We start from the raw sequence: 144,179 nt of genomic DNA on the forward strand, positions 1-144,179 counted from the left end.
ACCTAGCCTAAATGTTATAAAATGCATATTTTCCGTTCCCCATCTCCGCTCCCTTCCCCCATATATATATGTGTGTGTGTGTGTGTGTGTGTGTGTGTGTGTGTGTGTGAAGATCAACAGCCTTATCTCTTTCTTCTACTCTTTCCCATAAGTTCTCTCTGGGCATTCCAGTCCCATATAAAAGCAATGCATGAGGTGCTTCCATTGGTGTCCACATCTCACCTTTAGGCACTGGGCAAAAACGTTCCTTTTTAACCAAGCCTTTGGTTGATCTTATTGACATCCAACACCCTTTTTGAATGTGGTACTTGTGTGTGGGGGGGGGGGGTTTATTGGGTTATTGCTTTTAGTTTGATTTTATATGTTGTGGTCTTGTTGTAAACCGCCCTGTGACCTCCAGATATAGGGTGGTGTATAAGTTGAATAAATAATAATAATAGCAATCCTGGTGTCACGGTCCGGGTTACAGGCAGTCAGAGTCCTGTCTTGGTACGTCGGGACCGGGGTAGAGGTCGGGAAGCAGGAATCAGCAGTCCAAGGTCAGCAGTCCAGGGGTCAGGAAGCCAGGAGTCAGGAAGCCGAGAGTCTGAGGGTCAGGAAACCAGGAGTCAGGAAGCCAAGGCTCCAAGATTGAGGATACCAGGAGTCAGGAAGCCGAAGCACAGCTAGGTAGGAAGCGTGTTGCTGTGGCAAAGAGCCAGAGGGAACTGCTGGTCTTATATACCCCTCCTGGCCCTTGCCACCAGGTGCTACGAGTCTTCTGTCAAGCCTCACCTGTGCAGCCGTGCCTTGCCCTTCCAGGCCAAACTCAAGAAGGCCCCAGTCCTGTGAGACCCTACCAGTCACAGGGCCTGGCACCTGCACAACCTCCTGACACCTGGGCCGACTATAAGTAAGAAGGTGGGAAGATGGGGGCTGTGAGTGCAGACTGAGGTTGGTGAGGCCGTGCCCTGCTTTCCCAAATAGACCAGCGTCCATTGCTCACTGGGATGCTTGGGCCATTTGTCTTCACCTTAGGGGGTTCCCCTCCACCTCAGATGCTCTGTACTTCTGAAAACCTCAGGATGCCCCCAAATCTGCTGGTTGTGTATGTGTGCTGCCATTTTGGCTACACAATGATAGGCAGTAACTTTAGCAATAAAAGTTGGAAAGTCCCCCTGGTGCACATGGAAAGTGTTCCAAAAATGTTGTTCCGGCAGGTAGCTCAGGGGGACACATTTTATCTCACCCCTCCCAGTTCCAAGATGACTCAGGAGTGTTTGCAGCTCCTGAAGGGAGGGGGAGGGGGAGGTCCACCTGGTGGGTTAACCACCAACCAGAAGAGAGTGGGAGCTTCGCTTTATAAGCCAGCCTTTCCCCCAAGTCTGTTGGCTAACAAGCTGGGTACATCTGCCATATTGATAGCAATCTCCTGGGGCTGTGCTGATGTGGATAGTTTTTAAACACCTACATCAAAATCTGAAGGTTTCCTAATCCAATAGTAACATGAGGGGGAAGATTTTGTGTGCTAAACAAATATGTGTGTGTGTGAATGGGTTCTATCTGTGTGGTCTCTTAAAATTAGACACAAACACACTATACTGTCCCAACTTTATATGTGATTGGGTCCAACCCCCATTCAAAGGGGAAAGCCTACCATCATCAGTGTCTTCTCATGAAGAATGCTTCCTGCTCATAGGTAGCAGGCCAGCAGTAGGAACTGGTGCCCATTGGGACTGGTAGAGCAGAAAACAGGGAAACCAACAATTGATGGATTTGGAGCCAATCACATCTGCTGGGTGGTTGTAAGTAAGAAGCCAGTCAGGGGGAAGGAGGCTGAAGTTGGCTCCATTTGCCCTAATGAATCAGTGGTCAGTGCATACTAGAAGGGGTCTACCTTAGATGTCTCCCTAATAAGCTGGCTTTCTACAAGCAGGGATGTTGAGTGTGTGTGTGTGTGTGTGTGTGTGTGTGTGTGTGTATGCATGCATGCATGAGTGCAAATCATATTGACAGGCAATCTAAGTCTGAAGTAAATTTATCTTGAGTAAATTCTGCTGAGTGTTTAGCTTTACTCTTTCTCTTGGTGTGTAATTATTAACAAACTTCCAAATATTATATTGTCCCCCAAATTACATAAATATATTACTTTTCTGCGTGGTGCTGAAAAGTGGGGGGTTAATTTTTTTAAAAAGTAGATAATAGGCTAAACAAGCAGAACATAAATAAATATACTGAGAGATGTTATTCTCAAGAGAATAATACAAGGCTGATAATGCTGCTTAGCTTATTTATTGACTAATCAAATTAAGATCTTGCAAGATATTCACTAGCTGGCAGAGCAGAGTATAAGCAGAAGGAAGAATATATTTCTTTGTGGTGATGGTATGAGTGAGGCATGAAGAGAAAGGGACATTTCCCTCCATAGATGTTCCTTAGTCTTTAGCATTTTCCAAGGTGCCTCAGGCTCAGTACTCTTCCACTTGCGCTGATGAAGGAAAAACAAAACCAGGAACTCAGTGAGATAATCCAAAAGATGCATGCTTCATCATTACTCCGTAAACAGAAATAATACAATGATGAGTAGAGATGGATCAATATGTCAGTTTGGGTTTCTGTCATTTTCTTATTTCTGCAGTCTTAAATGTAGTGCCTCATATTACTTAATCAATCTGTCATTTTCATTAAAAAATGCCAACATTTTTGTGCAGACTCCCTCCCCAACTTTGATTGTATTGTTTTTCTAATATAAAAAATTTTGCACAGTTTTTTAAAGCTGCAAAACTGCATCACAAAAGTTAAAGACGTGGAATTTGAAGGATAGCTTTGTTTCAGTTTGTGTATTGGTTTGTGAAGTGTGAATCAGGTAATTTTGCATTAAAATGTGAACTAATCTGAAATCCTGCCCCCACCTGGCACCATGATAGGTGAATGAGGCAAGTTAATTATTGCTGTATATCTTTGCTGCAGCACCACTTTGTAAAATATTCTCCTTTTTAAAATGTCATTTTATGTCAGATTTTTTTTGTTTAAGTTGTGTTGAGACTTAGCAATTCCAAAATCCACATTAGGGATTTATTTATTTTTCTTATGGGCCAATATGTCTACCGTTAATATATACTATTAAAAGCAGGGATTTGTACTATAAAGTACAAATTGAAATAGTAAAGTACTATAAAGTACAAATTGAAAAGGTGAGCACAGCTACTTTGTAGGCAGCCCAGAATTAGTAAAATATTTGAAAGAAATGCTACAATGAATCCTTCTTCCATTTTCACAGATATTAATGGTAGACATATTGGCCCATAAGAAAAATAAATAAATCCCTGGTGGGGCAATAATACAGTTATTGCAAAGGTAATAATGACGTAATACAGGTGTGGCCCTGATGTGGATTTTGGAATTGCTAAGTCTCAACTCAACTTAAACAAAAAAAAACTGACATAAAATGACATTTTTAAAAGGCGAATATTTTACAAAGTGGTGCTGCAGCAAAGATATACAGCAGTAATTAACTTGCCTTATTCACCTACCACGGTGCCAGGTGGGGGTGGGATTTCAGGTTAGTTCACATTTTAATGCAAAATTTGTACTTTATAAGTGAAATGTATACTCACATATGGGACGCGGGTAGCGCTGAGGGTTAAACCACAGAGCCTAGGACTTGCCGATCAGAAGGTCAGTGATTCGAATCCCCGCGACGGGGTGAGCTCCCGTTGCTCGGTCCCTGCTCCTGCCAATCTAGCAGTTCGAAAGCATGTCAAAGTGCAAGTAGATAAATAGGTACCGCTCCGGTGGGAAGGTAAATGGCTATTCCGTGTGCTGCTCTGGTTCACCAGAAGCGGCTTAGTCATGCTGGCCACATGACCTGGAAGCTGTACGCCGGCTCCCTCAGCCAGTAAAGCGAGATGAGCATCGCAATCCCAGAGTCGGTCACGACTGGACTTAATGGTCAGAGGTCCCTTTACCTTTACCTTTATACTCACATATATGCATTGCAGAAAATACACTTGTTGTCATAGGTGATGCCATCAGAGCCACAATGGGGATTAAGCTCCTTAGTGCATGCTCCTTTGGGATACCCACGACAATATTCCTGCAGAAAAAGTAAATGACACTGTTGAATTATTCGCTCCTTGACATTTAGACTGCAACGGGAATTCCATAGTGACCAATGTGACATTTGTAAACTTCTTTGAATCATATTATTTTGTTTGGCACTGGAGAATTGGCACTCTGACCCGTTAGTTCAGATATGTTTCCTCTTCATTTTTCCATCATTGTATATGCTGTGTAATTCCCTTGTATTTCAGGTAGAGCTGCTTCTGCATCCTTAGAGCAACTGTACTTTTTTTGTTGAAAGAAAACATAACAGCTTCCAGAATCAATCAGCATAAATATCAAATCCTTTCTCTCACACATTCTCAAACAAACCACTATTGTCAGACACCTTCTTTCCAGCTGCCACTCACTTCCGTAGTTCCAACATTTCCTTATCCTTTCTCCTGCTCCTTCACATGAGAAAACTAGCTTTGGTCACTATGGTGGGTTCAGTGTATTTTTTATATCAGGCCTCTGGCAGGTGCTTCTACTCACTGAAGTCCTATTGATGAAACGGTAGGTAGACCCAGAGAACAATGAGTGAAACCACATGCCTCTTTGCCTTTTCAGGATAGCCACATGTGAAAGAGCAAGGGTTAGTTTTGCTGCAGTGGTGTAGCTTTGCAGAGGAGAAGGGGCAAATGTGTTTGGCGGAAGACAGGAAGACCAGCAGTAGGCAGAGAAAGAGCCAATGACAGCCAAAGCCAACTAAGTCTGGTCCACTGATCCTTCCTGCTGAGTTCTAAAAGGGCGACACTGAGCCTAAGGAGGAGAAAGTTGACAGGCTATGGACCCTCAGTGCCATCCTCACCAAAGCCTCCCTTACTGTGGTCCCAAAACTGCTGTGGACATCTCACAATGCGCTCCATGAGATCTCATGAGATATCTGTGAGATACTGCCACCATTTCACCACTAGCAGCACCACCGTTTAGGCTTCCTGCACCCAAGGCAGCTACCTCAGCTCGCCTCATGGGTGGGCCGGCCCTGAGCGTAAGGCAGCTTCCTGCGTTACTATGCATTTTGAGTGCTTGAAAAATGCCTTTCCCTCACAAAAGCAGCACTTACTTGCGTTTGCTAGGAAGCTCCCTTATCCAGTCAGACTGCTGGTCCATCTAGCTCAGTACTGTGCTCTTTGTGTGGCAATGCCTCTTGTGTGTTTAAATCTAGAGTCTTTTCCTACCTGGAGATGTCATGAATTGAAATGGGGACCTCTGGCATTCAAAACAAGTCCTCTGCTATGAGGGAGCTATGGCCCATCATTGAAACTGAGTTGTATCCAACAAAGTGGTCCCATTAGCTCAAGTACTTCTGTTTGCGGGATTTCCTCTCCTTTCCCATTCCCTCCAAATCCAAAAATCTTCTTTCTGTGTTTCAACCCACCTTCCAGTGATGATTTTGGAGGGGCACAGAGGAAGAGGAAGGTGAGAGAAAGTTCCATAGATCACATGGAAATCCTTGTGTGAATACAACCCTTGGATACACATTCATATCTGGATTCCTTCAACAACTGAGCAAAGAGTTCTTACCAAAAGCCTGGTTCTTTTAACCATCGATTTCAATTTTCTTCTTTCTCCTTATAAAAACTTCTAGTCAGCTGTAATACTTTGCTGAACTTTGGGCAGGAGAGGAGACATCAGCAGCCCTGGGAACCAAGATTGTAATAGGATTAGACAATATGTTCTTATCACTGTTGTGCTCATTGCACTGATAAAGAGAAAAGTTTACCTCAGAAACCATTTTTCTAACAGTGAATTCTCCCTGCTCCCAGAAGATTTCATTTCATTGGGAAAAGACTTATGAATGGCTTCAGAACAAATGCCCCTCTCCAGTTGCTTTTCTCTTAAAAGATAAAGTAAATAAAGGAACTGTACATCTTATCTTGGTGGCAGGAAAAGCAAATATGAACAGTAGATTAGGTGAGAAGACCATTCTACCTTCTGCCTTCATCCTGTCCTGATCCTTTGGGTGTGGAAAGAATCCCCCCAGAATGTCAACTCCTTATGTTATGAAACTGTCCTTAGAGTGCCAAGTCTTTCACAATGAAGAAATCTAAAGTAAACTCCTGTGCATATATATAGAGGTGCTTGCACGTGTCCATCTGATATCCTGCTGGTAAAGTTGCTCTACAAGACAATCTTCTCATCTGAACATTGGTGCATTCAGTGCTCAGTGAAGAATGGGTGCATTTGTGGTTGTTGCTCTGGCACTTTGGTGCTTCACAGGTGAGTCACGCAGAAAGAGTGAGAGAGAGACAGAGAGAGACAGAGAGACAGTATTACTGCTGACATTCTGAAAAAGTCTTCTATATTGCTCAGATGACTGGCCTGATATGGAAGAAAACATTTAGTTTAAGAGGGAATTTTGGCAGGTGCAGCCTGCCATGAAAGGGTAGAAGAAAGCTAAGCTGTCCCACTGAAATTCCCTTACTTACAAATCCATAAAAAGTACTGGGACCCTGTCCTGTGATCCCCTAGGTATGGCCATAAGTAAGGATGGAAGAGAGGTTTGGTTTGGTTTGCATTTTGAAGTGCGCCTACTTAATTCACACTTCTTAATAGAAGCAACATGGACAAATCTACCCATCCCCAGAACAGGAAAAATATTATAGACCTGATTAGAGGCACACATCATATGAAATGGCTGGCGCTCAGTATACCAACTGCTGATCATTCTCCCATCTGTTTATAATCTTTTGAAGCCATTGTGCAGCTCTTAATCTCTTTAGAGATTTCCTTCTGAATTTTTGAGAGCTCAGATATGGCATCCATGTGTTTTTGGTCTCCTTTCAGGAGTCTTCGGGGATGAAGACATTCAGGCAAACACGGTGAGTAATGCCGTATTATCCTTACAGCTTCTGCAGTTGGTTGCGTAATACAGATAAAACTATAATTGCAAGTTGGCAGATGGAGAAGAATTTGAATTGTGTTCCTCAAGTGTAAGTGGGAAATGATGGTGTTCTCACTGCTCCTTGTCAACGACAAAGCAGACACATAAACACACACACAGCAGTTCTCCAGTGCAATTATAGTGAAGGAGAGCTGTGGAAGAGCACAGTTCTTAGCAGTGATATGACCACTCATTTCAGTGGGATGTGAGACCTTCTCTTTGAATAATGCTTCATTTTTGTGATTGCTGGGGTTGGGGAAGGGCAGGAGGAAGGTCAAGGTCCTTCAAATGCACTAGCAAGACCAATCCATTGCTCTCCCCCATTCACACTGCTTTTGGAACAGGGAAGACATTTTATTTACACACAGGACTCGGCTGTACAGCTGCCAACAAAACGTTTTAAGTGTGTTGTAAAGTGCACTATGCAAATGTGATACTAGATGGTGATGGTAAGTTATGGCAAATTCAATATATTTTTCAAAACATTTTTTAAAAAAGCATTTTCACTGCGTTTTTTTAAACATGTGTCTAGATTCCACCACAGAATTGTCTGGCTATTCTATATATTCCAAGTTTCAGTTTTTATATGGTACCTTTTGTACAATGATGCCCTAGGCAAGTCCACACTTGAGAAATTTATTCAACAATTTTTCCTTGGTTCAGTCTTCTGCATGCTTCTTCCTTGTGAATAATGGGGAATGTAAATAGGAAAAGTAGATTCATAAGGTACCCTCTTTTCTCCTATGTATCCGTTATAAACTTTAAAGGATGAAAGCATTGAAAAGTTATATAAAGGAAAACCGTTGTGTAGACATATAATGTTTGTTGTTGTTTTCTTTTTATAGTTGGATTGCAGCCAACACCTCCAGGCAACTGGTAACGGACCAATAAGCTGCACAAGGATGTATTTTCCAATCTGTGGTACAGATGGCAACACTTATGCCAATGAATGTGAACTGTGTCGCCATAACCAGTAAGTAGCGCAGATGCAGAAGATTCTTTGCTGGGCAACAGACCGTGGCTACCATTAGTTATAATGATGTCTCATCCAATTTGTTTTATCTGTCCCTTTCCCATCCCACCCCACTTCCAAGATGGGGACATGTCTTACATGGGACCATTCCCATTTTACCACTATTCCCCTGTGGTTAGCCAGAGACTGAGAGATTATTTCTGGGCCAAGGTAACCAGCTAGGCTTCAGTCCTCAGTGATCTCTGTGTAAATCCAGTGTGCTTACAACATGACATTAAACTTACTCTCTACTCTCTGCAATTCAGTTCATATTTTAATGTACTTCCAGCTAATTTGTACATCCCCCCAAAATATGTGATCCAAAACACAGATATTGTTTAAAACATATGTACAAAAATCTGCATATTAAAAATAATGTACATAAAAATATGAATATTGCTAAAAATAACATATACAAATGCACATTGGGCAACATGGCATACAAAAATGTATTAGGATAAAATGCACGCAAAAAGTAATTCCATAAGATTTTGTATTTAGTTAGTTTTTTAAAAACTCAAACAGATGTGGAAATGGGGTGAATTAAGCATAAGACTGGAAAGATGAGGAACTGAAGAAGAAAGCACTGGATTTATCCATCCATATGCCACATATATTTTACTTCATCGCTTTGACTGTCAGCAGGGTACATAGCAGAACTAGCTCAATGGGGCATTTGCCTGTGACTTGCAAGGTCTATTAGTGCCAACCAATGTTTATTATTAGTATTATTAGCCCAGAATATAGGAAATTGATTGCTAACGTTCCCTAAATTCTTCTCTTATTCAGGGAAAAAAACAAACTTGTTGGTAAGAAGCATGTTGGAGAATGTCCAAAGGTAGGTATAAAGAGTTTTGTGGTGAGAAATTGAACCTGCAGAACCAAACGGGCAAAATTGTCGTGTGATTTGGAGGGAATTGAAATGTCTTAAGCTTATGAATCACTTTTCATCTCAAAATAATCTATAGATAACTGCAAAATATAATACATATCAAAACGAAATAATTAAAAGCAACTCCTGGTACAGTGGTACCTCTTTTTTGAATGTTATCCATTCCTGAAGACAGTTCGAGTTTCGAAATGTTCAAAAACCGAGGGCGGTCTCCAAATTTAATTGAGAAAATTGAGAAAAATACATGGTACCTCAGTGCAAGCTGTTCGACTTCTGAGGCACGTTCAGAAACGGAAGCATTTACTTCCAGGTTTTCAGCATTCGAAAACCAAAACATTCGTCACTGGAGACATTCAAAAACTGAGGTGCCACTGTACAAGGTAATCAGACTATAAAGACAACCCCTTCAGTCCTTAACCACCAAAGACAGAAACAGACACACACACACACACACACACACACACACACACGTCTACAAAGAAAAACAACACTCCAAACACGTTGAGGAAAGGAAATGTACTTGTGCAACATGGGCCTCCCGTGTTGCCACCCAGAGCCATAGCTACGGTGTTTGTGTGGGGAGCCATTTTTTTTGCCCTGGGTGAAGCCCCCAGAGGAGCAGCACTGAGGCTCCCAGCCTGTGGGTGTGCAAAATGTGCATGGGGTTTTTTTTTGGGGGGGTGGGTTTTTTTTTTTTTGGCCAAACTGGGTCTTTGACTTGGGAGAAATAAAGCCTAGTTTTACCCCTGTTGCCACCCTCTTCCTGATAACTGCCAGAGGGGCACATAGAGAAGAGTCTTGATGCTGACCTCAGGGCATGGGCAGGCTAATATGGGGAAAGGTGTTCCATAACGTGTACCATATTAGGTCCCTGAGCTATATAAGTCTTCATAGGTTAAAACCAGCACCTTGAAATGGGTCTGAGAATAAATGGCTATTAGCTTCTGGGAATAATGGGATCAAGCCTCATTTACAATTTGCTGCCCCAGAGAACTAGGGCAGCACTAGACTGAATGTGCTCAAGTTACAGGAAGATAGGTTTTAGTGGGAAATTGGAAGAAACTACTTGATGGTAATGGCAGCGCAACAATGAATGAATTACTGAGAAGGCTGGAAGGCTGGAGGCCTTCAAGAAGAAGCCAGACAGGTTGAGGATGCTCTAGCCCTGGATTTCCCCTGCCCCCCAAAAAACCCCTGCCCCTATGATTCTAGGGACAACCACAAGCCGCCTTTATACAGAGAAGAAAATACAGCTAAATAGCTTCTTTTTCCATGTTTAGAATTAAAAAAAACAAAACAAAACTGGAAAAATGAATGTCAGAGGTAATTATATGGAAGATTGCTGGGTACAATAAAATGCTACATGTTTATTTTATAGATGGATTGCAGTGAATTCATGAAAGCGAAAGGACTCATGCTCTGCCACAAAATGGCTAAACCAGTCTGCGGAACAGATGACAACACTTATGTCAGTAAATGTGATCTTTGTCGTCAAAACCTGTAAGTAATGTGGATACTGAACATTTCCCCCCAGGCAACGGATAATGACTATCATTCTTTATAATGATATCTCATTATATTTATTGTATTTGGTCCTTTGCCACCCTACCTTCTTTCCAAGCTTCCATAGTGGCTTACATGAGACCAACCTCACAGTCCAATGATCGGTTATCTAGAGAACGATAAATGATGATTGGCACAATCCAATCCAATAAGCATCAGCACTGATCAGGGATGTGAAACCAGTCCTGCATGCTGTAGATAAAGTGAAACTGGTTCCTTATGTACCTACAGAGTCTATTTTTATTTCAAGTCTATTTTATTTCTGGTTAGCGGAATCATAGGAGTCCCAATAACTTTGTGTAGCAGGAGGACAAAGGATCTGCAACAGATGAAGGAGCTCAAGGATACAAATTGTAGAGCCAGCTCAGTCAAGCTTTGTCTGTAGCAGTTCTGAAGAGCTAAACATAGTTTGTTTTAATAATGTGAACTACAGGAAAGAATTTGTCAACTTTTCTCTCTTTCTTACCCAGGGAATCCAACAAGAATGTGGCTGTGAAGTATGGAGGTCAATGTATTCAGATTCAGGTAAACAGCATGACTGTGTTATTCTAAATATTGGGAGTGGCAGGTATCAATCCCTCTCTTAACAGAATTGGAAGCAAAAAAACCCTTCATTTTTGCAGTTGTGGAATTTTTTATAAGGTATCAAGAGTGTAAGAAGGCATAAACTTAGTATGTTTAGACAGAATTGGGCAAAGTTTATTGGACACTGAAATAACAAAGCTCATGCTTCATTTGAACCAAAATATTTATTTGAGATAATATAATGCATATGAAATTATGACTGTTGTGTTTCCTATTTCTTCATTTTTTTGGTTTTTGTTTTTTTGTTGCAAATATGTATGACTTTACAAAATTGAATACAAATTGCACTTTAAAAAAGAAGTTATGTTGAACTGGTGAGCAAATGTAAAAGTTTGATGGGTACATCACTACTTCTTTTGTAAAGTGGAACTTAGTTTTATTTAACAGGTGACAGATTAAGAATGCCACTCTTTTTGCAGGACTATTGTAAGAACTTTAGCCCAAATGATCTCATGTGCCCATTGAATTATATGCCTCACTGCGGTTCCGATGGAAAGAACTATAGCAACCAGTGTGATTTCTGCATTAATGCCCTGTACGTATAGAAATAATAATTATTTTTTTATAGAAAAATAACTAAAGTGATGATAAGATGATAGAAGAGAAAGATATACAGTGCCGCTCAGGTTGTGAATGTGATCCATGTGGGATGCATGTTCGCAACCCTTGTCTGCGCACGCGTGAGTTGTGATTTGGTGCTTCTGTGCATGCGCGACCGCCAAAACCCGGAAGTAACCCGTTCTGGTACTTCCGAGTTTCAGCCGTCCGTAACCCGAAAAAAGGCAACCTGAAGTGGTTGTAACCCAAGGTATGACTGTATTCAAAACCTCTAAGCTGTTCTGTATCTACTTATGATGACACTCTGAAAGTTTTGGTAGGATGAGAAGTAAGCCATCCTACATATATCCTTACTGTGTTTTTACATTTTGTTGGAAGCTTCCCAGGGGGGCTGGGGTAACCAACTCAGATGTGCAAGGTAACAAGAACGGTAACAACAATGTCAAGAATTCTCCAGAGCTGGGATATAGTCACATATCCAGATTCCTTGATTCACTTTTGTCAGTTGAAAGGGTTAAAAATATGGTCTCATAATCATGCTTCCATCCAGACTATACTTTGAAGTTTTTTCCTGTCAAGCAACTATGACATCACCCATACCACTTTAAACTGTGGTTTCTCCTAAGGAATCCTGGGAAGTGTAGTCTGCTGTTTGCAGCTGAGAGTTGTTAGGAAACTCTATTCCCCTTACAGAATTACAGTTCCCAGAGTTCCATGGAATAAGGAATTCACTGGGAATTGTAGCTCTCTGAAGGGAATAGGGGTTTTCTCAGGACCTTTAACAAAGTACACTTCTGCATAGTGCAGATGTTGCTGAAGTAAGGTATTCCGAAACAACGCTGCTCATATTGACAGTTCCAGTTGCAATGTCTGTTGTGTTTATTTAAATGGGATGATTTTACTAGTCAGAATTCTGATTGATTTTCTGTGGTGAATGTGGCTTACATTAGGAACCAAAACGTTCCTTTTTTGCATAGTGGGAAGCAGTTCTAGGGGATAAGATGGAATGCAAGTCATTGCATTTCTCAAACTAAGAGCTGTTCTTAAAAAAAACCCCAAAACCTTATATAACTTTGTTTTATGATTCTAGTTATCCACAATAATAATTTCAATATATGTTACCCTTTTCTTTCCAGGAAGAGCAAAGGGGCTCTGTTGCTCCAACATTTTGGAATGTGCTGAGAACTTGACAGATTTCCAAGAGACCTCTTTGCCTTATACTCTAATAACAAATGTTGCAAAATAAGGTCTGATTTGCCATTAAAGATTTCTAACCTGCAACGATGTATTGTTCTGATCTCTCCTATAATGTCTCGTTTTGCGCCATGGAATGTATTGCTATTTTGGTTGTTCTCTCTTTCAATACCCGGCTCATGTATATTTGAGGGTCTGTGTAGGGTTTAGGGCTTTAACCTCAGGAAGAAAAGCATTTTTGTTCAGTGCAATATTCTATTCTTTCCTAGAAAGTGTCACTCACAGTAGCATACATGTCAGGAGATTTGAGCAAGTGGGGGAAAGCAGAGAGGGAGAGAAAGAGATAACACACGGCCATGGATGTTGAGAACAATAATTCAGGAGTTACTGCCAGGCAAATGTGAACAACAAATGTGGACAACAGACATAGAACAAATACTTTTTGGGAGACTTTTTCTTCAGAGAAACAAGGCGATGATGTATTTGGGATAGTAGGATGAGGCCTAGCTTGAGGTAGACATAGCACTGGGGTGGGCAATTTGGCCTGGAAAACTTGAGACCAACGTAACAGGAAGTTCTATATTCCCAATTACATACAGCTCTTAGAGAGACTTCAGAAAGTCTCTCTCTGTCCAGGAAATTGACGCTGTGTACACATTACTGTTTACTATGGCTCCAGTATGTTTCATGACTGGTGCGTGAAGCTGAGTATGCATGACATTAGTCCAATCCATATGTATCCTGTAATATCTTGAGACATAAGGCTCTTTCTCTTGAAATAGGCTTCCACCTGATTTGAAAAGTAACCTGTGGTTAAGCTGAAGTGTGTGCATTTCAGACCAGTGATGTCGCAATAGGGTGGGGGTGAGGGCGGTACACCCTGGTTCCGTGCCTGCAGGGGTGACAAGAAGTCACCCCGCGGAGGCTCATGGCGGCGTGAGCAGCTGTCTTCTCTGCGGTGGCTCCCCGTCCATGGAATACTCTCTCCAGGGAAGTTCGCCTGGCCCCTTCATTTAGACACCTTTAGGCGCCAGGCAAAAATGTTCCTTTTTAAACAGGCCTTTGTTTGAGCTTATTGACATCCAACACCCTTTCAGACTGTGGTTTTTTTTTGGGGGGGGGGTTAATTGGGTTATTGCTTTTGGTTTGATTTTATATGTTGTGGTCTTGTTGTGAACCACCCTGAGACCTCTGGGTATAGGGCGCTGTATAAGTTGAATAAATAATAATAATAACAACCCTGGGCTGACTGTAAGTAAGAAGGTGGGAAGATGGGGGCTGTGAGTGCAGACTGAGGTTGGTGAGGCCGTGCCCTGCTTTCCTGAATAGACCAGCCTCCATTGCTCACTGGGATGCTTGGGCCATTTGTCTTCACCTTAGGGGGTTCCCCTTCACCTCAGATGTTCTGTACGTCCGAAAAACTCAGGATGCCCCCAAATCTGCTGGTTGCATATGTGTGCTGCCATTTTGGCTACACAATGATAGGCAGTAATATTAGCAATAAAAGTTGGATAGTCCCCCTGGTGCACATGGAAAGACTGCTCTAAAAATGTTGTTCCTGCAAGTAGCACAGGGGGACACATTTACTCTCACCCCTCCCAGTTCCAAGTTGACTCAGGGTGAGGTCCACCTGGAGGGTTATCCACCAATCAGAACAGGGTAGAAGAGCACACACTAATGTCCCAATTTTAAATGTGATTGAGTCCAACCCCCATTCAAAGGGGGAAGCCTATCAGCATCAGTGTCTTCCCATGAAGAATGCTTCTTGCTCATAGGTGTGTAGCAGCATGCCAGCAGTGGGAACTGGTTCCCATTGGAACTGATGGGGCAGAAAACAGGGAAACCAACAATTGATGGATCTGGAGCCAGTCACAAGTGGAACCATCTGCTGGATGGTTGTAAATAAGAAGCCAGACAGGGGAAAGGAGGCTAAAGTTGGCACCATTCGCCCTAATGAATCGGTGGTCAATGAATACTAGGGAGAAGGAGTCTACCCTAGATGTCTCCCTAATGAGCTGGCTTTCTACCAGCAGGGAGGTAGTGTTTGTGTGTGTGCGTGTGCGCGCACGCATGTGCATGCACGCATGCTTGCATGAGCATAAATCATATCGACAGGCAATCTAACACTCTGAAGTGTTATAGTTCATGTTGAGTAAATTCAGCTGAGCATTTAGCTTTACTCTTTGTGTGTGTGTAATTATTAACAAACTTCCAAATATTATATTGTCCCCGAAATTTCATAAATATATTACCTTTCTGCATGGTGCTGAAAAGTGGGGGGCTAATTTTTTTTTAAAAAAAATTAGATAATAGGCTAAACAAACAGAACATAAATAAATATACTGAGAGATGTTTGTCCCAAGGGAACAATACAAAACTTATAATGCTGCTTAGCTTATTTACTGATTAATCAAATTAAGATCTTGCAAGATATTCACTAGCTGGCAATGCAAAGTATAAGCAGAAGGAAGAATATATTTCTTTGTGGTGATGGTATGAGTGCGGCATGAAGAGAAAGGGACATTTCCCTCAATAGATGTTCCTTAGTCTTTAGCATTTTCCAAGGTGCTTCAGTCTCAGTACTCTTCCACTTGCACTGATGAAGGAAAGACAAAACCAGGAACTCAGTGAGATAATCCAAAAGATGCATGCTTCATCATTACTCCATAAACAGAAATAATACAATGATGAGTAGAGATGGACCAATATGTCAGTTTGGGTTTCTCTCATTTTCTTATTTCTGAAGTCTTAAATCTAGTGCCTCATGTTACTGAATCAATCTGTGACATTCATAAAAATTGAGAGCATTTTTGTGCAAACTCCTGCCCCCTCAAAACTTTGTATTGTTTTCCCAATTTACACATTTTTGCAGTTTTCTTAAGCTGGAAACCTGCATCACAAAATTTACAGACGTGAATTTTAAAGGATAGCTTTGTTTCCGTTTGCGTATTGGTTTGTGAAATGTAAATTAGGTAATTTTGCATTAAAATGTGAACTAACCTGAAATACCACCCCCACCTGGCACCATGATAGCTAAATAAGGCAAGTTAATTATTGCTGTATATATTTGCTGCAGCACCACTTTGTGAAATATTCTCCTTTTAAAAATGTCATTTTATGTCATTTCCCCCCCCAATTGAGTTGACACTTCCAAAATCCACAATTAGGGCAACACCTGTATTAGGTCATTATTACCTTTGCAATAACTGTATTATTGCCACACCAGGGATTTACAAATTTTGAGCTGCCTACAAAGTAGCTCTGCTCACTCTTTTCACTCTTTATACTCACATATATGCATTGCAGAAAAGACACTTGTTGTCATAGGTGATGCCATCAGAGCCACAGTGGGGATTAAACTCCTTGGTGCATGCTCCTTTGGGATACCCACGACAATATTCCTGCAGAAAAAGTACCGGTAAATGCAGTGGCGTAGCGTGGGTTGTCAGGCAAGTAATTTGCGCCCCCTAACCCGTAGATTTGCACCCCCTAACCCGTGGATTTGCCCTAACCCCAGATGTTGCGCCCGGTGCGGCCGCCCCCCCTGCACCCCCCACGCTACGCCACTGGGTAAATGACACTGTTGAATTATTCCCTCCTTGACATTTAGACTGCAAGGGGAATTCCATAGTGACCAATGTGACATTTGTAAGTTTCTTTGCATCTTATTTCATGTTTTAGCTCAGACTTCCTCAACCTTGGCCCTCCAGATGTTTTTGGCCTACAACTCACATGATCCCTAGCTAGCAGGACCAGTGGTCAGGGATGATGGGAATTGTAGTCTCTAAACATCTGGAGGGCTGAGGCTGAGGAAGCCTGTTTTAGCTAATACACTTTAACTCCAATTATTATTCAATTATTTGTTAACTGCCTTGAGCTCCACCTGCAAAAATTATAACAGAGTAGAACACAAGTCGCTTAAACACTTCCTTTGTTTTAAAAGCTGTGACCAATGCAATGTGTCTTTATTCTTTTAGTGATTGCTTTGTGTTATGTATGCGCATTACCTGTATTTTTTAACTCTTTATCAAAATAAAATAAAAATCCATGAGGACTGCAGTATCACAAAGCTTAACTCTAAATAACTAAAGAGAAATAGCATAAAAATAGATAACTAGCACTCACTCGTTCATTTATTGCTTCAGTGGCAGCACCTAGAACCAAAACACCAAGAACATAAACATTATAAAGTCAATCCATATTTATTTATTATTTGTTTGTATGACTGAGAATACTGTGTTTAGGGATTTCAGGCACCTTTCCTGAAATCAATTCTGTGTCCAGGGCAGCTGTCTACCAGCTCCATCTGGTACGCAGGTTGAGACCCTACCTGCCCGCGGACTGTCTTGCCAAAGTGGTGCATGCTCTGGTTATCTCTCGCTTGGACTACTGCAATGTGCTCTATGTGGGGCTACCTTTGAAGGTGACCCGGAAACTACAACTAATCCAGAATGCGGCAGCTAGACTGGTGACTGGGAGCCACCACCGAGACCACATAACAATGGTCTTGAAAGACCTACATTGGCTCCCAGTACGTTTCTGAGCACAATTCAAAGTGTTGGTGCTGACCTTTAAAGCCTTAAACGGCCTTGGTCCAGTATATCTGAAGGAGCGGCTCCACCCCCATTGTTCTACCCGGAAACTGAGGTCCAGCGCCAAGGGCCTTCTGGTGGTTCCCTCCCTGCGAGAAGCCAAGTTACAGGGAACCAGGCAGAAGGCCTTCTCGGTAGTGGCACCTGCCCTGTGGAACACCCTCCCACCAGATGACAAAGAGAACAACAACTACCAGACTTTTAGAAGACATCTGAAGGCAGCCCTGTTTAGGGAAGCTTTTAATGTTTGATGCATTACTGTATTTTAATATTTTGTTGGAAGCCACCCAGAGTGGCTGGGGAAGCCCAGCCAGATGAGCGGGGTATAAATAAATTAGTAGTAGTAGTAGTAGCACGAGGAAGCAACCTCAAAAACAACCATGCATCATTATGTTTCTTTCTGAGATGGAACATATAATGGGAGCCTCAAAATGCAAATCTCTCCAGAAGGGGAACCTTTACAATATGAAATATGACTCACCTGAGTACAAAAAGAAAACCATCAAAGTGAGGAGGAAAAAGCTGCCTGGCTTCATTGTTGTGCTGGTGGGTTTGGATCTGTTGACCTCTTAGTTCTCTTCCAAGCAGCAGAGGCTTCTCATGTGAGATCTAACCTCTCTCCCGTGCATATAAAGAAGTATCAGTGGGCTTGATGATGAAATCTCCCAGTTTCAAGAATTTTTTACATTTGGAAATGTATTATTACAAAGGACTGTGGTGTCCTGTACCAACTTTCATACTTTCCTTTCAGTGCGCAATCCAGGATTATGCAAGAGACATTTGGTAACCAGCTTGGTAGTTTACTTTCTAAACCATAAGACATAGCAAAGATAAAATATTAAACACAGAAAGAAATTGAATAAAAATGAGCTAAAATACAATAATATTCTTAGTTCACTTTATAACAATCCATTGCTTTGGTTTCCAGAGATGAATGATATAATTTCACTGCTTCAGAAGTAAATAGAGCCCCATTCTTCATAGAGCCCCAATCAACAACTCTGCTTTTTGTTTATTGGAACTTTTTTTAATTAAAAAACACACACAACTGTTCCACTTTAAAAAGTGAGCTGGATACTTGGTACTTGGTTCCTTGAGAAGTGTTTATTTTCAATGCCACAAATGAAGTAGCTGTGTGTAGATGTTGAAATGGGATCAAAAAAGGAGGCATGGAGGAACTATTGAGATCATACCCACAGGCCCCACTTCCAGCTACCATGTACTGTACTAGTTTCCACTTCTGCCCATGGGCTCATATGCACACACCTCAACATTTACAGGCTCTGGACATACCATTTGTACTGTTCAAAACTAGAGAGGGTTTTGAGAAGAAGAGCCCTGTCAAGAGGTATAATCTAAAACAAACACAAACCTAGAGGGAAATTGACTAGAGAGCTGCTAGTATGCAGGGGCGAACGAAGGCGTTGTGACACCCAGGGCGGGGTGTCGCTACATTGGGCGCATGTGCGATGTCACTACGTATGACGCATGTGCTGTACGTAGTGACACCGCACATGCCCTGTACATAGCAGTTTGCGGCTGGCCCGTACACATGCGGCTGAGGCGGTGCGATGGCTGCTCGCACCACCCTGCCTGGGCTGGGGTGGCAGGGCAAGCACCCTGTAGGGGGCCTTCTTGTCACCCTCCCGGATGTGGAACCCAGGGCGAGCCGCCTGTCAGAATCTCACTCAGCCAAGCTGATAAAGCTCATCTTCCGGCCGAGCCTTCGAAATCGCCTCCGATGAATAACTAACGACCTGAGCCTTTGATGAGGCTTCCAGGCACGTTCCGATTCCGCAGAGAATCAAAGCAGCATGCGGAAGTGATGAGATTTATGGCTACATCGCTATGCTTTATTTCTTACTACGCAGACAGCAAAGAAATATACATCCTCTCTCTATGAAAGCAGAGAGCAACTGGAACAAAGGAACAAAGGAAACAGAGAAACCAGTACGTCACATCCGTCTCCCTTCTCCCATGAGACTTCCAACAGTCTGGAAGGTCTCTGGAATGCAAACAGAGTCCTGTGACTCTAAGCAGCTGCTCGGTGGCAAACAGAAACTAACACCGCCCCCCCCCCCCCGTTGCAACACCACTGCTAGTATGCTGGATGGAGATGCCATGTTGGTGTGGACTATTCATGGGTGACTAATAAGCAAAGGCATGTGGGATGGAGAGAGGTGCTGGGATGGTTGGGAAGGAGATGAGGCAGAATTCATGTTTACAGACTGCCTTACAACTGTAAAAAAGACTCATCTGATCTGTATTTCTGGAGCATGCTGGTTGCATTTTCCTTCTTTTGAAAAGTATCAGTTGTTTTGCAAGATCTTTGCATACCACTGTGCTCTCAATAGAATGAATATGCAGCTTCAGATAGAATCGCCAAGGAAAAATGAGGAGAATATGCTGGGGCAATACTTTCATCATAATAAATATGGTTTATTAAGAACATAAGAATAGGCCTGTTGGATTGTTCCTGTGGCCTATCTGTCCCAGCATCCTGTTCTCACAGTGTACCTACAGATGCCTATGGAAGCCTGTAAGCAGGACCTGAGGGCAACAGCAATTGCTTTTTCCCCAGTAACTTGTATTCAGAAGCAAATTGCCTCAAACAACGTAAATCCAATATGCCCCTGCCACACATTCATTGTTTGTTTTCTCCTGTCAATCAGATCTTGCTTTCTTGGTGCATGCTTTTCACACCTGTGGTTTCAAAACTATTGGATAGAATAAGTGTGTTTGATGTATATAATGTGCTTGGATTGCTTCCTAGGACAACCTTTACCATATCTATTTTATATCTTACATGCTGAACCAATAAGGCTCTTCCTCCCGCCCCCCCCCCCGTACTAAGATGTTGGGAAAGCTGTTCTTTTGTATTGCCCTGTGGTCAAAAGGGTCTCATCATTTGTAAAACCGTTTTGTTTGTACCTCTTTTCTTGTGACTTGCAACAGCAATGTCATCATTGCACCATGAGCTGCAACATTCTCGGCAAAAGATGCACATGGCAAAAGTATGCATAGCTTCTGAAACTTTGGTCAATCAGGTGGTGTTGCATGTGGGATCCCAGATCTGCAAGATTGCACCTGTTTGTCTTCTTTCTTTCTTTCTTTCTTTCTTTCTTTCTTTTGCACAAAGAAGCTTCATCTGGAGGGCAAATCTTAAAGATGGTGGGTGCTGTTGCTGGATCAAGGTGATTACTTTTGATATATATGTGTACACACACACACACACACACACACACACACACACACATATATATATATATATATATTCTTAAGTTTTCCTGTTAGTGAACCTAACAGACAAAATGATCCCTCCTCTTTCCCCCTGCACACTTTGCAGGGGCCCCCCCAACCTACCCCCTGGCAAGTTTCACAGGTGCAGAGGGTGTGCAGGAGGAGGCCACATTCTGCAAGCACAAGCCCTTGGATGAATCCTGCCTAAAGCCCAGTGTTTTTGCCTTGATCAGGTTGAGAATTTGGGTTCCGGATGAATCCTTGTGAGTACTCCACTGACCACAAGTGTTTCAAACACTTTAGTCACATGCATGCACACACGCGTATATGCATTGGTTTGTTTTGCACACCAAATCTTCTCCCTCATGTTGCTATTGGCTTAGGAAACCTTCAGATTTTGATGTAGGTGTTTAAAAAAGTGTCCACATATGCACTGCCCCAGGAGATTGTTATTAACACAGCAGATGTGCCCAGCTTGTTAGCAAATGGCTGGCCCGTACAATGGCCAGACAGCTTGTAACAGTTTCTCAAGAAAAACAATTGATAGGTTACTTCCAGGTGACTTTTTTTTGGCTGAGCGTTCATCCTGCACAAGTCACATCCACACCATAAAGGGGTGCCAACTTGAATGAAATATTGGGGGGGGTCCTGGCCCCTCCAATATTTTATCGGCCCCTAGGAGTTGGCTCCTATGGTACCATACATGGCTTCCCCCAAGGAATCCTGGGAAAGCATAGTTAATCCCTCAAAGAGATACAGTTCCCAGCACTCTTAATTAACTACATTTCTAGAAAAAATGCACTGGTTATTTCACACTTTCCCATGTATTTTTCATCATTTTCTATACTGCAAGAAGTCGAGGGGGTTGTTTTTTGTTTTTGTTTTGTTTCAAAACAAATTTGTTGGCGAGAGTTCTATATCCACTGTAATTGCAAAACTGCTTGGTTTCTTGGTTTCCCAGTCCCCCAAAACTCTCAAGCCCAGCTTTTCTCCTTCTCACTATTTGTGAGTTGAGGGCGAGGCCCCACCCACCTGCCATTTCCCACCAAACCCCTTGATCCCTTTTAATGGCTCATTAAAAGCTAGCTTGATTAGTTTTTAGCACTTGCTAGATTCAGGGATTCGAGGAGTCTGGCAACCAGCTTAACACTCCAAACTCGTAACAATATTGGCAGAAGCTCTTATGTGAAGGAGCAGGAGGACTTTATGGAAATGGGTGGAGGCTGGGAAAAAAACGTGGCTGACCATAGGGGTGTGTTTGTGAACGTGTGTGGGAAAGAATTTGCTGTATGGTGATTGATTCTGGAAGCTGTCATGTTTTCCTCCAATTGAAAAGCACAGTAGCTCTAAGGATACAGAGGCAGCCAAGCCTGAAATACAAAGGAATTACACAGCATATACAATGATGGGAACACGCAAAGGAAACACACCTGAACCAACCGGTCCGTATGCCAGCTCTCTGGTGCCAAAGTCTACAAAATGTTTCATTAATGAACTGTATAAATAAAATGAGATTATGTATTTGTCAAACACCAGTTAAACCTTTGTTCTTCCAAGAGTCACCTTGGAATGAAGCTAAATTTACAGGGACAAGGAAGAGTATAGATCACATTTGTTTTTGTGAGGAGAAATCTTTAAAATAATATTGAAAAAAATCATTCCTATCAGCTTATTACGTAGGAAGAAATTTAATTTATCTATGCTACCTTTGTGAGTAAGCCAGCAATGCAGAAAGAATAGATCTTCTCCCCACCCCCAACCTCTTGGCCAGTGGGGAGAGGGGCAAGCTATGCCTGAGGTTTCTGGAGTCAGGCTGGAAAAAAGAGGTCGCTGGAAACAACATCTCTAAGGATCTGATAATGCTGGTGGTTCTCCTAAAAATGGAGAGCAGTGAATTTCAGACACCTTTGGAGTTAACCTGTATCTTCTTCTTCACCTATGCCCACCTTGCCAAAACAGTCTGCCAGTCATGCATGGAAGCCCACCTGTGGCTCATCCAAATTCCTAGTTTACCTGGTTACCTGGGACTTCAGAAACAAGCAGATTGTGAAGCCCAAGCACACAGAGCTAACAGGCAGTGTTCAGCTTGTGTGCCACACACACTAAGGCCTAAAATGTTTCATATTGCCTGCATGTGTTGAAAAGGTTAGAACTGGGAGGTTCAGCATGCAAACAGAAAAGCTGAAGCCAATGATGGAATGACTGTGATCACCATGGGAAAAATTGGATTATAGGATATGTTTCGGGATGAAAGGGGTCTGAGCCTGTAGCCCATCCAATGATTCCCTTCCCTCATTTTCAGTGGCTTTCAGGTGTCCTATTTGAATAATTTCCCTGAGTCCTTTCCTTAATTCATGTTGTGGATTTGATGGGGTTACAAATCACCTTTCTTCATGAAGCTCAATATAATCAATTGCTAATTAATCAAAAGAAGTTATGACCCATCTGGGGTAATAACTTCTGAAATACAACCAGATTCATGAAAAACAGCCATTGAATTTGCTTCAAGAAATTTTATTATGGAACGAGCAAACATAGGGGAAAGAACTGTCAAAAATCATTAAGGTAATATTGTGGGTTATCTGTAAATGACAGCAGATCAGTAGCAAAATCTTGGAGCAAAATCTGAATATGAGATCATTGTTCACACAAAACAAAATGTAAAGGTGCGTATCCAATGTTGTTCCTCTGCTGATGGAAGACTCTTCGATCCAACATTGTGGAATGGGAGGGGAGGAGATATTTTAAGATTCAGACTCCACCTTGCAGCCTTTTTGCTACCTCTCCTAACCTCCTGGAGCAGATACTTGTGTGTGAGTGTGTGTGTGATGGGAGTTGCAGGGTGAGGTGGGAGGTTGAAAAAATTGGCATTCATTTCCTGTTTTGCTGATGGAAGCCTCTACTGGGTTAAAGAGCCTTCTGTCATTGGAAAGACACTATTAAATACGACTCAAATTGTAATGTTGGATGATCAGAAAGTACACAAGTTAGCATTTGAAAACCAATATTTTGAACAAGTATCTTTGACTAGGATCCAAAGAGGTCAGCATGTGTACGCAAAGCATTTTTATGTGTGTACATGACATTCCTGATGGTCTTTTCTGGAAGTAGATTTTTATACCCTAATGAGATTATAATGACCTTCAATCATCTTTTTGGGGAGCTGGGGAGACTGTCGTTGGTTGAGAGTCTGAAAAGCCCCCATATACAGATGTAAGATGACACATGAATCCTTGGATTCTAGTCTTCTTTCATTATTGCTGCTTGCATAGTTGATCTATGAGGGTCTAGTGGGTGAATGGTCCTGAGATGTAGCAGGGAGATTAGACTAGGAAGTTCCATTCATTGTTATATGATTATATGATTCCTGGATAATCAATCAGCACTTAACATTCTCTGAAATGCTGGAAGGTAAGAGTCTCCTCATTATTTCTGCAAAGAAAGAAAGAAAAGCTCATCATTAGTCACTTTCTTCATTTCACTGGTAGAAGAGAAAGGTTTTTCTACCAGAGCTATCTAGATGGATTGCACTGGGTTTTTTATATAACAAAAGATGCAAGGAAGAAAGTATGGGGTGTGTTAATTACACTTGCTGAAACTTTGCTCTGTACAAATCAAAGAAGTCTTCTCTTTGAATTCACAAAATGGTAATTCTACCATCATGATAAAGCAGCTATTTTGAATTTTTTTATTTTTATTTTTTACCCATAATCTTTTAAACATTTTTGCTTACCCTCTTGCAAGCTCCATAATGCATCCTGCCAACATTGTCATCAGCTTCTCTGAAAAAACAAGAGAGAAGGAATGTGGAACTCAACAAGTAAACACATTTTTTACATTCTGCTGGTAGAAAAAGACTTTACATATGAATGCTGTGGTGGGGTGAGGTAGTGTTGTACTTTCTTTTTTAAATACATCCTACACCTATGAGAACCAAGTGTAAAACAGTGTACGTGGGGGAAGTAGTCCTGTTTCACAGAAATCCACTCCTAGTATTCCCCTCCCCAAGCTTTCCTCGTCCTCGAGAAGTCTAAGAACAGGGGGAGCATTTGTGTTGTTCTATTGCTAAACAATTGGGACTCCAAATCCTTATTGATGTATTGCAAGTCACTCAGAGATCCATCAGTAGATCCTAATCAATCTTTTGCCTAGCCTGGGGCAACTAAGGCCGCAATAGAACCTTTCCCATATTTATTTTCTGATCCTAAGACATTATCATGTTGTTTCTCAGTTTACCCATGAATCTGCTTCCAATGTTTCCTCTAGGATTTCACAATGTTGTCTCCTGCTATACCCTAACATTTTTACCCTGCTGAACCCTCTTAAGTCTTCCAGTATACATACTGCCACCATGCAGTCCAGAAGGGGATAAAAAAAGAGGAGGAGGCAATTTTATTGCATTTTATTATTCCTCCTCCATATTCTTTGTTACCCAAAGATGAGCATTCTATATATCTATTACACTTACAGGTTGTGTTGGCAAATCTTGCATTCACTGGTATAAGTTCTGCCATCTGTGCCACAGATTTGGAGAAAGATGCTTGGGCAAGCTAGTGTTACACCACCAGGTCTCGGAACCCTTAGATATCTTTCACAATTGACCTGTAAAAGAAATATTTCATCATCTGATCTTTTTTTTATCCTAGCAGCTTCATTCTTTCATCTTCTGGAGCACGGGTAGGCAAACTAAGGCCTGGGGACCGGATGCAGCCCGATCGCTTTCTCAATCCGGCCCGCGGACGGTCCGGGAATCAGCATGTTTTTACATGAGTAGAATGTGTCCTTTTATTTAAAATGCATCTCTGGGTTATTTGTGAGGCATAGGAATTCATTCATTCCCCCCCCCCCATATAGTCCAGCCCCCCACAAGGTCTGAGGGACAGTGGACTGGCCCCCTGCTGAAAAAGTTTGCTGACCCCTGTTAAATCTGGAGCCTCTGGGAAAAACAAGGGTTGTATCTGATCCTTTCCATTTATACATAACTATGATGTTCCGCAATATTGCCTAGCTCTTCCATGGCAAGATGCGTATGATTCAATGGAACAGTTTGATGTGCCTTTGTTGCAGGCTGGTTTTCGGTGGTTCTACTTGGTGGTCCAGGACAGAGGCCACCACAAAAGAGAGCTGCCTCATTTTATACATCTGTGAATTAGGAGGACTAGGCATATACATATTTGCTCATTTCAGTTCCTGTCTCATTTTTCCCCAAACTTAAATTAAGTAATCCACATTTCTGCATCAATTTACGGGTTTATCCTCACAATATTTTTTTTCATTTTCATGCCAATTTTTCACAATAGACCATTTTTTCCTTCAGTTTTTGCAAGCAGCTTTCCTTAATATAATGCACCTTCATGTTGTTTCCACTCCTGTATACATTTTAATGCACAATTTTTTTAAAAAAATGCATTCTTGTACACAGTTTGGGTTGCAGAACTGCATTGCAAAATTGGGGGAAGTGTGAATTTCTAATGCTATCTGTGTTTTTGGTTCACTTACGGCTGCGAGAAGTGTGAATTAGGTAGTTTTTGGTCTACTCACAATTTCTACAAAGATATCACAGTGAAATGAACCTCTGTACTAAGCATGAGTGTCAGAAACATGAACGATTATTTTTTCAAAGTGTGTGCAGCTCTTTGTTCTGTGCTAATATCTGTGAGATATTCCCTCATCCTCCTACCTCTTTCCCCATTTTAGCTATAATAAATTCATCCAAGCATGTTTAGGTTTTTAGAGAAAATTATAGATATATAATAAGAAAAGAAGAGTCATTGTCTGGAGAGGTCACTTCCTGGCTCGCATGGAGAAGCTGTTTACAACAGAAGCCCGTAGCTGTATTGAGGCAGCACCAAGTGTTGAAGTGATGCGCCCCTAACAAATTTTGCGTCTGGGGTAACTCCTGCTGTGCCCCACCCCACTACTACTGACTGGAGGAGCACTGGGAGGGGGGGCTTGTTAATAAAACTTGTAAAGAACCCTGGTCTGGAAAGCATTTGTTTACAGAGCAAGGCATTCATACAACTGCCACAAAACATGTGAAGCACAATAAAAGGGAAAAGGAAAAGGAACGCACCTCACTTCCACTGTCACTGTCAACACCTAAGATAAAAAATCACACATGAACACAAAAAATACACAGTTAAGAGCAAAGCAGTCATTGAAGGAAACTGAGTTCAAGTTGTTAATTACCAAGTCTGTAATCTTATAAATGAAGGAGAATAAGCCCCACTGAGTTCAGTCAAACTTCCTTCTGAGTAGATATGGAAAAGATTTCACTGTAAAGGTAGCTAAAGTTTCCTGAAAAATGATTTCTGCACCGTGTGCTGCCACATCTGTTTTACACTTTTGCAGAATTGTAGCAGCTTGTATAATTGCTTGGAGTTTTTTAAAATATTAAGTGAGTTATTAATGCTTTTGAATGAATGAATGAATATGCCTGCACTTCTGCCAGAGTATTTTGTATTAAGATCCTAAGCACAGTATACTATACTGTCTTCTGTGGACTTTAATTCTATTCAAGATCACAGCCTAAGGCAAAAGGGAATAGCAAAACTACCTGTAACTTTGGTTTTGTTTGTTTTTTGTATTACCATTGTCCTAGGCAGATCACACTCTTCTCTGGCCCAGTAGTGTGTTTTCATGTTGTAAAGGAAAGGATGCAAAGTAACAGACAAATAGTGCTTCCAAATCAGAATGTCTTTATTGGCTTCTGGTGCCATTAGCTAACACAAAAGAGGCATCAGATGGCACATAATAGGATAGGGGGATGTTAGCACTAAATAGGATGAAGCAGGAAAGAAGGAAAACTCACATTTGTGGGCTAAAGTTTACATTGCACAGAGTTTTCTGCAACATTTTTCCATCCTTCTTTTTTTAATCAAAAAGGCGTCTCTGGAGATGACCATTAGTAATGGCAGAGAAAGTTCAAATACCGAATTATATTGTTATAATGAGGCTATTATTGGATTGCAACTGAAAACTAATAAAATTATTACCCCCCCCCAAAAAAAAGGAAACAGAGAAAGGTAGGTGGAAAGAATCCCATCTCTCAAAATCATTGTCCCTCACAGTTAGTTTTCTCTCTACGGGTGAAAAGAAATTGGCACATCCAAATTTTATAAACTCTTGATGGGAGATGGAGTATTCATCCCATTTCCCATTTCATAATCCCCACTCCTAACACGATTTACATTTACATACTCTGGTTTCTCTTCAGATCGTATACATCTTTCCCCCCTTTTACTAACACGATTTACATTGCCAAGGCTCAACCACAGGCTTTTGAGAAGATTTTAGGGAGTCAGTAGACACAATCCAGTGATTTCTGGCTTGCAATCCTGTTGAATATTGCATAACAATGTGCAATCCCATTGATTTCTCTCCCTCTTTTCAGTTGATGAACAAGAGATGTTTTTGCGCCCATTGTGTGGGCCTGAAATGCAACTCCTGATCTACCAAAAGGTGCTTACCTGAGAGGAAAGAAAGAGCCAGCGAGAGCACCACAAATACACCTACTGTCTTCATTGTGGAGGCAGTTATTCAACTGTACACCCAGACCCAGTAAAAGAGATAGTTCCAGTAAGGCAACTGGGTATTTATATGCATGTGTGCAGATCCAGAATGCAGATTCTAATCTAAAGCAACCCTCCCAGTCTTTTGTTGTTGCAAACAAATGGGAATATTTATTGAGGTCGACAGTAACCCACAGGTTGAAATTCTCTGTCAGTAAGAATGAAAAGGCATGAAAACAGAAAAAACGTTTGAGCTGCTCCAATGGTTTTGTTAATCAAACTGCAGCTTCCGGTATCTGTAGGTTTGGGGGGCAATAGCAATTCATCAAGTGAAACCTCCAACTAGGGTTGAGGGAGATGTTCCATTCAGTTTGCATGTAAAGGCAAGCACACCTAAACCACACTTTGTAAAGCAAGATTTGAGCCGAAAAACAGGCATCTTTTGAAAGTCACCCTTCTCAGGATTTTTCAGGGCAGTTCTGCAGCCAAGTAATGCGTATAAAAATCCATGTTAGGGTAAACTGCACATCTAAAATCACATAGTCATGAAAATGCATTATAGCTTGGGCAACGGTATACAAAAGTATGCATTTTAGGACAGATTCGCACTAAAATGCTGGTGATTTTTCATGCAAACTTTCTTTGAAACGTATGTGGCAATGTGGACAACTGATTTTAAGAGTGGGGAAAAGAAGAAGCTGAGGGGAACCAAAATGGACATATTTATCCGTCTCTACCTCTGAAATGAGGGACGCAGGTGGCGCTCTGGGTTAAACCACAGAACCTAGGACTTGCCGATCAGAAGGTCGGCAGTTTGAATCCCCGCGACGGGGTGAGCTCCCGTTGCTCGGTCCCTGCTCCTGCCCACCTAGCAGTTCGAAAGCACGTCAAAGTCAAGTAGATAAATAGGTACTGCTCCAGCGGGAAGGTAAATGGCGTTTCCGTATGCTGCTCTGGTTTGCCAGAAGCGCCTTAGTCATGCTGGCTACATGACCCGGAAGCTGTACGCCGGCTCCCTCATTCAGTAAAGGGAGATGAGCACCACAACCCCAGAGTCGGCCATGACTGGACCTAATGGTCAGGGGTCCTTTTACCTTTACCTTTACCTCTGAAACATTAATTAAAAAGAGGATGCTTGTACGCTTTTTTAAAAATTCGGAATTCAGTAATTTGAAGATTGCAGTCTGCAGGCAGCTCTTGGAGTCCTACAAAGAAGCCCTTCTCTGATGCCCCTCTGCCGAATCCCCCTGTCACTGGACTTGGCTGCCTGCTGGGTGAAGTGACCATATTTGCACACCACCCACCCTTCATGTAATGGTACATATGTGCTGCATCTGCAAACTGACCATGCTGCGTACTAAGGGGGATGTTGCAGTGCAAAAGTTTGCTCCTGCTTGTTTACTGCATTTATTTTTAAGTTAAATTAAATAACTTCAGTGGAGCTCCAGTGCAAATCAGAAATGGGTACTGTGTTATTAGGTGTGGATTGCCCAATGCAGCAGCATCATTTATTTCAATGTGATACCAATTATATTGATACCATCGATCATGGTATCCTCCTGGATTGGGGGCACTTTATTACAGTGGCTCCAATTTTGTCTTCAAGACTTAGTCCCAGAGAGTAGCACTGATAGTGTTTTTGAACCCCTTGTTATGGGGTGCTGGAATGGATCTTATTTCCAGTGCTATTTAATATCAATCCACTGGAAGAGGGCATTCGGATTTTCAGGGCCAGGTGCCACCAGTATGCCGATGACACTCAGCTCTACTTCTCCATAAGATCTGAATCTGGGCAATTTTCTGGATACTGTGATGAAATGGATGGATAAAATCAAGCTGAGCTTGAATCTTGGCAAGACAGAGGCACTGTGGGCAAGTACCGAATTTTTCGCTCCATAAGACGCAGCTAGTTTTTAGAGGAGGAAAACAAGAAAAAAAAATATTCTGAACAAAACAGTGGATGTATGATTTTTGTGGTTCATGCTGTGGCCACAGACATGTGATCTGATGGTGAATTTGGGGTGACCCAATGCAAAAATCCTGAGGATCCATGGGCTTTTACCTCCCCCCTCCCAGGCAGCCTCCACTAGCGTCCCTTATCTCTCTTCTGATCCCACCAATCAGCTGTTTCCTTTCAACACTCCCTTCCCTCTTGTTCACCTTAGTGTCTTTTCCTTAGCTGGAGCAGCTTTTTGCTCCTCCTTTTCTTCTAATTTCTCTCGTTATTGCTTTAGACTTCCTGTTTCCCTTTGCAAGTTTTCTGTCTTTATCTCCCCCCCTCCCAGGCAGCCTCCTTTATCTCTAGCGTCCCTTATCTCTCTCCCCGATCGGCAAACGATCAGCAGCTTTGTTTCAACACCCACTTGCCTCTTTCAAAAAAAAAAAAAAAAAAAAGCATGATCTGCTTTTTGTTCCTGGGTAATTCGGCTCCAGGAACCACGCATTCGCTCCATAAGACACACAGACATTTTCCCTTACTTTTAAGGAAAAATAAAAGTGTGTCTTATGGAGCGAAAAATACGGTAGTTGTCATGTCCATTGGAACACTCCCCATGAAGGAGCAGGCCTGGAGTTTGGGTGTTGCTTCTGCATCCAGCTCTGTCATGGATCGCTCAGGTGGCCTCAGTGGCTGGAAGTGCCTGGTTAGACAAGCCTACACCAACAGTGGCTGGTTAGACAAGCCTACTCAGATGTTTAGAAAGTTTGTAGGAATTTTAATTTGTTTTAGTTTACTTTACTCCAGTTTTAATCTTCTGAATGTTTTATACTACATTTGTAAAAAAAAATAATGTGATCATTTTATTGTTTCCCTTTTTTGTAAACTGCCTTGAGGTTTTTCTACAATCAAGCAATATATACATTTTACGAAATAAATAAATATAACAGATCATAGAGAAGCTCATTGGTGAGTTCACATTCTGAAGGAAACAAGTTTGTCTATCCAGATGAAGATCTGGCCACTCCAAACTAAACAATTAGCTATCCTGTCCTCCAGAAAGGATCTGTCATCTTCTCTCGCTCCTCCTTATGGCCATGAATTCAAACCATGAATGGCCATGGCATAGCAAGCAAGCACAGAAGCAGACATCTGTCATCTGTCAGTTAAAGAACTAAAGGATTCATTTGGTCTGGGCAGTCTCTAAGCTTTGGTGACATCAGTTATCATCTTCCTCCAGATTTGTTCAGTCTTAGCTAAAAAAAAAGCAGTGCTTTATTTGATGTTCTCAGGTCAACACGGTTGTGGTATAAGAGATATAACAATGATCTCCTTCAAGTGGTTCTCCTGGAGGAACTGAAATCAGATGGTGTGGTTTGAAGGTAAAACAATTATTTGGTTTAGATATTTGCCAAGGGTATGTCATGAGCATCTGCCACATTACTTCTTATTGTCATAAATTCTGAACTTTCAACTAGGAAAGAAAATGGATTGCTTGTAGGTTAGATTATAATAAATCTTCTGAATTGGTTTCAAATGTCATTTGGAGTTATCCTGAGCAAAACACTGAAACACATAGCTCTTTTACTTTGATGATCATGAAATAGGAAATTAGACTGCTGAACCAGATAAACACATATTATATCAGTCTTCCTCAACCTGGTGTCCTCCAGATACAAATCCCATAAGCTCCTACCATTGGCCATGATGGCTGAGATTGATGGGAAAAGGAATACAACAACATTTAGAGGTCCATGGGTTCCCCATTCCTGATCTAACACACTCCACTTAGAAGTAATCTTCATTGCCAATAACATCCCATGTTGCTGTGTTATAACTCACATCATCTCAAACCACGGCCCATGCTAACTGAGGCTGATGGGAGCTGGAGTCAAACAGTATCTAGTGGGCTCCAGAGACCTGGGGATAACTGAAATTTGGGAGATGAGGTGCTTGGGAGACCGTAGGCATACAGATGGGTTTTCCTTCTTTCAGACCCCGCTCCCCGTGTTCTTTCTTTTTCTTAAACAAATGATCTGGTAACCAGAGCTAGGAAGCAGCAATTGCACAGTTGTTGTATTTATGACCACCACTGTGGAGATAAACCAGTAGATCCCAATTTACCACCTTTCCATCTCTGATCTATGAGTCTGTTACCTAACCTTGGGGTGTAGGGGAGGGGTACTACCTCGTGGGGGGTCACATTTGGAGAACTAGCTCTCACCTGCGGCTCCTAGAAGCTGTCAACATGCAACAGTGGCCACACCCTGGGAAACAGCTTTGACTGGCTGGCTAAACCAGGTGTGGGTAGCCAATGGGTCTCAAACACTTGGTGAGGTAGGAGCTTCCCCTCCAGGCTCCAGCGGATTGAGCAGATGGATCCAACCGCCAAGAAGGAGGTCTCTGCATGTACTGTAAAGGTAAATGAGGGGCAGATGGTGCTTGTCCACCTGGGAAGGTTGTCCATCTAGGAGAAGGAAAACTTTGATCTTAAACCTCTGCTCCTTTGCAGGATATCTTTGGGAGAAGAAAGGGCTAAGGACTATGCCCTACACAAATCCGGAGTGGAGTCCCTAAAATGGTTGGATGGTGTCTTGTATGCCTCAACCAGCAACTCCTGCAGCCAAGCTGGTGCCAAGCATATTTATCTGCTTTCCTTTGGACCACATCAGTGAGCCCGAGGGTCTTGTCGTCTATGCAGTCCAGGACTTCTATAACAGGACTGCATGGGTCATGTTGCTGCTGCTAACACAGTGGTTTGACTTCAGCCCCAGAGGCACACTCCATTGTCTCTTGAGACAGTTGGATGCCAACAACAGCCAATCTGGACTAGGAATGTGGAGAGTTTGGGATCTACTGATATGCTAGTTCAGGTATCCCCAAACTCGGCCCTCCAGATGTTTTGGGACTACAATTCCCATCCTCCCTGACCACTGGTTCTGTTAGCTAGGGATGATGGGAGTTGTTGTCCCAAAACATCTGGAGAGCCGAGTTTGGGGATGCCTGTTCTAGTTGATATCCAAGTGCAACAAGAAGGATTTCTGACTTCCAGTTGTTTTAACAATTGCAACAAAATGACTTCCCTCACAGCCTAGACTATACTGCTGAAGTGAAGGAAGCTGAGAGTGTGGGGAGGAACCAGAAAGGACTGTGAATGCAGTTCATTTCTGGGGCTCAAAACAAACTGCTGGGTGCAGGATTCTTCCAGTGTATGCCTTTTGCACCTGACTCCAGTTAGTGGATATGAGGGTCCCAGTAATAAATAACAATTATAGATTCCACAGAGCTGAAGCCTCTCCGGTGGTGACCTAAACGGGAATGGAAGAATCTCTCCATTTCAGTTCCTTTTTACATACAACTTTCTACATTTCTGTAGCAATTTACTAATTTATATATTTATTAATCCTTATGAAGATTTGCCAACACTTTTGTGAGATTTGCACCTACTTTATTTTAAAGTTTTGACTAATATACGTATCTTTGCAAGCACTTCATTCTGTTTATGAAGATATTTATTTTCATGTACATTTTTCATGAATATATGCATGTTCATGCCCATTTTTTTGGTTGGAGAGCTGTGTCACAAAGTTTGGAGAAGTGAGAATTTCAAAGGATAGCTGCCTTTTAGTTCGAGAATGAGAATTGGGTTGTTTCTCATTAAAATGCAAACAAAACCATATTTCTCCTCATTCCCTAGACCTAGGCAAACATAGAGTCTAAATACAGATCTTCTGGTTACATTAATGAGTATGTTAACCAAGAGGGAAAACATGACTTCCTTCCCCCCTTAATTTATGTTAGTGTATGTCAGTAACAAACCTGAGCTGTGCAGAGTCTTCTAAAATAAATTATTTGTAATAGTGTTCCTCCATTATGATACTTTTCATATCTTATTTCCACTCAGCAACAGTTTTATCTATTTTTAGGTTTGGGGTTTATTTCCTACATTTATATCCTGACTCTTCATATATAATTTTAAGGCAGCATACTATGTCTTCATGGATACTTGGTATCCATGCACTTAAAGCAATTGAACAGTTAATGACACAATACACAACTTCAATAAGCATCTGAACAAGAACACTTAAAAGTATTTGAACACATACACCAATAAGATAAGAAAACTACTTAGAGCACTACTTTGACTGCCAGTGCCTTAGCTGGAGACCAGCAGCCACGTTCATCACATTTATAAAATTCAGCTGAGAAATATAGATGCACAAGATCTCTGCCAAAATATACAAAGAAGGCTGTCACAAGAGGGATTATTTACAGTCCCCATCACAGTTAAAAGAAAATTAAATCACAATGTTCTGCCAATATAACTTCATATCACACACACACCCCGATTCAGTATGAACTAAGGGAATATTTGCTTTGAGGCACCGCCATAAATTAAACAACAGCATGCCTAAATCTCACGGCTTTCACCACAATTTCCCAACATATCCAGCTCAGAAACTGAACTGTACAGTCTTGAAAATACCAGTAGTGTGTTAGATGCAATGTTCCATACAAGTCTTTAAATGGAGTCTTAGACTGTGGAGGCAAGAAGAGATACAACTGCCCAGTATTCTGTACTGCAGTAACTCCTGCTTGCCAGTCAATTTTGCTTATCTGATGGCATGAGTGATGTATCTTCCCTCCTCTCTAACACCCCTTCTCCACCTCCTTGGAGGTTTCTACTACTGTGGTTGACAAAGCTGGAGCAGGGACCAAAAGGATAAAAAAAAGAAAAGCTAAAGGGAGCAAAACGGGGGAGGGGGGATTATTTCCTGCCTCCTATGTTTTTTGGAATCTAGATCCAAAAATGCACTAAAGCTGTTAATAGTGATCAACCTGCCATTGTTAGAGAGTAGGGGCCTCAGACCTGGGTTTTGGCTATCCTGCTCTATTTTATCTTTTTTTTTTTTTTTAAGGAGTTACTTTTAAAGGAGCTCTCCCTCTGAGAGTCAGCTGAAATTTGCATCTACATGTAGAAATGAGTTTATGCACATTTTACACATGTTTGTTTCATGGGCTTGTGCCTTGGGTCTTTTAAGGACCAAGCAAGGACTCGCTTTTCTACCTAAAATATACCAGATCAGTGTTTTTATATTACAGTGGTAATTATTATTATTATTATTATTATTATTATTATTTTAAAAAATCTAGCTCTATAAACATCAAAAAACAAATATTATTTTACATACACATATTTTGGAAGAAAATATCTACATATAATATTGAGATTACAGAGCTAGAGGGGAATGGAGAATAATAATGAAGAATAAACCATAAGCTGTATGTTAGTCTAATGACTATAGAGCAGCCTTTGCAGATGTTTTGGACTACTGTACAAGTCCTGTCAGATGCAGCCAGGATCTTGAGGGCACCAGGTTGGCAAAGGCTATCATAGTGTCAATGGCTACATGCACATAAATGACTTGACAAAAAGTGTTACACGCCATTTTACCAGACCTACCCAGAAGCCAAATTTGAATACCAAAGACTTGTTCCAACTACCAGCCCAACATCTCAGCTGGGGGAAAAATACATAGCTGTGACAGTTCACAGAGTGATTTACAATGATGTGGTTGACATGAAAGGTAAATGGACTAGAGAAATATTTTATAGCAATATTGCTATAAAAGGTGATTACAATACAGCAGGCTCTAGCCAAAATGCCCAGAAAAAGACATAGGTAAATTACCCTCAGTTCCCCACTCAACCACACACATACTCAATAGCTTAATACAGCATCGTTGTACACCTAACCAATGCTGGTGTCAGCATAATTTTGGAATGTTGTGATGTCCTCAAAAGAGCAACACAACACCACTTACACTGCAACACTTACACTGCAATTCTGCACATCTCCTCAGAAGTTAGTCTCATTGATGTCTGTGGGACTTACTCCTAGATAAGTGTGTATAGGACTGCACCATCAATGAGGCATCCACCTCTTCCTCTCTCTCTCCCCTGCCTTCTTTTCAACCCTATGAGCTTGCCCATTGTTTACTGATGCTGATTCTGATAAACAAAATAGAGTGTTAAGTGGAATTGTACTGTTTATATTAGGGTTTGCAACCACATTGCCAACTTAGGGAGCCATCCTATGCCCACCTGGAGCTTGGTTGAGGAGGCCACAGAAAATGGCATGAGCATACCATTCAAAGTCAGATGCCTGCAAATGTTAAGTGTTTTGCAACTAACACTTAAGACTTGGCAGAAGTCATATATGAATAAATGTACCCACTTAGACCTCACAACAACCTTGTGGGGTGGGTAAGTCTGGATTTTTGCTATGGGTAAAGAAAACAAAAATGGAGAAGGGCATGACTTACTCAAGTCGCAAAGTATACTGCATCTGTAAGTGGTATCATGCCTGATAATTAGATATGGCCACTCAAGGTTTTAGTGTGCTAAATGATGCTATTAAGCGATCTGGACATCTCTTTATTTGTTAAGTAAAACCCTCACTGGGTTTAAGCACACTAAAATTTGAATCAAATCAAGGTTAAGAAGTCAATCTACTGTCAATCAACTAACTTACCCGTTGTTCTTACTGAGAAAATATAGGACAAAAAAATGTTCTTAACATTCAATATATTCTTAAACATGGCCAAAGGGAATGATTGGCAGAGATCTTCTTAGGTTTTTTTTATTGAAGAAACTCAGTGAGATTGGTGGAGGTGAGAAAATGTTCTGGAGCGTCCATGGAAGTTGGAAGAATGAAACTCAATAAGGAAGCAAATGGAAAAATCCGTCTGATGACTGGGTCATCAAGGTCTGTTACCCTGTCCCCATGCAGAGTAGTGCAGAGTTGTTGCCCATGTACTATAGATATGGGATAGCTCCTTGAATATAGTATGAAGGCAGGCTTTGCAACACTTGGGAATGCAGCAGTTTCCTTGATTCTGAATGCCAATTCTTCCATCACTTGCTCTGGGGAAAACAGAATGAATTTAGTCTGAGGTTCTGAGAGGACAAAATCTCTCTAAATAAAACTTTATGAAGTTTACTACAGTGGTACCTCGGGTTACATACACTTCAGGTTACATACGCTTCAGGTTACAGACTCCGCTAACCCAGAAATAGTGCTTCAGGATGAGAACAGAAATCGTGCTCCGGCGGTGCAGCAGCAGCGGGAGGCCCCATTAGCTAAAGTGGTGCTTCAGGTTAAGAACAGTTTCAGGTTAAGTATGGACCTCCAGAACGAATTAAATACTTAACCCGAGGTACCACTGTATTAGGATAACAAACTATACTTGGTATGTACTTAGGTAAATCCAGTGCTTAAAAAAAATGTTTAGCGGTACTCTCATTTTGACTCAAGAAAATCACCATTTTATAGTTCAAATCGGGAAGAATAAATACAGTAAATGGACAAAAGTACCCCTGTGTACCCCGAGAAAAAAACACTGGGAAAATCACTTTGATATGAAATCTATGCTATCTGTTGCTTGCTTTGTGGAGCAGACTGGCTTGCAATTTCACAATTTCAAGAGGCTGAACATTGCCGGTTGAAACACGCCAATGATCTTTGAACTTTACACAGCATTATTTTCTAATAGTAATTTATTCCTGCAAAGTATATTGACAGTTCACATTTGTTCTCAGAGAAATTTTGTTTTAAAAATAATTAAAAATAATTTGTAAAAAATAAAAGTAATCCACATCCCTAAATTCTTTGGGGCAATAGGAACATGTATTTAATACTATGACAACCTAGGGCTCTAAAAACACACACACCAAAAACGCAAGGCTTGGATGAGGTGGATCAATTTGATATCTGAAAGTCAATAAAATGGCAAATTTTCAGTTATCAGTGCACAGAAATTTCTAATACTGTCTGCAGAGAAAGGGATATTCTCTGGGAAACTCATGGAACTGCCACAGTTATTTCCAAAGTGGTCATCATTTCTGTATGTGGAAAAAGGAGCCTCCTCATAAGTTCCTAAATTCTTGTATGTTGAACAGAGTTCTTGGGTTTTCTGACTCTGTGAATTTGGTCCTGGAAGTATCTGAAATGATTATTGACTGAGGCTTAAAGGTAAAGGTAAAGGACCCCTGACAATTAAGTCCAGTTGCGAACGACTCTGGGGTTGCAGTGCTCATCTTGCTTTACTGGCTGAGGGAGCCGATGTTTGTCTGCAGACAGTTTTCCAGGTCATGTGGCAAGCATGACTAAGCCATTTCCGGTGAAACCAGGGCAGCGCACCAAAATCCCATTTACCTTCCCGCCGCAGCGGTAGCTATTTATCTACTTGCACTTTTTGACGTGCTTTAGAACTGCTACGTTGGCAGGAGCTGGGACCGAGCAATGGGAGCTCACCCTGTCGCAGGGATTTGAACCGCCGACCTTCCGATTGGCAAGCCCAAGAGGCTCAGTAGTTTAAACCACAGCACCACCCGCATCCCTTACTCTACATTCCCATTATTTGAGCAACTGTGGGTTTAGAGACAGGCACATACTGGGTGTGCATCTGGTTCCTTCCTTAGACTGCGAGTCACCATAAAATTGCAACAGGTTTTTCTGCAGCGTTTGGTTGTTGTAATACCCTCATCTCCCTTATTACAGCCATGTGACTTTGGCTTCTTCTTCTTCTTACCTTTGTCACGCTTTCTTCCTAAAGCTTTCTGGCAACCTGAACGCCTTTATATCTGGGAAGAGAGTCATAGTGAGAGGGTGGTGTTACACATCTGAAGGCCCATGTGCGTCAAAATGACATCAACTGGGGTGTGTGTGTCAAAGCAAGAGTCCTGACAAAAGGGTGGAAGGGGTAGGACAGAAACTGACCCAGTGCTGAGAGGACCAGTTCACATTTTACACAATTGCTAACCTCTTTTCCCCCCTTCAGTTTTATGGCTACAATAAATGGGATGATGAAGAGTTATTATAAACTTCTGGTGTCCATTGACAATCTATATATAGTAAGAGCAGAACAAACCTTAGGGCATGGTCCGATATTTTTTATACCAATTTCAGATTTTGTTTTCCTAAAAAAAAGGAGAGAGAATAGATTAGTGTGAACACACATAAAGGTAAAGGTACCCCTGCCCGTGCGGGCCAGTCTTGCCAGACTCTAGGGTTGTGCGCCCATCTCACTCAAGAGGCCGTGGGCCAGCGCTGTCCGGAGACACTTCCGAGTCACGTGGCCAGAGTGACAAGCTGCATCTGGCGAGCCAGCGCAGCTCACGGAACGCCGTTTACCTTCCCGCTGGTAAGCGGTCCCTATTTATCTACTTGCACTTTGACGTGCTTTCGAACTGCTAGGTTGGCAGGCGCTGGGACCGAGCAACGGGAGCGCACCCCGCCGCGGGGATTCGAACCGCCGACCTTTCGATCGGCAAGTCCTAGGCGCTGAGGCTTTAACCCACAGCACCACCCACACATACAGTCCTAATAACTTCGCTGGTGGAAAGGCCTTCATAGTAAGGTCACAGAACATTTCACAGATTAGATGTGATGCTAAAAAGAATTCAGAATATAATCTGCTGCAAAGGTTGAGAAAGAGTTTGTTTTCTGTCTCAGTACAAACATTGCCATTAAATCTGTTGCTGATGGTTCTCTTAGTTCCTTTTTAAGCATTGCGCAGAAACATCTTTTATGAATCAGGATACCTTAAGAAGCACGTGGAAAATGCAACAGTTCTGATTAAAATAGCCCACTTTGAGTTTATTGTAATCCCCACAATTCTGTTGAAAGTAAAGATGGAATGGTTCCACTATGAATGTGTGTGCCGAGTTAAGAGGATTCTTCACTGCTGGCCACTTCAGTGCATGAGAACCCCTGGTGGGAATATGCATTTTGGTTTAATTAATGAAAAAGTTGTATGCCTTTCAGTATTATTATGGGCAAGGCAGGCTTGGTTTACTCACAGGATTCTGTCACAGAGCATGCACTCACTGCCGTATGTCTCGCCATCTGTTCCACACACCTCCTGGCTTCTCCTCTTGCAAAGGACTTTCCCTCTGGTTTGGGGGTATTGGCTGCAGTCAGCCTAACAAAACAGCAGCAAAAATACTAGAATGGACACTTGGAGAAGACAACTATACTCAGTCATCACCTCCCGGTCGCCATGGCTGATTAACCTTATACTTTGTTAAAGTTTGGAAGAGACAATGATAAACTGATATTTGGCATATCTGGAAACCTAAGGTGGCATCTGACAAATTCATACTCAGAACAGACCCAGTTAGTCTTGACTAACTTAACTCCATTGATTTCAATGGACTTACTCTGAGAATCACTTAGTCAGATACCATTCCTTTAGTACTGGGATGTCCAACTTCCAAGAGACTGCGATCTACTCCCACTTAAAAAACCCTGGCAGTGATCTACCCATTGTTGAGCTTTTTTGGGGGGGCAATCAATCAGGATCGACCAGGGATGCCCCACAATCAACCAGTAGATCACAATCAACCTGTTGGACATCCCTGCTTTAGTAGTTCCATTTGACTCAACAGATCATTTAATGCTAGCCCTGCCCTCAAATTATTCAGAGTCTCACCTTTATATGACCAGCCTGACATTCACCTTCGTTCTTTAGCGCAAGGGTATCTTCAGCTTTCCTAGAAATAGTAGAATAAATGTTATATGGTGCTCCCCTATCACTCCCCTAAAGTGAGTTAACCCTATGATCAAGTTATGGTAGACTATGTGCAGAACAGATATAAGACAACATATAGACAGAAGGTACAAAATGGTCATGCTTAGGGAGAGGAATCAGATGATGGCTTAGCCAAGGTATTCCAAAGCAGGGCAATACTCTGTTGATTTAGGATATATATGAGTTGAAGATAGAACCATTAACAACGGCCCAGCCTGGCTGCCTGCTGGTGCCAAACCTAACCACCCCAAGCCCCTCCCCCAACTGCACCCGCCCTGCTTTATGTTGCATTAAGTGCTATATTGTATTTATTGTGTGTTGTTTTCAGTTGTTCCTCTAGTCGCATGCAAGCAATAATTGAACAACATTAAAATCAGCAAAACAAGCAGAACAATCCTCAGCATCACTCAGTGTGTCATGCTACCTAATTAATATGCTGCTTCCAAGTATTGAGAGAACTGCTTGAGGATCTTTTCACATGACTATCAAGGGCACAACACTCATAGGAAAGGTGCCTGAAATCCCTAAACACAGTTATTCTCAGACTAGGGCAAGTCATTCAAGCAATTGCTATTAAGTGCAGGTTTCAATTTTGGGCTAGACTGCCAATGTTTTAAAAATCACACACACATCGCGTTCAAAAAGCTGAATCCTGGTTGTTGTGTGATAAGTTCAGGATGTCAAAGCTGAATGCGTGGACTTTTTAAATGTCCACCAACATGCACCTCACAATGGTTGTGTGAACCAGCTCTTGTGGAGGAAGCAGAATCTATACACAACATCTTTGGACACACTTGGGGAACCTGATTACTGATATATATGCTTTTTATGATGAGATGCTGATCAATTAATGCAGAACACGAGGCAGTCACTTTTCATACCTGCTGTCACAGTTTGGCCTCACTGTTTTTTGAAGACAGGTCTTTCAAGACGTCTTAGGATTATGAGGAATTCTCTCCCTTTCTTTCACACACACCCTCATTCACTCATCCCATTATGAATTAAATCCTATCTTAATTCTTGGCTAGGTGATCATTAAACACGGTTAGGGTTTCCAATGAATGATGACAAAGATGGCATCCATATTAAGCATTGCCATTATCCTGAATTATCTGTCATTCCTTTAATTGGGATCTTGTTGATCCCTGTGTATGTCATTGGAAAATCACCAAGATGTTGGGTAGTTTGCTATGAAGTAAACACAATTAGGATCCCACAATGAAGTCAGAGTGCATTTGCAATGCCCCCAGAGCAACTGCTAATACTCACACAATTGCGGAACACAGGAAACATTTATTGCTATATGTTTTCTCATCAGTGCCACAAACAGGAGACCACAGAGCGTTGCAAGAAGTCCCTTCCTTCTTTATATCAGCTAGAATTTGATCACAGTCCAGCTGGAAGGAGAAAATAGATATAAGTAAATTAGATAACATACTACAGTATAAGGTAACTTACTTAATCATAAATGTTTTAGGACTGACAAAATACATAGAGCTTTTAATGTTTAATGTTTTATTATGTCTTTATATATGTTGGAAGCCACTCAGAGTGGCTGGGGTAACCCAGTCAGATGGGCGGGGTACAAACAACAACAACAACAACAATTGTTCCATCGGCTCACAGCTCTTATAGTGAGGTGTTTCATGGTCAAATTTCTTCTCAATAATTTTTGGGGCCTCTTTGATAGCCTTTGCTCGGATCATCCCTCCACTCCATCACTCCCAAAGGGATGGGTATGATGAACAATACAGAAAGAAACTGAATATAAGTCCTGCACTGTACAAACAGCAGAAAAGAAAAGAAAAAGCTGGAACTGATCTGATGTGTAGTGCCAGCTAGCTAAGAACTGCTCAATAAAAGGACACACGCAAGGCATTCTAGAACATCTGAAGGCAACCCTATTTAGGGAAGTTTTTAATGTTTGATGTTTTATCGTAATTTTAATATTCTGTTGGGAGCCACCCAGAGTGGCTGGGGAAACCCAGCCAGATGGGCGGAGTATAAATAATAATAATAATAAATTATTATTATTATTATTATTATTATTATTATTATTATTATTATTATTGACAGGTTCCTTGCCCAAGGCAGGAGAATCAATGCATCTACCTGCCACCTCATCCAAGAGCACCCTGTGCATTCCCGAGTCAGTTTGTCAGAATGAAGGATCAGTTCTGTTATAAGCGATCACCCTTCCTGTTCATCTACTACTACATAATAATAAAAACAATACCTGGGTTGATCACTGTGAGTGTATACATATGTGAGCATACCACATGAAAGGCTCATCCATCTGTTCTTTTCATTTACACAACCATATATTTAGGAACAGCCGCAGGAGCCCTTTCTTGTAACAAGGGATTTATTAAACAGTAGCTAATGTAACTGTTTTGTTTGTTTCCAGTCACTAGAGGGCAATGTCTCATTCCAACAAATTAACATACTTTCGTGATATTCATGGAGGTGTGTTTATATGTGCAGGCCTGAAGGTATGTGAGTAATTATGAACAGACAGGTAGGTAGCCGTGTTGGTCTTCTGTAGTCGAAACAAAATAAAAAAATTCCTTCCAGTAGCACCTTAGAGACCAACTAAGTTTGTTATTGGTATGAGTTTTCGTGTGCATGAAGAATCTGAAGAAGTGTGCTACTGGAAGGATTTTTTTTATTATGAACAGACAAGCAGAGTAAACGTGAGTTTGGTCTTTCTACATTTACTGTACAAGAAAGAAACTCATATAGCTATTTGCATATAGCATGATGCAAGGAGAAATATACGTTTAGGCGTATCCTTTCTACAAAGAATTCAAAGGGACCTTAGAGTCTTCTGGCTTGACCTCAGAAACACTGGAATTTCCAGATTCAGTAGAGATTAGGATTTGTTTGTTTTTTAAGGAGAATAGAAATGCTTTCAGGACTTGCAACTTCTCAGAATTATATTGCTATAATCAGAGGACCTGCGGCTTCTGATGTTTTCCCTGCAGACAGTCAAAAATCCAGGAGCACTGGCTTCCTACTGAATCAGCTGGCTTTAAATTCCAAGCCAATGTGTGAATTGAAACATTAGAAGTGTGATGTATAAATACACAAATACAATGGTACCTCGGGTTAAGTACTTAATTAGTTCTGGAGGTCCGTTCTTAACCTGAAACTGTTCTTAACCTGAAGCACCACTTTAGCTAATGGGGCCTCCTGCTGCTGCTGCGCCGCTGGAGCACAATTTCTGTTCTCATCCTGAAGCAAAGTTCTTAACCTGAAGCACTATTTCTGGGTTAGCAGAGTCTGTAACCTGAAGCGTATGTAACCCGAGGTACCAGTGTATATACAAACACTGGTGATCACATATCATCATCATCAACACCATCCTTATATTTATTACCTTCACTTCACCTGTAGGCCCTGGGGTGGGCTGCAGAAAAATAAGGTACAGCATTAAAAATAAATTTTAGTGGGTTCTAATATATATATATATATAGGAATTGAAACATTAGAAATGTGATGTATAAATACACAAATATATGCAAACACTGAAGTTCACATATCATCATCAACAACAACAACATTTATTATATTTATTACCTGCCCTTCACCTGAAGGTCCTGCCGTGGGCTGCAAAAGAATAAAGTACAGCATTAAAAACAATTTAAAACATTTTAAATTTTAGTGGGTTCTAAAATATATATATTTGAAAATATAAGTTTTCAAAGACCAGGGTATAGACATGTATCTGCAACATTCACTGAAAAATATATAGTGAAGAAGAGGGAAACACCTCTGTGGGGAGGGAATTCCACAATTTATGGGCTGTACAGAGAATGCCCTCTCCCAGGCCATCACCACCACCCCAAACTTCTGAAGTAGGTGGAGCTCTCAAGAGGGCCTCTTTGCTTAGGTGTAGGACCCCTACACCTAAGAAGGGTGTAGGGAAGGAGGCAGTATTTCGGATATTTGGGGCCAAAGCCATTTAGAGCTTTAAACATTAGCATGAGCACCTTGAGTTGGGCCTAGAAATGAACTGGTAACCATTGTTGCTGTTTTAAAACAGGGGTTATATGAGTTCTAGATGGAACGCAGTCAGAAATCTGGCAACTGCATTTTGGACCAATTGAAGTGTCCAAGCCATCTTCAAGGGCAGCTCCATGTAGAATGCATTGCAATAATCCAGTCTGGAATTTACCAGAGCATGGAGTACCACAGCCAGTTTGTGAGCGATGCATTAAATGCAGAACCACTCCTCACAGCTTATTTTGTACTTGGGCACATAGACCATTTTTATTTAGCAACAGTACAAGCATGGGACACCATATCCTTCTGTCCCTACTGGAGTGCCCACATAGCCACTACTGCTTTGTGACAAGGATTTATTCTGTTGTTGTGGAGTAGTGGTTAGAGGATTGGACTAGGACCAAGGAGGCCAGGGATCAAATCCCCTCTCAGCTTTGAAGCTCACTGGATGACTTTGGTCAGTCATTATCTCTTAGCCTAAGATTCTTCATGGGGTTGTTGTGGGGCTACATTGAGAAGGGGCAGAACCATATAAACTGCCTTGAGCTCCTCAGGGAAAAGGTGGTATATAAATCTAATAAGTAATGTAACCAATAATGAACTATATTAGGAGGTGATTTTTACCTTCTTGTCCCCAACAGCAATTTTCTTCTGCCTATTGCGGAAGGGCCCTTTCCTACAATTTTCATTGTAGTATGATGACTGTCCTGTCCTAGAAGAAAAGTCACGTAAGTTTTTCTAACCCTTAAAAAAATATAAGTGTCAGTAGCCGCCACAACATCCGGTGGCAACAAATTCAACAACTTAATTACTAGGCGTCACAGGAAGAAGCAAAGTGCCTCCTTTTGTTTGTGTAGAACTGTCAGCCAATCAATGTAACTGAAAGATCTACTATTCTGAGAGACGGAAAATATTTTCTCTTATCCTTTTCTGAACTAAAAAGCCTCAATTTCTTTTGAAGCCTTTGTTGACATGTTTTACTTACTCTTTCTATACCATTTCCACTATGCAATATCCATTCTGACAGTATAACCAGACTATAGCTGTTACTCCCAATTGTGAATATATCATAGGTTTATATAATGCCGCTGTGACATTTGCTATATGCCTAATCTCACTTCCCTTCTCAATCTCACTTTCTACTCCTTTTCCACCCCAGATATTCCAGTCTGTTTGCATTAACCTCAAATGTCTCCTTCCATTGCTAGCTCCCTGGAATCGATCCTACGAACAGACATCTGAAATTTCTGTTAGATCTGATTGGGGACATTCTTGCACAATCTCATCCAGCACCTGCTACAAACAAAACGATGGCATATTTTTCAGAACGCCAAATATTACTTGTTGCCTGTATTACTTGGTCCTCCTTGCCCTTCTCTCCTGTGGGATCTGATCCTGCCAAGAGCATGGATGACATGTCGTTTTCTTTGATCCAACAATTCTTTCTTGCTGCAAGGTTACTAGTTTAAAATGAATGTTTCTAGAAATCATGGTTAGAAGTATAAGTTTAAAGGAAACCATGGTTGGAGCACATCCAAAGCCAATTAGGGTCACAAATCACAGAAGCATGGATCTTCAAATATCTCAAGGGCTGTCACATGGAAGATGGAGCAAATTTGTTTTCTCCTGCTCTGGAGGCTAGGACCTGAACCAATGGATTCAAGTGAGAAGGAGATTCTTACTAATCATCAGGAAGAGGTTGGATGACCATCTGTCATGGATGCTTTAGTTGAGATTCCTGCATTGCAGTAGGGTTGGACTAGATGACCCTCAGTATCTCCTCCAATTCTACAATTCTATGATTATATGAAATTTGACCCGTCTCATCTCTACAAGTATTTTTTCTGCCAGATAGAATGTGGTCCTAACTGCTGTGCTATTTGAGCCTTCAACATTAAGCTCAGGTCCAGGAGCACAATAAAGTCTGCGGACTTGACTCAGAGGCAAAGGAAGAACGCATCTATATGTATTGCTTTTGTGGATCCTGTCTAAGCCTGTTCAACCTCATTTACCCCACCACAGCCTTCAAACACTCATTTAGAACTGAAATTCCTGGATCTCTTCCAAGAAAAGGCAGAGCTGAGTTTTAGCAACAGACTGATGATTCCACACTTCAGATAGTAAAGCCGTTGTCCCTAAGAGAAACCAGCAGGTATTACCCAGGGTACCTGAATATTTGGCCAGACATTTGCAACCCAACTACCTCATTGTGGCAAAGCATTGATAAACTCCCACTTTGGCATCATAACTGCTATCACACAGATCTTTGCATGTCAAGCATACTCACCCTCCACAATTGGTATATGATCTGTAATCCCCCGATGCAATCTGATATTCTGCAGGGCAAGGATTATTTACATCATTTTTTCCATATGGGTTGCAGTTTTTCTGTCAGTGGAGAAGAAGCAAGTTTGATAAGAGGGTGACTTCTTTTCTTGTTCACAAAAGAGAGACCACACAAAAAGAGAGAGAGAGAGACCACGGTTTGTGCGAACGAGATCTACTCTTTTCCATCAAGAGAGTAGTGATCTTGGAGGTTCTCCCCATCAAAATCTGTGCACCCTTAAACTCATACAAATCAGAACAAAATAGGCTGGGTCAAAGGTCATGGGGAAGGACACAAGAAAAAGTTTCTGCAATATGAAGGCACAACATTTGCTAATGGAACTAATGGAAAACAAGGGGTCAGATGGTGTACTTAAACTTAGCTTCTCCCTCTTCCTCTCCTTCCCCGCACCCCACTCCACCCTCTCATTCTCTCAGGCTATCTTCTCTCCCAGCTGACAAGTCCCAACTGCCAGTGAAGGTGTGCTTTTTCTCTCCCCCCCCCATCCCTTTCTAGATTTGATTAAAGAGGAGGGCTCTCCAACTTGACAGGCAGCTCACCAGGCCCAGCTGTCAAGCCTGCCTAATCACTTTGTCACAGAATGCTATTGAGCTGGAATGCACCTCACTTTTTGATAATGAACTATACACAGCGTTGAGGCAGCGGAGAATAAACTTTATGACAGTTGTTTCTAGTGTGATCATTATTGTGGGATAGCCAGAATGTGTGCATATTTTGGTTTTACACAGTCTTTTCTCTTTTCACAAACTCTTGCTGAGCCGGAGCTGCCACTTCTGGTAGTATTTTAAAGAAAGGCTCAGTGACAGAAATTGCCACAAGCATTACAGTATCAAATGAAATGATGGGAACTGGAGAGCAAAACAATCAAACACAGTATTAATCCTAAAGCAGAGATTACAGTAAGTACTGATGAGGACATCAATCCACTTATTGCCTGTCCTGGGTGATGCAGACAAATCTGAGGAAAGATGCAGCAATGCTGAACCACGAGAAGTGTCTGGAACCACGAGAAGTTTCTGGAACAATCAATGTACTCAGGAATCTGCTTTGTGGAAGGCAAAGGATCAAGCCCTTGTCAGAGAAAGAGACAGAGCTTTGAGTAGAGAAATTCAGTTGGAAATGAAAAGAGATATGTAAATTGCTGATGTTCATTTACTCATCCACATATGAACAGAAATCCACCCAGGAAATACTATCACTATTTGCTGATGTTGTTGCTTTCAGTGCACAAGTGATTAGGTTTCACCTCCATTTGCATTGTGTTTCCTTCATATCAAAATGAAGGGTGTGGAATTATGCACTGACCATGTAATTTACGTAAATTACATAATTTTACCACAGTGGACAGTGATACAAATACTGTATTTGGTGACAGACAAAGTGCAGCGAGACAGAAGCAATGCTGCATGTGACCATACAGGGCAGAATAGGAAATGATACCTTCTTACATTCCTACATCTGAGTGACAGGCAAGGATTACAATGAGATGCAACACGGTGCTTTGAAAATGGGGGGGGGGGGTCATTATGCTTGAATGTCTTGTAATTTTGGCGTTACAAAATAATGATGCATTCTTTAAAACAGGAAGAGGGTCAAGTTTTTGAACCACCAGATTTTGTCACCCCTGGTCTCTGAGCTGCCCACCCTGCCCCAAAGAGAGATGCCTCCTCACACTGCCCCACAGGACTCTGGGAAGTACCCCCCTGGTTAGCCCAAGAAGCATCATTCACCTGTGGAGCTTGTAACCAGGGCTGCTGCAACAAACAGCCACACAAGCCTTGGGGAGGCAGAGATGCAAGAGGGCATCAGAGGAGGGAGGGGAGGAAAGAGGGACAGAGGCCAATGTTGCCAGCAGCACCCCTGACCATCATTCAAGGAACCTCAGGGTGCTGCAGCACACTGGTTGAAAACCAGGGAGATCACAGCTGCAGAGATAAGAGACATTCCATTCTCTGGAGAGCTCACTTCCTGGAGAAGCTGTTTTCAATGGAGCCCAGCAATGGAAGCAATTGTATTGAGACAGCACTGGGTGTTGAAATTTTGTGCCCCTAAGAAATTTGCTCCCAGGGCAACTGCCTCTGTGGCCCCTTCCAAGCAATGCCATTGCATTGCACCCCCACCCCACCCCTGAAACTGTTGGCAATTCTCCCATATTGAAAGCAGCTAGCACAAGAAAAGAGCGTGGAGACCAGTGATACGTAATGCACGTAATGCAATGGAAGAACAATTTTCTTAATCAGTCCCTGCCTAGAAAGAGTGAGAAAGCAGGCCTGTATGTCAATATCCCTGTTCAGTCAGTCTTCTGAGGTCCTTTGTACAGCAATGTGGTGAGAAACCCTGCCACTGACATCATGCACACCAGGTGCACACCATGTGAATGCAGCATGTACATCTGCAGAAGGGGGGGGGGTCTCTGTATGTAAAGCTGAATACACAAAGCCCTCCCCTCCTCTGCAGATATCTGCATTATGCATGTGTCACTACTCAGTACATGCAATGTCAGAGATGGGCATATGGAGTGTGGCCCCACTTCCATGTTTCTTTACACAGGAGTTTGAATGTCTGAACAGGACTAATGTAGCACACAGTACTGACTCCCCTAACACGTGGAAGGGCTTCACAGCTATAATCTCTGGGCCACCATTCAAGCTTCACAACACAAGCCTAACCTTGTTTATTCACAAGTAAGCCCCAGTGAATTCAAAAGGATTTTCTTACATGTCTTAACATGTCGAAAAAACCTGTTGGCTGCAAAATAGAAAGTTTTACCCTGAGACAAAGGAGTTTTGTTTGTTTGTTTTTGTTTTTTTTTTTTTACTGCAGAGCTAGGTTAATGAATGGTCTTCCCATGGAAAACCATGAGGAGAGATTGCATCTTTTCTTGTCATTCTTAAACAGTTGCTGATGTTAGTCAAATCATGAAAGCCTTATATTAAAAATATGAGAACTGTTTATTTACAATTTAAGACACCTCTCTGGGGTGGCCACTTATGCATCACCCCAAAATATGACAAAGATATGCATAAAATTAGCATGTACTGATTTATATGTTTGAATGCAAATTTAGACAGGCTGGCTAATGCAAATTCAAATGAAAATACATCTCACCATAGTGATGAAGGCTGTGAGCAGGTGAGCTGCTGCTAACTGTTGGTGGTAACTTCAAGGTCTCTGCTGCTTTCCCTTAGGGTTCTTCATCCTTAAACCAGGCTTGGACCAGACAGCCCTTCAAACAGAGGACTCCTTCAAATAGAGGGCTATCCTCTGTTAGCATTTCAAAGACAGAGTTGTCCTCTTTAAAGCAAGATGCATGGCCACCCTAATCATATCTCTGGTTGGTCTATATGAATTGTTGATGGGCATGATTAGGGATAAGTTTAACATGCATAAGCTCCCCACCCCACGAATGGGAATGACTCATTCATGATTGGATGTGGGCCAGATCAGAGCCTGGTTAGGAAACCACTGGGAGTCTCATGGAAACTATATAAACTCTTCTAAATGAAGTATAATTAATTAGTAAACAAACAATGTGAAGACCACCAGCCTGACTCAACAATGGGAAGCCCAGCCAATACATTACCAAATTGTCCAGAAGCATCTCTTGCTGTACATCCCCAACAAAGGCCACTAGTTTTGTGTGACTAAAGCTGGACTAGGGCCCACATATTTGGCACATTAGAACCTAAATGCCAACATGTCATGTGTGAAAGCAAGTTTTCATTGCTTGTGTGGTTATCTCTGTAGGATGTTTTTACTCGTTTGGTTTATAGTTATTGCCTTCATTGACATTTTTATTGTTCTAATAATGGTTTTCCTTAAAGGAAGGATAATTTTGACTTGTTTGGCTATTTAATTTGTAAGTAATATTACTGAAAGCTGGGCTAGATCTAAGGCAGCACTCAGGGGAAGTATCCTCCTCAGACCACTAACAAGTTGTTCAAACCAAGGAGCTAATTCTGAGGCCCAGCTGGATGCTCAGGACTGGCACTGCAGCCTAGATCGTACCCTATAAATTTGGAGCTTCCTTCATTCTCCATCTCATGGCATTCTTCTTTAACATCAGAGACCTCTCTGTGATTGAGCCATCTCCACGATATGTTGCAATCATGGATTTGCTGTCTCCCTGGCTCTGATCTACCAATACCTATCAGGCAACTCCCACGCCACACAGAAGCTGTGGCTTGTGTTCAGAAATTATTTGCATGTTGCTTTCTACCATGTTATCCCAGGCTGTTAAAGCCTTTGGACCGAGCTCAGCCTGGATGTTTTACGTTCATGTTTCTGATTTGCTATGAGAATGTGATCTCTCTTCCCAATCATGCTTTCTAGGCGATGAACATTACAGCACAGTATCAGAGACAGGATAAAGCATCCCTTTTCTTGAGTAGGAAAGTAGTGCTCAGGTAGCAGCTTGCCCGACATTTTTCCTCACCTCGTTGCTGTTCCCTGGGTTGAAATTCCCTTGAACGATTCTGTTCCCATAAGTATCCACAGCACCACCACCACTGCCTCCTCTTCCTCCTCCAACGATCCTGCCTTCTCGAACTTCTTTTTTGCTAAGAGGCATGGAATGTAGAACAACGTGAGTAACAGGAATTGGAAACTGGAGTTCTTATGTTCAAACACTTGTTAGAACTTGAACATTCAGGAGAAGATTGAAAGAAGAAAAGAAAACCAAGGACAGTAAAACAAAAATGAAAACACAAGGAGAGAACAAACCCACAGGCATGTACAAAGAAGTGAGCAGCTGCTTTGTTTTAATATATCAGAAATGTGGAACCTTTGGCCTTCCAGATGTTGTTGAACTACAACTCCCCTCAGCCCTAGCCAGCATGGTCAGGAATGATGGGAGTTGTCCTTCAGCAACACCTGGAAGGACAAAAGTTTACCACACCTGGTATATAGCAACCTATCCCAACCTGGTACTCCCTAGATCCTGGGTGGGGGGACCTGTCACCCTCCATATGCTACTGAATGGTCATCATCCTTGACCATTGGTCGTGCTGGCTGGCCAATTTTTTTATAATGCAAATTTAGTGAAGGGAGGAAGGACCTTCTTCAAATGTGCATCCTCCTCAAGAGGTTTTGCCTGGCTGGAAGGCATCCTCAGACTGTTCTAATGCCCCTTGACTGCCTGGATGGAAAACAGTATATGTGGAAACCTCTGACTTTGCATGGCTGGTCAGCAGCCTATGGAAAAAGTCACACCAGCTGTTGCACCCACCGCTGGCATGTGGCCCCCAGAAGGCTGTCCGCTGGGGAATGTGGCCCTGGGGATAAAACCCTGGCCTAAGTAGCTAACATTACATAAACTATATACATTAAACACAAGGAATTTCTTCTTGTGTTCAATGACTGCCCATAAACTTTGGAGAGTACATGCCAAAGTTTGCTATTCACGACAGCACATCATTTCATCTTTGAGTTAGAGCACTCACAATTTCTCTGAGCACATGATACACTTGTTGTTGTATGTGTAGCCAGTTGCATCCCGCACTGGAGCATTCTCACGGGTGCAAGTGAGTTCTCCGTTGGGTCCCATCTCTGATCGATATTCCTCGCATCCATCATTCCTCTGCAGAGAAAGAACATGGTTTGCTTTGCTGGTCTGATTTTTGGAAACTCTGGAGGATCTTCATTCACAGCAAATGCATCACACAGACACAGATGGTGTCAGGGTGTGACAGGGTGAACCATGTCACCTACTACCTTGTGTTTGACGGAGGTGTTAGTCAGAGGAATCCTGAGTGCCTCTGTCTTAGAAACATTTGTTGGGTGTTGCCCTCTACGGCCAGCCTAATTATCATTCTTTAGCAGGGATTTTCAAAGCATGCAATTGATCTGGATGATAAAAGCGATCTCCCCCACTTTTCCCAACAATGTGCTTAAAATACTGTCAACACCTTACCAGATCACAGGCAGACAACTGCACCAGAACAATTCAGAGAATACTCAGGTCCCTGCATCAATTGCTGTGGAGCATGATGAAAACTTCTAAAAAGTTGCAACATGCTTTCAATCAATAGTGAATAAAGCCAACAAAGGTGGCTGGAATGCTGGCAAGAAAGGGCCTGCCCTTGATTCCTCAATACTGTTTCATGAACTGGTGTTGCTTAGACATCTCACCAGCGAGAAACTTTTCATATAGATTCTCTTTAGCTTTAATGAAGGCAAAAGAATGATGTGAACATGTGCACTGACAACCCGTATCCTCTCCTAGCTGGGTCCACATGATGGAACAAGGGTAAAGTGAGTGAATGAAATATAAATAAATAAATCTATAAGGATTTTCTTTTTTAAAAAAGAAGTTTCAGCAATAACCAACTTTTATCTGGAAGGTTCTTTACTATTTTGTTTGCTTGTTCAGTTAGTAGGTAGAGGACCTTTCATTAAAGTCTCCTCGAACTATTTCTTCTTTATGAGTCATTGAAACGTACATTCTAAGTATGCAATTGATCTGGACGCAGCTGATCTGAAAAGTTCTCTCTCTCACTTTCCCCAACATGCTTAATTACAGGATGGGCATAATTCACATTCCATTATAGTCAATATAAAACTTCATTATGATCATCATCATTTATACCTGATTCAAGGCAGCTTACAGATAAAAATAATCTCGAAAATGGACATTGCCCTCAAATGTGATATAGTATTTTAAACATTATGCATATTAAGATAACCTCTTTATGGACTAAAACTGTTATCCAGGGATGAACATTATCAATTAATGCAGATATGAATTTGGCTAGGCCTGAAATATAGGCTAGGCCTTGAAGTCTACTGCTTTCTAGCTTTTAATGAAATCATTAAAAGCTATTCCAATGACTGAAGTGCTGAACACAATTTTTTTAAATGACATTACAGGCAAATGTAGTTTCTATGATTTGGGCAGAGATAATGCAGGTCAATATAAGAACATAACAATAACATGCCGGATCAGGCCAATGGCCCCTCTACTCCAGCATCCTGTTCTCACAGTGGCCAATCAATTGCCTGTGGGAAACCCACAAGTAGGACCCAAGCATAAGAACACTCTCCCATCCAGTGATTTTCAGCAACAAGTGTTCAGGAGCATTACTGCCTCTGATCATGCAATCACAGCATAGCCATCATGGCTAGTTGCCATTGAAAGCCTTTTCCTCCTTGTATTTGTCTAATCCTCTTTTAAAGCCATCCAAGTTGGTGGCCATTGCTGCCTCCTGTGGCAGTGAGTTCCATAATTAACAATGTGCTGCATAAAGAGATACCTGTGGAACATGAGGGAGGACTTCCTAATTCTGTGCATAATGCGGTACTCTACCACACACATGACTTTTTGCATATGGAACAAGAGGCTAAACTGTGCATGTATGTGCAGGATGCAACAAAACCTTGGATGAACAGAGTTGGAACCTGTTTGGAGTAAAACTGATTCTTCTCATTCTTGGTCACCATGGGCAAGAAATGCAGAATTTAAATGGTCAAATAAAAATTTGGATAAAGCTTTGCTTCACCTCATTTTTTCCATTTTGTGGTTGGTCCTTTCCAACAGAATTCATCGTACCTCCATTTTTGCTGCAAGAAACAATGGATAAAGTTTTACTTTGTTGCAGACAGAGAGGCCCAATTTAATTAAAAAGCAAATCTATTACTGCATACTCACAACTTCTGTAGACACATTATGCATTTATTGCTATGCTGCTTGCCAGAAGCATCACGAACTGGATTATTCTCTCTGGTGCAGGAAAATGACCCATCTCTGAAATAAGGCCAATATTCACTGCAGTCGTCATCCTACAGTGGAAGAAGAAGATCAATTTTCCTCCTTGAAATCTCACTGGAGATAAAGTTCATCATGAGTCATCAACAGGGTGACCATATCCAGCATTTAAGGTCCCTTAGAAAATCATGTGATCAGCAGAATGTTCAATCACCTTTGATTGAACCAAACCCAATGGAATAAGTCTTTTATGAGGAATGAAGCACCCTGGAAGTAATCTTCATTGGAAGTAATTAAGAGAATGAGCACAAACCTGAAAGTTTCCAGAGGTGTAGCTGTGTTCATCTGTTGCAGCAAATACAGCAGTTTTGTAGCACCTTAAAGACTAACAAATTTATGATGTTATGAGCTTTTGCAGACTACATTCTACTTTATCAGATGATTCTTTTATAAGATGCATCTGATGAAGTGGACTACAGTCCATGAAAGCTTGTGTTTGTCATAAATGTGTTAGTCTTTAAAGGTGCCACAAAACCAACCAAATGGTAGCATTGGTTTCAGTGGGGAATTGTCCACCCAGAATTCTTTCCCATGTAAATAAATCAATACAGCAAATGTGCTTAATAGCCAATACATTATGTCTAGCACTTGAGATTCTGTTTTCTTTGTAGATGTGTAATGTCTATTTTGGATTTTATATTAAGCAAGATTTTTAAAATATATTAGACACATTAGATTTCAAAAACATAGTGGACACACTAACAACAGAACTGCTTGCCATGTTGCCAGCTTGTGCTCGTCTTTTCCTCTGCTCCTGGGTGGGAACAAACTTAATGGGAAAAGCAGCAGAGTTTGTGCTTTACCCTTCTCCCACCCTTTCTCTTAGCAGCTTCTCCCTCTGAACACTTCCCTCTCAGCCAGAATGCTAGACACAACCTTATGAAGTCTAACCTGCACAAGTCACACAGAAGCAAGCATTATGATGACGAATTAAGCCAAGCAATTTGACCAAGAAATAAAGATATCATTTGGGAAAGAAAAGCCTGTCAATGACAAGATTTGCTGCCTAGAGAAAGAGGTGTGCAAGAAATGGATTGGCCAAGATAAACAAGGTGCAATTAAGACTTGCTTATGCCTGGTCCCACACCTTGCCCTAGCTGGAGCGCTCTTGGGTGTTATTACCCCATTAAGCAGTAATTGAGTGCCAACAATGTGCTTGGAATGTTCCAAACAGGGAAGGCAGCCCAGGACCCGCCCTGGAGAGTTTACTATTTCAGTCTCGGAAACACAAGAAGGAAAAGATACAAACTCATCATGGCACACTAACTTGGGCCTGTCAGAAACCAAACCACATAGTACTAGTAACGGTTCAATTGTGGTTTTCAATGAGACCCTGCAGTGGGTGAACTTGGATAATTTTAGACCCTGGACTCAATGGTCTCATGAAGACCTTCTTTAGATAAGTAATGAGCCTTACTTCTTTTAAGTCATGCCTGATAATGTGGGGTTTTTTGGGGGGCTTCTAGATATTGTTGGACTCAATTTCCCAGCAGTCCTAGCTATCATGGCTAAATGATCGTGGGAGTTGTAGTCCAGCAACTTCTGGAGGGCCCCATTCCTAGGTTCCTCACCCTTTGGTTAAGCTAGGACCAGGGATGCTTGGGTTGAAATTCCTGGTGAGTGATTAACTTTACTGGATGACTTTGACCCATCACAATCTCTTAGGCCAACCTACCAGGTTGTTGTGAGGATAAAACAGAAGGAGAATGGAAACTGCTACTGTTGGTATAATGAAGCATATTTGTACATATAAGAAGCAGCCAGAGGGTGTATAATGAAAATCAACTCTTCCTGAACCATATTTCTAGTGAACCAGCAATGTGCTGTGGAGGAGGACACCATCCCGAATTTCCATGAAATGTAGCAGGTCTCCACTTGTGCAATTTCTGTTCCAGAAGTGTGTTCACTATAATTACATATAGTATCAGCATTGTAACTCTAATCTCATTTAGTAAAATTAGATTGGGCTACAATCCAAGTGACAATGAAATCTGATATCTTCCAGCACAAAAGCAAAAGCCAATTGCTAAGCCACTGGGTCTAATGCAGGGCTTAAACACATAATATCATCATATTTCAGGTATACCATTTTTCATGCCTCACATGCAATCCTTCACATGTCTACTCAGAAATTCCTCTCACCTTTCTGCCATGGGGAAATCCAAATTTACCCACCTACAATAACTGGCCAATCATGGATGGGCTTTAGGAGGTGGCACCAGGGGGGAGCAGAGTCAGGTGGAAACTTTGTGCTGGTTTCCACTTGGGTCCTCTTCTTCAGGATAAAAAGGGGCCCGCCTTCTCCCTTGGCACTACAGTCACCCTTTTGGTCTCCCACCCTTGTTAATGACTTTGCTATGTAATTTTTTGGCTGCTGTATTTGGGGCAGGAAGAAATTTTATATCCAGAAAAATTGGCTGGTCTTGTGGTTTTTGCCTCACAGCAATCATCACAACTTTAGTGGTTAAAGCATTAGGTCAGATTCATAGTAATTACTCATAAGGGGAGTATATTGCTTTAACTTCCCCTTCCAGGAATTGGGGTATCCCATTAAAGGAATCCTAGGAGAGGTGTTTCTACCCATAAATCCAGATGGGGGGCTGAGGACCATAGCACTTCCCAAGGCAATTTCCATAGGCTGCTTCTATTTGATGGAAACCATAGGGCAATCTTTTCCTGGAATGGATGCCCTAGGAAGCAGGAAGCAGAGAGGCTGACCAAGTGGGAAAACACCCTGAGTCAAAACACCTACATCTGTAATCAATAACGTTGTGGCCTTTCCCCCCTTTTTTTCTTTTTTGGATCCATGAATGTAGGTCTGTGTATCTTGATACATGGTGTGAGGCACCAGGTGGCGGGCTCACTGTGCCTGAGCATGAAAATATGACCCATTAGCCTCAATGGGACTTACTCCCAGGGAAGTTTGCACAGGATAGCACTGTTAGCAAGAATTGCAGGTTGTAGCCAACAATGTTGCTCAGGTGATGGTAAAGCCACATAAGAAGAGGAGTAATTTCCGGTTATTCTCCATCTCCTTCAAACTCCTGAAATAATCTAAAATTGTTTTCCTCCTTGTAACACTAATGGAATCAACGCTATTAGTTGCCATTGGATAGCTTTAAGATTTCTCCTCACCTTTCCTGAAGAAGGATTTTTGGGCCAACCAGCAATTGCTCTCCTTCTCCTATTAATGAAGATAATAGACAAAAAAGAGAAGAAATTATGAATGGAAAATGTAAATGGTGCAACACTTTATTGTAGGGTGATATAAAGTTCAATACAAACCCCGCAATCTTTTTTCACACAAGAGGTTCTTGGAATGCAAGAGAACTGCTCACATAAAAGAGAACAGAAGAAATCAAGACGTAAAGTAGGTAAGGAAGGTTATTTGCTTAGAATCTCTAATCTAAGGACTTTTCTCTATTGAGTCTTCCATGATGTATTTAAATAGGATCTGATAACAAGTGCCTTCAATCATTTATAGCCCCAATTCATAGAAATCCCATTAAAATCAATCAGTCTTACTCATGTAACTAATTTATCCTACGCATTTCAATGGACAGAAACCATTGTTGCACCAGTGGATTTCCTCTCATGTACCAGGACTTCATTTTCCTCTCCTTCTCTCTGCAGTTCCCCCATACTCTTCCAAATTTTGCCCCAGAGTATTTCTCAGTCCTCCCAAGCAGATTTTGTGGGTGCACAGGAGGCAAGGAAGTCCCATTGCACAAGGAGGAAGTCTGTTCTACGTGTACATGGGCAGCATTGGATACAACTTGATGGTACTGAAGTGCTGCCAACCTTTTATGAAATATTGCCTAGATGGCCGTTTACACAAACCACTGAATGTGGAATATGAAAAGGCTATTTCAGAGCCCATATGTATTGCTGAGAATCATATTAATGGAGACTGATTAAACCATTCATCCCTGAGCACCTTCCAAATCTGAAGTGAATCTTAGGGAATGAGCACAGGTCTCATCTTAATATTGATGCAGACTCCTGCTCACTAAATCCGGATAGCTTCTCCTTCATGGAAGGAATCTTGCATGCATTGAAACTAAAGCCCTGTGTGATTTCTCATGTGTGCTAGATCTTCCCTGCTGCCTTGATGGCCTTGATTTTTGGATCCACTTTTGGTGTTGATCTTGATGGTCTGGGGGAACAGCAGGGCATGAAACTGACCTCTCTGTTCTGGGGGTTATAAGTTGCAGTGTTTGCCTCAGCCAAGGGGTTTCTGCCATAGAGATGGAACTAGGAAATTGTCTGTAGGAGGAGAAGACATAGGGGAAACAACCAGTATAACAGCTCTCATCATGGCATTAGCATCTCTGAAACAAGTGGTTGTTTCTAATACTCACAAGACTTCACGGCACATGACACACTTGTTCATATGTCTCCTGCCATCAGGACCGAAAACAGGGTCTATATCTCTGTTGCAGTATAAATTCCCATCCTCTAAAAATGGTTGGAATTCACGGCACATGCCCTCCTAAAGGGATAAAGGAACGCTTAATGAGGCTTGCTTGCCTTCTTCTGCTTCTGCAATCCTTAAATTGCTTCAGTTCTGTATGTTTATATGGAATGGAAGTGAGTAATATGAAGGAGGGGAATGTAACCCTCTTCTAGTTTTCGCTTTCGCTTGCTCTGTCACTGAGTTTCAATGTTTATTTCATTTGAATGGAAAATCCCACTCAAATTTTAGACATTTCTGGAGGGGAGTGGTAACAAAAATGGAGCTCAGATGATAGTCAAACTCTGCACACAATCCACCAAGAGGTTCAGCACTGCAACCTCATTAAAATGGGTGAAGGTGAACTTGCAGATAGATGGAGCCCTCTGGTACCTGGGCATTTCAATATGATGGTCATAGGTAGCTGGGGCAGGGATTCTGTAAGCCTTGTGTTTAATGCTAGTGTAACACTGGAAGCTACCTTAGACCAAGCTGGACCATTGGTCCACCTAGCTCAGTACCATTTACACCAGGACTAGCCAATGTGATACCCTCCAAATGTGGTTAGACTCCAACTCCCTTCATCCCCAGCCCACATGGCCAATGGTCAAAGATCATTGGAGATGTAGTCCAACAGCACATGGAGGGCATCACATTGGTTATTCTTCACCAGCAGTCAAGGTTGTGGCGGAGTGGGGTAGGGCAGTGGTGGGACTGGTGCACTGCAAACAGAAGAAATATGGTGCTATGTCAGTGCATTTACACCACACTGACTTCACCACCACCACATTCTTCCCTTCTCCATCCCAGTTTGCTGCTGCAACTCAGCTGAATAGAGTTCAAGTGGATGGCATAGCCCCACCACACTGTCTACTGCTGCTCGTTGTTTACAATGTCTGGCAACAGCTCTCCAGGGTTTCAGTCTTTCTCAACCATACCTGAATATGCCAGGAAGGAACCTGGGACCTTCTTCACACAAAGCGTATGCCCTTCTACTAAGCCATATGCTCCTTAAAAAACATGTGCCACCATGTTGGATATTTCTACCACTATTCCATGTTGGTTAGAGCAGGGAGGCCCCATAGAGCATTGATTCCCCCTCCAACCTACTAATATTGGGCAGAGACTGGGGAGTAGCACTAAGAATCCACCAGGATTTCTTAATGCAATCTAGCCAGAAGGATCTCCCTTAATTAGAAAGCATTATCACAATGACTGGGCAATGGGGAAGATGGGTTGCCAGGAGGCAGTATCAACCAGGCTATTATGTAGTTTCCAGGTGCATTTTTGCCTTCTTTTTTGGGGGTGGGGGGCAGAATCCTGTCCTAGGTTGCAGGCCTTTTGGAAATATTGGGCAACAGAGATGTTGTCTGAACTGCAACAGTTAAACTCCAGCAATGTTATTCATTTCACAGATAACACGTGAATGCAAGTAAATTCTCAGCACCTTTAACAAACTACAGTTCCCAGAATTCTTGGTGGGGTGTTTTAAATGTATGGTGTCTACACAGCCTGATTTAGGAAAAATAAGAGAAAAGTCTGAACTAACCTGGTATCTCATTTGACTGGCAACACCTGCAACAAAAATACGCAGATTGTAAAATCTTGCATTGTCATTGTACAAATTCAAGTTTTAAAAAGACGATGACTCAATCAAAGAGGTGGTTACAGTTACGTGACCCAACAAACCCTCCCACCACAAATGCAAACAAACCCCACTACAGACAACCACATCCAACCAGCTACACCCTGCCCCCAAACACTCTCACTACAAAAGGAAATGTAACAAGCGAATAGAAAGAGAACCTACTGTATCCAGTTGATGCTGACACAAAACCCCACACGTACACTATAAAAAAGAATATAAATTTCACCACACCACCCCTCCTCTCCCCCCCTCTCTTTCCCCTACCTTATACTGTACTCAACACTAACATCTCATAACAAATGTAACTGATCTATAGAAAAGACTTTACAACCTGAAAAAGAGACAATGCACATACTTTTGATAGTAATTTTTCTTAGTTTTCAGTTACAGCAATCCAATAATAGCCTCATTATAACAATACCAAATTATAATACAATTAATAATACCAATCATGGAGATGTTGTATGCTAGAATTAATGGTCTGATGATTTTCTTTGTTTCAGCGTTTCAAATGCATGTACTTTTGTAAACCAAGAAAATCTTTAATAAAAATTACTTTTTAAAAAAGGAGATGGTTTCAGTTAATCTGAATTTCCCTGATCCCTGTAGCTTTCTGCTTTCTTGATAGAGATCTGCATAGCCATCCACACCAGATGTACCAGTGGACTTCAAAGGGGGTCAGATGAGCCTCATAATGCAAACTCAGACCAGCTGCTTGCACAGAACACACTTGCTGGGTTGATGTGAAAATTATTTACACTGGATTACCCTGTAATCCTAAGCATTAGAAATAAACCTTACTGAAATCAGAGGGACTTATTTCTCAATAAATATGGTTTGGGCTTGCAGTCCTGCTTTCTATAATTTTGAGGCACATGCTTGCCTGAGTTACTTGTTGTTGCTTGTAGTGACACTTTGTGCACATCATGATCATATAGGTCTCTCCTCTCTCTGCAAGTGATGATGATGGTGCACCTATGGAAACACAGTCCTGAGCATGGCTTTTAATGGGAACTGTGTTAAATGTAAGCACTTTTATTTAATGAGATTGTGCATTGGGCTGGTTGCCCACTAAGCTAATTATATAATACTACTAAGTGCAAGTTCCTTGATTCATGCTACCCAGATATTTCTGTGCGGTTCCCAAAATGTTGTGACTGAGCTATAGGAAGTTCTTAACAAGGATTAGTTAATGTAACATTTGTCAGAAACATCTTACAACCCAAATCCAAGCCTAGAATACTGTCCTTAACTAAACTGATTTAGATATTTAGAAGAGCATGTCCTACAGCCTCTTTTTTGTTTCTTTTTCTTCCTTTCTCGTCTTTTACATTTCTTTTTAATGGAACTTATACTGTTTTATTCTAGTATAAAGCAGCCTAGTCAATATATGAGGTGTTTGGGGAGGGGTATTGCATCTGGTGGGGGACACATCATGCTCCTTCTGGGATAGTTAGTCCACCTTTTGTCCCCACCCTGCACTTAGCTCCCCACTGTGGTTCCTAGAAGCTGTCAGCATGCAACAGAAGCCACACCCCAGGAACGGCTTCGACTGGCTGGCTAAACCAGGTGAGGGTGGCTGCTGAGTCTCAAACCCTCGGTGAATTAGGGACTTCCCCTACATGAAAAGACAGACTCCAGTGGATTGAGTGGACAAGACCAATAGTGGGTCCAATGGTCAAGAAGGCGGTTTCTGCATGTGATGTAGAGGGAAATGAGGGGCAGGTGGGGCTTGTCAACCTGGGAAAGTTGCCCATCTAGAAGAAGAAAACTCTGATCCTAAACTTCTGCTGCCTTGTGGGATATCTTCAGAAGAAGAAAAGGCTAAGCCATAAATCCTACACAAATCCAAAGTAGAGTCCATAAGACAGTTTGATGGGGCCTTGTATGCCTCCTTCTGGCAATTCCTGCAGCGGGTGCCAAACATATTACTCTGCTTTCCTTTGAAACACATCAGTGAGGCCAAGAGGGGGGACTTGTCATCTGGGCAGCCCAGGACCTCTATATACACTGCCCAGGTTTGCACCCTGTACTTTCACTTCGGTGCTGCTAATGAAGCAGTTTGACTTCAGCCCGAAAGGTGCACTCCATTGTCTTTCAAGACAGACAGATGCCAACAACAACAGGTCAATATAAAGCAGGGAGCTCTCTATATGAAATATTATTACCCTAACTCAGGAGTGGGGAACTTGTGGCCTTCCTGCCAGTGTGGCTAATAATAAGGGATGGTGGGAGTTGAGGTCTACCCACATCTGGAAGGCTAGAGGTTCCTCATCCCTGCCCTAACTAAACCACAGATCTGAAGATTACCATCTCTCTTTAACACCCCACCTCAGTAAGCAAACTTTGGTGCCACTTGCTTGTTTCCACTTTGGTCCATGGAGCAGAGGTGACCTATGCTTGTCCGGTTTATAATGTCAAGACATCTTCCTTCTGGAGTCACTTTGTGATGGGCACATCTTGCCACTTACCACAATTTTGGGACCACCTGGGAAGCTGTAGCGGTTAAGATGCAATGGTTGCACAGAAAAATTTGCTGCCCCCCCTCCACACCACAAGTCTGCTAGATAAGGAGACTCCACAGGCCACAAACAGCAGACACCCCCTGATGCCAATGAGAACTGAAAGCAAATCAAGCTGTACTGAAAACTAGCACAGAATGTCCAATCTGCATGTCACTGGAGGTGACAGGTCCTTCAGACTGGATCACTATCAGTCTACCCGACTTGTCCAGTGCTGTCCATTGTTACATCCTGCCACTTATAGCCACTGATTCTGCAATTCCTCTGGCAAATCAACCAGCTGATAATAACTTGCCCAAGAGGCACTGATAGACATTGGGATAAACAACTCAAAGAGCAAGGGGGGAAATTCCAGACACATTAAGTTCAACTACTTGCAGATGGCAGGATTCTCTAGATTTTATGACAATGAATACAGAATTCTATTTATATATACATACAATAACACCCATACTGAGCCCTGATTGGTTGGTCCATATTTGCACGCTCTTTCTCTCTCTCTGCAGAATCACCCTATCTTTATCTTCATTCCTGTTTAATGTCAACTCTGTTGAACGAGTTGAAGAATTCCAAGTCTGCCCTAATCATGGATACAAACACTCAACCACGTTTTGACAAAAGAATGTCATTTCATCAGACAGTCCATTTGACTTGTCCACCCAAAAGGCAAAATAGATGAAAATAGATATTGCTTTCGCCAAAACAAGGAAGCTCTCTACCTTCTTCACTTGCAAACCTTCAAGGTATTTGACAACAACAAAGGTATGCCCACCACCAGTTCCATAAATCATCTTTTAAACATTGATATTATCAAGAAAGAAATAAAAGTGCTTGGTATTTCCTAATCCTTGGCTTTCCTGAGTTTTCTCTTCAAATAAGCTAGTTCTCTTGTTAGGTAATGTCTTAGTTATCATTAGTTTTAAAGGACTACATGGTGCCCACTACTTAGGCAAAGATGACATCCCCCCACCACAGACATTGGTTATAACAAATGTAGCTTACCTTCAAAGTGGCTGAAGAGTGCCAGGGCCACGAAGACCCCTGCTACCTTCATGGTAAGGATAATGGTGGTAAACGTGTTTTGATTCTCTTAGCTCATTGCTCACAAGAAGCCACACAGATGAAGCTCTGATTGCATATGTACATATAGGAGACAGGTTTCTCCGCCTTCCTTGTGACATAACCTTCAGAACAGCCATCATTAGCCACGAAAACCAGTCTGATGAGGGATGGTTTGAATTCTAATGATTCCTTCAACATAACTTTCATCAGGACGGGACTGGCTGGGAGCCACACCCTGGATTTTGTCAAAATGAGACATTTACCAATCGGTCAGCTCATTTTTCATCAGCAGCAGAGCATCCTGGCTGTAGGATGCTGCATCCAAGAGGTATGCTCAAATCAAAGACCTTCCTGGGACTATATCTGAAGGGCAGTATAAAAATACTTCTATTACCAGCAACAGAGCCACCCAGATGCAATATCTGAATAGCTCAGCATTGCTGGAGTTTGTGGGCTGCATTCAATGCTACTAGGCCCATTTAAGTTGGTAGAAATGACTAACTTGGGGCCCTTAGTTTCAGAGAGTCTGAGCAGAATTTAGTTGGCTACAACTCCAAGCTAATAATGTTGCTAATAAGGAATTATATTCCTAGCTGGGAGCTCTCAAATATAACAATAGTGAGTCTAGTAGCATGACAGTATTTTTCAGACTTTACAAATTGCTTCTGCACAGAGTTCAGCTACATGCTTTGCATACAAAAAGTCCCAGGTTCCAATTCCCAGCATCTTCAGGTAAGCTAAAAAAGGACTATTGCCAGCACAATAGTATCTCTGCTCTGGCATAACCTATTATTGGTGGAACAAAACAGAATCTATTATACAGCTGTAACCTTTTGTTCCACCAGTACAATAGATTTAGTAGTGAGCAAGCCTATCTTCATCCAGCTGGCATAACTCGAGGACAGGATTGCAGTGCTAGTCTCATCCCAGCTACCAATACACCCTTCAGTTAGCCTGCTGTTTGCAGGATTCCTGAATGGCTGATTTTGTTTGGGGAAAATGTGAATCAGGAGAACAATAGTGACAGATGAATGTCTCAAGGTTTGGTCTAAGTGCCTTTGGATGATGACAGCAATAATAATAGCACTTAAGACTTCCTGGTTTCCAAGTTCTAACTAATCTATATCGGATCTCTCCAAGTATTATTCCCATTTGAAAAACAGATAAATATGATCAAATGTTTTTCTGGATGACATCTGCTTATCTTCCAGGTTCCTACACTGACAGCTATCACCACTGTTTTGAAATACCAGCTAAGTGCACAACCAGTGAGGCTCACTGTGCAATTTTCATTTCTTTTGCTGTGCAAGCTTGCGAATAACAAACTGAAAATATGAGAATTTGGGCTGTTATGCTGAAATGTACAATACATTATACCATTGTGGAAGAACATTGGCATGGAAATATATTCAGAAACTGCTGTTCCAGTGAGTTTCAAAGTTTAGTCTACACCAGCTGTATCGTGAAACATATCCAGTGGAAGCTCAAACTGATGTAGGAAAAAGATGCACACTAGCTAATATTACAATGTCCAGTGTTCATTTGGAATAAGGCTAAGACGACAAATACTTCAGATATAAATAATACCAAAATGATTTTTGTGTCTCTGGAGGTTTCAAAATCCATGTTGTACAGAGACATAGGGGATAACACATATTTGCAAACAAATCTTTATGTTTGGCTCCCCTACACACTCAGATTGTAAGTTTTTCATCCAGTGCTGTGTCCCAGACCTTGGTCTACCACTGCAACAAAAATGGAGTTTTGTACCACCAATGCTTGGCTAATTCCAGACAAACTGCAGCCAGTAGTAAGGCTATTAAATCCTTATATATAATTTGTCCATAGCAACTCTCTATGCTTTCTGATCAATCTAAAAATTGTATTTTTAAAATGTGCATTGGCAACCAGCATTGATTTTTCTTCTTCTTCTTCTTTGATTGCTGAGAGCTAATTGAATTTCTATTTTTCTTCCCTGGCGCATACTGCATTTTTGCCCAGCTTGGAAGGAGGCACACTCCTTTCACCAACAGATTTCACTCTGTTTACTTCTTTCATTCCTCACAGGCTCAAACAAGTGATGGCATTCTGAAGGCATGAACGAAATAGTGCTGGTGGGGCAGCTGCTCTACACAATGAGCTGTTTCACCTACAACAGTGTGCTTTATAGATCAACTGCAACTCACCTGCATGGAGGGTTGTGTTCTGCCACACAAATTTCTAGTTGGAATGCTTTGTGATAATAAAGAAAAGAACAAGCACATGGTGAGAAGCAGCCCCCATGGTTTCACACAACCAACATGTTGCAGACATTACCTGCGGTGGCAGCTGGTAGCCCCTGGACTTGGTGGGGTGGCCTGTGGCCAAGGAGGTCATGTAGGCAGGGCCAATAAAGCCACATGGGTGGAACAAAGGGGAGTCACATGGGTGGGGCCAAGCTGTTCTGGTTTTCTTCCTCCCTTGCAAAGGTGTGGATGCCAAGGCATTGCAGCTTTATAAGTACTCAGTACCTAGCTAAACTGAAAAGTGTTTAACTTTGTTTTAGAGCTCCTGCTGTAACAAATTCTAGCAGTCTGAAACCCCTAAGAGCCACTGTCAGTAAGGGCTTATTTACACTTAACTTTCCTCTTTAAAGTTTCCTATCCTAGTTCTTTTTTTCACTCCGGAGCTTTCCCTGCAAAAACTTGCTCTTTGCCACTGAATTGGAGCAAACAGCTATCCATGGAAAACCTGAATTGCCATTTGTTGCACTTCAGCTATAAAGAGCGGGCTTTCTGTGCTGAAGGGTAGGGGGTGGACCAGATAGCCAGATCTGAGATAGTCCTCTTATTACATGTAAAATATAATTTCTTAGAACTAAATCACACAACCTTTTCGATGTGGTTGAACTAGTCTGCCAAACTCAGAGATCATCAGTGGTGGTGAATCTGATGAGCACAGATTATTGGCAACCATGTGCAGAAGTTCAAATCATATGGTATATCAGCTCAACTCAGGTTCAGGAGCAACCTTACAGTTGTGGTGAACTACTCCAAAATCTGGTTTGCCTTAAGGAGTATGCCCCCTACTATCTAGATTTCAGGCAAAAAATAGCTTTCCAATAAAGGCAAAACCACTGATTAGTGTTCATTTATGCTACTTTAATTTTAGTTTGGCTACTGTCATGTTCTAATTCACAACAGTCATTTGCAACTTTATTGGTTCAGAGTGATGCAATTTTTGATGGAGACAGAGATGGGGTGATGTTCAGGAAAATATGTAAGTCAGCATTATTATGGGCTTTAAACATCCCAGGGACATCCTGTAACATTATATTTTACAAGGTACTAATGGCTAACAGTGAAAACTAGACTAGGATGATACATCCCTATGCTATTCTTCCACAAAATTCTATGGAGATGAGACAGAGATGCCCAAATAATTTGTTTTCAGATTTACATTTACGTCATATTTATAGGATACCAAAGAAATCCATACTAATTCTAAACCCATGCAGGAAAATAATATATATACAATATTGTTCTGATCCAGCTGGGAGACAATATCTGTTGAAGCAGAAATAAAGTGTGTATTCCTAGCTTGTTGAGGAACCAGTTTTTTTCCTTTAAAAATGTTTAGAGGCACTCTAATTTTGGAACATGCCTGTGAATAAAAGTCAGCCACGGCTTTGGATGAAACATAAGTGTTTCTGAGAAAAATCAGTGCAATATCTAGACAGTGTGCAATATTCACTGCCTCAGGAGGCTACCGACTCATTTGCAAGAGTGGGTTAATTTCATTGCATCTAACAGCATCTGTATCTTAGATAAGAGTAATAAAAATCTCATAATTCAGGGCGTAAACTGATCGCCTGCGGGGGTTAAGAAGGGATTGCATTCCATTCATGGCATTGCACAATCCTCCCAGCGCATTGGGGTATTTTACGCATGATGCACAGAACATCAGGTAGAGGGCACTTCTGGGAAGTAGCAACTGGCCAGAATATAAACATTCTGCCATTCTTGATCTTGATCCTTTTTAGATCTTATCCCCTTTCCCTCAAGGAAATGAAAAGTGTATCACCTATTGGCTAAAATGACAGGCTTTCATCAATGGGGAGAATTTTAGCTGAACATTTCTTGTGAGCTTGGAGCCACTTGGCACAGTCTGACAAGGAGTTAAGTTTTGTGTGTGTGTGTGAATTAGTGCAACTTTTCTGAAGTGCTGATGACTCTTCCTTTTTACTTCTGCTTCTCATGGCCTACCCTTGACTCTTAACTTCATGTCATGGTGTTGGGAAGAAGTGTTGTGAATAACAAGCTAAAAGATAGGAAACTGACTGTTCTTTCTCTCCCCTTCCATGTCCTGCTGTGGAACATCATGTGTGATCAATTCACTCCTTAAGGCAAATGAAAATGTTCTGCTGGTTGCCTCTCTACACAATCATTGGTGCTTTATCCATGGAAAACCTCCTTAAACAAAACAATCATTTGTGTGTAGGTCTGTGTGTAGGTTGAGCTGCCAATCACCATATCTAAAGCAGTGGCAGAAAGCCAAGATGTATTCAATCTGTATATAAGCAAGTCTCAGAAAATGGTATCGCCACCACACCCTATTCTTACTTAGTGTCTTGGGGTGCTGTACAGCCATTTTGAAACTTACTTATAGAAACTCCCAAAGCTAGTCAAAGAACTGGGCCATTTAAATGTAGGCATGGCAAAGTCACACCAAGAGTCTGGGTTTCTGAACAGAACAGAAATGACATGAAAATATACAGTGTAGTAAAGTGATTGGAGAACCATGTGACATAGATTTTGGTAGAGTCTATGCATGCAGCAGAATGAGACAAAACTGAAGGGATAAAGTGCTGAGGTGAGAGAATGGATTGTCCCACCTCAGATTACTGGAGGAGAAACATTGTTTCTAAACTGGACCCATTAGCTTGGGTTATGAGTTATATTTCTCCTTTTCTTCATGTAACATAACTAGCTGTCAAATATCAAGTTGGACCCTTGCTTCATCTAGCTCAGTATTGTCCAAACTAACTTTCCTGAGTTCCAGGCAGAGTTCTTTCTCAGCCAGACCTGGAAATGCCAGAGATTGGACTTGGGACCTTCTGCATAGGAAGCAAATGTTCTGCCACTGAGCAACAGCCCTTGCCTCAAAGTGAAAGAATTCTGATCCAACAAAACCTTCAGATGGCTGAACAGGGTGGGTAGGAAAACAATGTTCACAGGAGGAAGTGGGGAGATTTTTTTTTTTTTTAAATGCTGATTCCACCTTCCTTTCGCAGCCCCCAGTGCCACTTCCCATATTGTTTCAACCATCCAGGAAAGATTTGCTTCCTTCCACTTGCAACTCCCTGTGCCTCTGGCCTAGTGTAGAAACCGCAATAAAAAATGGCCCTGGAAGATGTAACAGATATTGTCTCGTATAGTCTCTCTAGGTGACTGCACCAAGAGAGGGAGCTCCATGCTAAGATCATAACCACTGAAAAGGCCCTTTGTCAAGTAGGTATGGTGGAGAAATTCAAATCAGTTTGCATTTAAAAGCAAATTTATCTAATTCACACCTTCCAAAACAAGTCACAACAGCCTTTCTTCAAAATTCACACGTCTCTGAATTTTGAAGTGCAATTTTCCATGTAAGTAATGTGTACAAAAATGCTAGGACAAAGCTTGTATAAAAAGCATATATTAATGAAAATATCACATGAAAGTGCACTATACTAAGGAAAATTGTTTTGTGTAAGTGGGTATATTAGGCAAAATTACTATATGTGTATATTAAGGGGAACTCACACTAAAATTTGGATTTATTTTGTGAGGACTTTTTTTGAGGGCAGGATTCAGTTAAGTTGTGTGCTTGGACTGAGGTCTGCTGGCGCAATGGGACTTCCCCACCTCCTCCCTGTGTGTGCCCTCACACTCCTAAATCTGCTCGTTGGTGAACCACATAACATCTTTAGAGGACACATGGGGGAAAGAGAAGTGGAAAGCCCCATTGTGCAAGCAGACCTCATTCCCTGTACTTAGTGCTACCTTGAATTCCACCCATGATTTGCAAACTGATATGGAAATGTGGAGAAGTGAGCTTAAGATTGGGGAAATGATAAACTGAGAGAAACCAAAATTGGTGTATTTGTCATTCCTAATCTCAAGTAACCACCCACCCATCCTCAGAGACACTCAGTTCTGTCGCAGTGCTTTTGTATTTTTGTATTGTGCTTTTGCCAAGGCAACATCTCTGTTAACACAAAGCCCATTATCCCTGACCATAGGCCAGGGGTCAGCAAGGTTTACCTCGCCTGGGCCGGTTCACTCCAGCGGAGATCCCTCTGTGGGCTGGATCACGTGCATGCTGGCGATTTCTGGCGTCTGCGTATGTGCAGATGCAATTTCCGGCCTCTGTGCATGCACAGACGCGATTTCCAGCACCGCAGAAGTGAGTCCCCACACCACGCTGTGCCAGTTTAGCACAGTGCGCGGGGACTCGCCAAGCTGGCAGCTTGGTTTGGGGGCGGCTAGCAGGCTGGTTAAATGACCCCTGTGGGCCGCTTGTGGCCCATGGGCCTTAGGTTGCTGACCCCTGGCATAGGCCATGCTGGCTGGGGCTGATGGGAGTTGGAGTCCAACGATACCTGAAAGGTACCATGTTAACTATCCCTAGTGTAAGGCTTCAGCCTTGCTCTAGAGCATGATTAGAGTAAGTATTAATCAGATCATACAGCACAGGTGGGGTATTCAATAGGTCAAAGTAATAATAGTTTCTCAGGTTTTATTGCCTAATGTGAAGTTCAGATGATTGGTTCTACAAAATACGAAAATGTAACTTGTATGTACTGGTGACCTAGATATTCCAGAGCTTCTGTGTCTGCCACTGAAAACAGCAACCCTCCCTGCTCTGTAACATCTACCTACTATTACAGAATATGCAGCATGAAATCAACATAGCACAGTTTGCTTCTACCCCAGTTCAACTTCATTGTCTGCCAGTGCTATTTACCTAATGAAATCAATCACACATTTTGTAATAGCTGATGTTGCCAGAGGTGAAAGGAGAGAAAGGAGAGATGGAGGAGGTATTGAGCTGCATGTTCAGCAGTGTCCAATTCCAGCCTAAGCAACCATCTATATTTCTCTAAATATTTCCCTCCCTAAATTTACCTGAGAGTAAACTTTAAATTGTAACATGTGACATATTTTTCCAATGACTAATTTACCACATGTCAGTGTCAATGGGATTGTATGCATCACCTCTGGAAGACAAATTGCAGTCTAACCAATATTAATGCTGAATCAAACAAAAATTGTCCTGGAAAATATTTTTAATACTTTTTGACATTAAGTATTCCCCATATGTGTGATGATGGCTATTTACTGATATGTTAACAACAAACTGGATTTTGTGGGAGAAAGCAAGGAGAACAGTTCACTTTCCACCTATGGAAATTTGTAGGGAAGAAGACTCTGGAAAATCATGTCTGGGAATGAGTTCATGTGTTATAAGCAGCTGTGCAAAGGAAAGGACCATACACTCATACACTACCTGGATTTGTAAAGATCCTTTACTAATGATTCCCAACACTGAATTCATCTTGTTCACAACAGCCACATACTGAGTCAACATTTTCATTTACCTCTCCACCACAAAACCAAGATTCTTTTCCTGGTGAATCACTTTCGATGTAAATGAGAAGTTGGGGTTTATTTATTCTGCCTTATTCTGCTTCAATTAACACTTGCTTACACTGAACTGCATTTGTTATTTTAATGTCCATCCTTGCAGCTAGGAGAGATCCTTTTGAATCTGCACAATACTGGAACCAGATTAGATAGAGAGAAATTGTAGCGTTGAACATACAGGCCATGTTGTAAGAGTTGAGTTGATTAGTCTTTATGCATGTGAGATGTATAGCTTTGCATTTTAAAGTGTTAAATAACACTTACAAATCATCCCCCCCCCCAAAGATATTGTCTGCATACTATTAAAGTCTTTGAATATTTGATGCTTGTATTTGACAGCCAGTGATGTTTATTTCAATATTTGGCATCTGACAGTTGATACTTAATGGTGCTTAGTAGTCAACATACACTGCTATTTACTATTTGTGATAGCTGCCTTTCAGTTGTATATCACAGTGGTTTTCATGAGCATCAGTGTTGGGCATCACTGTCTTGCCAAGTTTTAACTGAGTGTTCAACCTAGAATTTATTTATTTATTTATCACATTTATATCCCACATTTCCTCTAAGGAGATCAATAAGGCATACATGGTTCTTCTCTTCCTTATTTTATCTTCACAACAACCCTGTGAGGCAGTTTAGGCTGAGAGATTGAGACTGTGAGTTTCATGGCTGAGAGGGGATTTGAACCAACAATCTAACCACACTCTACACCACACTGGTTCACACCCCCAATATTCCCTTGTGGCTTCATGTTATAGAGGTAAATCAGTAGCTATGGGCAAGCTCTTCCTTAGCTGTTTATTTTCAATGAACCACTGACAAGATTCCAAATAATTTATCCAGGACATCACTTGAAAACCATGGCTATACCATACTTGCCAATATTTGACTACTGACCTGCAGCAGAATGGAGCAGTAGGTAATATTTGATGGCAGTCATGTAACTAATTGTATTACCATAGTTCACCCCCCCCCAAATTTTTTTTAATTAATTTTCCAAATTTTTAACAGATACAACATAACACAGAAAAAACAAAACATATAGAAAACAAACAAACATAAAAAATTTCTTCCAATCCAAGTCCAACCTAATATCCATTGTTAAGTGACTTCCTCAGATCCTTCCTGACTGATTTTTATTAAGTCTCATTTTAGCAATTTTGCAATATTCATTTTCTAATATAATTACCTAATTGAAATTACTAACTTCCTTACTTTTCATCATGTTCTCAATCCATAATATTATACAATTCCACATATCTTAAATCCTAGGCCAATTTAATACTTACAAGTATTTCTACTTATAAAATATTATAATATTTAGCTAGATAATCTTTAAATTTTTTCCAGTCTTCTTGATATTTCTCCTCCTTCTGATCGCAGATTCTTCCAGTAAGGCCTGCCAGCTCCAGAAAGTCCAACATCTTCATCTGCCACTAACTGTATTAGTAGATCACATGCCATGGTGAGCAGTATTTGATAGCTGACAGTTTATGCAGTTTCATCGCTAACGAAATAAAAACCACCAAGAGACATCAACAAACCTAAAACATTTTAATTCTACTTCTGAGTCAATGATTTTACATTTAAACAACATGTTTTGAATTTTTATTAAAAGTGCCAAATGTCAACATGAGGAATCACACCATAGACTTGGAATGTTTGTAAATATTTATTTGGAAAAAAAATTAGTGCTTAAGCCCCTTTGCATCTAGTCTGAACAATTTAGTAATGGTCCTTTGTTTCTTCCTGGTATCTATTTACCTTTATTTGACCTCAGCTTACACTCAGCTTTGGCACACCTCAGCTATTATCAAGCGAGACATCCTCACCCCCAGTGTCTGACTCCAGTGCAAGATGCAATTAAGTGCTGAGATTAAACCATTTTAATTTAGCTACAACTATTGCCCTCTGATCCCCAAGGCTATTGTCTTTTTGTGTTGGCTTTAGGGACTAACCTCTGCTTGACTAACTAGTCTCAACGGAAGATGCTGCCTTCTTCAAGAAAGAAGACAACATCTTGCCATGTAATCTTACATCTAGAGCTCAAGATATAATGGATATAATGGAAGTAACTCAATTTAAAAGCTGGATTAAGGCCACCAATTTATTTCAAACCCAGAAATACCCAACAGTTACATATTGCATAACTCTCTCCAGCTGTGATTGTATTCTGAATGTACTATTGACTAACTTCTCTTGCAGCAGTCTGGGGCAAGATCACATCCAGGATAACACATGTTTGGGAAGAAATACATGGCTTGAATGCGGTTTTATGAAAATAATATACAATGCTGGCCAGTTGCTTACCCTCCCCACCCCCACCCCCAAAAGCTAGCCCTGGCCAAAACTCTTTATGAAAAATATACAAAAATATACCTGCAGAATCATAAGTCTACAATAAGGTTTATGTGGACAGGAAATAAGATCAGGCTTACGGAAATGAATAGGTACAATCTTCATCAAGAGGTCCTAATAAATCCATGAGCAGTGTAACAAACACGTCACAGCCTGTTGGTCATACTTTTATATTGAACCGCGTGCAGAGTATATTCATGTAACATTTGTCATGCTCACATAAGTAGTAATAATAATTCACCCTTTATTATGGTTGAAAGAGTATTATTCAAATTTCAAAGTGAGTCACATACATTCTATCAGTAATTCTCAAACTAATACCTTGGGAAGTCCCAACAGTTTGATTTATTCCATTAGTTATTGAAAATGTTCTATATATACAGATTTATGAGGCTGCGTAGACAATCGCAATAAAACGATACAATGAAAGCTGTTGAAACAATGGCAAGAACTGAAACGGACAATCAATGATGCAGAGTGAAAAGCAGACCCAATGTTGAGTGGCATTAAAACACAAGAGAATCCATTAAGTCCTAAGTCTAATATTTACGAAACGCACCACAGTTGTCGTGGAGGCAATGATGTCTCTGAATAGTATTTGCTGGAACCCACAGGTGGGGAGAATGCTCTTGTGCTCAAAGCCTGCTTGTGGGGTTCCCCCCAGGCATCTGGTTGGCCACTGTGAGAACAGGATGTTGGACTAGATGGGCTCTTATGTTCACTGCCTGCTGGAACTGAACTAGGTTTTCCTCAGACCTTGTAGAGTTGATTAGGTTGGGTGGGCGCAGAGGTTCAAGGGGAGAGGAGGTCCAGTTGTGCAAACAAACATCCTTGGGATGACTTTTCTGGATGCAACCCATATCTTGTGTGATTCCCCCCCTTCTTCTCCTCTCCCTCTGTTGCTCTCCTCCTAATTTCCCAGGGGAAGGAATCTGAGTTACTATTATTATTGCACTGGATTAAGAGTATGCAACTGACTTCTCACAAAAGAATGAGCAGTGAGCAGAAGCAGCTCACTGGGTGGGGTGGAACTGCTACGCTAGCTTCGTGGTTGCTTCCCATAAGATAGAGGGGAGAGATGGTGGGAGGTTACTCTGCTGGTGCATTTGCACCATGCTGGCCTGCCCACTGCCTCACCCCTCCTGGTCAGCAACGGTGATGCACCTGCTGGGAAGCTAGCATGAGTCACATGGTCCCAGTATTGAAGGGAAGCATTTTCAGAGCTTCCTTGCAATATGGGAATTTCACATCTCAACCTTTTATGCATTGTGAAAGAACCTTTATTGCTTTGATGAGAAAATGCATGGGGCGGGGGGAGAAACATACATTATAGGGGAAAGCCTAACTTAATTACATTCACAGCCAAACCTCCTACTGACTTTGCTTAACCAGGATGTCACCTTCACGACTGAGATAAAATGGAGATCATGCGTTTCGGGGGTGGAGTTTTTACAGCCTCATTTGGTCACAAGTGCTGAGGCAACCATTGTGCAAGCCCACTCACTGCCCAATAATGAAGGGAGGAAAGTCATCATATGGGTTTAACTAAAATATTCATCTTCACATTCATTTTAATACAATACATATTGTTTGTGGCTAGCAACCATATGTTGCAGATGTTGTGGTTTCACATTGCCTTCCAGAATATTCTTCACAGTGTTAGCCAGCCGTTGGAGAAAAAGCTTTGGTTTGGGAAAGTGTTGTGAAAACAGAGGGAGAGCATTCTTTTATTTTTTATTTTGCTTTCATAACAATTTATTAGAGTTTGAGTATGGGGAAATTAGGTGAAATTAGCCAGGCCTTTTCTTCCTAAAAAGAAAAGGTTTTCTTATGTAATTTTCAGCTGGTGTCAAATGTGAACACCAGCTATATCAGAGATTCCAATTAGGTTATTTCAATATACCTCAATAGAGGATTTTAAGCTATCATATTGTAGGTCTTCTAAAGAAAGAAAGAAAGTGCAGGAAAAAAAGAAGTTCAGCAGTTTCCTTGTTATTGGAAGAGGCCAGTTGTGTCTTTGAAAGGAAAGGATGTGGTTTTCATGTTAGGAATCATGTTCATCTCATGTGTAATATGGTTCCTCAAAGAAAACCAGGCTGAAAAAGTCTTTTGAAAGGAAAAGGATGAAGATGATAATTAATCATTTTTATATACTGTCCTTCCCCCTTAAAGAGCGCAGGGCAGTGGGAAGCATAAAATGTGACACAATAATTAAAACATCTACATTTACAAAACCAAGATCAATTGCATGGTATAACATTGGCACAGCAGGAAAAGAGCATGACTTGCATATATCAGATTGCCTCCTGGAACTTTCAGTAATGGCTGCCGGTCATGTTAGATGTTAGACGGACTCTGATTGCATCAGTACAAAGCTGCTCCTTACACATCTGTAAGCAGCCCAAGAAAGTGGTGTTTGTCTAGCGCACAATGTCAGAGACAAGAGCCTGCAGTTCATGTGGGTACGGTACCCCGGGACAAACCTGGGAACCCAGACTGTGTGCATTCACACTGGTGATGAAGGGGCCAAAGAGGTGGAGGCAGAAGGTGGTAGTGGAAAAGCTAATACTCTCTCCAATCCTCAAGCTGCCTTTTATTCTGTGAGAGAGAGTGGGAGTGTCTGGGACTTTCAGTAGGAAAGTGGGTCCCAGGGCCAAACCCACTATTTGGCAGAGTGAGGCGGCCACCTCGGGCAGCAGTTGCTGAAGGGTGGAGAGTGGCAGCAAGGTGTTGGGAGGCAGAGCTGTGTGCGCTTTGTGACCTGCTCTGCACCCCTTAAGTTAGCCTGCTCTCCTCAGGAGCAACAGAGGGTGTTGCCCCCTCTTCAGTGGTGATGAACCATTTGCCTACCAGTTTAGTTAGCTTGACTATCTCCACCACTATGGAATTCACTGCCACAACGTGAGCTACAAGTGATGGTCAACAACTTGAATGGCTTTAAAGATAGATTAGATAAATTTATGGAGGAGAAGGTAGTTGGTAGCTACTAGTCACAATGGCTATGTACTTCCCTCCAGCATCTGAATACCAGCTGGGAATTGCAGCAACTGCTGCTGTGTTCATATACAGCTTGTGGGTTTTCCACAGGCATCTGGTTGGCTACTGTGGGAACAGGATGCTGGACTAGATGGGCCTTTGGTGTGATCCAGTAGGGCTCCCTTTACATTCCTATGATCTTCAAGCAGGTGCCTTCTTGTATTTCACCTTAGGCAGCGAAATGTCTTCAGCTTGTGCTGGTGGGTTCTTTCCATAAACTATTTGTACAGTTCATAGAAGAAGAGGCAGGCAGAAAATCTAGCATAGCTCCTCATACCCCAGATCTCCCCCATGAAACTGCTGCAGCTCTATGTCCTTTACAGTATTTCCCTTATGGTACAGTATGTTGTTTGTTGATATTCTGCAAAATATCTTGATCAGAGCCAGCCCATCCATGTGATGGGGTAAAGCAGCTGCCTGAAGCGGTGAAAGTGCAAGAGGTGGAGCCCCACCTGCCCTACCATTTCCACTGCCATTGGGACACTCTCCTTTCACTTAGTTGTGCACATGGCCTTGGCATTTGCTTTCCACGTGCCTGGGGTGGAAGAGAAGAGAAAGCAGCCAAGAGTCCTCCCTTCCATCCATTAAGGGACCTCAAAGGACTTGAAAAGACCTGTAGCTCTTATGTTTGACAGCCGTGATCTACTGTATTGAGTGTATGTACATGTGTGGTCATTGCACTTCCAGGCCCTTGGGTCCACATCTCACTATTAAAGGTATCTCCAGTGCAGAACCCTTGGAGAGCTTTTTATAATCAATCTTTTACCCAAGCAGCAATCTTCAAAATTCACTGTAAGTAAAATTCCATGACAATGCCACCTGCCTGTCTCTTACACTTGACTCTATGCTGTTTCCTTTTTACTTCCTTGTTTTCATTAAGTGCAGACTCCTGGTCTCTGCTGCATAGCTCACAAAGCTAATTGATTGATCGCCCACCCTCATTCCTTTCTCTGGACACAGACAGGGGGTGTGGATGAGGAGTAGGCAGTCTATGTAAATTTGTTCCCTTTTGTTTAGTCCAGACTTGAGTCATTGTTTCCCAGTCACTGTCTCCCCATTTTCCAGCTGATGCAGCTGATTTTAAAGCCACTGAGCAGGAGCCACAAGGAGATGGAGTCATCAGTCATCTTGGTCCAGCCACCTAGCTGTCCCCATCATGCCACCTGCTCACTTATCTCAGTTCCCTACTTACACATTCCACCACACCTTACTAATCTTCCACCCTTGTCTACTCACTCTACTTTAGATTACTAAGAGTGTGAACTGAGAAGCCCCAGGTTCAAATCTTTGGGTGGGACCATAGACCAGTAGCTAGAGGACATGCTTTGCATGCAGAAGACCTCAATTTCAATCACTGGTGTTCTAGTTTTAAAAAATTCCAATGGGTTGGGAGCAGGAACAGGCCGCCTATGTAAATTTGCTCCCATTTTATCCCAGACAATTCACCGTCTACCTGTCAGTGTCTGTCTCCTTATCTTCTTAGCTGATGCAAATGATATTAAAGTCACAGAATTTGCAAGTGAGACCTCAGATCAGTTGGAGAACAGATGCAGGGAGCCTCATGTTTAATGCACTTTAAAAGATCCCAAGGAAAGACTCTGCCACAACATTGTCATTCAGAGCAGACATTAATCGTTTAGAGGGACCTACTTGGACAAGGGTGGAAGACAGAAGTGCCTGGCGTGCTCTGGTCCATGGGGTCATGAAGAGTCAGACACGACTAAACGACTAAACAACAACTTGGACAAGGCAGCTACATATCTTTATATTTGTGCTGATTTTAACACCCCCATGTCAATACTTAGAACGGACAGATATTTGCCTGAACTGCAGTTTTAGCACTATTTTCATACCAGTGCTACCAATGGGTACTGTTGGCATCTCATCCTGGCCCCAATTTCAAATGAGGGTTTGAGATGCATTTGAGATGCATCTGGTCAAGAGGGAAGCCAGTTAACATTAACCATGATTTAGATTTAGATTTAGATGTAACTCTAAGCTGTGATTAAGGAAAACAAGAGTCAAAGGGGGGATTTGGGCCAGATAAAGGAAAAGGAAGGGCCCATTTCTTAGGTTAACTTCTGGTATGAAAGGCAGTGTTACAGCTTGATGAGACTCAGCCGCAGGCAGATGCCCGAGGAAAGCAAGGAAGCAGGAGTTCTGGTAAGGAATAAGAGAAATGTACCAGAAAGATCATTGCTAATCAGGGAAATGCTCAGCCCAAGAAGAAAGCCCTTTATAACCCTTCCTGTCCAGAAGGGTCCAGACAGGTACAATTATGGAGGGTAGTGAATCCCTTTTACCTTACCCACAAAAAGCCCCTGGGTTCATTTGTCTGCAATTTGTCAGGTTTAATCCACTTGGAGAGTTTCCCATGCCTGTAAATTTCATTCACTTTGGTCAAAAAGAGAGACAATTGTAGCCATTTTTAGACTCCCTGTTGTAATGAATGGGGGACACACAGCTTATTTTTATATATAGCAGTTTAGAGCCCAAATTCCAGATCCATATGGAAATAGCATAGAGTGAATCAAAAAGAGATCACTTTTGTTTTGTTTTTAAAGCACAGGTACAAGATTAATCTTGTGGGCTGCACACCCCTATATAATGCTCATCTTTCCTGACTATTGGCCATGGTGGCTGAGGCAGATGAGAGGGGGGGAAAGTTGAGGAGGAACTTGTAGGAAATTAGATGAGTTACACTTCAGAGAGGGATTAGGAGGTTTGTGAGCTCATCACTACGAAGGTGTGTGTTTGACATGACAAAAAGCAGCAAGCAGGAGCACAGGTGCATACCTGCTGTGTTGCAAGCAGCTGACACTGGATGAAATCCAGACTCCTGAGTTACTAGCTAAGAAGTGAGAGTGAAACCTGCATGGCAGGGCAGAGCAAGGGATTAGGGATTGTGGAAATACTATGCTTGGAACCACTTCCAACTTCAGACGGACTCTCTGCTGCCTTGAGTTTCAGAGAAATGCCCCAAACAAATGTTTGCTATCAAAACAGATCCCACGAAATTGGGGAACCTGCAGCCCTCCAGACATTGCTCAGCTCCCACCAGCACCACCAAGCACAGCCAGTGGTCAGGGATTATGGGACTTGTAGTCTACACTGGTTTACACTGACTTCAGCTCCTCAGGTTTACAGACTGGAGTCTTTTCCAGCCCTTCCAGGAATCACCAGGAATTGAACCTGGGACCTTTGCAAACAATACATGTGTTCTGCCACGGAGAATACACCTAATTCCCAAAGAGAAACCTCTCCAAAGTAAGGAGTCTGAGCTTTGTTACTAATGAAGCAGTCATTGGGACACAGCTAGTCTCATAGTTGCTGGGTGAAACCATCATGTCCATTGCAATAGACTTATAGATATATAAAGGTTCAAGGGTGTGTCCACATCAAATGCCTGTGGTCTCCTGACTCTGCGGTTGCTATCTAATTATTGGATGATCCTTCCTTTGTTGCTAACCTGATGATGAGCGTCAAGCCATCTATGATGGGCAAGATCAACACATGCAACAAGGTGGTGCCTTGAATTCTACATGCCTTGAAAAAAATGTTGTTTTCTCTAGTTACGGCTTGGACCATTTCTAGGTTATCTAAAAGACACCACAGCTCTGTTGGTGGCAACTCAGTTGCTTAGAGAGCCTGCTTCACATATTGCTTAATGTTGTAGCCTATTAAGTAAGACCGAGTGGGCAGACACACACCCATGCTAACTGCAACTCTTAACTACTACCGCCTCCATCTGCAATGTGTCACTCACATCCCAAAACACATTCCAGCTTTGGGCACATGGATTCACATACTCCTCCCCTGACAGAGAATCCCTCATTGTGCAAGATGGCATTGTATCTGCCTTATAAATGCCATTTCAAACAATGCTGCCTTCATAGTTGCTCATGAATACAAACAGCTCACATTTTTAAAGACATACTTTTCATTATACTATTTCAGTGTCATTGGGTTGGATCCAGACTAAGTTAGTTGAACTTCGTTCCCATTGAAGTCAATTAGGCTCAAGTCATGTCTTTAATTCAACTTTCTCAACCTGTGGGTCCCCAGGTGTTGTTGAACTACAACTCCCATCACCCATAGCTAGCAAGGCCAGAGCTCAGGGATGATGGGAGTTGTAGTCTAGTCCAACAACATCTGGGGACCCATAGGTTGAGAACCGCTGGTTTAGATCCAAGCTCCATGTGTTTTTGAGCTACAATTCCCATCATCCCTGACCACTGGTTCTGCTAGCTAGGGATGATGGGAGTTGTCGTTCAAAAACAGCTGGAGACCCAGGTTTGGGAAACACTGGCTTAGAGGTTTTCTTGCAATGAAGTGACATATACATTTCATTAATCAAGATCAATAAATAAAATTCTGTGCCATTCCTATTCTTCCAAAGGGAGAACCCATTAAGTGACCAATGGCACAGTCCCACTGAGTGGAACACTAAGCTTGTACTTTCCCTCGTCCAACTACCAGGACCCACTCTTTTGAGCCTCACAGCTTCTCTGAAGTGCAACAATCCAGCTCATTGTGATGAAACTTTTCACCTCAAACATTTCAGAGAAAGGAAAGGCTTAGAAGTGCATTCCTGGCATGCTCTGTACTGTCATCAGACACCACCCATCTCTAATAATTAATAGCAATAATGCTTAGCAGTTAAGACTTTTAAATCTTCAAAGTGATTTACTAACTCAAACTAATTAATCCTTTCCACACCCCGGGCAAGTTAAGCGTAGTTCCACTGATGAGGAAACTGCTAGAGAGAGGCTGCACCCAGCATGGTACATTGGAGGGGAAGGAAGTGGCCTTTTTTCACCTTCACTTTCTTTCATGGGGGGTTCCCTCCAACCATCATTTCTAGCAGGGTTAGCCTGTCCTCTTAACTGCAATAGCTGCAGCCTAGATCATCCTCAACTTACCTCTTAGGAGAATTTCGATTCTGCTGAAGGACCTTGTGAATGTTAAAGCTGCTTTTAACTCGAATACCATCCAGGTGGGAACTCCAAGGATGCACAGCACCTGTGCAGCAGGACTACAGGCTCATTGCCTGATGCCACCATCACTTAGTGTAAGTGCCAGAGTGCTGCAGATGGGGCCACACCTTCCCCTTACCATTCACATTTCTTATTAAAGGCTGGGGGGGGCAACCAGTTGTGGTTCACTTGCAGTCTCTCCAAACTTGAATGGGATGGCCTTACTTAGGAGACTGGTCTTAGTTAGGTGCCATGAATTGCTATTTATATTTGCATGATTGTTGTTTGCAAGTAATTAACATTACTGTACTAATCAACCCTGAAAACACCAAAACTGAAATCAGGCACAACTGAAGCTGTCTTTAATGCAGCAATTGCATCCCTGTTTCCCTCTCATCCACACTCGCTTCTGCTCCAGAAACTCAAGCTTTCCCCTTGAGCTTCTTGAATGTTTTGTTTAATGATAATTGGTAGGAGCCGAGAGGAAGCTAGATTCATATCTATCATTGTTATTTTGGGATGCATTACCTAAATGGTGGTAGGAATGGACTTGATAACCCCTGTGGCCATTGCTACCTCTGTCCTTGGATAACCTTCTCTGGCTTTCTTAAATCACATCCCTGGTCTTTTGAGTTGGTCTTCTGTGCCTATCCATTAATCCAGGGATGAGAACATCTGGCCCTTTAGATGTTGATAGACTCAAGCTCCTATCAACCCCAGAGAGCATGGCCAACTGTTGTAGTGCAACGACAACTGAAGGACCATAAGTCCCCCATATCCCTGCCCTATCTTCACCCTATAAAAACAGTCTATTGTTGCTCCAAGGAGGGGTTCACACCCCAACCCTACACCCAAGATCCCTGTATGCAGAGGGCACACTCAATCCTGACCTTCTCGACTTGACTGGGAAGGTCAGAAGCAGACTTCTAAGAGCATTCAGCTGAATGTTCCCAAAGATTTGAAACACTGCACTCTCAGGATTCCTGATGTGAGGAAGTTTTTAAGTGAAATCTCTCCGGATTGTGAGGTGGCTTTTAAGCCATTCAGCCAACTACTCTCAAAAAGTAGTTTGGTCCTTCCAACTCTTAGTCATAGGTCAAGTAGCTATGCACGGAATAGGGCACCCTCCTCCCCCAGACTTGGGCCTTAATACCTGAAGAGGCATTCAAACAGGGAATGATTTCCAGATCTCTGGTGATGGTGGGCTGTGGGAAAGAGGGGCATCTAGGTCCCAATGACCTGTCTGCCAGTTGATCACAGTTCTCAGTATTTAATAACTGCCCAGCTTGTGGGTGGAATATTGCCTGAGTTAATGGCTATTTTTCAAGTGCACCAGCTATTCTAGTCAATTCTAAGAGAAAATTGCTAACCCACTGAGCTTCAAAACACTTGTAATTGCTTTGTCAAATGAGAGAAGAAGAGTAAACACCCATTATATGCATCACATTTCTGTGACTTTAACTGAAAACAATATACTCTAATTATAATGATACCCATTAAATCATGGATTGGGTTGGGAATGTGGGGTGGGTCTTGCTGCCCAGTATTATTGCTTAAGTACTCTTTATTCATTGTATTTCCTTTTAGGCTAAAGCAGCTGGAAACCAATTTGCATACGACTGAGAGGAAGTGCCTGCTATTGAAAAACAACCATTCACAGAATAGTAATGTTCTGATTGCCTCTTTTGACTACAGCGGTACCTCCGGTTAAGTACTTAATTCGTTCCGGAGGTCCATTCTTAACCTGAAACTGTTCTTAACCTAAAGCACCACTTTAGCCTATGGGGCCTTCTGCTGCCGCCGCACCACCAGAGCACGATTTCTGTTCTCAAACTGAAGCAAAGTTCTTAACCTGAGATACTATTTCTGGGTTAGCGGAGTCGTAACCTGAAGCGTATGTAACCTGAAGTGTATGTAACCCGAGGTACCACTGTACAGGCCATTTCCTCTGTGCTAGTCCTACTAAATCTAGGACTAGCAAGTCCCTGTACCATACCCCTCAGCTATCCCAGTAAAAGTGGGACATTCCTTTTTCCTTTTTTGTGTGCAAGAGCATGGCAGTCATTTGGGGCATTGCGATCTCACCCCAAAGAAAGCACTTTTCTGGGGGCCACAATTTTGCGTGGGTCACATGACTCACACAGGAATGCATCCTGGTTTTTCACCTCAACATATTGGAGGGAATGCTCTATGCATTGTTAGAAGGGTTTAGTTTCTGCACCCATGGGGATATGTGCCAACAGTGTGTTGATAGAAAAAATAGGCACCACACATCTTTTCTCTTTAGGGTGGTATGTTTTGGAGGAAAGGGTGAGTTTTGAGCAATCAAATAGCTGGTAAGGATACATGAGGAATTCATTTATTAATATTTTGGGGATGAATTCTGATAAAAACTGATTTGATCCACAACTCACGGACTCACACATAGATCAGGATGCCATTTTCCTTTGAATTTCACATTCCTCCACAATCTGTTTTATCTGTTTTTAAACTGTTTTAAGGGTTTGCTTTTTAATTGATTGTTTTAGTGTAGATTTTAATAAAGGATGTTTTAATGACCTAATAGACTGTTTATTCTGCATTTTAATTCTGTTTCGATTTTATTGTTGTCAGTTGCTTAGAAGCCGTTTTGGCATATAAGTGGTATAGAAACTGCTACTTGTACTAGCAATAATAATACAAATTTCCTTCCTCTCGTGTTTCAAAAGGACCTCACCATGAGCACAGCTGGCAAGTGGTGTACTATTTATTTACTTTATCATTTCATCAGACCAATGTGATCTGGCAGTATTGGCAGGTCTCATTAATCTTGCTTAATGTTTACTTTTTAATTCATACATTTGCCACCCACCCAGAACCTCCACAGATAAGCTCAAAGAAATCCATCAGGAGATATTTGCCATATGCCTGTCCCATTGGCACTGGGCTTTTCCTAAGTTTTTCATAAGAACTTGAAATCAAGTAAAAATAATGCACTTGTGCAACTGCATTACCCTTTACCCTGCATTACTGGAAGGAATTAGATGACTGTGTAAAAGTCATTAGCTTTTTATCTTTCTGAGATAGAAATCAGTCATCCCTTCTGTTGTGTCTCTAGCCAGGCAAAGAAACCCCCGTGATGAAAAGGCCACCCACCCACCCTCCAACTCCATGGTCCTATATCATAAAGATGCATAAACCTGACAATGGTGCCATATACAGTGCCATTCCTGCACCTCCACACTCTCTCCCATTCCAGTCTGGAAGGGTCGGGATCATGAACAACATATATCATATATCTGGAAAGTAAACCCCACATGATTCGCTCAGAGAACCATATTTAAAGATGAAAACTGCTTCGACCATATTGCAGTTGGGAAAGGCATTGCTCAATATCCTATTGGGTCTGAGAGAGTGTGGGTTTGGGTCTTAATGTTTGTGTCCTGATGAATGGCAATTTCTATCCTTGCCCGTAGGTGTGGGTGTTGGGTGTGTTGGGTTAGGAAAATCAAAGACATGGAAACCAACGTGCTAAAACTTTGCAACCATCATGGCCTGGAGAACCTGAAGCCTCAACCATCTCTTACTTTATATTAAAGGACAGTGGGTGGAATTTAATGTTGCCCTGGTACAAATGTTCCACCTGTGCAAGCGTTTCAGCTAGAAATGCCAGCTAGAACAATCTCTCTCCCCTTGCATGCTCTGATGGGTGTACTCCCAGCTCCCCATGCTAATTTCAGGAGGTGCAAGGGAAGGAGAGGGGTACTTCTGTGGATGGGGTTCATTAGGGGAATCCCTTCCACTTTCTTCGTCTTATAAAGGCAGTGTAAAGCATTTATTTCAACAGCAGTTTGCATAGAGACAGCAGGTGTAGGTCAGTGTTTGTTTTCTCATGGATATTACACAGCCATGAATTAATTTATTGTCTCCATATTTTCTGCCACCTTAGGTGTGCCTTGGAAGGCTGAACACAAACAAGGGGGTGCTGATTCAACATCCTTCCTTCTTGACAAGGGTCCTGATGCTTTCACCACATCCTGTTTATCCCATCTTGTTTGCTTTGATGGAGGAATCTGCAGCTGACTAGCAGAAACTGGAAAAGGATTCTTTCGGAACGGGAAGCAACCACTTGAAAGGGTGGGATTGCAAGGCAATTCCTGGCAGGTGGTAGAGGGAACTGGGATGTAAAGTAGCAACAGAGGAACACACAGAGGGAATAATATAAACCAGTTAGTCATTTTCCATCGGGTCATGAGGCAGCAATATGTGAGCGTGGTTTTGGGTCTGGGTGATGCAAGGGAAAACAGATGTCCATTTATTATATTTGTGTTTTAAATTACATTATGTGGCAATCGCCTTCAGATGGTGGTTTATAGGGCAATTAATAAATTAATTGTAATAATAATAATAACTTATGTGTAATCTCTTGTTGAAATGTGGGGATTTTCTTTCCTTCATTTTGCAAGATAAGTGGCTATTTTCTTTAACTGATTAATTAAAACACCCAGAGAGTGACATTTTCGTGCTGAAGCAAACTTGCTCTCAACAACTCTCACACTTCTCTTCTGCAAATATTGATGTTGAATATTCACATGATATTCACATGATACATGGCAGCATGTCAGGCCAGAAGTCCACCTTGGGCAATGTTTTTCCCCTGCCCAAGGTCTGCTGACATGGCAGCAGCCCTTGGGAGAGTTACATTTCTCAAGAGCTGTTTGTGGTTTGGTGTGTTGAGTAGCAGGAACATGCCAGACCCTGAAGAGATGAGGCAGGAGATACCCCCCTCCCTCCAGCTTGCTACTATCAGATTGGGTCAAAAGGGGACACAGTTTCTGGGGGTCAAGGGAGATGGGTGGGTTTGGGAACTAGCAGGATGGGAGATTGTTTTCTGGTTCAGAATCATAGAATCATAGAACTGAAAGTTGGAAGAGAACCCAAGCGTCTTCTAGTCCAACCCCCTGCAATGCAGGAATCTAAAGCATCTATGGGAAGTGACCATCCAGCCTCTGCTTTAAAACCTCCAAGGAAGGAGTCCACCACCTTCTGACCGAGTCCATTCCACTTTCAAACAGCTCTTACTGTCAAAAAGGTCTGACGGTATTCTGATGTTTAGTTACAATTTCCTTTCTTGTAACTTGAATCCATTGGTTCAGGTCTTAACCTCCGGAGCAGGAGAAAACAAGCTTGCTCCATGTTTCATGTGACAGCCCTTGAGACATTTGAAGATGATTATCATATCTCCTCTCGGTCTCCTCTTTTCCAGGCTAACATACCCACCTTCCTCAACCATTTCTCATAAGGCTTGGTTTCCAGAACCCTGATCAACTTGGTCACCCTCCTCTGCACATATTCCAGCTTGTCAACATCCTTATTAAATGATGCCCAGAACTGGACACAGTACTCCAGATGTGGTCTGATCAAGGCAGAATAGAGTGGTACTATTACTTCACTTGATCTGTACACTATACCTCTTTTGATACAGCCTAGAATAGCATTAGCTTTTTTGCTGCTACATCACTCTGTTGTGATCTACTAAGGCTCCTAGATCCTTTTCACTTGTACTACTGGCAATCTATCTTATATTTGTGCAGATGGTTATTCCTGCGTAAGTGTAGAACTTTATATTTGTGCCTAATAAAATACAGTTTGTTCGTTTGGGCCCAGTTCTCCAGTCTGTTAAGTTCATCTTGAATCCTGATTCTGTCTTCTGCAGCATTAGCAGGATTACCAGACTAAAATCCAGGCTGGAGAAGAATTTGAGGGCCTTAATGCTTACATATTTGTGTGCTGTTGCACTCAGATCCTGCTTGCAGGTTTCCTAAGACATCTGGTTGGTCACTGTGAGAACGAGATGCTGGATTAAATGGTTCCACTCTTTCCTCCAGAATAAGCATGTAGGAAAGGAAAACTTACAGGGACAAAGAAAGTAGAAGACTTCCAAAAACAGAAGCACAACTTGTGATAGCTTGTGTTCCGTTTACTACGAATGTTTCATGTTTCTTTGTTGACTTGCATGGATCATTGTATATTTTCAGAATATAATACTGTAAGCTCTTTTTCATTCACCTGCTGCCATCTCCTGGTGATGTTAATACCTGGCACTCTTAATTCTCAGTACCTAATACCTTTGCTGTTCTTTCCATATCTCCATACGTCCATCAGCAACTATTATGGTCTGAGGGTAAGCACACTTTGGCACAAAGAGCAGGTGGAAGGTGAGCCCCTCACCTATGAGTGACCATGATGCAATTTGATAGGCTGCAGGTTGTCTGGGCCAAATCCTTGTTTCTGGCAGGGCAATCCTATACTTGACTACTAAGAAGTACAATGGTGCTTACTCTGAGGGGAAGTATGTGTAGGCCAGGATTGCAACCTTAATCTTCCATAAAATAAGGTTAGATATAACCAGGTGGGACTGCTGGATTCCACTCCAGGAGACCCCCCCCCCCCATTTGTATATCCAGACAAATGGAAAGATTGTAGGTTTGGGAACTGAAGGAAATACCTGAACATCTTAAAAGTTTAGAGAAACCTGATCTAGACTTCCTTTCTGATCTGTTTGTCTCCTAAATATACAATCTAAATTGCATTGTGATAAATGGCAGAGTCTGGAGATTTGCAAAAAAACCCAAAGGTTTAACATTTATCAAACAGGCAAAGAAATACTAAGGGCTAAAGCAGCAGCAGCACAGCTGTTCCCTTCAAAGTAAAGGGTATGACTTAATTGTTTTCCTTGCAATAAAGCAAATGGGTCAGCTGGTTGCTGGCTGATACCAGTGGATGCACACAGAGAGAAAATACACAGCATTATCGTAGAAGAGCACACACAACTTACTGCCTCTGTGGAGTTCCGTGGGTGCCAGTCACAAAATGACTGCTGTTCTACCAACTATCCCTCAGGTTAGGTCTTTGGCATAAGGTCCAATATCTGCCACATCTTAAAAAGCCAAAGCAGAGACAGGACCACAAAATGTTGCAGGTATGCCACCACCATTTGCCACTTCCATCTTGGGGAGGTGCCTACATCAGCTAGTGCCACACTTGCTCATAAAGATAAGTGCATTGCACCTTTTTGCACCTTGCTTCTGCTCAGAACAAAAGGGAGGATAGGTGTCCAGTCCTGGCATCTGATGAAATATGGGCATGCTTAAGGGGTGTGTGAGTTCAATGTAGTCTCTCATGCATTGTGGATTTCTTAGCATATATTTATTGAGATGGTGCCTTCAGGAGTCAGGTTGGTGTCCCCTGGTATAAGGCATTTGCATACATCCGAAGGCTTAAGTGATGAGATTAAACCCACCTCCTGTTTACAAGAGAAGCTAGTGTGCACCATTATTTCCTACTGTCCTGCTTGCACAAGCCCTTTCTTAGCATAATCACATGCCAGCAGTAAAATGTGATGTGAGCAGGAACTAAAACGATTTAAAAGCATGGGGAGAATTAGTTCTGGGTGACACCAATAGGGAAGATCTGATTATTGTTGGCCTCTGTCTGTCTTGAGAAACAGTGGAGTGTGCCTCGGCGGGGTGGGTGGGTGAAGTCAAACTGCTGTGTCAGCAGCACTGATGGAGGAAAAGACTGGGCAGTGTGCATGGAGGTCCTGTGCTGCCCAGATAACAAGGCCCCACTCTTGGCCTTGCTGATATGGTCCAAAGGAAAGGAAAGTGAAATGTTTGGCACCAGATTGGCTGCAGCAGTTGTCACAAGGTGGTGTCACCCAACTGACTTTGGGATTCCACTTCCTAGCCTTTTCTTCTCCCAAAGATGTCCCGCAAGGAGTTTAGGATCAGAGTTTTCCTTCTCCTACATGGGCTAACTTCCCAGGTTGGCAGGCCCCTAATTTCCCTCAATAGCCCTTGCAGAAACCATCTTCTTGACTATTGAACCACTATTGGTTTCATCTGCTTAACCCACCGGAGTCTGTCTTTGCATGCAGAGGAAGTCCCTATCTCACTGAGGGTTTGAGACCCATTGGCTACCTCACCCCGATGAATTTGAGTTTGACGCCCCTGGTCTAGGGTGTGAACTTAAGCTGATAGCTTCTGGGAGCCACAGGTGCAGGGTAGGGACCAAAGGTGGATGAACTACCCCAGAAGGAACACCAGAAGTACTATCACTTCCCTAACACCCCATACACCTCACACAATTCTGAGTGACACCAGCAGGGAAATGAAATGAAGAAGCTCTGACTAGTTCCATTTTATATATAGGTTACTAGCAGCATAGTGCTAAGAAAATCTTGTTCCTTCTAATCCAGTCTCTGCAGAGACTTATTTGTGATCTTGAAAATGCTAGGTAAAGCTTCAGTTGTCAAGCGTCTAGGGCACGGGTGTCAAACACAAGGCCCGCGGGCCGAATCTGGCCCGCCAGACCTCGTCATGTGGCCCGTGTAGCCGCCGCCGGCCGCCAGCCTTCACCTTTTATTTTTATTCTCGCTTTTTTTTTTTTTAACACAAGAAAGCCGCCTCTTCAGCGCATGCACGGCAGCCTACAAGCCAGAGAACGTCTGCCCTCTAGCGGCGGCACGGCCCCCGATGAATTTGAGTTTGACACCCCTGGTCTAGGGTGTGCACTTAAAATGACATAAAGTGGGGAGTATTTCTTCAGATGCACAAACTGAAATGCACCCATCGAAACAGGGGGAACTGTTCCCAAGGGCATATCCAAAGAACCTATGCTGAAAGGGTCCAAGTCAGGAGAAAAACTAATTATTTTATTAGCAAAGTGTCTGAAAACAGGTCACAGTTGGCTACTGAAGCTCTTCTCCCATCTCTGTTGCGACCAAGATTTAGCAAACGTTTAAGCAGCCAGGTCACATGAGATCAATTAGTGAAGAATAGATCACTGGACCATTGCTCTTGTTTTCCCTTCCTATAAGATACTCTTTGAACTTATTTTCATACCATAACACAAAAAGGCAGGCTGGAGTTCTGAACAATCCCACATTCTTTCTCTGTCTCGGTATGCTTTATTTCATTTCAAGCAAGCAGCATCCCGGGAGGCCTCTCTGAAATCAATCCTCACTCAGAGCAATTACTTTGCACCGGCTGTTAAGTGCTGTACAGTAAATACATGATGCTTCCATTCCTAAATTGGCATGTAATCTCATTTGGCTGGTAAACACTCAATGTAAATGCATAAATATTCATTTAAATGACTGTGTGCTTAAGGCTGGACACACAACCTCCTATTTAATATAGGCTTCTTGGCTGCAAAAGTGGGGCACAAAGGCACGCCCGGTGAAATATATTGCCTTGTTTTATTCATGTCCCCCCCCCCCCAGGTACTGCCATGCACCACCATCCTTCCAGGTTCAGTATGCTCTCTCCTCCCCCCATGACCACACTTTCTTTGGAACGCTGCCCTTTCTAAAACCTGTTTGCAGCACAATTACCTCCTGCTTTGGTGGCATTTATTTGTTTATTTTTAAAACAGCCTCCTCCATCCTACAAGCAAGGTAAAGATAAGGGACCCCTGGACAGTTAAGTCCAGTCCAAGGCAACTATGGGGTTGTGGCGCTCATCTCACTTTCAGGCCGAGGGAGCCAGCGTTTGACTAAACCGCTTCTGGTGCAACGGAACACCGTGACTGAAACCAGAGCCCACGGAAACACCACTTACCTTCCCACCGTAGTGGTACCTGTTCATCTACTTGCACTGGCATGCTTTCAAACTGCTAGGTTGGCAGGTGCTGGGACTGAGCAACGGGAGCTCACCCCATTGCGGGGATTCGAACCGCTGACCTTCTGATCAGCAAGCCCAAGAGGCTCAGTGGTTTAGACCACAGTGCCGTGTGTGCACAGTGGTATCTGATGCTGAACCCACCAGACCAAGCTCCCCACCACCTTGCTCCTCCACCTCTCCACACCTTGCAACAAGATGTGGCATTGGAAAGCTAGGATAGTAATGCAGCTCCGCCCACTCTGCTGACTGCTAAAGGCTGTCAACCAATCATGTTTGGATCAGGTGATGACAGCAATCCGATCTTGTGGGCAATGACCTCATTCATTTGTATTCAGGGACGACATTACCCAGTCAAACCAAACTGGTGACATGGTGATGACCTCACTAGTTCCAAGAGGAAGGAAACTTTTTTTTAATGAATTGAATTGAAGCAGCAACTGTGAACACTGAACAGCAATTATTTTAGCACTGAAAGCTGAACCCTGTGACAATTCAGTGCAGAATTAAGTCACTGTTTTGTGCTTCAGAGCACACCCCCTTTCTGCAAACACTTTCACTAATTGAATTTAGCAATTATGGCTCTGTGCTCAGCTAATTAAGAATAACTGTCTTGTCTTCCCAAGCACCTGTTTTTAACGCTTTGATCTCCACTTCTCTTGGGATTCGTGAGAGAGAAATCAAAGGGCTGTAGGAAAGCTAATTAACTGATTAGCCAACCAACATGATCCTGTTGCATGGATGAGACAGCACAGATATACTGTTAGCCAAGTAATGTTTTAGAACTAGTCAAAAGTGGAGTTTCCAACTTTTAAAAAGAAAATATCTATGATTATTAATAGCAATAGGATTACTTTCAAGCAAGGCTTTTTGAATATGAAACATTATGTTCGATAATTTTCAGAATAAGTGTGTTCTATTATCCTCACTTTATTCTTTCATACAAAGCTATCTTATAATGTTTTATACCTTATAGTCAAGTCACTAGTCCATCTAGCATAGGAATATTTACACTATGAGAGACAGCATCTTTCAAAGCCTCAGATCTGTCCCACCCCTGTATCCTAAGACCCTTTTAACTGGAGACGCCAGGACCTGATCCTACAATCTGACATTTATCCTAATTGGCAATCCTAATTCCCTGACCTGGCTGCCTTGTGTGCACACCTAAAAGGTTTTTTAAAAAACAGCAACAATGAAAGTGTTGTAATATTTCCTTGACAAATGCCTGCCATGTCTTTTTCCATGTAGTTAAACCAAATTGATTAAAATGCTGGTAGAGCTACAAGACAGGTGGGAATGCGGAAAGGCGAGACTCAAAGGAAGAACAAAGTGTTATTGTCAAGTCTTGCACTTATATTGGACTCACGGGGACTTCACAGGTGCATAGTAAATAAAAAGGGAAGGGAACAAAGCCTTTCTAGATGCTAAGCCACTGATAACATGACACCTGGTGGCAAATATTTGTATAGGGTATTTGATTATTAGGTGGCTGCTGCAAACCAACACATTTATCTCTTGCCAAACTTTAATAAACTAATCGAGTTATACCGGGATTACAGGCTGCCCACCTTCTGCCTACATCTTACCTGTTCCAAATTTTGCCCTGTGAAATGTGCAGGTGGTATCTCTGCCATGTTGACAAAGCCAAATACCTCTGCAAGGGCTGCTGGACTCAGGTCTTGTCTTGCTTGTGGGCGCCCCATAGGCATTTTGTTGGCCACAGTGAGAGCAGATACCAGACTATGAGGAGCCCTTGCCCCAATCCAGCGGGGATCTGCTTATGTTCTTATGTGGTTAAGCATTCGTTACAAATGTCTATGCATGATTTGTGTCTGATAGCAACTAGTTAAAGTTTGAATGTTGTAAAATCAGTTAAATGCCTTTGACAATTCTATATGGCCCAGTGTGCTTTTGATCTATTTGCCCCTGCTCTTTGTGAATAATTTTAGCCTGCCCTTTCCATACCATGACACACTCTAGATTACACTTCATAAACCCCTATTTTGTAGAGGCTCTAGTTCTGGCTACGTTTGATGGTTGCAGCCTCTCAGCTCATCTGGATTTATTTCAGCCTGGCTTCATCTTTGGTGACAAGGATAGGTTTGGTAACCCTAGCTAATGACCTACTCTAGAAACTGGAAAGGATGAGTCTGCATTGCCTGGGTAGGATGAGACTTGGAGGCACTGTTTAATGCTGCTTCCAGAGTTTCTTGGAGGGGCAATTCCAGAACCCGCTGCCAGGGTCTACCACTTGCTGCATTGATCTGTGCAGTTCCATTGGTTTGAGTCCTGGCCTCTAGAGCAGGAGAAAACAAGCTTGTTTCAGAAAGTGTGAATTCAGAGGTTCACTGGATCCATTTTCTCCCCCATCACTGAAAGGTGAATGACACCCAAGTGTATATTTCTTTCCCATCTAGTTCAGAGAAGCTGTGGGCATTCTGAGCCAGTGTATGGAGTCAATAAGGAGCTGGAGGAGGGCTAATCAACTGAAACTTATTCCAGAGGATACACAGTCTATAAACAGGTGGTTTAGCCTGTGCTGGGATGCTCAGCAACCCCTTTGAAAACACAGGTTCATACTCTAGGGCAGGGGTAGGCAACCTAAGGTCCGCGGGCCGGATGAGGTCCAATCTCCTTTTCAATCCGGTCCACGGACAGTCCAGGAATCAGAGTACTTTTACATGAGTAGAATGTGTGCTTTTATTTAAAATGCATCTCTGGGTTATTTGTGGGGCCTGCCTGGTGTTTTTACATGAGTAGAATGTGTTGTTTTATTTAAAATGCATCTCTGGGTTATTTGTGGGGCATAGGAATTCGTTCATATTTTTTTTCAAAATATAGTCCGGCCCACCACATGGTCTGAGGGACGGTGGACCAGCCCACGACTGAAAAAGGTGACCCCTGCTGACCCCTGGTCTAGGGTCCTAGACCCAACTTTAACCCTGGATGATAGCCGTGGCGAGAAGTTCCTTTGCCTAGCTTAGTCTAGGTCTAGTTATGCCTGTTTCTGGGGAAGGTACATCTAGCCCTGGTGATAGATGCCTAAGCCACTATCTGGTTATTCTACCATATCTTTGCGTTCTTAACTTGTTATAAGCTGCTTTGATACTTTTTCTTATAAAAAGCAATAGATTTGTTTATTTATTGAAACTACTACTTCACTACAATTGTCCTGTATTTGAAAAGTGTTCTGAAACTTTAGATGGAGCTTGTATCAGGAGCGTGCCACTTCCACTGCTACAACAACCACATCTCCTCCCTACATGTTTCTGGGCCCAATTCAAAGTGCCAGTGATGACAAGGATATCTGAAGGACTGTTCTTCCCATATAAGTCTTCCTGTCATTACCATTCGCAGAGGCCCACTTATTGGCCCCAACCCCACCTTTGTTTGGAAAAATGGGAGATGTCTTTTTCTCTCTTCTGCTTAGCTTTGGAAATCTTGCCTAGGGAAATGAATTTTGCCTCTTTCTTTGGGGGTCTTCCAGTGGAGCACAAAGACTCTCCTTCTTATCTGGACTGCATCATTTGGCCTTGGCAAAGCAGTTGGCTTGCAACCCTTCTGTTTCTCAATTCTTTTTCATTTGCTGGCTTGATATGTTTCTTGGCTATTCTCATACTTGTTCAACCATATTCAATCATTCCTGCCATTAGCAGCCTTGGACGTGTTCTCCATTTGTATGCTCAAGTCATACTTTGGAAAATGCAAAATATTTTCCCCTTGGTCTATGCTTCCCTCTTGGCTCTCTCATGACATCCCAAGCTGCCTCCATCAAGGAAGAATGCCACATGATAACAAAGGCTGCTTCACACAGTGCAACAACAGATCAATGGCATCCTATGTTCCCTTTGCAGGCCAGACACTCATCTGTGGTAATGTCTGAAGCTTTGAAAAGAGACAGCCCAAGATCTTTTGCTGCATGAGGCAAAGGACAAAATGGCGCCTTTCTAGCACTCCCCCCCTTCCATGTTCCAAAGTCCACCAGGCTGGTAGCTGAAAGATCTCATGTGCACCATACATTTAAAGCACTATTATGTCTACTTTAAATAGTCATGGCTTCTCTCAAGGAATCCTGGGAAGTGAAGGAAGGGTGTGGAAGTTATTAGGAGACCCCTATTCGCCTCACAGACTTCCCAGGGAAGAGGAATTGACTGCTAAACCACTTTGAGAATTGTAGCTCCCTGGGAGGAATAGGTGTTTCCTAACAATTCGCAGAATGCTTAACAAATTACAGTTCCCAGGATTCTTTGGGGGAAGCTGTGACTGTGTAAAGTACTATAATAGTGCTATAAATGTATTGTGAAGATGGGGCCTATCAGTGTTTCTCAAACTTGAGTTCCCAGCTGTTCATGCACTACAACTCCCATCATCCCTAACCCCTGGTCCTGCTAGCTAGCGGTGACGGGAGTTGTAGTCCAAAAACAGCTGAGGACCCACGTTTGAGAAACACTTTCTTCAACACTGGTAATGGGACAGCACCTCCCACTGCATCTGAGGGCAATAGGCTAAATTAGGGGCCAAAGAGAAGGCCAAATGTCACACACAGCTCTGCTCGCTCCTTGTGCCTTTTGCACCTGCCACCTGAGGTGGTTGTCTCATGGTGGTACTGGCCCTGAGAAGAGCATTCTCTCTGCCTACGAAAATACAGTAAACATGTCAAAGAACACCTTGGCTTGTCACAGTTATCAGAACTTTTAATATTTAATCTTGCCAATGCTGTTAGTCATTTGTTTCTGTTTTAATATGGCCTTGAGTGAGTCAATAGAAAGCTGCCATATAAACTGTTGACAATAAAACAGAGCAGTAAAATATAGTTCCTTTCAATCTTACAGCATGTGTTTATGGCAAGGCTAGAGATATGAAGCAGAGTCAACAGATAATAGTCTGAATTACTTATTGTGGCATTCAAAAGTGGCAGCTTGTATATGAATATGCTCCTTAAAGTGTCCTGGCATTCATGATTTCTAGCATCTAGTTCTGTGACAACACAGATCTTTGAACCCACCCGGACAAATTATCTCATGTGGTTTGTGCTGTGTTGGCTATTACTTCACCGCCCTCTTTCCCTTAAAAAATACCTTTCCCATAGCACACGCTTGTTTGGACAATGACGTCACGGAGGAGGGGGAGTCTGAAGTACCACAAACAGGTCATATAAAAAAGTTTCTTCTGGAATCTTGAGACATAGCTTCTTCAAAAGGATTATTCTTTTAACATCAATAAGCAGCTCTACAATGAAAATAACTAGCATATTCCTTCTCCTTGCAGTGGGGATCTTCTGTTCCTCAGGTAAGGGCTACATAGAATTCATGTCTTTTTCCTTGCAGATGCTAAAATTCCCAGTATAATTGTTCAGTCGATTTCCTATACGCTCCTGACAAAGGAGAGTATAGGAAAACATGCACCTGTATGATGGAATAGAGTCTCATTTTGAGGCTGAGGGGGGAAAGAACAGAGAGAAAGAGTATTTGAGTGACTTTGATGAGAACTAAAAAGGAACCAGATCTACGTATTAGATCTTCTCCAGATTTTGTATTGCAGTTCTCCAGCCAGGTGTGTGTAAAATTCATATACTATGGTAGTTTCCATTAAAGGAAGCGCATTAGTGAAAATAACATACAAAAATGCATTATATCACAGGAAATTGCTTCACCAAAACATCTATATTAGTCAAAATTAAATGTTCTTTTTTAAAAAATCCAAGATTTAAAGATCATTCTATTTTTAAGGTCTAAATATGCAGCAGCAGACCTTGACACCTCAAATTTCAGTGACATCCTGTGTGAAGCCAAAATTTGCCCCCTTGCCTCTCGCTTTGCATTGGACTTCATATCATGGCATCTGCTGCAGCGCCCCCAAAAGCTCCACACCCAGTGTGACTGAACAGGTCACGTTCCCCTAGATCCACCATTTGAAATATGCACCCTTGTCAAATGAATGTATTTTTGTTAAATATTTAAATGTTGTTGTTGTTTTAAAAAATTAGACTGATTTGATGCAGCTATAACACAACCAGCCGAGGTTACAGGCTCTGCTAGAAGTAGAGTGGATTTCTAATCAATAATGTTTTTTCTCACATTGTTAGGCAATGCAGAACCTGATGGTGGCAACGGTGAAGCAAGAGAGGTAATGTTGTCTTGATTATTTAAGTGCAGTGCATCCTGCTTTGGTGAAATTTTACCCCACCAGTATATGGCAAATGCACTATTGTCACATAAAAGAAGTCAGAACAATACAATATGTCAGGTACTGACAGTGCTTCCCCCCTTTTTTGGGTAGAAAATGAGGTGCCGCTACACATACATTGATAAAAGAGTCATGGATGCCAGCACAAAATGGCTGCCCTGGGTACTGAGCTGAAATTCAGGCAACTCAAACCTTCTGTCGTTGCCTTCGAGAGGAGTGCACTGAAATCACCTAGCTATGTTTCTCTGTGTATTTCCTTACCAATAAACTAGCAGTGGGGAACCTAAGACCTGGGGTTGGATGTGGCTCCCAGGCCTTTATATCTGGCCCCCAGGGCTCACTCTACGCCCATCCCCAGACTATGCCCAGGAACCCTTATCATTCACATATTTGGAAATTAGTCAACTGCACAAATGCAAGAGTCTCATCCATTGCCCTGCTCACTTTTACCTCTGGCCCTGCGCACCCCTGGCATGCACCCCCCATTAATGAATATGGTCCTATGAGTGGAAAAATATTCCCCACTGCTGCTATAAAATAACTACACAGATATTTTACTAAGCATGCTGGCTGGCGCTGATGAGAGTTGAGGTCCAACATTATCTTGACGGTAACAGGTTGAGGAAGGCTGCAGTAAAGAAACTCTTGCCAAACAAACTAGGATTGATAACTGCAAAAGGCAGCAGCTTTTACTGGGAAACAAATGCCACAGCATAAAATGCTTCGGTAGCAATGTCTAAATTTCTATGCCATTCTTCACTCTGCTTCCTCAACTTAACCTTCATTCTCCAGTATCTTCGTTCTTCAATATCATCCTCTATTAAAGAATACTAGGACTGGCTCTACCATTAGGCAGTGTGAGGCAGCTGCCTCGGGCAGTTGATTTTGGGTGTCATGAAAGGGGAGCAAATGTATTGTTCTTGGATTTTTACTGCCAGAAAAGGGGAAGGTGGTTGTGAGATTTTCTTGCCTCAGGTACTGTTTGTGGGTACTATGGCTTGACTTGGGGAGAGTGGCACCCTTTGTCACTGTGTCTCAAGTAAGCAAAATGTCTTGCACAAACTTTGAGGGATATAAATTTAAAAGATTGTTGCTGTTCCAGATACTGAACTGTACAGCTTTTATTCTACAGCCAGCCTGTGAACTTTATGAAACACCAGGATGCCCTAGAAATTTTGATCCCGTCTGTGGCACTGACCAAGTGACCTATCCCAATGAGTGTACCTTGTGCAGTACAAATCAGTAAGTATCTGTTTTTCCTTTACCACTTAGTTTCTTCAAGGGAACCTGTTTTCTTTAGGCCTTTGGCCATCTTTCAAGCCTCTTAAGTAGATAGGAGCGCCAGTAGGTACCACAGGGAAAGAAATAGTAAGTTTGATATCTTCAAATCCCTCATTTCAATCTGTGTGGTCACCCCTTCTGTGAACAGAATCTTTCCCTAAGAGGTACAACGCTCACATCATAAAGATTACCCACACCCACACTCCAAAACAGAGCAGCAGTCATAAAGTAATTCAAATACTTAAAATTGCTACTTGCTCTGGTATATGGAGTGGTGCTAGATTATCCTCTTTAAATGGGCCCTTCTGAAAGGTGGGCTATCTGGCCAATGTAGCCTGATGGCAGATACAGCCTAATTCACTTAGGTTCTTGTAGTATTTTTTATATAACATTTTGTATTGGTTTTACATGATTTTATACATTTTAACTTTAACCATTTCAAACATTAAAATAAAAGGTTTCTTTTGAACCTTTGGACCTCTATGGGTTCCATATTTAAGATTTAAGTTTTCTGCATCCTTTTCCTTTATCCATCTGTTAGATATCTATAGTTACCATATTTCCATATTTGATTCCACATTACAAGTGTCATTACATCCCTGACAATGATTTTAACTGTTTAACTGTCTTTTAAATAAATTAAGAATTTACTCCAGTCTTTTAAAAATAATTGATATTCCTAGTTTCTGATCTTCCCTGTCTGTCAGGGAAAGGGAGACAGCTAGAGAGACGAGGGGGGAGAGAAGCAATTGAGAGCCGAAAGAGCTCATTAGCAGTCTGTCATCCAACTCCGAGGAGGAAATAGGGAGGGGGAAACCAGTCCCCGGAACTAGCTACTCTCAGAACAAAGGAAATAGGAGGCATGCCCTGCACTGATGGGCATGCTGGGGAAAAAGAAGTCACAAATATTCAGTAAGACATCTGACTGAGTTAAGCATGGACGCGTTTGTTTGAACTCTTGTAACTGCTTTGAACTTTTAGTAATAAATCAGCAAGACAGAAATGGCTGTGTGCCTGGAGCGTTATCTCTGCTAGTTTGGCAGCAACAACTCCTCACACCGTCAGTTTCACCATCTCTGCACACTCTATCAGTTTTGTCTGCCATTCTTCTCTTGTTGGGACTTCTCCTTCCTTCCATCTCTGGGCTAGGTTCTCCTAGTATTTTTAGTCCCAACAGCAAGATGGAAACAATAGTTCTGAAGAAGCATCATGAGGAACAGAAATAGGAGATTGAAGGGAGCTTGTTCCAACATCAGAGGCAGATCCACACCATACATTTAATGCATATCCAACACATATTTATAGCAGAGGACTTGCTCTTCAAAGAATCCTGGGAACTGTGCTTTGTTAAGGGCAGCTCTCTGTGAGAGGGAAACAACATTAGCATGTGACAATAAGCTGGGGTTCTGCCCAGTAGAAAGGGTATTGCTGGCACCTACAAACCCAATTTTCATGTTCCACACTTACTTTCTGAAAAATTGCACTCCCTTCTCCTGCTGCACATCTGCATGGGTGGTTGTGAGAGGTTCCAAAGCAGTATGGAAGGTGACTCAGGAACTGCAAAGGTGCGGGAATCAACAAAAACAGTCTCCCTCTTTCTATCAGAACAGGGATTGAGTGGCTCTCCAGATGTTATTGGATGACACGTCCCATCATCCCTAGCCATTGGCCATGGTGACTGAAGTTGATGGGAGAGGGAGTCCAATAACATTTGGAGGGCCATGTATTCTCCATCCCTGAATTAGCAGGAACGAAATCCAAATCCCTTCTATCCGCAGAAGGACTCATTCCATGAATGGAAAGGCACCTTAGGATCCAAATCAATGTCTCCCCCTCCCTCTTTCTCAAGAACGTGAATTTCATCTAGTGAATTCTGAACATATAGCTGCTCTTGAAGGAACAAGGTCATTTTTTCCGGTCAGTTGGCAGGGCCTTATTTGACACAGAGAAGGTGAAAGTCTCCCTTAAGAGCCTTTTCACTGTTTCAGAGACTGTGCAGGCAGTAGCTCCATGTATGCCTGTGCATATGTCACTTTCAGTATTAATACTTCAACAGGAATTTGTATGTGTGAGTAATAAGGATAAGGATGGGGGAGAAAGTTGGTTTTGTTGACATTTTAGGTGAATCTACCTTATTTGAATTTCTCAAAAACCACAGGCAGAAAAACAGTTCTCCTGTGAAAGCCACAGTACTCTGAATTTTGAAACACAGTTCTCTAGCTCCAAAGTGTGTGGGGAGGGGGACGTATGCATAACTTGCATGCAAATGCTGGTGAATTTTCATGAGGACTTGGCCAGTGAGATCCTGCCCAAATTGTAAAATTCTATCTCTTTTAAGTTGTCCATGCCCTGAACACTAGCAGGTGTCAAAACGTATTATCGCACAAATGCATTAGCCTCTGCCCCTAGCAATGCCTATCTGAAATACATATGCTCAGATTCTCACAAGGCATGATTTGGCAGCATCTCAACTTTGACCTGGGAAATGAAAGATACTATTCAGTATGTTTTATACTTTTTTTGCAGGCAAAAGAATGTACAAGTCAAAATTAAGAAGGCTGGAATTTGCTGAGTGTTGAACATGCATCATTTTTTTGCTGAAGAATATAGGAGTGGGCTTTCTGGCTTTCTCTGATGAAAATGCAGAGTTAATAACTGCTTGTTATTCCTATTTTCCATATTTTATTGTCAATAAAACAACAGCATTGCAGCAATCTAGTTTGGTCATTGTATTTATTCTTGATGGGTACTTTTTGGCAAGTGAAATAAGCAACACTCTTCTACTGAACTATATGACGAAGAGTTTGCACACACATTTTCTGCCGAGTCCTCTTTGTATAAGGAACTGCATGCAGGAGGTACTGTATGAATTAGATGGCTATATTTCATAGCATTTGTCTGTAATCACAACAAAACTGGAATGAGCTGCCCACACCATCTGGTGAGATGTTTTTCATTTATTTACTGCCATAAAAGAAACTGTTGTTTCTTCACTTGAATAATTCATAGCCTGCTCTTCATTAATCCCAGAACAGGCTACAATATAAAAAATTAAGCAGATAATAAACAATAAAACCAGTTACATAAAACCAATAAAGAGAAGATCATAATCTACAGTCATTGAACAAGACAACAAGCTGCCCAATTCCACATCCAGCTTAACCAACAGCCTGGGCAAATAAATATGCTTTTAACTGGTGCCCCGAACCCATCCCAGCTGATGTCAGTTGAATTTGCAAAGAGAAGCCCGGAGTTGGACAATACCTTTATTAGGACAAACCCACCCACTCCCCAAATACAAAAATTCTCCAGAACTCTTCATTAGGCAAGATGTTACACAAAGAAGAGAGTCATGTGACAAAATGGGAGTAATAAAATAAGGCTGGTTGTTATAGCCATAAGGTCTTGCTGACAGAATGGGTTTCAAGATGGAGATTGCAAGCTAAGTCCCTCTGAGGTGATGAGACATCAGGTAATACCACTGGGAATAAAAGGAAAAAAACACTGGCTGCTGCCCCCGTGGTTTAAGAAAATAAAGATGGGCTTGCAGCCCAGTTCTGCCTCACCACACTTTCAACAAAACCCACAGGTTCCTGGCAGCCAGAACCAAGGAGCAACATGGCAGTCTTTATATCAGTAGCAGATGGAGCTTCACCACTTAGGTGACCTCTGGTCAGTTGGTTCGCCACTGTTTACAGGGAGGAAGAGGGGGAGGAACGAGATGGTAGTGAGTCTGATGTGGTGCAAATGTACTGGCAGAGCCCATTCAGGGCTCCTGCCAGCTGGTTTGCACTGCACCAACTTTGCCACCACCTCTTCCTATCTCCCTGTACACAGCAGCAATGCAACCAACTGGAGGTAAGGTGCCACCTCACCAGGCCATCCACTACTACTTGATATGCTTCATATCATATACTTTGCATGCATTGTGCTGAGTCAGACTCAGCATTTGAACATGAACAAACTTTTTGCAAGGCAGGAAATAAAAGGAAATGAACAGCCTGAATCAAAGGAACATACTGTTTGACCAGCAGGTGGTGCCCATGTATTACAAAGCTTCAGAGCTGATAAAACCTGAAAGCAGCATTTGAAGTTCCTTCCAGCATCTTCACAGTGGGGGGAAACAAACATTAATGTCCCATGACAACAAAAAAGCAGGCAGGTTAGTGCTTAACAGGTGATACTGAAATGCATCTGGAGGGCTGTGTGTTAAATATATGTACATTTGGAAGAACTGCAGTCAATTCACACATCTGCCAAACTTTCTCCAAGAAATTGTTCTTGGGGTGGAAGCCCTGCATGCCATTGCCCTTCTGATTCAGAGTCTTCAAGCTCATTTCCTGAAGAACTCTGACTCCAGTGTCATGACAACAGGGAGGCTAGATGAATCAAACAGAGAAGTGAAGGTGGGGAGGGGTGTTACCCATTCCTGGGATAAAACAAAATGAGAGATTAGGGGATAACAGGCTGAAAATTTAGTCAAGTGTGACATAGGTGAAGACCTCCTGCTAAGCTCACAGAGTGTTCAGTAACACAATAACAGACCCCTTTTCTGTCTGTTAGCCATTGCAATCATTCTGCCTGGAGCTTGGCCGAGCCTTGAGCCAGGTCCACTCTGAACTGACCACAATCTTTCCTTCTTCCCATTGTTGCTCCCATGACTTACGAGGTGAAACTGTATCATTTTTGCTTGTGCTGTTTTCCTAATGGGGCTGAACGATTTCTAAAATGAAAATGCAAAATAGCATGAGCAAAGAGCACTCTGCAAACTGAGTGTGAAATGTTTAAATGCCTATGTTTCAACTATCCATGTTGTACATTTAGACAGAAATTTCAGATTTTGTGACAAGAAAGCTTGGCCATTGTTGTTTTGAAATCCATATTTTGATTGCAAAGGTTTTGTTCTAACATAGAGAAAACCATGGGTGGTATTCATCCTAGTCCTACTCAGAGTAGACCCATTGGGGTTAATGGACATGGCTAACTTTCATTAATTCATTCCAATGTGTACTCTTAGTAGGACTTAGTTGACTACAACCATATATGAGATGGCTACACCATGATGCATGCAAAGGATGGTTTTTGCAATGAATGGCTTGAAAGCCAAGTCATGTAGCTGAGTTTTAACAAACCTCCATCATCTTAGCACAGCCTCCCACAGCCTGGTGCTCAACCTGATGTTGCTGGACAAAAACCCCATCAGTCCCAGTCTGCATGGCCAATGATCTTCAGGTGGTGAAGATGATGAGCTTCTCTCATACAAGGCTCTATGGTGTCAAGACTTGTTATTGACACAAGGTCTGCATCGTACCAGTTTCAGTGTGCAGTAGCAACTATTCCCAAAATAACTCTGGAATCCTCTGCATTTGCCAGCATGAGAGCTAGCTTCAGCCACGTTTCTTGCTATCACTATTTAAAAAGGGTGGCTTGCCAAAATTAGATACTAAATAATGAAGTTCAGGCTCAAAGTTTGACTTTAAAACAAGCAAGAATGTGCTAAGGTATCAACAGGAATAAATCACCTTGCCCCAAGAAACAAGGTAATGTATTGGCAAACATGCAAGAGATGCGGTTTTGACTTGTACACAGAAATCAAAATTTCAGATCTTATCCACAAGCAAGATGTCTACAACCAATAACTGATTCATCATTAACATTCTGCAACTTCATTGCCCTTAACTTCCAAGCTACAACAAGAGGTTGCACTGATGAATAGGCCAGTGTTGCACAAGGAGAAGGCGATTGGCGCAATGGATCTTTCTCCTTTCTGCTCTCCTTTCCAGCTCCTTGTTCCAAAGGAAAAGTTTCTACAAAGGATCACAGGGACTTTCTGAACATTGTAAGCAATCACCTGTAATCAAGTGGATGAATCTTATGCCGCCACATACAAACCTCAAAACGCAGAAGCTGTAGCTTCCGTTAGCCTCCGTGCAATTAAGCCCATGCAGAGAGAGAGAGAGAGAGACAGAGAGAGAGAGAGAGAGAGAGAGAGAGAGAGAGAGAGAGAGAGAGAGAATATGGAGCTACTGCCCTCATTCCCTTTCCCATCACCTTCTCTAATGGCTCTTCTTCCCTGCTCTTCTCCCTGCTGAACAGGCAAAGGCACTCCCCATGTGGCAGAACACAGGTTTCAGGAGACTGGAAGAGCTGGTGTGCATTTGGCAGGCTTGCCTTCTGTGCATCAGCTGTATAGTCTGGTTCCGGCAGCGAAGACCATGGTGGGCGGTGGTGTCAGCGGACACAGACCTCGCTTTTTCTCCACACCTTCTTAAGACTAATGACTAAAGGAGTTTCCAGCTGCGATGAGTGATGGGTGTGAAACCCTGGACATTCATTATGTCTCGAGGGGGGTACAATTATCTGCAAAGAGGGCCTACACCCAATAAGTGAAGAAGAGAAGTGGCACCCAATAAGTGACACCCAAAGGCACTCTGTTGCCTTTTTTTTCAGGCTTGCTTCCCCTTTGTGTAAGAACCAATTGCACAATCTAATGCATGCTTACTCTAAAGCAGAGGTGGTTAAACCTTTGGACCTGAGGCCACTTTCAGTCTTGGCCAAGCCTCCAAAGGGCACAGACCAATGATGGGTGTGGCTACCCCACACTGTCATGCAGGAGCGTCTCCACCCCCATCGTCCAGCCTGGACACTGAGATCCAGCTCTCAGAGGGTCATCCGGCGGTTCCCTCACTGCAAGAAGTGAGGTTACAGGGAATGAGGCAGAGGGCCTTCTTGGTAGTGGCTCTCGCCCTGTGGAACGCCCTCCCATCAGATGTCAAGGAAATAAACAACTACCTGACTTTTAGAAGATATCTGAAGGCAGTCTTGTTTAGGGAAGGTTTTTTTAATATGTTTTACTGTGTTTGATGTTTTAATTTGCTGGAAGCTGCCAAGAGTGGAAAGATAACATCATCATCATCATTATTATTATTATTATTATTATTATTATTATTATTATTATTATTATGGCACATGCAAGCACAGGACACACACAGGTGCACAGCGCCCCCTTTCTTCAGGTTCTTTGTGCAGCAGATGAGCAAATGATTCATCTGGGTGCTGGCCTGAGTGGAGAGACTTAAAATATTCTGTCTGACCCAGTGCAGGGTTTCTATTCCCTCCACTTTTTGTTGCCATCCAAAGCAGCATGTTATGGGTGGTAGCAGATGAAGTACCCAGGCTAGGGGTTTTCCATCCCTGCTCCAAAGAAAATCTGGGTGTGTTCAGTGGGGCTTCCTGCCTAGTAAGTATCCTCAGTAATTGCAGCCCCAGTGTCTACTCCCAGCAAGGAATTTGCTTTACTGTTTCTGGACGGATGGGCTTCTTTCTCGGTGTCAGTGTAATATAACTCACAATGCCACTGAGCTGGCACATTAAATGGAGGGGAAAAGTAGGAGAATTATGCTTGAAGGAATGGAAGTTGCCTCTCGTTTTGTCTGAGTCACCCCAGCCTTTCATCCTGCCTTCCTTCCACAGGCAGCACTTCTGAAAATTACTGTGTAGGATGGCTTTGAATGCAATTTAAACGATGCAATTAGGAAAGGGGGGTGAAGGAGCCTGTCGCTGCTTTTAGGAAGCAGCAGATTTCACCCTTCAGTCTCTATCCCCTCTAACGTTTTCGCTTGTTCAGCTACTACTCATGAAAAGAAGCATCTGCATTGTAACAGAGGGGCTATAATTAAACTTTTAACAGGGCCTCTGCACACAAAGGGATTTGAGGCTTTACTGAAATCACAGCTCGTCCACAGTTTCTTTTGCCTGGCCACTTTCCTCCGGGAAAACCCACTCTTTAGTGCTGAATTGGAACAAACGGCAATGGAGTTTTAATCGGTCCATCACAGGGGTATTAAGTGGTGACTTGGCAATACATGAAGGAGCCATTGCAGATCAAATATGATGCAGATGGAGCTTTCTTATTGATTTACCTACTGGCAGTGGAGAGGACTTGCCACGGAGCCCCTGTTAAGGTGTCATGGAGGACCCACCACAAGCCTTCCTGTCCTTCCTGCCACGGCCAGGCAAGTTTGGGACAGGAAGGAGTGGGGAAGGGGAATGAGTTGTGGTGGGCTTGCAAGGGAAGCTTGGGTATGTCTCTGGCATGGGTCAGCCAATAAATCAAGGGCATGCCTAAGCCAGTGGAGAAATGCCAATACAGATGACCCCTCTATCTTGAGCATCACAACAAAATTGCCTTACTTACAATAACCACAGTAAATGTAATGGGCAGCAAGCATCACTAACAAAAATCTCAAAGAGCCACATTAGGATAGAACTTGGCGTTCTTGGCTTCATCTCTGTACTGCTGTACACAAATTGGATTACAATGCAAATCTCATTGTACTGAAGTATCGCTTTCCCAGAAAAGGAATACATATATATTCCTTGCTGCTTGGAATACAAATGACCCCTCTATAGTCATGGAAGGCAGGCAGAAGGGAGCTCTGCCAACATTTCCCATTTATTTTCTGCCCACAGCATCCATGTCGGATGCATTCAGCATGCAAGACTAAACAAGATTTTGTGCATCTGCTGGCACTTGTCAGCTCAACATGGTGTCTGGAAACCAAGATGGACCCTGACTGCTTTGTCAATTTTCAGCAGACATGAGGTTGATGGAATAAGGACCGACTAGATAAAGAATTGTTTGCATGCATGCTGTGGCAATGATTTACAAAACAATAAACATAAAAATAAGCATGGATTAAACAAAAGTTTGGCCTTTGAATGAGGTTGGCAAAATAAATGGGCCTTTTTGTCTCTCTTTTCAAAGTTTTGAAAAGTTTGGGGAGGTCAAGTTCTCTCTCTCTTTCTCTTTCTCTCTCTCACAAACACTCTTGCTCTTTCACTCCTTAGCAAGCAAACAAGATGGGCGGGACTTTGTGCATGCCAAAATATGATCCAGCAGGCTTGATAGGATCCGCAAACTGAGTGGTCCAAAGTACAGCTGGAGAGACTTGCATTTTCCAATCAATGTGGCTAATGCATCCAAAAGCCACAAAAGGGACTAAAGATGTTGGAGCTCCCATGTTTATAAGAAGCACTTATGCAAGATAAACACAGCTCTTACATATATAAACAAAAGCACGGCTGCTCCATCAATCAGGCTGACCTAATGGTTCGGAGGCAGTGAAATCCAAATACGTTCTGCACTTTGGTACTGGGAAAGGAAAAGCTTCCAGAAAGGAACAGTTTTATCATCTGGCTCTTCTTCCGTTCTTATCTTTAAAAGGGTGTTGGATAGACTGATCTATTCCATGTACTAATAGCATGTTCTTGCTTATTTTTATTTATTTAGGGGGGAAATATAAATCTCCTTAAATAAAACAACCACACCCTTCCACATAAAACAATGGTCAATAAAGCACAGATAAGATCAGCAAAGGTTAAAAAGAAGCCTATATAAATAAATTACTTCAAGGATTTTTTTTCTCTATTTAGAGCATTTTTACCCAACTCTTTAGCCAAAGAGTGGCATGCAAATAATCAATTAAAATAAAGTAAGTAACACAACACACAAGGAAAATGGGATGAGCGGGAAGAGACAGAACGCAAACTCAGGCACCCATTCTTACATAGTAGTTCTTATAACAACCAGCTGCCATAGAAGCAGTTCAGGGGCAGGAAGTGCCTGGTGGAGTTGGTCTTTTGGCAAACAGAATGGAGTGAGCCTGGCTCCTCATCTCTTTCACTGAGGCAGCCTGATGGAAAACCACACACCACTTACGTACAAGAGGGAGGGGATGCCAAGGTTTGCAGAAGTACAAAAAAAGGACTAGAATTCTAAAGGGGGCGACTGACCATGTTTAGAGGACATGCTGATTGAGGAGAAACAGAAAATTAGAATAATGTATCCTAGAAACAGGCATTGCTAGTTGGCTGGGATCCTAAACAGGAGCATTCCCCACTGCAATGTTTTATTTCAGAACCCGCTTGTTAGCAGCAACTGTTAGACTTGGCAGCTCAATGGAACTTCTGGATCCAGAGGCATTAGGTCTCGGAATAACAGATTATACAAGCAAATGCAAAGGACCGTTTCCTTCATGCCTTCCCTGTGGCTTCCTCTAAGTATCGCTGGAGGGTTGCTGTACTAGACAGAACCTTGATCAGCTCTAGCAGAGCTATACTTATATATGTTGCAGTACAAGGAGCCAAGCCACAGGTGGACAACCAACACCCATGTAGACAGAGGTCCAAATGGGTCACTGCCCCACCAACTTCAGTGCACCCTCAGCCATTCCCTGCTTGCTTGCCTACCTCCCTACTTACAACCATTCCAGAGGATGGGCTACCTGACCACTCCTCCTCCTTAGTCCCAGTGTTTCTGTTGTAGAACTCAGTAGGTGGGAAGAGAATGGGAGCAAAACTAGAATTAATTGGTTCTGCCCATCATTAGCTCTGGCAGACCTACAGCTGGTCTCCCTCCCTTTTGCCCGACTAGTCCCACTGCTACTGCTACAGCCCCAGACACAGTTTCTGTGGCCTCTGATGCCTCCATAAGTGCCACCTGCCATCTGGGGATGTCAGAGAAATCTAAGGAGACACAGAACCAGATTTGGCTCCATTTTGCACTTTTATCCATGTTCAGGAATGGAAATCAGTAAAGCCAAAAGGATTGGTAATTATTATTGGGAGTGGGGGTGCTTAAGCCTGCAAATAGTACACAAATAATGACATATTGGGGATATTTCCTTTGCACTGGGGTGGAGGAGAGCATGAACAGAATTAAACCCCTGAGAGGTGGAGGTTAAAGCCAATTTTTCACAGGTTTAAACTGTGCAAAGGGATCTCCTAGGCCAGGCATCCCCAACCTGTGCCCCTCCAGATGTTTTTGTCCTACAACTCCCATGATCCCTAGCTAACAGGACCAGTGGTCAGGGATGATGGGAATTGTAGTCCAAGAGGACCGAAGGTTGGGGATGCCTGGCCTAGGCACACAGGCAATCAAGAAGGATTTAACCCCCACCCCAATTAACGACCTGATGTAGGAGTGAAATCAATAACATCAACACTAATTATGGCAGAAATTATGAAAAACTATAGCAGACGCTCAGCATGATGAATAATGTAGTTGTCTGGTGGAAATGAACTGCAGCAGAATAGAAACAACAGCTAGTTTTTATCAAAAACAGATCACAACAGAAATTGCTTCCTTCTAACGGGTGATGCTGTGGGTTAAATTACAGAGCCTAGGACTTGCCGATCAGAAGGTCGGCGGTTCGAATCCCCGCAACGGGGTGAGCTCCCGTTGCTCGGTCCCTGCTCCTGCCAACCTAGCAGTTCGAAAGCACGTCAAAGTGCAAGTAGATAAATAGGTACCGCTCCGGCGGGAAGGTAAACGGCGTTTCGGTGCACTGCTCTGGTTCGCCAGAAGTGGCTTAGTCATGCTGGCCACATGACCCAGAAGCTGTACGCTGGCTCCCTTGGCCAATAAAGCGAGATGAGCGCCGCAACCCCAGAGTCAGTCACGACTGGACCTAATGGTCAGGGGTCCCTTTACCTTTACCTTTAACATCCCTGATACCATTACATCAGAGTTCCTTCTTTCCTGTTTCTTAGCTTTACATTTTTTCCTGGCTTTTAAGAGTGTCCCCTCTCTTCTTTCAATAGTGTGGTGTAGTGGTTAAGAGCGGTAGATTCGTAATCTGGTGAACCAGGTTCGCTTCCCCGCTCCTCCACCTGCAGCTGCTGGGTGACCTTGGGCTAGTCACACTTCTCTGAAGTCTCTCAGCCCCACTCACCTCACAGAGTGTTTGTTGTGGGGGAGGAAGGGAAAGGAGAATGTTAGCCCCTTTGAGACTTCTTTGGGTAGTGATAAAGCGGGATATCAAATCCAAACTCTTCTTCTGTATCTTCAGAACAATAGTGAGGCATCTGATCAAGGCCTGTATTTTAAAATGAGCTTAAAGATATATTTGCAAATGTTTGTATGTTTTATGCCAGGCAGAAAACCAGCTGGCTAAGGACTTTGGCAGATGTTTATCCTCCTGGGCAAGGGCCCCCCTGATTTATAGCAGGAGCCAAAATTCTCAAAGTTGTAAAAGGGAATTACAGGCTGGGAGCAAAGGTTACTGACCCTACAGAATACAATTAAGCTGCAAAAACACTAATTAAGAGTTGGTAAATAGTAGGATTTATTGTTTAACAGAAAATAATACCATGTGCCTCCCATTAGAGACTTTAGCCACATTTTCCTAAGGTTAAAGGGCAAGAGCTAATGGGAAAAGCAGCTGGCCAGGAAAGGGGGGTGTAAACTGAAGAGTTTTACTTTGAAAAGGATCTATGTTAATGTATGAGATTTGTTGGCTTAAATGTAATTATGCAAAGGATTTAGAAAGTAAGAAATGTTAGATTCTTATGTTAGATTCTTATTTCATTGATGGTGTGTGAGAATGTGAACCCAAGATCTCTGTTTAAGACAAAATGTAAGACAGAATGGGCCATCTGTTTTAGCCATCTATTTTGGAATGGAGGGGCAACAAGGGCAAAAGGTGATCTGGTAATTAAGGTGCCTTGTCGAGGCAAATGTAAGATATATGGCTACTTGTTTGCCATTTATAGATAGAAGGAAATGTAGCTCTTTGTCTCCCATAAAAGGCAATAGGAAATGGGTGTATCTTTTATGATTGGTTCTAGCAAACAGCCAATAGGAATTTCAACCAGGCTGATTGGACAGAGGCAGCCAAAGGAGGAGCAAGGGGGCTGGGTTGAGGAAATATAAGTACTGGCCATCAGGGCTGGAGGATAGGCAGAGCTTTGGTAACCATATACCACTGTGCCTATCATTTATTTGTCTGACAAATAAATTATTATTTTAATTTTTCTATTGCTGCATTGAATATTTCATTCCATCTAAGCGTTAACCACAAGCAGGGTGCTACAATAGGAAGGAGCAGTATTGTATTTGATTAAAAAAAAATTAGGAGGGGGCCTTTATTCTGGCTGCATGGCTTTGGGAAAATATGTTTCTCCCCAACCCCCAGCTGTCTGAGAGGCAGGCTTCCACTGTGTGTGTATGTGTGTGTGTGCAGTACACAACACTCACAAAGGAATTCCTTTAACTTGATTTCCAGAACAGCAGCTGTACTGGTGTGTTGTACTAAAGAAGTACAAAAAAAACTCAATGTATGTTTGTTTGTAATTCAATCAAAAGATCCAATGGGGCTTACTTCTGAGTAGACTCTAAATTCTAATATGTTGTAGATATGAAGAAATGAAGCAGGATAAACTTTATTTCAGGTTAGTTAATTCTGTTGGTATGGGGCCCCTGAGAAATTTTCCCCGGTGGAAATTTTATCCTTGGCAGGATAAAGAAAGGTTGCCCACCCCTCCTGGAGCTAGTCAGTCAGCAGAAGCTATTCCATAAGCAAATGGTAAAGCTGACTTCAGTTCTCTTAAGTGGGATATTTTCCTCAATTCTCAGAAGATGGGCCTGGGAATGGGGTTTTCATTTTGTGCATCAGTACTTTTCCATTGAGCCTGTTGATGTCAGTCCCCTTTTAGTCATCACAAAAGGACTCTGTCTCTGCATTTTAAGTAAGTCCTGGGTTGTGGCCAATGCCCAAGGTTCTTGAGGGAAGTTGGATCCTTTTCCAGGAAGCAAGTAACTAAGCCTCTTTTGCCGTGACTGAGCTTGTCCCAGATAGTAGTCCATTTACATGGCACCAGAGAAAACTCAATCAGAGCATTTAAGGCCCACGTCTCACTCCTTTCACCTGCAATGCCCCGCTTGGGTCATTCTAGAACAACTCAACCTAAACTGGTGCCAAGCCAATGGTTAGGGACACTGGGAACTGGTAGACTAAAGCAACCGTAAAACACCGTGCTGAGGAAGGCTGTTCAAAAAGGTGTGACAGTACCTTGGGAGTAGATAGATAAGTGTTGGAAATGTAAAGAGAAAGAAGGTTCTTTTTATCATATGTGGTGGTCTGGTAGTAAGGTTATAGCTTACTGGTAAATGATCTATAATCTCTATATGCTAAGAACCAGGCTCAATCAGTGAAGATAGCTTTGAGACTCTTTCAAATGAAAGTCCTCCCCCTTCTTTTGGTGGGCATCTCTTTAGGCTCCCGTAGGGATTTTTTGAAACTGGATTCTATCCAAACACGATTCCTTAGAGCCATCCTTAGGATTCCCCCCTCGGTAGCGGGTGCGGTTATGAGATTAGAGGTTGGCTGGCAAGCTCTACGGTATGTGGCCTTGAAGACGAAGCTCTGGCTATGGCTCAAGCTTTGTTTTAAACCAGTGGGTATTGCCCCCTTGATATTGAGGGACGATTTCCAATCATCGTGGGAAAGGGAGGTCATTAACGAGGTTCAATCCTGTGGATTGTCTCACCTTTACTTTGAGTCTATGACGTACAATCAAGCTAGAGCTGTGATCTCCCGGAGACTGAGTGACATTGCCAGACAAGAGGACATAGCCCAGGTAAAACCAGGGGTGTTCCTAGGGGACCAGATTTATCGGACCATACCAGCCCCCTACCTTGCAGAAATCCACTATGTGGAATACCGCAGACTTCTTACAGCGGCTAGATTAAATGTCCTTGACTCTGCAATATTGTGGGGAAGGTACAGGGGAGTACCATACGCCCAGAGAACCTGTCATTGTGCCATGGGTGTGGTTGAGTCCACCGAACACATTCTCTTGACTTGCCCTTCTTATGCAGAGCTTAGACAAAATTTTATAGACCCACTCCTATGTCAATTTAGCTTCCTACCCGGAGAAAACCAGGTTTTACACTTGCTGAATAATGTCACTAGAGCTATACCTTCCTTGGTGGCCAAATTTCTTTTTTTAGCTTTTAAGCGTCGCAAGACTATAATTGACTGTATTGATATGGGGCTATCTGTTTAGCCCATTTTAGTGTTGGCTAAGCTCTAAAATCTTCCTGGATGTTTTAACCGTGTATTGACAAATGTACTTTTTTCTGACTGACTGTCGAATAAAAGGTTGATGATGATCTATAATGAATTGAAAAAGATGTTTAAAATAACGTTTGTAAAAAACCAAAAAAAAACCCAGAGGCTTTCCTTTTGGGTATTATAGGGACAGAACTACCCAAACTGTATAGAAATTTATTCATGTATGTGACTACAGCGGCAATAATGTTACTTGCCCAAAAATGGAAAGAAGAAGAAGTCCCAGCCAAAGAAGAATGGATACAAAAACTTATGGAATATGTAGAAATGGCAAAACTTACCAGAAAAATAATAAATCAAGATAACAAACTTTTTTTTATAAAAGAATGGAAATTGTTTATTGAATATGTACAAACAAACTGTAAACAGATAAGTACTGGCAGGATTATTGTCCTAACCTGCAGTTTTATAAGAGTATATATTAAAAGTAGAGGAATAAATGAGGAAATTAAGTTAATCTGGAATATGCAGAAAATATAAAAAACAAATTTAAGGAACCGCAGAAAGAGGGAGAAGGAAGTCAAGTTTTGAAATGTTAAAATGATTGTAAATTTACTGAAATGTATAAAACTGAATATCATAAAAAATAATAATAAAAGAAAAGTGCACTTTCAGGGATGAAGTCAAACTGTTGGGAAGCTACAGCACCTGCTGAGGTTGTAGAGACTGATCTGGGAGAGAGATGCTTTGTTGCAGCTGGGGCAGGTGAAAGTGTCTGGTTGTGCTGATGCAGGTGAACATTTGGATGCATCAAAATGGTGGATATAGTTGTCCCTTTTACCCTTCCTAATTTTAAGTACAGTGCAGTGTCAGCTGTGTTAACTGAACTGCCCTTAGTGATCTTGAGTAGGCCTCTCTCACCTATCCAGTGTCAGATAGGCAAGCAATGCCATTAGAAATGAGGGAATTCTCTCCCAAGTGAAGGAAGCTGATATAAATGAAAGCCATGTCTATGTGCACTTTCCTGGGAGTAAGCCCCATGGAGCCTGGTGAGGTTTAATTCCAAGAAAACAGGATTGTGCTGTCATTTTGAAAGTCTCACAGAAACTCAGAAGTCCAGGTCTGCAGCAACATTTGTCAGCTTATCCAGTTCTCTAAAGAGCGGCAGCGTACGTTGGACTGCAGATCCTCTTATTAAAGAACAATAAAGCACTGCAGACGGGGGATAAATGCTTTTACATCTGTTGAGATAAATCTATCCCAAGACAAGAGGAGCATCTGGCAGAGGATTAAAAATACCTTCACAAACTTGTGCTCTAGCATTAAGGCTAATTGTGCAGTGTTGGCATCTGGAGCTGGCGCATCATTGCAAAGTGGCTCATGTTTTGTAATTTGTTGGCATGAGCCCCCATCAACTCTGTTACAGACATAGCTCATTACCCCTAAGCCTAACTTCTCAGAAGGTGGAAGGGGAGCAAAATGTTACTGGAAATGACACACAGCACAGAAAATTAAATTCCGCCCTCTCTCAGAAAAAAAACCTGCCTTTCATAAGGTATATGAAGGGAAGGGAGGATACTTCAGTAACCAGGATGCTGCACTCTGCTCAGGGAAGGCTTCCCCCACCTGAAACAGTCTTTGCCTCACTGATGCCACACCTCCCTGTCTTTGTTCTGTGCTAATTAATGGCCTATCTCTCAGGCATTTTCCTGAGCACAGATAAACTGGTTCAGTCTGCATTTTAAGGTAAAGGTAAAGGGACCCCTGACCACTAGGTCCAGTTGTGGCCGACTCTAGGGTTGCGGTGCTCATCTCGCTTTATTAGCTGAGGGAGCCGGCATACAGCTTCCGGGTCATGTGGCCAGCATGACTAAGCCGCTTCTGGCGAACCAGAGCAGCACACGGAAACGCCGTTTACCTTCCCGCCGGAGCGGTACCTATTTATCCACTTGCACTTTGACGTGCTTTCGAACTGCTAGGTTGGCAGGAGCAGGAACCGAGCAACGGACGCTCACCCCATTGCGGGGAATCGAACCGCCAACCTTCTGATCGGCAGATCCTAGGCTCTGTGGTTTAACCCACAGTGCCACCCGCGTCCCTGCATTTTAGCACTTTGCTAAACCCAGCATCTGGCAGTCTATCTCAATATTCCAAGCATTGATTAAATTCTAACATTTACTACATCCAGGAATTATGGGTGTCCTGCTCTTTAGTGCTCAATTGGAGCAAACACCACTTTGGTTTCCCCCACACTTTGGGTTTGCTCCAATTGACCATGAAAGATTGGGTATTCAGAGAGAATGAAAGAGTGGAGGAAAGGTAACTGTGGATAAGCTCTAAGTCGATCAGAAGTGGATCTTATTGCCATGGTGCTGCACCCACCCACAAATATTAATTTAATTTGTGAATAACATCTGCATGGCTCCTTCCCAATAATATTTTAGCTGGTATAAAATTTAGATTTCTGTGCTCCAAAATGGGCAGAGGGGCAGGCAGGATTGGGGCAGGCGGGCAGGGGAGTCTATGGGCCTATCTCAGAATTAGCTGGTATTTATTTTGTTCTTCTGTGCAGCAATACTTTCTCCTTGGCTGAAAAAACAAAGACAAAGAATCCAAAACTATAAATCTTCCATCTAATTTTTGTTTTCTTGCAGACTTTCTTATTTCCTTCTGAATGTCTATTTCCTGCATGGGAATCCGTTTAAAGTGGCTTCCAGTATGCAGTCCCTGAACCGAAGCAGGAATTGAGAAAAACATTCTTCGCTCTCTCCCACAGTCAGGCCAAACGGGTACAAGTGCACCACTCTAAAGATCATCTAAGGAATGTGATACTATGGGAACTCAGTAAGAAAGCTGAGCCGGACAGGCATAATTTGTAAAAGTGTTGGCCCACAGCCTCAAAAAGATTAGCATTTAGCACCACACTTAGCTAGAGATTAGAGGCACGAATGAGCTTTCAATTGTGTGCAAAGGCATCATAAATTTCAAGAAGCTGGCTGGGTGCTGCTCGCTTGTTTACCTAGTTAGGTACATTTTCTTGGTCTCTATTCCAGGGAAATAGGATGCCAAAAGGAAGCAAGTGAGCAGGGAATGAGCAGTGTCTATGTGTGCGGGCGGCTCATTGCTTGGGACTCACCTTGCCCACACACATTGTCCAAGCCAACTCCACCACTGTAACAGCCTGCCCCTCCTAAAGCAAGCACCTTGATTTTGGGTGCTGATGTGTGGAGGGTGCTGCAAGAAGGGGTCTCTATTGCCTAAGTGAAAAGTTCACCACCGCCTCAAGCCAACAGGAAATTGACTAACAACAACTAGTCTCCTTAATGCAAAGGGACAGATGGACCTGTGGATCTATCCAGGGGGCTGATCCCCATGCAAACTTTGCATTTCTCCCCATTTCTCTGACTTTTAAAAGCCCTGCTTACTCCCCTGGGGAAAGTGCAGCTTTGCCGGAAGAGTAAGAAATCAAGATAACAAACTTTTTATAAATGAATGGAAATGGTTTATTGAATATTTACAGAAAAATTGTAAACAGATACAAACATTAGCATGATTATTGTAACAACCTGCAGTTTTATAAGAGTATATATTTACAGTAGACAATTAAATGAGCAAGTAAAATGAATTTGGATATGCAGAAGATATGGAAAAAATAAATTTAAGGAACTGCAGAAAGAGGGGGAAGGAAGTCAAATTTCAATATGTTAAATGAAATGTATAAATAAAGAACTAAAAAAGAGGGGAGTGAAGCTTTATTCTTCTGCCTTGCAAGGAAAATAATGTCTCCACCCCCATCGTTCAGCCTGGACACTGAGGTCCAGCTCCAAGGATCTTCTGGAGGTTCCCTCACTGCGAGAAGCGAAGTTACAGGGAACCAGGCAGAGGGCCTTCTCAGTAGTGGCGCCTGCCCTGTGAAACACCCTCCCATCAGATGTCAAGGAAATAAGCAACTATCTGACTTTTAGAAGACATCTGAAGGCAGCCCTGTTTAGGGAAGTTAAAGTTTGAAGTTTTATTCTTTTTTAATGTTCTGTTGAAAGCCACCCAGAGTGGGGTAGAAAAAATAAATTTATTTTTATTATTATTATTATTATTATTATTATTATTATTATTATTATTATTATTACCTCATGGATGGTGGAGGGCAGGGGAAGACAACAGACAGTTGGTCCCTTAAGGGAACCCAGAACTGGGGTTAACCAGATGGTGACAGAGTACAAGCTAGTGGTAGTTGGAACAGGAGGCACTGGGGCAAGTGCCTGGACCATTCAGCTTCTCCAGAAACATTTTGTTGATGAGTATGATCCTATGATACAGGATTCCTACAGAAAGCTAGTCATGATTGATGGAGAGACATCTTGGTTACAGTAGGCCATGAAGGGTACAGTGCATGCAAGACCGGTACTTGCAGACAGGAGAAGGCTACCTTTGGGACTTTGATATTAACAACATCAAGTCCTTTGAATACATTCCTCAGTAGAGGGAGGAAATCAAGAAGTAATGGGGTGGGGAAATTAAGTGTGACTTTCCAACTGTGGAAAGCTGGCAAGCCCAGGAGCTGGCTTGGATTCCCTGCACAGAGATGTCAGCCAAAACTAGACAGGGAGTGTAATATGGCTTCTACACTTTAATGCGAGGGATCTGACAGCACAAACTATGCAAATTGAATCCCCCAAATGAAAGAGGCCCAAGCTGCATGAACTGTAGATGCTTCATATCATGAGGAAGCTGACCTGACTTGGAGGGATTTCCACTTTGTGTAGTGCAGAGACAGAGGCAATGTGAAAGAAGAATCAAGGGGATTCAAGGGGACAGACAAGATGGTGTCTGCAGGCCCCAAGAGCTCTGCTCAACCTGTCTCAAAACCTTGCCAAGGCCTGCAATGAACTATTTTTTATTTTCAAAAACAACACCCTCCTCTTCTTGCCTCCCCCCCCCCTCATGGCAACACATACAAAGCCATAGATTGAAGGAATTTTTTGTATGGTGGTCTTGAGACTGGCTTCTGTATCTCTCTCCCTGCTCCAGAGGATGGATTGGCATTGCCTGTTTTTCTGGAGCAGGCACTGGCAGAGCAGAGGGGAGGCCCAATCTAGAGCAGCCAGGCAAGTGGTTCCTTCAGTCTCTTTTAGCTCACCTCTTTGGCAGGGGCCAGAGCCTAGCTGGATCTGGGGCTGGCCTGCTTCTTTTCTTTCATGATGCTTTTTATTCAAAAGGGAGCAAATATATAATACCTGGGTTGTGTGGCTCCATGAATGTACCTCAGAAAAAGGGTTAACTGTTGCCTGTGGAAGATCTTGCCTCTTTGGAAGGTGCTGCCAAGAAAGTCCATCCACTGACATTCTCTAGTGATAGGGAAAACTGAATGCTCCTAGCTAGGAACATGCAGCCGGTGTGTGTGGCCTCTTCATCTGGTGTTTCTTTGCCCACCAAGAGATACAGCAGAAGGGATGACAGATGTCTAACTTAGTAAGAAAAAGAGTTAACCACCTTTTCACCTCAAGACCTCTTTTCTTTGTTTCTTTGTCTTCTAACTTTCATTGAATTAGCAGTACAATGTTCACCAATTTGCATGGACTAATTAGCAATTAACTTTGCATTCTAGAATTTCAGCCTCAATGAGCAAAGACAAGATTCCTATAAAGTGAAATCACAATTCTGGTTTCCAAAAACGGTTGTGTAATTCCACACACCCCAGTGCACACAGATAATGAAGTTGCGTAAGTGCATTGTTTTGTCTTGATTTCAAGTTCTTAAGAAAAACCCAGTTCCAAAGGGACAGGCATATGCAAATTTCCAACTGACTAATCTCTTTGAGCTTATATCCCACCCTGTTGTGAAGACTCTGGGCTAGTGGCAAATGTGTGGATAAAAAAGTAAACATTAAGCAAGATTCTCAGTGTCTTGCGAAAGAACAATGTTAAACAACAATTGATGACCTCCTTCTACTGGTCCACAATAGAAAGTGTCCTCTCATATTGTATCACAGTGTGGTACGTTGGCTTGACAGCCATGAACAGAAAGTCTTTACAGAGGGTGGTGAACACAGCACATGATATCATGGGCTGTCCCCTGAGCCCGCTAGATGACATCACAAGGGATCGTTGCCTTAGGAGAGCGAGAAAAATTCTCAGGGACTATTCACACCCCGGCCAGCACCTCTTTAATCTTCTATCCTCGGGCAGGAGATATAGAAGTATAATCAGTCGTACCAACAGGCTAAAAAACAGTTTCTATCCATGGGCTGTTAGGCTGCTGAACGGAAAATAATATAGTGCAACTGACTTTCAGGGTTGGTGTGTTGTGCAACAAGCACACAGAGTGCAATGAGACTGAGTGTTTTTTTGGGGGGGAGGCTCGGTTAATTTCATTGTACACAGGTTGTACATTGACAATAAAGGTATTATTATTATTATTATTATTATTATTATTATTATTATTATTATTAAATAGACCCAACAACACAGCTTCCTGTTGAAGCCAGATCACATTGATCTGCTGAAATGAACAAGCAAATAAATCCTACATGTCTTCTCAGATGTGCTCACAGTAATGTTCTCTTGAAGCACCAGAGGAAGGCAATATCTACTCTAATTAATTAATTAATATACTGCTTACACAATAACAAAACCACTGGGGCATTAAAACATCCTTCCTTAAAATACACTAAAACAACCAATTAAAAAGCATAACAATTAAAACAGTTTAAGAACAGATGAAACAATAAAATCACAAGTTGAGTTCAGGGGGATGCTGCAGAGCTGAAGCGGCTACAAAGAAGAGAGACTGTCTCTCAGTGCCAAGACTTTACATGTAGTCCCACAATTCTGTTTCTGATTATTTTTAAAGGTAAAAACAAAAACCATGAGAAAGTGGAATCTGGAGAGGGAAACCAGGAGGGGTTTTTTAACTCTTTCCATCAGTCTGTTCCTGGTTCTCATCAGTTGCGCAACTTCTGCATGTGCTCATTCAAAAGTCCATTCCATTCCCTTTGCACAATCAGGAGGAGGGGAAAGAAGAAGAAGAACTACTACAATGAACAAAATGAAAAAGTTTGTATTTTTTAATGTGTTTTCTCACAAAATATACACATCTCAATATATTTTATCCGAAAAGGCACATTATAAAACACACTTTGATCTATCTTTCTTTGAGCAAAGAACTACACTGCAGAATGTGGAGAAGTGTGAGATCCAAAGGAAAAGAACTTCCTTCATGAGTCTGTGAGGAGTGGATCACATCAATGTGTATCACAATTCACACACACACACACACACACACACACACACACACATCAAATTTCCTCAAGTATCCTTTCCAGCCACTTGGCTGCTCAAAACCCACCCTTTCCTCAAAGCTTCCCACCTCATAGGGAAAAGATTTGAGCCTAGGTTTGAGAGGTCAAGGAAGCTGTATTATACCAAGTCAGGCCATTGACCCATATAGCTTAGTGCAGACTACACTGACTGGCAGCAGTTCTCCCAGGTTACATAGGGGAGCCATTCCCAGCCCTACCTGGAAACACCATGAAATGAACCTACCACTGAACTACATTCTTATCTGTCAACAGTTTCACGTGTGATTTGTAAAAACAGGTGCTAAATAGTCAGAAGGACTGAATTCCACATGGACTCAAAACAATGAGTCATGTTTGGGTAAGAGGATTTCCAGTTAGCTATGTTGGCAACCATTTATTTTATTAACCTAAATTTGATGTTCAATGCTTGTGTTCCATCCCTGCCATTTACACACCGAAATGAGCCAATGAATTATTACAAACCATCACTCTGTGCAGTGAGCTTTCTTGGAATTCAGTACTGGCAGAAATCCATTCTGAAAGCACTGCAATTAATTGGTTCATCGGATTTGGAGATGGGATGTCCATGTCGTTTGCTGTCCAGTGGCAACTTGAGTGCACTTGTACCACATAGATGCACTGAGAAGGATGGGAAATTATTGGCATATGACAAGGATGCACTTTAGTCCTTCTGCAATAGAGAGAATTTAGGCTGGGAGGCCAATGACAGAGACATCACATTTGGCACCGAATCCAGCAGTCTTGGATATGTTTTTGAAGTGACGACAGCTACAAAGAAAAGAGCTCAGGGGGATTCAATGATCACATTCAAAGCACACATTCACAGCACTTTGGAAATAAAAAGCTTCCAGTTTCTCTGGCTTTCAATTTCATAAGTAAACATAATGTAAAGCTAATCCGGTTTAACTCTGCAGACAACATTGCACTTTGGTGCATTTGTATACAACTGAGGTTAAGATGTTTGTTTTCCTTCTGTTTCTTTTACTGCTTTGGATGAATATTTGAGGTTGGCGAACCACTGGAAATGTTGTTCATTCTTCAGAATTCTCCAACATGTCAACTACTTAGAAAGTGCTCCCTCCCTCAACCATTTCCTGCTCTGCACTTGCATGAAAAACACAGCTGAGACTACAAAACTTTGCCTATCCTCTTTCCTCCCTTGGCTCCCATTGGCCCTTCAAAAGGAAGCTGGAAGAAGCTGCTGCCTTTTTGGCCAGCAGTTCCATTACTGGATTGTGTCTCTTCTTTGAAGTTTCAGCCCTCATCCTTTCTTTTCAACCCGAGTGGTTCTGATGCTACTCTCATCTTCTCACTCACATAATTGATATTTCAGGTCTTTTCTAAGCCTGCCTTGATTCCTACAAAGATTCCATGGACCACTTCTTTTATAACTAACTCAAACCTGTGCTCTCTGACTTGACAGATCTCTAGAATTTTTAGATGGATATTGGATGTGAAAGGATGGTAAAATGCAACTGAAATGGCATTTTCCTAGGAAATTTTGCTCTCACGTAACCCATTTTAAAAACAACTACACTGGTTGTTTCCAGGCCCAATTCAAGGTGTTCACAGTCATGTTCATAGCACTAAACGACTTGGGCCCCAAAGACCTCAAAGACCACCTCCATTCCTAACAGTCCCTCTTGGGTCTTAAGGTTAGCAGAGGAAGCCAAGTTATGTCACCCCTTGCGTGCAGAGCTGGCAGCCTCTCACCCTTTTTCAAACACCGTCCCTTGTGGAGTGTTCCCTCAGCCTCCTCTCCTCTCCTAGGGAGTCCTCTGAGCAGCCACTGCTGCCATCCCTGGTCTCTGAGCTGTCACCCCTGCCCCAAGGAGAGGTGCCTCCTCACACTGCCCCACAGTAGCCTGGGACTTGTCTGTCCATTCCCGACAGTAAGGGCTGGTGGACAGACTGGCTGGGCTCCCTTGCCAGCTTGCTTACTCTGAGGCTGTCTCAGCTCCTGGCAACCAGCACCCCCCTAACCAACCCCAGAGACACCATTTGCCTGTGGAGACGCGAGAGGGCATCAGAGGAGAGAGGGAAGGAAAGAAGGACAGAGACCAGTGTTGCCCACTGCACCCCTGACCACCATTCAAGGCACCCCAGGGGGCCATGGCACACTGGTTGAAAACCACTGCCCTAAATCATGGAACTCTTTCCTCACAGAGGTGCATAGCATCTTTATTGCACAGTTGCCACCATGCCTCCTCCATGAGAGGTCCAGATGGTGGCAACACGAGAATGGGCCTTTTCTACAGTGGCTCCCCGTTTGTGGAATCTCTCCAGGAAGGTTTGGCTGCAGCTTTCATTATACAGCTTTAGGCACCAGGCAAAAATCTTCCTTTTCAACCAAGCCTTTGGCTGATTAACATCCTATACCCTTTTCAGTGTATTTGTGGGAGGGGGTTGGGCTGGATGGGAGGGTTATTGGTTTGTTTGTTTGTTTTTGTTCTTATTTTCATTATGTATTTTGTGTTTTTAATTGTGTATTTTTATGTTGTGAACCACCCTGAGATCTACAGATGTAGGGCAGTACTGTATACAAATTTAATATTTTGAAGATGCACCTCTTAACCCTGGCCTTTGTTAGGTAAGGTGTTTTGTTTTGTGGGACTTACCTCTTTTGTTGAATCTATACTGTTCTGTTTTGGTTGGGAAGGTTTTGCTGTTTCATTTGTATCTGCAATTGTAACTGTCTGCTTTTTTTTATAGCCAAATTATTGCATAGTCCACCCTGTTTTCACTTCTAACAAGAAACAGCAGGCCAATTTTGATGGCAGTTCTGATGAACACAGCCTGAAAAAATGTGCCACCATTTCCAAGGAAGGGGATAAAAAAACAAACAGGTCACGGTCTGGAACCTCTGGCCTGTGGGCCAAATTAGGCCCACTACATACCCTCCAACATTTATCTGATGAAAACACAGACATCCTATTTAATAATAACACCCCACCCATATGACTGGATTGCCCCAGCCACTCTGGCCAGCTTCCAACATATATAAAAGCATAATAAAATATTGAACATTTAAAAACTTCCCTATACAGGACTTGAGATGTTACTTATCTCCTTGGTTTGGGGGTTGCATAACTCCATACCCTCCAACATTTCTCTGATGAAAATAGGGATGACCTGAGGAAAAGCGGGACATTCCAGGACCAAATAAAAAACTGAGATTCTCTCTGTAAATCTGGGACAGTCCCTGGAAAATAGGGACACTTGGAGGGTCTGCACTAGCCATCCCCACCTGTCACTCACACATGTCAGGTGTGTGTCCTATAAAGCCGGGTTCAGAAAGAACCAATTGGGATCCTTAGACTGCACTCCTTACTGTCCCTTTGCAAGCACGGCTTGCATTTGGTGCAATTTAAATTTGGCAGCAAATGCAAGCTGCACCGTCGGAGTTAGAACCACTCAGGAGCGCCTGATGGGATGTTTGCCAGAAGCAGCAGGGCTTGCATTCAGAACTTTAAATGAAACCAAATGCAGCTTACATTTAGCATTGAATGGAAGCTGTGCTGCTTTGGCCAGGGGTCAGATCCATTTCCATAAGGCGATTGACAGGCAGGTGTTTTTTTCTCTCTCACTCAGTGGAACTCACTTCCGGCACCTCCCAGGTGGACGCCATTGCCATTCTAAGAGAACAAGGGAGGCGTTCATGGTGAGTTCTGGCACCTCTTTTTTCTAGAAAAAGAGCACTGCTGGCAGGTGGGTCGCTTGCCCACCTGTCAGGTGTGGCCCCCAGACAGTTGGGCACAATTGGAGCTGGCCTGCCCGCCAGAAGGGGTTCCCCACCCTTGGTCAATAAGAATATGCATGCACACCCAATTTCTTCTCCAGAATTCTCAGGAGTTATTCCCCTAGAATGCCAAACTCACATGAAATTGTTGGTTTATGAACGTAAGAAAGGCCAAATGAATCAGGTCAGTGGTTCATCCTAGCCTCAAGGTGTAACAATGAGCACTCCCAGATTGTGCACCTGAGCCTTTAGAGACCCTCTTTTATGACCATAGGCCATTGAGTCCTAACGTGGAGGTGGCACCTCCATTATCACACTAATAGCAGAGAGGAGGTGAATCATTCTGGGCTCCATGTTGCAAATCGACCCCATTCGTCTGGCATACAATTGGATATGAGGAGGCAGTGGGCTACAGTGGATAGTGCTGGACTTGTACCAGGGAGATCTGGGTTCAACTCTCTGCTCAGCCATGAAGTTATTTGAGTGAACTTGGGCTTGTTACCCTCTCTCCATCTATCTCCTTATCTGGGCTGTTTTAAGGGTGAAGGGGAAACCATATTTGTTGTCCTGAGCTTCTTCAAAGGGAGCTTGGGGTAGAACAAAGACAGGGTTTTTTTCTTGTTAAATTTTTTATTGATTTTACATTTTCAAACCTAATTTCCAATATCAATACTAAACATTCATTTTTCAATCCCCCCCCCTTGACTTCCCTCAGCTTCCATTTCTGGTTTATTACATCAAATGATACATTCTGCTGTTTGTATATAATACTATGTTATCACATTGTTATATTTCTTGTTTTGTGTAAATGTTAATTTAAATCCTGCCAATGAGTCCATGTGGCTTTTTTTGTTTCTGCAAATATATTGTAAAAGGTTCCCATTCTTTTTCAAAGTCCCTGTTGCCCCTTTCTCACAGTTTGTCTGTTAACTTTGCTAACTCTGCATAGTTCATCAGTTTTTCTTGCCATTGTTCTTTAGATGGTACTTCTCCTGTCTTCCAATTTTGTGCTATTAGAATTCTTGCTGCTGTTGTAGCATACATAAATAATGTTCGCTTTTCTTTCAGCAGCTCTGGATAAAGACAGTTTTTTAAAAAACCTTGACATGATGGTGAGAATGAGGATTAAACGGATGGGTGTCCCTAGGAAGCCTTTGCAATCTAATTCAAGATTCATCATGCAATACAAGGTCAAGGGACTGGCCTTTACTGAGCACAATGTCCTGTAAGCTCCTGAAGAATATAGCAATTTCTGTGAACTTTCTACATTATACCTATCTAAACAAGCCACTCTTCCTCAGTCCCACACCTCCCAAATGCAGTAAGAGGGACAATAATACAGTGGTACCTTGGGTTAAGAACTTAATTTGTTCTGGAGGTCCGTTCTTAACCTGAAACTGTTCTTAACCTGAGGTACCACTTTAGCTAGTGGGGCCTCCCGCTGCCGCCGCGCCGCTACCACGCGATTTCTGTTCTCATCCTGAAGCAAAGTTCTTAATCCAGGGTACTATGTCTGGGCTAGCGGAGTCTGTAACCTGAAGTGTCTGTAACCCGAGGTACCACTGTACTGACTTAACATTCAGGGTTGTCATCAGGATTAGAACTAGATACTATAGTACATGTGAAGAACTTTCAACACTAGGCAGTGCTAAGCATATTATTATTATTATTATTATTATTATTATTATTATTATTATTAGACTGCATGAGCAGAGTGAGATTATTACATTGATAAACTGTGTGTAAATTAGTTGACTGTGTCACTCCTGCTATTAGTACAAAACATAGGAACATGGGAAACTGCCTTATTCTGAACCAATTATTGATCCATCTGGCTCAATATTGTCGACACTGATTGGCAGCAGCTTTCCAGGCTTTCTGGCAGGGCTTTCTTCCAGTCCTACCTGCCAGGGCTGGAAATGGAACCGAGGACCTTCTGTGTGAAAAGCAGATGACATACCACCAGGCTGCAACAACTTGCAACCATAATATTTGCTTTCTGCTACAGAGAAAAATGTTAGAGGTAGCATACAACCTATCAAACACACACAGCAGCTTTTTGACCTTCAGTTGCTCCCCAGGATCCAGCTGCTGCAGAAGAAAGTCAGGCTAGGCTAAAAGTACCCCCTTCTTATCCCCCGCCCTTTGGTGATTAAATTAAAAATTGACATAGCAACGTACCCTGCTTGTTGCTGAAATATCAGAGGACCACCTGCCCACTGCGATCACTGTGTGGATCCTCTGTTCCTTATTACCGCTAAAACATCCACCACCAATTCCCCTTGGCCCCCTGACCAAGTTACGGGGGCTTAATTAGAGCCAGTAATGTGTCCCACCAGCTCTTTCTCCCCTACTGGCTGCCCTTCAGAGCAAAGGCACAACAACACAGTGACTAATGATGCCTTGGGTTTCCAAAGGAGGTGTTTACTATAATGGCAATTATCCTTTCAGCTCCAGCTCCCCTCTGTGAGCTTATTGACAAAGAAAACACACCCCTCTGCTTAAGGCACTACAAAGAGATGTACAAAATAAACCTGACATTTCCTAACCACCATCTCCTGGAGTCTTTCCAAATCAAGCCAGAGCCGGTCGCTTGGCCCAACTGCTGAGGCTCTCCCTTGCTCTTGTCACATTGCACTCCATGCCTGCACTGTGGTAACACAGATGCAGCACGAGTGAAAGCCAAATCCCATGAACGGAATAAATTGCGCACACCAAGACAAGCTGCATAAATGCACTTGTTTTTCATAGATTGGTCTCTACTTAAACCTAAAGCTACAGTCTGATGTCTATTTCCACAGTCCAGAAGAAGAAGAAGAAGAAGAAGAAGAAGAAGAAGAAGAAGAAGAAGAAGAAGTGGAGGAGTTTGGATTTGATATCCCACTTTATCGCTACCCGAAGGAGTCTCAAAGCGGCTAACATTCTCCTTTCCCTTCCTCCCCCACAACAAACACTCTGTGAGGTGAGTGAGGCTGAGAGACTTCAAAGAAGTGTGACTGGCCCAAGGTCACCCAGTAGCTGTATGTGGGGGAGCGGGGACGCAAACCTGGTTCCCCAGATTACGAGTCTAGCGCTCTTAACCACTACACCACACTGGCTCTCAAGACACCGTTTCTCTTAATGCTAGTGATACGGGGTTGGGGTAGGCGAACCTGTTCCATAAATTTGTTTGTAACAATGAATGGATGCTGACCATGAAAATACAACATCAGACAAACAGGCAAATGCAAAAAAAACCACCTTTAGTTTTGTTTACTCAGGAGAAAAACTAAGTTATATTTCACCCGGGTCAAAGACCCATTTGGCACCCTCCATGTGCATTTGCATACATACACACACACAAAGGCTGGGAGCCTCGATGGCACCCCCTGGAGGCTTCACCTGGGGCAAAAAAAACCAGCTAGCCCTTCCCCCCAGTAGCCACAGCCCTGGTGAACCTTAGGCTTGGGGGTCAAATGCAGCATCTTTCTCTGTGTGTCCCCAGCCCTGGGGACTTTGCTCAGGCTCCTTAGGCCACAGTCCTCAAGTGCATTTGCCTGGCTGGAATGTGACTTGTAGTGATAATGCTTCTTGGTTACCTTGATGGAGGAGCATAATGCATTGGAAGCAAGGTTTTGAAAATATCTGACTTTTGCACAGCTAAAACGTTGCCCACTGTACAAAGTAGAGGTTGCATCTGTTGCCCCACCCATTATTTTGCCTCTGGCTCCACCCACCTTGCAGCCTCTGGAAGCTTGCCCACAATGGAATGCAGCCCTTGGGGCATTGGGAATTTGTCCAATGGAAATAGCCCTGTGCAAATTGCTGTGTAAATGACCCTTAGTGAATTACCAATTTGACACACACACCCCCAATCCCATACCTGTGCCCAAAGTGACAGGAGCTATGAGCAAATGCAACTTTGGGGCATCTGGGGCTGCCATCTCCCAATTTAAACAGGAAATGACCCAGCTCAGAAAGGGGGCAAGGAAGCAACATATTCAGCAGCAGTGGCAGGCAGCTGCAACACATCCAGACCCATTATCAAGCACTTAATGATGTTTATCATATCCAAGCATTCCTTGGGCTGTGTAGCTCCCAGGACTGTTCTGTGCACCTGGAATCCAAAGAGCTCCCTCTTGGCTTTCTATCAGAACAAGGGAGTTTATCCATGTTTTATTTACCTTTTTTGTATCTTGCTCTCTGGCCGGTTAGAAGTGGCTCCATAGAAAAGGCATTTGTCCCATAATGCAATGGATGCTTATCTCTGGCAAGGATTAAAAGGAGCCAGAAATATGTATCACCTTGGCACTGCCAGGATTCAAGCCACACACACACACACCAACCCTGGGCAAAGTCCCAGCATTTTCTCTAAGGATTGACTTACAAGAAACATCTGGCAACCCCAAATAGCACAGAGCACAGTGTGTGTTTTAAATCCAGAAACCTAAAGTCTTTCTATCTCTGCCCTGTTGTGTTTTGTTAAGTAATTACTGGGTTCTAGTGTATCTACCAGGGAAGGGGCAGGATACTGAGCTGAGTAGAATAAACTCTGATTTGGGAAGACAAGGATCAGAACAAGTGCACCAGCTGAGGTAAAGTTAAAGGACCCCTGGACTGCTATGTCCAGTCAAAGGCGACTACGGGATTGCAGCACTCATCTCACTTACAGGCCAAGGGAGCTGGTGTTTGTCCACAGACAGCTTTCCGGGTCATGTGGCCAGAATGACTAAACCACCTCTGGCGCAATAGAACACCGTGATGGAAACCAGAGCGCACAGAAATGCCATTTACCTACCCACCACAGTGGTACCTATTTATCTCCTTGCACTAGTGTGCTTTCAAACTGCTAGGTTGGCAGAAGCTGGGGCAGAGCAATGAGAGCTCACCCCTTCGTGTGGATTTGAACTGTTGACCTTCTGATCAGCAAGCCCAAGAGGCTCAGTGGTTTAGACCACATCACCATCCGCTCCCAATCAGCTGAGGTAGCCTTCCCAAACTGGGCCTTTCCAGTTTTTTATACTACAGGTCCCATCCCCCTAATCATTGGTGAAACTAACTTGGTCTGATGGGAACTGTAGTCTAGAACAACCTGGGGAGTGCCCAAGGTTGGAAGAGGCTGGTTTCATGAGGGCCACTGGATCTACCTATGCTCCTAGGGAATCTACTAATGGCAGAAGCCAGCAGCATCTTCAATTTCATTGTGTATTAATTTATTTAGAATTCTTATACCCTGCTTTAAAACCCTGAGAGTCAGTTTATCCTTGGCTCCTAATGGTCAGGAAGGAACATGTGGACCAAGGCACTACCAAAATGTTGGACACCCATGTTAGAAGGACAAGAGGTTACCTTTTACCAGGTCAGTCTATTTATTAATTGAGTCCCATACTAACTACTCTGCCTGACTGTGGTTCATCTGTCTCAGCAGAGAAAGGTACTTTACAGGCTCAAACCTGAGACCATCTCCATACAAACCTTGTTCTCAACCACTGAGCTGTGGTCCGTCCAACAATGGCTTTCAAGGAGAGCTTCAGCACTTTAAATTTAGTAGTGCAGTTCTTAGCCTGCTTAGTTAAATGACAACCAAGACATTATTATTATAAATCAAAGGAATCTTGAGGAACACATGGCAGTGTCTCCTTCCAGCTCTTGCCATTCCTTGGTTGAATTAAAAACCTTCTATCCGGGGAGGAGGGGATATCAGTGGTTATTTGTTCCGGTTGTGTATACATCATTCAGTTTGGGGTTTCTTCTTTCTTCAATGTTCCCGCCTTAGTGCTCTTAATATGCCTGTTGCTTATATGCAATGTCATTTGTTCCAAGCAAATGGTGACAAGGGGTTGTTGTGGGACTTGCTACCTGATTTTAGCTTGCTGTATCTCTAATGAGGTTCTGTTCACTGTCAGATTCATGTACCTAAAACATTAACCAGGACCAGAATCAATATAATCTTCCCAGGAGGCCCAACAGTCACAGAAATACTGCACAATGAAAGAGGAAAATGGTTATTACATTGCCTGTGTTCATGAGGGTAGGTGCGTAAGCACAAGACATCAGTAAGCATCAGCAGCATAAATAGAAAGCAGATCTGGACAATGAAATGCTTCTGTTTGAATAATGGGTTGCTATGCTTCTTGCAAAGTGCAACAGAGAATGAATGAGATTCAAACTATGATATGTTTCTTATACAGATTCTCTTCTGGTTCTTAGGAATTGTTTACTCTCTCTTTTTCCACCCACCCTTTGTCCTCACAACAATTCTGTAAGGTAGGTTAGACTGAAAGATAGTTAGTTGTCCATTGGTCCAAAGTCACCCAATGAGCTTTCTAGGCAAGGGGATATTTGAACATGGATTTTAATGGCTCTAGTCTGACACTTTACAGATATTAGATAGTGTCTAGCTGCTCAGCCACACAAGCCAGATGGCCATCCCATTTGGTGAAGCTGGTGGAAGTGAAGAGATTACTGACAAATGCTTGACACTTCTTCGCTGATGATATCAATGCAGAGCTATAGCTTGCTGCAGCTAAAACTGGCCAGTGGGCTGTACAGCTCAAACAGTAAAGAAATCCAGGTCCTATGTATTGCTATCAGCTAGTCGAGCACATTTATGATAATCTCTTATCCAGGAAAATATATAAAGATCTTTCAATAGAATTTTGATGTGCTAGTTTTAGTCAAACTGCAGCTAATCAAATTGACTTGCATGTCCAGTCACCACTTTCAATGAACCATCAGTCTCCACCAGAGGTGCCAACTTGGGCCCCAGACAGTGGGTGTAATCCTGGGGTTGTGATTTGTTTTAAACTATCCTTAATGTTGTATTTTTTAATTGTTGTGACGTGTTCTGGGACCTTAGGGTGAAGGGCAAATAATAAATCAAATTATTGTACTATTATAATAGTTCTGAAAATAACATACAAAAATACAATATACCATAGAAGATTGATTACAAAAATGTACTTATTAGGAAAAATTGCATGAAGAGGGGGATTTATTTAGAGAACTGTGCACTAAGATGCTGAATAATTTTTGGGAGGACTTTAAAATTTAAAATAGGAAATTAAAACAGGAAAAATGATGAACTGAGAGAAACTGAAATTGAGAGATTCATCCAACCTTATTAATATGCATGATTCCCATTGATCTGTCCCAGGGGTGCCAACTCCCCCCCCCATTGTGGGGGTACAGCCACGTGACACATCACATGACGCTGTCCAGCATGCGCCAGATGGGAGCAGGATGCGTGGAGGGTGATCTTTGTGCTTGCTCATCCCTGCCACCACCCGGTTCCTGAACTGCCAGGTGGATGCTGGGGTGAGCAAATCAAAGATCTCACTCATCCTGCTGCCTGGTTCCTGGTTCCTGGACTGCCCAGTGGAGGTTCGGGCTGGGGCGTGTGGAGGGTGCCTGGGAGTGGCAGTGGGGGTGGCAGCCCCCTCAATATTGGGGGCGCTGCCCCCTGCCCCAAAATATTGGGGGAGCTGAAGCCTCCTCTGCCTCCTATACCTGGCACCACTGATCTGTCCCGAGATAACCAAACAAATTCAGATCCGGGTCAGTGCCCAGAAATTGTCAGTTCCCATCCATGATAGAATAGAATATCCTGGATAGCTGGTTAGAGTGTGGTGCTGTCCCCGTAAGGGACAGCTGCATACTCCTGCATTACAGGGGGTTGGACTAGATGATCCTCAAGGTCCCTTCCAACTCTATGATTCTATGAGCTCTATTCTATGAGTTCTATGTGCCCTATGATGTGCTTCGCACCACCTCTCCGATTCCATCCTACTTAGCCTCCCAAATCAGAGCTGACAGCCTTGAGCGTATTTGGCAGGGCACGTTTCCCCTGCCAGCTTCCAAAGGTTATGAGGAATTGGCTGAACGTGAGCAATTTGGTCCCAGTCCAAGATGCTGGGTTTCAAGCCAGCTCTGTCAGGCTGCTGTCGGTCTGGCAAGGTGAAGTGACAAACTCCTGGCACCAGTGGAATTTATGGGATGCAGAAGCAGGTGTTTAATGTGTGATACTCGGCGGAGATTAGCTGCCTTTTTTGCAGGGAAGCTGGTGATTAGCATGGAACAGGCAGCAGAAGTGCAAAAGGAGCAAAGCAATACAAAGGAGAGGCATGCAGTTCCTTGTCAATGAAAAGGCTTAGCATTTAGCACAGCATCAGTTCCCTCCGTCCCTAAAATGTGCCGTACAAAATTAGCAGCAATTTGTTGTCCTTGGGACTGGCCACCAGCCTATTTCTGTAGCACGGCTGTCATTTCTCATGGGAACTTGTTGAGTGGTTTTATGGCCGTACAGCTGCAGAAGTGCTTTTCTGCATATGTATATTTTACACTGGGGTGTACTTGATATCATGGGACTTGGTGCGATTGTGAGGGAGGATTTGGTGAGAAAGAGCCAAAGTGTGTGTGTTTGTGGGGGTGTGTAAATACTGGAAGAATCCCAATGGTCTGGCATGAAAGGGTTAAAGTATCCCAACCAAGAAAGGTCACTTGGTTCAAACAAGGATGCAGCCATCACTAGAATACATAATTCCCATTCCTTTTGGCAAAGCATTTGTGCACTTTAAAGGAAATGAACAGCTCAATGTAACTGAAAGCAAAATAAACACACATGGGAATGATAAATGTATTTCGCAGCCAGAAAACGACAATATCCATGAATGTGAATGGTCATCCAGGCTTCCTGTTGAAACTCCAGTGTTCAAAACTGAGCAAACATTGAAAAAACAAAGATTTTCTCCACCAAGCTTCATGCATATTTTAGACTGTTACAATGTGTAACTGTTGTAATGTTTCTTGGTCAAATGGCCAAGTGTTATTGGGTGTGGGGGGCTGTTATTGGGTTGTTGTTTTTATTTTGATTATATATATTATGGTTTTTATGTTGATCTTTTCTGTGAACCGCCCTGAGACCTTAGGATATAGGGCAGTACAGTGGCACCTCGGGTTACATACACTTCAGGTTACATACGCTTCAGTTTACATACGCTTCAGGTTACAGACTCCACTAACCCAGAAATAGTGCTTCAGGTTAAGAACTTTGCTTCAGGATGAGAACAGAAATCGTGCTCGGGTGGCGCAGCAGCAGCAGGAGGCCCCATTAGCTAAAGTGGTGCTTCAGATTAAGAACAGTTTCAGGTTAAGAACAGACCTCCGGAACGAATTAAGTACTTAACCCGAGGTACCACTGTATATAAATTCAATAGAGGAGGAGGAGGAATAGGTTTTGAAAAGGAGGTTTATTCTGAGGAGTCTCTAATACCCTCTGGTAGAACTGGAAATAAAGGCTAGCTGGTCATGTAATTCCAAGGCAGGTCCTCAAATTGCCAGGTCCTTAACATTAAGAGAGTGTCAGCAAATTACGATTGCTACTATTATAGTGTTGTCTAAAGCAATATTTTGAATGATGGTCATAGTCTGTAGTTGCACAACAGGAATGTGCAGGAGAAATTCTAAGCTGGGTTCTTGAGGCAGTTGTTCCCCCTTCTCCCTACTCTCAAGGTGCAGGCAGAGCGTAGCTCAGCAATAAGAGATCCTAGTTTAATCCCTTGTATCTCCAACAAGAAGGCTCAGATAGCAAGTGATGGCAACTTTTGCTTGAGATCCTGGGAAACCGCTGCCAGTCAAAGCAGGGAGCACTGGTCTGGATGAACAAATACCCTTGCCTGGTTTAAGGCCCCTTCCGGTGTGGGTTTTAGTGGCACACAGCACTTTTCGTATTAGGGCCTAGCAACCTTTAATGTCAACAGCTGCAGACCCTCCAAGTGTCCCTATTTTCCAGGGATGTCCCTGATTTAGAGAAACCTTCCCAGTTTCTGATTTGATCCCAGAATGTCCCACTCTTCCTTAGGATGTCTCTATTTTCATTGGAGAAATGTTGGAGGGTATGGAGTTATCTGACCCCTGAGCTGTCTGAAGGCAATCCGGTACAGAGAAGGTTTTTTTAAATGTTTAATGTTTTATTATGTTTTTATATGTGTTGGAAGCTGTCCAGAGTGGCTGGAGCAACCTAGTAATATGTGTGGGGTATAAATGGTAAAATTATCGTTATGGGATGGGACGTCCCTATTTTCATTGGCGAAATGTTGGAGGGTATGCAGCTGCCAGCGCCCCTAAGGACTGCCAGAACCCAGTGGCTGTCTTACATTCAGGACTCTGGAACCAGAATGTCCATGCATCATTACAAGCAAGCCATTTCTTAAGAAAAGCCATCTGTTAAGGCCACTTGGGTATAATTAAAAGGCAAACAAATGCAATGTCATTTGGCAGCATTGACGTTTGCTCTCGGCCTGCCGAGAAAGGACAAAACTGTGAGGGAGAAACCCAAGGTAGCAAAGACCATGTGAAATGATGGTCCCCGTGACGGGGTAAGCTCCCGTTGCTCAATCCCTGCTCCTACCAGCCTAGCAGTTCAAAAGCACATCAAAGTGCAAGTAGATAAATAGGTACCGCTCCAGTGGGAAGGTAAACGGCGTTTCTGTGCACTGCTCTGGTTCGCCAGAAGCGGCTTAGACATGCTGGCCACATGACCCAGAAGCTGTACGCCAACTCCCTCAGCCACTAAAGTGAGATGAGTGCCGCAACCCCAGAGTCGGCCACGACTGGACCTAATAGTCAGGGGGCCATTTACCTTTAACCTAGGGTTGCCAGACGTCTCCGGTTCCCGGGGACAGTCCCCAGATTTGCAAATCTGTCCCCAGACAACTGGCTGGCTTCAGAAGCTGCTCGCTGCCGTGGCGCTTGCCATTTTTCCCGTGCCATGGCAGCGAGCAGCGAGCAGCTCCTGAAGGCAGCCAGAGCCAGCTGCACTACCAGGCTGGCCCCTCCTGGGCAACGTCGCGCTGTTGCCCAGTTTTTTTAAAAACTGCATTTATGTTTCACAGGGTGCGAAAGAAGGGCTTTGCACCTTTATACAATAGGCATGTGTGCTTGGGTCCAGGGTCTTTTGCCTCACCATCCCCACTACTGACTACCTGTTGCTACTCAGCTTCAAAATAATAATAATAATAATAGTAGTAGTAATAATAATGAAATTAAGAAATGAAATTAAGAAGGTACTTAAGTGTACTTTTCAGAAGAAACCAGAGGCCTTCCTCCTGGGCATGGTAGGCCAATTGGTGTCAAGGAAAGATAGGATGTTCTTTATGTATGCTACAACAGCAGCAAGAGTTCTTTTAGCAAAGTATTGGAAGACACAAGAACTACCCACGCTGGAAGAGTGGCAGACGAAGGTGATTGACTATATGGGACTGGCTGAGATGACTGGCAGAATCCACGACCAAGGGAGAGAGACGGTGGAAGAAGATTGGAAAAAATTTAAAGTTTATCTTAAGAACTGTTGTAAAATTAATGAGTGCTAAAATGTCATGGGTATTGTAAAACAGAATTGCAGCGACAAATAATTGGGTAAGAGAAAAAGGATCAATGAAATTGAATTATAAGTAATTGAAACTAGGGGTTGCTGAAAAAGCTTAAAACAGGGATGCAGAAAAGGGAGGTATGGGGAAGTCGTTGGAATAAGGTTTAAGGGGAAAAAAGGTTAAGAAATTATACGTGTTTTTATGTTTGTTTGTTAGTGTGTTATGTTGTGAACTGTTAGTTTTTGTGTGTTAATATATGTTGTAAAACCAATAAAAATTTATTTTAAAAAAATAAAATAATAATAATAATAAAATGTCCCCGGATTCATTGAAAAAAATCTGGTAACCATAGGCTAACCTGGCTTCTCCAAAGAAACACCAATAACAAGCTTTAAGTAAAAAAAAATAATAGGCAAATAATACAAATTTATGTAAGGTCAGTCTCAAAAAAAAATAAGAGAGGTTGCACTTTGATGCTATCAAGCATCATCTTTTATCCAACTACATGTGGGATTACCACATAACTAATCAAACCATTACAGCAATCCTTCCCAGCACATGTACACAGTTACAAGACACTGTTGTCATTCTTAAATGCCTCAGATATCCTTTGGATCTTCTGACTAGCCCACCCCAATCTATCCTTCAGGGTCTTTCTTCATTGTCTTCTAACTAATTGCTCTGTTTATTAGTAGTCTCCCAATGTCGGCTTTCAGTTCTCTATGCTGATAATGTATTCTTCTTGACCTAGGACTTAGCTCAGCTACCATACTTTGGCCAATCTCCTAGGGTTTCATTCTCCATACAGTCCATTCCTTTTAGTTGTGCTAGGAACTGTAAATGAAAACAGGCTTGTGCATATTTCTTCTTGAAAACAGTTGGTTTGTTCTATAAGGAAAGATTTAATAAGGCTCATGCACAGACTGCAAAGCTCTAACTGAGCAAAATGGGTTCAGAAATGGAATAAGATGGGGAGATTCTCCTACACATTCACACCAATGCATCATCCAGGGCAGAGAAGATCCACTGCCAGTTGCAGATAGTTGTTGTTACTGTTTTCTAAGAAGGGCTTATATGAGGGCATTCAAGCTGGACTGTGACCACGGCATAGGAGGGTGGGGCTTTAATACTTTGTCCCCATCATGGTCACACTAGGTGACAAACAATCTTTTATCTAGTTTGGCCATTAGATGAGAAGATAAGGGTTTTCATTCCCTACTAATTGCCTGGGCAGTCATTGCCTGCCTGCCTATTTGTTTTATTGAGTTTATATCCCACCCTTCCTCCCGAAGGAACCCCAGGCAGCAAGCAGATATACAATTTAAAAACAATTTAAGAACCAAAAGCATTCTAAAGCAGATTAAAACATTCTGCAATTGCAATTAAAAACATCTAAATGTAGTTGCAGTTAAAAAAACATTCTGCATATAATTACAATTAAAAGCATACTTCCATCCTGTGATGTCAGGGTTTCCAGGAACAACATACTTCAGCCACCAAATGCCTGGTTAAAGAGAAATGTTTTCAAATGCCTTCTGAAAGTGAATAATGGTGAAGATAAGTGTGCATTCCACACTGAACCACACCAGATAATGTACTCAGATATCTCCTCTCCCTTGGAGATGTGAAAACCTCATCACATAGATAATGTGCATCTATTTTCAGTTGCCCCCCACCCAGCCTGTGGAATGCTCTCCCAAGGAACGCCTGCCTGGCACTGACAACGGGCACTTTTTTTGCACACCGTATTAAGATTTCCCACTTTACCCAGGCATTTTATGCAATTCAGTCTGTGGCAGCTGGGATAGCACAGTCGGTAGATCATAAGATCTGACCACGTCAGGCAAAAGATTCCTGCATTGCAGCGAGTTGGACTAAAATGGCTGGGGAAACCCAGCCAGATGGGTGGGGTATAAATATTATTATTATTATTATATTATATTATTATTATTATTATTATTATTATTATTATTATTATTACCCTCGTGCTCTCCCTTCCAACTCTACAGCTCTATGATTCTAATCCAGCTTTATGTCACACTGCTCTGAGTTGCTGGTTAGTCCTTCCATCCCCATGAAAGTTGAGAGTTTTAAGTATTGATTTGACTGTATAGATTTTGGATGGTGGTTGTTTTTAACAATTTTGTGTGTTTTAGAACTCAGCCATAAATTGCCCAGAGACACAGCCTTAAAGAATATAAAGTAACAACTGAGCAATGCGCTCTTAACAATTTTATCAAGAGTCGGGGAAAGATTGTCTAAAAAGAAAGATTATCAGTTTCCTCTTGAAACCCAACACGGTTGATACTTTCTGAATTCCAGAGGGAAGGTATTTCAGACAGTAGGTGCCAGAACAGAGAAGACCTGCTCCTGTAATGCATAATAGAACAGTCTGCAGATTTCCATCCATTTGGGGGTTGATGTGAAGACTGAATTAAAAAACCCAGGCCTTTCTCACAGCCAACATAAACTCAGCCAATGGTTTATCGGTAAGTTCTTTGTTGTGGGAAACCCTTTTAGAAATGCCAATAGCCATTGTTGATTTCTTTGGATTGATATCCCATCCTAATCAACTCATCTTCTCAAGGCCCACTGCCATTTCATGCAGGCAAATGAAAGTACATCTTTGTCTCAAAAGCATCGCATCTGAATTAAACAACTCTTTCGTTCATTCTCTTCTGTCCACTCCAACTAAGTTACATAAAATTATTTCACGGCAGCAACACACAGGCCATTCATTTCTTCCTATAATGAAACATATTACATAACTTGGAAATATGGCTGGAAACAAAAGCCCAATCTTACTGTTACATCTGACAGCTGATTAAAAGAATGGTACAGAACAACATTGAATATGTCGTTCTGGGCCATGAGAATGGAAACATAAACATGCTAGATAAAAATGTACTCTCTGGTACTACCCCATCCTGTACACCAAAAAAAACCCCAAACACTGCATTTTTCATAAAGGAAAACATTGTGGAATTTTAGCATGCCCTTCTTGGACAAGTTAGTAGCAAAACACCAGATTCCAACAGATTGATCGTGTGAGAAAGTTTCATGTGGTCTGATCCCACGAGAGCTGGACAAATGTAGCTTACCAGCCTCCCTTCACCTGGTGCCCTTCAGGGGTTTAGGAAGGTGAGTCTCATCAGCCCCAGGCAGCACAACCATGCTGTATGAGGCTGGTGGGAATTGTAGTCCAAAACATCTGGAGGGTACCAGATAGGGGAAGACTAAGATGTACCTTTCTTTTATTTATGAAAAAATAGAACATGGTAGGGTACCTGTAGTAGCCCTCTTCCACACTGACTTCCTGAGTATCCACCTTAATACCTTTCAGATGTTTGGCACATCTGTCATGGGTGCTTTCATTGAAATTCCTCCATTGCAGGGGGCTGGAGTAGATGACTCTCAGGGCCCCTTCCAACTTCACAATTCTATGATTCTATATAATAAGAAGGCTTCTTGCAGATACCATCTTATCAGGAAGTCCATTCTTCACAATGTAGAGGAATTGGTTCTTTAGTGTGGTGCCACCTGCCCTTTGGAATTCCATCCCAGTGTCTGCTGTCATTTCAGGATCCACTGAAGAACTTCTTCCAACTAGACTTTTGGGAAGAGATCTTTCCCAGTCTGCATCTGCACTGGAGTTTTGTTTTGTTTTGTTTTTAAGACGTAGAGAATGTTCTCTACACAAGTGGAAAGACCCCAAAAGCAAAGTTCTGCAAGTGTAAAGTTGTCTGCATGCATAGGGACTTTTTTATATATCTATGTATGTGTGCGGTTGTTGGTCTCACCTGTGACCTCCATCCCCACTTGCTCCACACATCTGAAAGGGAATCCCTCTGGCTGCTGTAGGCTGTGGTGACTTAATTCAACATTATCTCTTATTTCACTGAAAGCAGTGTGGGGGTGTGCGTGAATAGTGTGTGTCCCTGTGTGCATTTCCCTCTTGGTTTGTCCTTCCCCTCTGGGGGATCTCAGAGAGTTGATAGGACAGAACACACAACCTCCCGGAGGCTGGAAATGTGATGTGCAGTGTTAAGCAAGAGCCACACATGGTCATGGTTTTAAGCAGGAACTCATGAGTGAAAGTGGAAGAAACCAGAATATTTTCAGCACAACAACCAGCTGCTTATTCCTGATAAAAGCATAAATCAACAGCCTAGGCATTTCCTGTGGCCAAAAGAAAAAAATATATAGTGATGCCAAAATTAGTTTTATATGTGCAGCATTCATTATATGCAGAATTATTATGTTCTTCTAGGGAATTTTATAGGAATGTGTGGCAGTAGAGCCAGAAGACTGTTGAAAATATTATTATCCCACATCATACATTTAAAGCTCACGCACACACAGACCCCAAATCCTGGAAATTATAGTTTACCTCTGAGCTACAATTCCTAGCATCCTTAACAAGCTACAGAACCCAGGACTCCTCGGGGTACTTTAAATTTATGGTGTGTCTGCAATAAATGGAAGTGCAGGTGAAACTTGAGCATTCAACCATACTTGAACCTTCCATTTTTTCTCATGGAATCTGGAAAAAAATCAGCATGCCCGAAAGGAAGATTGAATTTATAACTGAGAACCATAGCTGCCCCTATCATCACCACATCATCCTAGGCACAATAATTATATCCAATCTGCTTCATTGCCAGACTATTGGGCATAACCCTTACAACCAACACATGAAGACTAGCTTCTAAATTTGGGTGGGGGTGGGAGTGGGGAATACCACTCACTTATTTTAGAATTTCAGAAAATGACTTTGGTTGATACAAATTCTCTGAAGACAGGGAGCATGGCCTTGCTGCGTTTAGAATGTAAACAGAGCAAGAATCTGTCCCCTGAGTTTACAGAGTTTGTTGCAGAAGCCACAGTTATTTTCTAGACTGGAAGTCTAAAGTGAATGGTATTTTCCCCCACATACTAAGGTTGCTTTAAGGTGACTTGTTTGCAGGGAGGTTATACAATGGCCATTATTTATGGAATAGTCATCCTGATTTGTTTGCAGGGGGTTACGCAATGTCATGTCAGGCATTTGTTATCCCACACCTCCCAGTATATTTTTCCATCACTTTTCTTACCGCAAATCATCCAACTTTGGGCTGGGGTTAGGGGAGTGGGTTTGTTGTGCAAGCGTTTTTCCATATGTGCTTGAATGCCACCCACAAAACAGCAATGATTTGGAAGTGACCTAAATAACTTGGAAGTGACCTAAATAACTATCCAAGAACTCTGGGTTCTCAACTTTATGGATTACGCTACTGGCACTGTGTTCCAGACAGTGCAATTTTTTTCCTCTTTTCTCTGGAATTCAGCTGATTATTTTCCTATTTCTGAATTGCTTCCATCAAATACGAATCCCATGAGATGTGTCCCATTCATCTTGTGCTTGAGCAAGTCCCCCACCGCAGCAGCTTAAGCTGATGACAACCTTCTGGGATGACGGTTTGAGAGAACCCTCAGTTTCCATGTGTGTACTTATCTCTCTTTTGTCCCACAATTGTCTTTAGTCAAACAAGTTTTGTACAAGGTCACAGGTTTAACTCCCATTAGCTCCAGATGGTGCTGGGCATGGCCCATCTGAAACCCTGGAGAGCCACTGTCAAAGGGACAGTGTGGGGTGAAAAGGCAGGCAGAAGAGGTATCTGTACAAAGAAGAGAATGGTGGAAAGGCGAGGAACTGGCAAAGGGCAAGAAGATAAAAAATACAGGAAAGAAAAACTATGTACAAGTAAACAGACATGGTGGCATCCTGTGATGAAAGGGGACAATTAAACCCTTACAGTAGTAAGGTCCCCACAAGGAGGCACTCTGAAAACAAGAGACCACTTGAGGTTCTGAGGACTCCTGGGACTGAAGCCAGGGATGACTGAAGACAGAAGAGTTTGGAACTCTTTCACTTGAGTGTAACCAGGATTGGCCCTATATGCTCCAGGAAAGGCTGGGGTTGCAAAGGCAGTGATAGAAACTGTCATTTGCTGCCTAGACCTTGTTGATACAACATCTCTTCTGACCAGCCTCCAGCTCTAGATTCCTAGGGACACGGGTGGCACTGGGATCCAAACCACTGAACCTCTTGGGCTTGCTGATCAGAAGGTCAGCAGTTCGAATCCATTGCTCTGTTCCAGCTTCTACCAACCTAGCAGTTCAAAGCATGCCAGTGCAAGTGGATAAATAGGTACTACTACAGTGAGAAGGTAAACAGTGTTTCTGTGTGCTCTGGTTTCTGTCACGGTGTTCCGTTGTGCCAGAAACGGTTTAGTCATTCTGACCACATGACCCACAAAGCTGTCTGTGGACAAACACCTGCTCCCTTGGCCTGAAAGTGAGATGAGTGCCACAACCCCGTAGTCGCCTTTGACTGGACTTAACCATCCAGGGGTCCTTTACCTTATACCTCCTTGTGGAGTAGCCCCCATGCTGCCTCAGCAGACTTGTGATAGAACCTTCTTCTTTCCCTGCTGGACAGCTCCCTGAGCACCAGCTGTGTCTTCTCAGAAGAAGCTAGGAGCTCGCCACCAACCTGACTCTCCTTCCTGCCTGATAGCCCATCTCTGATACAGAACCTCATAGGATAAATGCCTCCACACAACAGCTGTTGAGTGGAGACATCAATCCTGCATGACACAGGGTGTTTCTTAAAGAGCACCCTGCAGGATGCACCTGTTTTGCTGTTGATCCTGGGTGGGGCAGCATCTCCTTCCCCCACCCCTCTCACAACTATGTGCTAAAAAACCCCATATAAAACATTAGCCCTGACACCAAACTAATTTGGGAAGAGATTCTTGATGGAATAGGTAGTCTCCAGATTTTTCTAGGGCATGTTGTCCTGACTTGGCAGCTCGGGGAGCTGTGTGCAGCCCTAGTAGTGATGAACATTAGCTTTCCAAATGTTTTTAGATTCTAACTCTCATCATTCCTGATCATTGGCTATGCTAGTTGTGGCTAGTGGAAACTGGAATCCAACAATATCTGGAGGACCACAGGACTCCAGCCCTGGACTGGTCAATCATAGGCTCATAGAATGGTAGGGTAGGAATGGACCCCAAAGGGAAGCTGTTCCACTCACACAATGACATAATTAGATACAAGCCCACTGGCGGAAGAAGAGGAGTGCGGGGGGAGCACACAGCCTCCGGCAGCGCGATCCCCAGGGTGCCATCACGGCTGCCCCCCTGCCCCCACAGGCGGTGCCCCACACCCCCAGGACACATGCCACGCCCCCGCGGGCAGCGCACCACACCACACCCCCAAGACATGCACCAGCCCCGCCCCCGCCTGCTCTCTGCCCCTG

At 42.5% G+C, this 144,179-nt stretch overlaps 5 protein-coding genes and 1 pseudogene across 6 annotated transcripts; 3 read left to right on the forward strand and 3 right to left on the reverse strand.

The window, feature by feature from the left end:
- Positions 1–2,255: 2,255 nt before the first annotated feature.
- LOC128408030 (ovomucoid-like) lies at positions 2,256–17,985 on the reverse strand. Of its 2 annotated transcripts, none has more exons than XM_053377151.1 (4): positions 17,845–17,985; positions 16,897–16,925; positions 16,063–16,172; positions 2,256–2,467 (listed from the first exon to the last, which is right to left on the reverse strand). In XM_053377151.1, the coding sequence occupies exons 1-4, from the start codon at positions 17,897–17,899 to the stop codon at positions 2,422–2,424; spliced, it is 240 nt and encodes a 79-aa protein (XP_053233126.1). In that variant the 5' UTR covers positions 17,900–17,985; the 3' UTR covers positions 2,256–2,421. The 2 variants fall into 2 exon arrangements, with proteins under 2 accessions (XP_053233126.1, XP_053233125.1); XM_053377150.1 differs by lacking the exon at positions 2,256–2,467 and adding an exon at positions 15,156–15,367.
- LOC128408029 (ovomucoid-like) lies at positions 6,176–12,858 on the forward strand. The gene is made up of 8 exons (XM_053377149.1): positions 6,176–6,303; positions 6,871–6,905; positions 7,813–7,940; positions 8,769–8,817; positions 10,250–10,371; positions 10,905–10,959; positions 11,439–11,554; positions 12,714–12,858. The coding sequence occupies exons 1-8, from the start codon at positions 6,258–6,260 to the stop codon at positions 12,757–12,759; spliced, it is 597 nt and encodes a 198-aa protein (XP_053233124.1). The 5' UTR covers positions 6,176–6,257; the 3' UTR covers positions 12,760–12,858.
- A 5,132-nt stretch (positions 17,986–23,117) lies between the features above and the next one.
- LOC128409605 (ovomucoid-like) lies at positions 23,118–28,157 on the reverse strand. The gene is made up of 5 exons (XM_053380181.1): positions 28,073–28,157; positions 26,677–26,702; positions 25,072–25,205; positions 24,337–24,385; positions 23,118–24,035 (listed from the first exon to the last, which is right to left on the reverse strand). Exons 1-5 carry the CDS (start codon positions 28,125–28,127, stop codon positions 24,030–24,032), a joined length of 270 nt encoding a protein of 89 aa, XP_053236156.1. The 5' UTR covers positions 28,128–28,157; the 3' UTR covers positions 23,118–24,029.
- Positions 28,158–35,911: 7,754 nt separating this feature from the next.
- On the reverse strand, positions 35,912–64,436 carry LOC128403682 (serine protease inhibitor Kazal-type 5-like). Its single transcript, XM_053368669.1, has 17 exons — positions 64,385–64,436; positions 60,762–60,787; positions 59,121–59,251; positions 57,895–57,943; positions 54,643–54,773; positions 54,494–54,554; positions 52,439–52,575; positions 51,433–51,556; positions 46,938–47,038; positions 45,275–45,362; positions 44,225–44,254; positions 41,915–42,042; positions 40,547–40,607; positions 39,915–40,036; positions 38,984–39,032; positions 38,645–38,696; positions 35,912–36,977 (listed from the first exon to the last, which is right to left on the reverse strand). Exons 1-16 carry the CDS (start codon positions 64,434–64,436, stop codon positions 38,691–38,693), a joined length of 1,296 nt encoding a protein of 431 aa, XP_053224644.1. The 3' UTR covers positions 35,912–36,977; positions 38,645–38,690.
- Positions 64,437–97,205: 32,769 nt separating this feature from the next.
- On the forward strand, positions 97,206–102,321 carry LOC128408031 (trypsin inhibitor ClTI-1-like). The gene is made up of 4 exons (XM_053377152.1): positions 97,206–97,435; positions 98,232–98,272; positions 99,465–99,574; positions 102,140–102,321. The coding sequence occupies exons 1-4, from the start codon at positions 97,381–97,383 to the stop codon at positions 102,183–102,185; spliced, it is 252 nt and encodes an 83-aa protein (XP_053233127.1). The 5' UTR covers positions 97,206–97,380; the 3' UTR covers positions 102,186–102,321.
- Positions 102,322–118,671: 16,350 nt separating this feature from the next.
- LOC128403684 (GTPase HRas-like) lies at positions 118,672–119,191 on the forward strand (annotated as a pseudogene).
- The last annotated feature ends 24,988 nt before the right edge of the window (positions 119,192–144,179 follow it).

This window comes from Podarcis raffonei, chromosome 2 (assembly GCF_027172205.1).
Source record: "Podarcis raffonei isolate rPodRaf1 chromosome 2, rPodRaf1.pri, whole genome shotgun sequence".
NCBI classification, from domain to species: domain Eukaryota; kingdom Metazoa; phylum Chordata; class Lepidosauria; order Squamata; family Lacertidae; genus Podarcis; species Podarcis raffonei.

Bases quoted from the DNA above. Each gene is read 5' to 3' on its own strand.
- LOC128403682 (XM_053368669.1), bottom strand. From the start codon at position 64,436: ATGAAGGTAGCAGGGGTCTTCGTGGCCCTGGCACTCTTCAGCCACTTT. The intron at 47,039-51,432 runs GTGAGGAAAAAT...CTCCACTGACAG, and splicing joins ACCCAGGGAACAGCAACGAG to AAAAACTGCAACCCATATGG. The intron at 42,043-44,224 runs GTAATAAATATA...TTCTCCTTCCAG, and splicing joins GACCTTCAGGTGAAGGGCAG to CTGGACTGTGATCAAATTCT.
- LOC128409605 (XM_053380181.1), bottom strand. From the start codon at position 28,127: ATGAAGACAGTAGGTGTATTTGTGGTGCTCTCGCTGGCTCTTTCTTTC. The intron at 26,703-28,072 runs GTAAGCACCTTT...TTTTTATCTTAG, and splicing joins GGCTCTTTCTTTCCTCTCAG to GTGTTGACAGTGACAGTGGA. The intron at 25,206-26,676 runs GTGCGTTCCTTT...TTTCTTTTACAG, and splicing joins ACAGTGACAGTGGAAGTGAG to GTCAATTGTGAAAGATATCT.
- LOC128408029 (XM_053377149.1), top strand. From the start codon at position 6,258: ATGGGTGCATTTGTGGTTGTTGCTCTGGCACTTTGGTGCTTCACAG. The intron at 8,818-10,249 runs GTAGGTATAAAG...TTTATTTTATAG, and splicing joins ATGTTGGAGAATGTCCAAAG to ATGGATTGCAGTGAATTCAT. The intron at 11,555-12,713 runs GTACGTATAGAA...TTTTCTTTCCAG, and splicing joins GATTTCTGCATTAATGCCCT to GAAGAGCAAAGGGGCTCTGT.
- LOC128408031 (XM_053377152.1), top strand. From the start codon at position 97,381: ATGAAAATAACTAGCATATTCCTTCTCCTTGCAGTGGGGATCTTCTGT. The intron at 97,436-98,231 runs GTAAGGGCTACA...TCACATTGTTAG, and splicing joins GGGGATCTTCTGTTCCTCAG to GCAATGCAGAACCTGATGGT. The intron at 98,273-99,464 runs GTAATGTTGTCT...TTTATTCTACAG, and splicing joins GCAACGGTGAAGCAAGAGAG to CCAGCCTGTGAACTTTATGA.
- LOC128408030 (XM_053377151.1), bottom strand. From the start codon at position 17,899: ATGAAGCCAGGCAGCTTTTTCCTCCTCACTTTGATGGTTTTCTTTTTG. The intron at 16,926-17,844 runs GTGAGTCATATT...TTTTGGTTCTAG, and splicing joins GGTTTTCTTTTTGTACTCAG to GTGCTGCCACTGAAGCAATA. The intron at 16,173-16,896 runs GTGAGTGCTAGT...CTTTTTCTGCAG, and splicing joins CTGAAGCAATAAATGAACGA to GAATATTGTCGTGGGTATCC.